The sequence below is a fragment of the Gymnoscopelus braueri genome (genome assembly GCF_963280865.1).
Source record: "Gymnoscopelus braueri genome assembly, chromosome: 9".
Taxonomy (NCBI): domain Eukaryota; kingdom Metazoa; phylum Chordata; class Actinopteri; order Myctophiformes; family Myctophidae; genus Gymnoscopelus; species Gymnoscopelus braueri.
In genome coordinates, this window is record NC_137610.1 from 35,955,054 (window position 1) to 36,078,247 (window position 123,194).

A 123,194-nucleotide genomic window follows, 5' to 3' on the forward strand; every position below is an offset into this window, starting at 1 on the left:
AGCCTAGATACAGTACTAGTAGAGGCTAGACAAGGGACATCGCCTCAATGCCCTGCCAGATGTATTATAATGCCAGAAGCACTAAGCCCTAGACAACTAGTAATAAGCCCAAAGGCCAGACAGATTTGATGACCTCAGATGAAATAAGACAAAAAAATAAATCTATTTTCTGCTGCAGCTCAACCCAGAAATGCAAGTCTAACTGGCAATTTCTTTATATTTTGTGTGTATGCATGTTTGTAGAATATATGTGTGTGTGCATATGCGTGCATGTCCATCATTTGGATATGCATGTGTTTAATTGTTTAATGTGTGTGCCTGTTCTTAGAATGTAGTGTGTAAATTGTGCATAAAATGCACTGTGTGTGTGTGCGTGCCTGCGTGCGTGGGTGCGTGCGTGCGTGCGTGTGTGTGTGTGTGTTATGATAGCCCTGCTCTCTTATCAACAAACTTGACCTGTGATGGCATTGACCAAAGGTTAGATGAGGCTAAACACAAAGTGAAATGTTGTGGGTGCCAGGGATCAGGCCTAAATGTAAAGTAATAAAATAAACACACAAAGAGCACTACAATGCCCTTGCTCCCTAGCCTGATTATCAGACTGAAGCTGCATGGAGCTTCAGTTTGCACACCCGCGCTTATCGCATACACGAATCAACTATACATAATACTCTATTTAATGTGTGACAGGGTTGAAAGGGCTGATTATGACACTAGACCACTGAGAAACCGCCATTGCAGTATATTGGTCCAGTGATGTGAGGATTTTCTTATGGTGATGGTCAGTTCAGCTAAGCTTTATTATCCCCAAACATTCAGCACAGTGGGGATTAGATTTATGAGTAGCAACACATTGGTGTACACAGGGTAACATCCCTGAGTGAGAGTTTTGAGCTGTGCACAGTATCTTGGTTTTGGTATCATAAACATTCTGACTTTATACTTCCATAGGCATCCTTATTTGACTGACTCTTAGTTTGTCCATAACCTTGACATGAATAAAATTGACAGTGAGTAGCCTACTATACAACATAAAGATAGGAGCTTGACATATGATTAGAAATAAAATAAATAGGCCTGAATTAAAGATCTTAGTACAAACCAAGGTACAAATACCAATTTTTCTGGGTCTTCGTGCATACAAACTAATTTAATGGATGATACAAGGTGTTGACAAATAGGCTGAGGGATGCTGCCACAGATGCTACAATGCATACTAACAGCAATAAACTTCCTCTATAGAATCTCTATAAAGTCAACCACCATCACCCCCAATCTGTCCTGCCTAGCTATTGGTCTCTCTGGTTAAAACATATGTTAAAGTTACTGGGTGTTTTGGGTTAGGGTTAGTAATTAGTTTGAGTAATTTTCAGTGGTGGAAAGTAACTAAGTACATTTACTTAAGTACTGTACTTAAGTACAATATTGAGGTATTTGTACTTTACTTGAGTATTTCCAATTTTCAATAATTTTGCTTCTACTCCACTCCATCTCAGAGGCAAATATTGAACTTTTTACTCGACTACAAATATTGGAAAACTTTAGTTACTTAGTTACTTTGTAGATTTTGATTATCATTACATGCATTAACCACTTCAGCCCTAATATACATTTCAGCAATTAGAAAATAGCTAACATTGCAGTGTTGGTACTTTTACTTAAGTAAAAAAATGTGAGTACTTTTCTCACTACTGACAGTGAGTCATTTTAAAGTTTGAGAGAAAGTGAGAGAGAGAGAGAGAGAGACCAAACATTTTGCTGAGAGAGAGAGAGAGAGAGAGAGAGAGAGAGAGAGAGAGAGAGAGAGAGAGAGAGAGAGAGAGAGAGAGAGAGAGAGACAGAGGGAGAGGGAGAGGGAGAGAGAGAGAGAGAGGCGTAGGGAGGCGTGTCCCGGCCGTCCCGTGTCTTAGGGAAGCACCTTGTAGTTAGTCATCCCACACAGAGTAGTGAGCGCCTACCGAGGGGGAAGGTCGCCCTCCTCTCTCCTCTCTACACGCACCGGGCAGACTGGGCAGACTGGGCAGGGGAAACTGGGAAAGGACATCTATTCTACCGGGGGAAAGAAGAGGCATGATTGAGGGAATACATGGTGTGTTTAGACACCTACCTACCGCTGGGAATAACACTGGATGGATACATGTTTTGTAGCGATATATTTGACATCCCCTCTGACGAGAACACGGACTAGACCGCGCTGCGTTACGCAGTCAGAATAAGTTTTTGGTTGGGCTTCTAAACTATGTGGAGACTAGTGATACGGTCCTGAAAGCTACTTCCATTTCAACTAAGATTTAAATACTTTTTCATACTTTCCCATTCCTTATTATGTGCCCTGGCTGCAATCTACAAAACGAGAGGATTATTTGATTAAAACAGCCTTCGAGGATGGAGTTGGAGGAGGGTAAGATCTCGGTGTGGGTCTGCCGGGAGGAGAAGCTGGTCTCCGGCCTGTCCAAGCGGACCGTCTGCGCCGACGTGATCAAAGTCCTGCTGGAGGACCAGAACCTGCAGCAGGGCGCCTCGGCGGCCATGCTGTCCGGCTGCCCCTCGTCCTACTGCGTGGTGGAGAAGTGGAGAGGCTTCGAGAGGACTCTGCCCAACAAGACCAAGATCCTGCGCCTGTGGAGCGCGTGGGGCGACGAGCAGGAGAACGTGCGCTTCGTGCTGGTGAAGACCGACGCGTCGCTGCCCAACAACGGGCCGCGGAGCGCCGAGGCCCGGGTGGTCCAGAGCAAGGACAGCGGCCTGAGCCCCGGGGGGGCCAAGGGGTCCGCCAGAGCCCCGGGATGGAGCGGCGCCCAGCAGGTCAACGTCTCCCAGGAGAAGCAGAAGCGCGTCGTCAGGAAGGCCTTCAGGAAGCTGGACAAGATGAACAGAAAGAGAGAGGAGGCCGTGGTCTCCAAAGACGGCAAGTTCTCCGTGGAGAAGATGGAGACCCTGGTGCACCTGGTGATCTCCCAGGATCACACCATCCGCCAGCAGATCCAGCGGATCAAGGAGCTCGACAGGGAGATCGAGAGGTGAGAGCACTTTCACTTCTCATGCTTTTGGCACTGACTAAATGAAATGGACACTTTTTTGATTGGCATTGCACTGATAATTATTATTATTTGTGTAATTTTTTTACGAGATACAGTGAGACGTTTATAAAGCAGTAAGCACTGACACTGGACACTTTATCTGTTTTGTTTTGTTTCACCTCCGTTTACCTTTGCTCTGTATTGTTGATTGATTGATTGATTGATTGAATACTTTATTAGCAGTTTGCAAAAAAGCACAGGAAAGTACAGTTCAATACAAGGTCTGTTAAGAGGATTTTAAACCCAAGAAAGCCTATGACTTGTTTCCATTGGTTTCCTTTGTACTAAATTTATCGAAACATTAATGACAGACAAATATACAATAGGCTACTACCAAAACATCATATAAACAGTCAAGAAATCAAAAATCAAAATATGTAGGCTACAGTAGTGGGGGGGGGGGGGGGTGCTTCTTGTTTTTTTTTCCTTCTGCCTTGTATTGCTGTACACAACAGAACTTTTTATTTTTCTTACTCCTGACCTGTAACTCTGTAACCTTAACTGCTGTGCCTCTGGGCGACTGATTTGGCCCGCAAGATAATAAATGTATCTATCTATCTATCTATCTATCTATCTATCTATCTATTTATATATCTAGGTGTGAGGCGAAGGTGCACTTTGACAGAATCAAGAGGCATGGCATCAACTACGTGCAGGACACGTACATGGTGGACTCTTCCTCCACCGCGGAGAGTCAAGCCTCCTCTTCATCATCAGACTGTAAGCGCAAGGCGGAGCGGCAGGACAGCCAGTGCACGTCGGGCGAGGAGGCTGTCGGCGAGTTCGAGGAGTACGCACGCAGGTGCGAGGAGGTGGTGCGCCTGCAGGAGGAGTTAACGGAGCGCGAGGCGCTGGTGGAGAGCATCACCGGGGAGATCCAGGAGGAGCTCAACCAGCGGTGGATGAAGCGGCGGCGCGAGGACCTCCAGTCGTCGGGGGGGAAAGACACGGACAGCCTGTCCGAGTCTGTGGACCTTACGTCCACAGACTCGGCCAGGTCTCACAGTCACAGCGCGTCGTGCTGTGCAGAGGCTCCAGACGTGGACGAGGGTCCGTCGGAAAACGGGCTGACCCCGGACGAGGAGAGGATCAGAACTCAGCTGGACACCAGTTTGTACATCGGTCTGCGGTTGAACACGGATCTGGAGGCGATCAGGGGGGACTTGGACCTGAGTCTGGCACTCTGGGAGGCGAAGGAAACAGAACTGTTGGATTTACTGGCGAAAGTCGAGATGATGGAGATAGAACAGGTGAACAGTAGTACACTACTACCTGCCGAAGTGAAGGGAGGAGCCCCCGGTTTGGTGGTGGCTGCTGAGGCTGAGTCGGGTTCTATGGAGAAGAGCAGCGGCTGCTGGGTGGAGCAGGCCAGAGGTCTGTCAAAGACCTGCAACACTAACGATGAGGACTCGGACACAGGCCTGAGCTCCATGCACAGCCAAGACTCTGACAACCCACCTGTTTGCGAGTCATTGGTATAATAATGCAGCTGACAATAACTGGGAATATAACAGACATTTATGCAAAGCAAATAGCCACAAACTCAGGGGCAGTGAAATCAAGGTTGGCAAAATAGGCTGAGCATGGACACTGTAATTCTATGCAATAACTCATAAAAGTAGCCTAATCAACGCACAGAAAGTATGAGGAATAGTCTTGGGGAAGTCACTCATGATTATACAACATACATGGAGACCTATGTAAACCTAACATTAAGGCATAGGCTACTTGATGAAAATGTTAAGAAATGATTTAGTTTGAAATGCAACTGTAAGAGCAATAAAGAGAAGGTAGTAAAGAGAAGCCTTTAATTCACTAGCTTTCTAAAATGTCACTGTCATCCTTCAGTAATCTGCTAACAATCCCTACATCGCAAGTCAGTTAGCACAGATATAGCCTATGATAGTCTACTAGTCTATGACTATTATATAGACCACAAAGCCGGAATTTATTAGCCGTTTGATTGGTTCACCCCAGTCTGGTGAGACTTGTGATTCTGTGATTGAAAGATCAAGGCATTCATTAGCCTAAGTTACCATCTAACATACAGTATTCCATATTTTGTGTGAGTCAGTCATTTTGGTTGTTTTCAGAATAATGAAAACTGAATACATAGAATAAACTGGAATAGAGCAACTGACTCCAATCTCGCATGATAAGCAGGATTGATAGAACACTTAATATTTCATCATTATAAATGCTGCATCTCTGTCTCAAACATAAAGGGACCCTATTTATTGCATCTAGAAATCGACAGACATCAAAGCACTGTATTTCACCCCACCCGACTTTGTCAAGTGTCAATCACAGGCTTGTCATTTGCAGGTACCAAAACCCGATTTTGAGCTAGAGAGGTACAGATCTGATCTTTACGATTGGATCAGGAGGAGAAAATAAATAAATTTCCATATAGCTTCCTGTGTGGAATGAAATAAACTCATGGGATCTGTGCCTGTGTCATGAAGGGTTAAAATTAGCTTGTTTTGCACTGTTTTAAATTCAGCCATGGAGTTGCTGCAGGTCTCTGTGAAGATATCCTGTGTTTCCCTCAATAGCATCTTCAGACTCAACTTTGCCCCCCCCCTTTTTTTTCTACCAATAGCGCATTGAAGGAATGGATTATATTTCAATCAGAGTCAAGGTTAATAAATTACATGTGAAAATAAAATAAAAAAAACAAAAAAAGTTTATGGATAGAAGTGTACCAATAAGTTAGATAACATAGTTCATATGGATACATCCCAATAATGTATTATTACAAAATGTTACATATTTCTAAATGAATAACTGAACATCTCAACCACACTTGCATAACATAACTAGATCCAAAGATCTGATTGTGCCTTCAAAGTGTTGTAACAATTTTCACATAGCCCTATAAACATTTAACTGACAGCGAGAGTCCTTTCCATGTTTTTGACCTCTGACCAGTTGAGGATTTGAACGTTTCATATGTCTAACGGTGTTGAAGAAAACAGTTAAAGTTTGTAGAAATACAATCCTGCGCTTAACTGAAGAGCACTTATTGTATATTTGCTCAATCAAGAAGTTGCAGGCAGATAACCTGTAGGTTTGAGGCTGTAAAAGATGCCAACTCATATGCTTGATTTACACTCCGTCCTTATGACAGAGTCATCCAGCAAAGTATAAATCAGGCAGCTTTAAAATGAGCAAACTAGTCTGTCAGCATGAACACCTGTAACAAGTTTTAAGATGCTCTTGGGAAACCCAGCCTAAAATAAATCCCCTCGTCTTCCAGCTGTAAAACGTGCAACATTGAGGGTAAACAATATTAAGCTAACAATTGTTCAGTTTGTACTTCCAGTTAACATGCAAGTTAAGTGGGAAGTGGGTTCCTGGATGGAATTACATAGAAAGGCATTTTCTAATTCATCCAAGAACAGGAAAAACCCGCTGGCGAGGTGACCACTTGTACTCCATTGGCAGATTACCATCAGAAGCAAATAATTAACATAATCTGTGAACTAAATCTGAACACCTATTTTGTAATTTAATCGTCTTGACGACCATATGAACTTTTACAATATCACCAGAGAGTTAGTTGGGCCCCTGCAAGTACCATGATATCCTGTGTAGCCTATATGTAGCCTGGTAAACCCTCCCTCCGGAAATCTCATTTCCATTTGATTCCAGGAGTGAGTCTGGCATGAAGGCTTGTATGGGCGTTTCTAGTGCATTACCAAATAACCGAGCCAATCAGCGTCCTCGCTCATTGTTTTGTGATTGACAGCGGGGGTAGGCCAATCAGGTGGAACCCGAGTGGTTCACACGTCATTAATCAATACACCTTTCATACAAGCTGCTCATTAACATCAAAGACAAACCAATTACTCCTGGTGATAATCACTGCAGCCTAAAGTGGCTTAATTGGACATCAGAGGGCCACTTGGACATCAAAGCTACATTACTCCCGCCCAGCTCCAGCCCACAGCCAAATTGCCCATATAGGTCTGCAGGCCAGACTCACTCCTGAAATAAAATACAAATGAGATTTCTGGAGGGAGGGTTTACCAGGCTAGCCTATATGTATACTGCCAAGCTTATTAAACATCCTGCAAAATAAAATCATAAGTGATAACTCAATTCTTAGAGTCCTAATACTCTCAGATTTAAGTTAACGCCGCAAAATTATGGTGTATGAAGAAGCACTAGGGACAGGTCTTTCTAGATAGATAGCTGTGAATGATCATAGCTCAGCTTTCCTAACTCAGTGAGGCCTGATATACTGTATGAGGGCTGACATCTTGTCCACAGCACAATGGCAGCATATGTACACCACTCAGCGTATTATTAAATATGACAGTTATTGTTGAAATAAACAGTAAAACTTATTTGGTTTGTAGTGTGGTTTCATTTGAATATTTATGTTTGAATGTATCTTTGTCTGCAACTGGCCTCCTCACCTAAAAAGTTTTTTTTTTCGAGGGCAAAAAAACTGGTTTGGGTCTTCAAGTTCGATTACTTAAGAAACATAATTGACATACCTATGGGTTGCAGCACTTCATAGTGGAAGGTGTGCAGTTCCTTGTCATGTAAAAGTGTGGGTTGTTTGTGAATTTGTTTGTAAGGTTTGTGTGTGTTTATTGCCTCTGACAACATACTTGTCATGTGTGGTTGAGCTTAATTGCAGTCTCCTGCTTGCCCCTGCAACGCTTGCATTAATTATGACAGGGTGAAATGCATACCCAAAAGCTCAAGCAATTGCTTTACATGTAACACCAATACCTGGCTGCACAAGTAGTAGACTCTCATTTACTAATGCACGCATTTGCACAGATGCACACCGTTACCTATACTTCACTGAAAGCATAGTTTTACTGGTCTAAAAACACATTTTACCTCAACGTTTTCAACACAAGTAGGTTTTGAATGAACATGTACTTGTCAGGTCATCCACAGCATAATATTTGCATTCATAGTCTTGTTAAGTAGCTATGGGCAGTTAAAAAGTTATAAGGACTTCTGTCAAGTAACATTCTTTTTTTTATTTGTAATCCTTTCTTTTAGCTACTCTCAGGTAATTCTCATAACAGACTGCATGGCTGATAAAGCAACACTGCAGTCAAAGTGGCATATTAACCATTGGGATTCCATACATATCTCCGCTGGAGGATTATAATTAGCAAAGCTTGACTAGTATCAAGCGTCAATATTCCATGTTGTCTTTGGTGATCCATTCAAACCCTGACCTTCTCTGCTCCGTTTAATGGAGTAGTAGTATAGCTGTATCTGCGGAGCCAGTGTCTACAGTACAGTGTAACCATCTATTGAGAAAATTACTGTTATGTGTAGTGAGTAAAAAAAAGTTCCAAAATGCAGCTATTGTTTACCCAGCAGACACAGTATACTGTATCTGAATAGACTTTCATTGTAACATGCCTGTATTCTTGCATACTGCTTAAGTATTCCTATACATTTGTAGCTACATTTAAACAAATTAATAATTGTATTATTATTATTATTAGTTGCATTTGTTTTAAAGTGTAGACATTAAAGTTTGTGATTACCTGCAGGAATTTTCCATATTGCCACAGAGTTTTTGTATATTTTGTATAAGTGCTTCATCAAAACAACAAAGATAAAAAACTGATAAGAGAATGCAAAACCTTTTGTTTTAGGTTGTCATAAGACATTTATCTTGTCCCAGAAAGAGGTTGACTATCGTCCAAGTGACTTCTATCTCATGTAAATGTGTCAGTCTAGATGCCTGCAGTAATTTGATACAAGCTATTTATCACTGTACCGAATGGTTGTTCAATTAATCAAGATACTCTTTAAGTGATTGTTTTCAGTTTACTTATCCATCAGTTTACTTATCCACTGGCTCACCGATTCATTGCTTGAGCTCAGACCTAGCTGCTGCTTGTTTATTACATGTTGCAGGTGATGCCTACTTTCTCCTTCATCTTTGAAGGTAAATCTGTCTCCGTTATTTGGCCAGCTGTCCCCTCAATCCCTGCAGCCTCCCTTTGATTAATGAATCAATTAATTCATCTTCTCTTCCAGATTCTCCTCCTAACCCCTCTGCTCTTTTCTTCTCATCACGGTTCTCATTTGACAGCTGTGATCTTACCCTAGAATGCATCGCAATGAACAAGTCTTGAAGTGATTTTGTTCAACATGATCTGAGAGTAATATAAAAGCTGTAGACAGAGAATGCTCTCTCCTGCCAACAGCCACAGTTTGAAGTTAAGTGTGGCGCTGTCCATGTGATTATGGTTTGCTTTGTATTTATTTGAACATTATAAAAATGGAAGAGAGAAAAACAACCCAAATCCGATATGAAAATCTGACCGCTAAGAATATTCGACCCAAAAGAGGAATAGTTTGGAACACCCTGGAATGACAATGCAGGATGGATGCAGATAACCTGTTCTATGAGCCCTCACTGTGGACATACCGACTTCTCAACAAAAAAAGATACAGAAGCTAACGTATCCTTAGTTGGTTACAGACCACACAGGTAGATAGAATGTGTGCGTGACCTTCTGGTGCCATATTTGGCAGTGTGAAGTGAAGCCATTCATTTTACAGTGTTTATGTAACCAGACATAGAATGCTACTTCTACACTGGCAATATATCCTTTGTGTGTGTATGAAAGAGAGTTATAGTCAGGTTATGCAACACAAGTTTATTGCATACATACGTATGTATTATTGTATACTGTGTGTGTGTGTGTGTGTGTGTGTGTGTGTGTGTGTGTGTGTGTGTGTGTGTGTGTGTGTGTGTGTGTGTGTGTGTGCGTGCGTGCGTGCGTGTGCGTGTGCGTGTGCGTGCGTAGGCTTGTGCACACAGTGTCACAGTTGGGATCTGTCGTGAGTTTACATGACCAGAAATGGAAATGCAGTTTGCATGGGATGTGTGTTTGCATGTGTATAAGCATTAACATTAACATGTCATCAATGTGCAGCTCATATGAATTTATGTGTGTGAGTGCGTTAATGTGTACTGAGCCAGTATGCAATTTAAGTCTGTGTGTGCTTGCAGAGGTGAGCATTGTGTTTTGCATGCATGCATCTTATATACAGTAGCATACTTTTGTCATGTAGGGTTTAGCTTGTGGCTAAATCAGTCCTGTAACCACACCATCTTGTCCTGTCACACAGGATATTATGTGTGACTATTGATGAATTAATCTGTTGAACTGTGTAGATAAAGGTGGGTTTATAAATCCACCATTATGTTTTTGTAAAAAATAGCCTATGTAAAGAAGTTTTTTCACAACTATATGAGTGCCTGGTGGTTATTTTGTGCTTACCATCCACATGTAGTATATGATCGAAAAGTTTATTATATTTCTTAATTATAAAACCACATTAGATACAATCAGGGACATGTGATGAATGAGAATATTATATTTGTATCAAAGAAGTTAATTAGGAAACCAGTTTAAGTGATAGACATTTGTCTGTGACAGGGCCTGACATTCAAGGGGTGAAATGTGTATAAATGTATTTTATTCAAATATAAAAAAAAACATGCTGAGATGACATGAGTCATGACATATGTTTCTGATAGTTCAACATGTCCTCCATATGACATAATTTTCAGATAATAGGATATATTTTTAATTTAATAGATTTTCTGGGGCTTTTCATGCCTTTATCTAGAGAGGGATAGTGAAAGTAGGCTGACAAGAAATGGGGAGAGGGATGGGGGTGACACGCAGCAAAGGTCGTCGGGATCGGGAGTCGAACCCGCGACACGCTGCCAGGCTGGCATTGCAGCCTAGAGTGCCTGGACCGTCACGCTACTTCCCAGGCCAATAATAGGATCATTCTTTCTGCAAGATCTTTAGAAGTGGAAATGTACGTTTCTGGTAGAATGTCCCCTTAGTCCGAAGTTTGAACTCCCAAACTCTGCTACGAGAGGCTATGAGTTTGCAACTCTACAGACAAATAAATAAATCAGTTCACCTTGGTAGAGAGGAGATAGCAAATAGGAACAGCTGTTATTGTGTATATCTGTCTGTCTACAAGTGTGTGCATGCACGCATGTGTGTGTGGTATTAATCCCTGTACAGAGCCAATAGACAGACTGTGTGTGTGTGTGTGTGTGTGTGTGTGTGTGTGTGTGTGTGTGTGTGTGTGTGAGAGATACTAAGAGAGACGGTCACCTGACGGTCACATGGGATCTGTGTGCCATCCAGACCACAGCTGGTGGTGGCTCTGAATCAAATTCTTACTGACAATATTTTAAATGCAATATCATTGGTACATAATCTGACTAAATGGCTCAAAGTAGTATGTGATATAGTCTGGTGGCTCCACCATTTTGAAGTGTTTTCATATGAAGAGATTCATTACAAAACAGATATTATTCAGTTAAGAAACGTGACCCAGGTCAAACTATTTTCGGTTCACAAAATAGTTTGACTACTCTCTAGATTTTAGTTATTGAATTAATAACGTAATGTAATGACCTGACAGAAAGTTATACACATAAAGGTCTTGACAATCATGCTATGTCTCTATTTTATTTGTTGCCTAAATTTAGGAAAATCTAACAAGAAGTAAAGACAGAGACGTGTGCGTGCCGTGCATGCGTGCGTGCGTGCGTCCGTGCATGCGTGCGTGTTGGCAACAGAGATGGACACCTGCCAGTCGCACAGCAGGGGACAGATGTATCATTTTAAATATCTAACGAGCACTCCAATCCTGTTTGAAAGAAAAAAATACCATTACTAATTGACACATGAAAAAATAAAATCATAATTTTAATAACAGCACTCTGTTAATTTGGGGTGGTACATTATGTGTTCCATGGGTGTGTGTGTGTGTGTGTGTGTGTGTGTGTGTGTGTGTGTGTGTGTGTGTGTGTGCGCACGCGCGCGCACGTGTGTAAAAGCGTTTTTCCATCAGGTCCTGAGATAAGGGTGAAACCCACACCTCACCTTGCTGCTTTGTCCTTAAGTGACCTTACTCAGCTGAAGATTGGACAGATAATTCTTACCCTGACAATACACCACCAGTGTAACCTGCAACCATATATACATAAATATACAGTATATACACCATGCATTTTTATTTATGTAACAACTGACTTTATGATTTATATATGGGTAAATTATACTCCTTTGCGTCCATATGGTTTAGTTAAATGTACAAGGGGCAAAGTTAGAGAATAAACAAACAAGTTACTTGCGTACTTCTGGTTTTATACAATATTGATTGTATGTTTGGAGGAATGATGGCAAAAATGTCAATTGGTGTAACCAAAAAACTTTAACCAAATAATTCATCTAATTAAATAAGTTGAAGGTGTCAGTATCATGTCAATATCATGGTCAGTATCATGGTCAGTATCATGTCAGTATCATGGTGCTTCCTATGGTGCCTCCCTGTCACCTATGGTGCTTGATGGTGCTTCTCTTCTATGGTGCATCCTATGGTGCTTCCCGGTCTTCTATGGTGCATCCTATGGTGCTTCCCTGTCTTCTATGGTGCTTCCTATGGTTCTTCCCTGTCTTCTATGGTGCTTCCCTGTGGTGCTGCCTCCCTGTCATCTATGGTGCTTCTTATGGTGCTTCCCTGTGTTCTATGGTCTGTCTGTGAACAGATCATCTCCGGCACGGCAGATTTTTGAAAAATAAATAAATAATTATTTTACTCCTACATATTTTGTCCAAACATGATCTCTAGTCATGTGATCAAGACAGATAGGCCTATGTCAGATTTTTCATATTCCCTCCTGATTGGCTAATATTGGCTTCCAAAGTTTGCAGTAGTAGCCCGTTTGGAACAAAATGGCACAAATCTTGAATGCAGCCTCCGATTGGCGTGAAACTTTGCAAGGACATTCCCACTAGGCCAAGGAAAAAATGTAGGCCACCCTACGTTTTTCAAATCGGCCTCATGGTAGTGCTATTACAGGCAGATTCACGTTGTGGCCTATAACTCTCTAACCATAGGTCATACAATCACAATTCCTTTCCCCATGGATTCCTTAAAAGCCATTTTCACAAGACAAGTTTTCCGCCATGTGACGTTTTCTTTTGCAAAACACATTTGTCTTGCTACTATTCCTACAGATTTTGTCCAAACAAGCCTCATGGTGGCACTACAACAGCCCACTTAACGTTTTGGCCAATAACCGTACAACCGTAGCTCGTACAATAAATTAGTTTTACCCTGGATTTCTTGGATTCTCACTCTCCATAGTCCATATAGGACCTGGCCACTTGTGCCAGATAAAAATTTCTGCCATTTTGCGTTTTCTTCAAAACACACTTTTTGCTACTACTCCAACAGATTTTGTCCAAAACTCAAACAAACCGGTACACATTATCTCTGGGGTCATGTGATCATTAAAAAGGCAACCCGGCCTGGCAGAGACCTGTGCTCCGAGAAGCACACTTTTCTAGTTTATTTTGTTGAGTGTTGGAGACTTTACATGACCCTCTCTATGCAGTAGGTCTGGATTTGTGTGACTATACAATATATATAATGCTAAGGAGCCCATATCAAAACCCTTCTGAAATTTGAGAATTAAGTTGTTTTGTAGCCTTTAATGCTAAGTTGTCTTTTCACAACCTAAATATGGAAACCCTGTCTATGAATGTCAGTAGACAAATCCAGCCCCTCCATATCGTATGGGTATACACACCCACTCAGCCAATTGTGAATTATTAATCAGAAACAGCTTGTAAGGCCTGGGCTGTGTTCCGTCATGTCAAACTGCATTAAGATATTTACTGATGAGTTTCCAAAGGGATGGGGATCTAGCAAATTGTTACTTAAGAAGAAACATCATGACAGCCATCAAGAGCAAACTGAAGTGCATTAGCATGCATATCGCTTGAGATATTTCGTTTGAAAGAGTGAGACAGACATGCAGAGAGTGCATCATGCAACAGCATACCACCATTAAATGAGATTCAAGCTTCAAGAGGTTTATCTTTCACTCACTCATATAAGTAGGTATGTATGAGTAGACTGTCCTAATAATAGCCTATATAAAGACAAAACAAGATATAATAAAGCTAGGTATTTACAAGTAAAAATAAATACAAATAAGTACAACTTTACAGAATAAAATGAATAAATTAGCAACTGGTACATAAAGAAAAGTAAATACAGTAGACATGTACATAGTACAAAGTAGAATATGTGACAAGTAAAGAATGAAAGCTGTTGTTCTTTTTATTTTATCTTAAGAGTTTGCTGACAACATTTGTTTTATTAGTTGGTATAAATTGATCAAAAGTTTAATAAAATATTAATAAAATAAGCTACTGTATGCCAGCTCACTTCATCATGCAACATTTTGCTATTGCAACATTATAGACACTTGGTTTAAAGGGGAAGACCACTCATTTTCAACATTGAACTATGTATTAAAGACATAGTTCAATGCTGAAAATTGAAGAATCTCTTCCCTGGCACTTTGGAGCCCATGACCTTGGGAGAACATGGAATTAGTTTTCAATGATGCTGAGCCACCCAGTTAAACTAAATTTAAGCCAATTCAAATAAATCAATTGTAATCTCACTATATCTAAAGCCAAATTACACATCACAATCAATCACTCTTTTGTGTTAGCAAATCCACAGACAATACAATAGATAATCTGTGTCTGTTGCCAGAATAACACAATTGTGTCATAAAAGTGTTGGCGCTGTTGTCATATCTGTGTACATTGGCACACGTTCACAAACAAGCACCGTCACTCTCTCTCACACACACACACACACACACACACACACACACACACACACACACACACACACACACACACAGGGATTGTATGGTTTAAATTGTTACCTTAAACATGAAATCAGACAGTACAGTATGTGTCTTTAATGGTCTAGGACACTTCTGTCGCATGTCTGAATTCCATTCAAATGTAGACACATGCTGACATTTCATTTGAATGGCATTCAAATGAAGACTCAGTGTCAAAGGCAAATCTGTGGAATGACAGGAGTGTAAGAGAGTACGTCAGCAGGATAAATGGGAGGTGTGAGACACGATTTATAGGGAGGGACAGAGATACTGTAGGCCTTGGCGTTTATAAACTTGATGAGCCTGTTTGGCTCTCTTCTCCTCCATTTAATTCTGTCACTACTCTTCTCTTTCAATCATTCCGCTCTGTTCATCAGCCAGCCAATTAAGGCGAATGCATCCGGAGTGGGAGGAGCACAATCAATATTTAATGACCCCAACAGACAATGGAAGAGACACACACACTAAACTAAAACAAAAGCAAAAGGAAACAAATACAGGTCATCTCAGAAACTCTCAGAGTTCAACAAAGTTGTCATAGATTTCTCCTTAATCTGAAATGAATTATTGTCCTTAGAAGCCTGTTTATTAATTAACACTGAATAGAACACAAGGGCACCGATGGTTACAGATGCAAGATCAATAACATATAGAAATTCTCCATTGGATTGACCACTGAGTATTGTCGTTCATGTATTGTCTACTGTAATTGTTGTGTGTGCGCACACACACACACACACACACACACACACACACACACACTTGCTTGCTTGCGTTTGTGAATCTGTGTGGAAATTTAGGGGTTTAAGGTCAGTGCATCATCTGTTTAAAAAAAAAAGAACAAGATGAAAGACAACACAAATCAAACATAATGAGAACTGGCATCCAACATCAGAACAGTTGGTGTGACGTTATGACCACTTGCTAGTAGATCACAGGGGAGGTGTCCTGATCTATTTCGGTGACTAGTTTTCCAGATAGGCTGGGCAGGGCCAGGTTGAGTGGAATCTTTGGAGGGCGGAAGTTTTCCCCCTCTCATGAGGCTACACATGCAGGGAATAAAAATGGAATTTTAAATGATAGATAAATAGAATTACCACAAACATAGTCAAAGTATATCATAGTTATATTGTATTATCAAATCAAAGTGCAAAAAAATAAAAAATAACACAAATATTGACATGTAATAAACTAAAGCACACAGTGCACAGTGAAATAACATATTTAGGCAATCAAACAATTATAGTTCATTATTTGTATTATGGCAAGGCCTTTCGATAAAAATAAGAAGAAACGATTAATAGAAAAGAAAACATTGCCTGAGCTTCTTAGTCAGTTCGTTCCAGAGTCAAGGAGCCCTTGACAGCAAATACGGTCACCCTTTGTCTTTAGCCTCGACTCAGGAACAAACAGCATGTTCCTGCCTGAGGACCTCAGACAGGGAGCAGAAGTAAAATCTTAAAATAGTAATTTTCTCCTCAACTATGGTTACACAGTCAAATTTACAGTGTATTGTCTCTGCCTTGAGAAGGGACCAGCATTCATTTTGTCAATTTCCAAATGAATGATTGTGTATGTGTAAAGAGTAGTGTTTGAGCAGTGATTGAGGCTGGGGGCTGTCAGGTATGTAGCTTTGGTGATAGAGTTGTGTTCCACCCAGTGCAGAAACATAACCTCTGGTTTAAACATCTACCAGGAGTCAAAACACACTGCCTGGCGCTGCCTCGACCTCACGTTCCTCACTCATGTCAAAGGCAAACAGACCTGTGTGCGTCAGTATTTAAACAGTCAAGGACACAACGTTTACCACGCTTGTGTGACTACAGTAAGTGTGTGCGAGAGAAGCAGAGGAGAAAACGTTGATTTACAAACACTAATGCAAGAGATTACCTGTAGCTGTACCTGTAGGGTATAGATGCTGTTTGAACAAACTTTGAAGCATTCCCAGCAGCAACAAGAGCACTGACAGGTAGTGGCTGTGTGTGTGTGTGTGTGTGTGTGTGTGTGTGTGTGTGTGTGTGTGTGTGTGTGTGTGTGTGTGTGTGGAACAACTCTTGGCACTTAAACAAGTTCTCACAGGTGGGAGTCACAGCTTTTAGACCACATACGGAACCAGAGCCTGGCAACAAACACTTATCAAGCACTAGGGCCTGGTAATGATACCTTAACTCAAATGCAAACACAGACGCACGATTCACTATTGTGTCACCTCACAAGAATCGTCACATACAATAGCCCAGTTAAGTTTTGAGATACATAAAAAAAACTAAAAACTAAACATTCATCAAAGATTTTACATAATTTAAATCTTTTGGCAAGAGTGAAGGGTTGCACTCTGTTTTTTATTTTTTCCATATGCCTTACAAGAGAACAACCGTTTCGGCTATCCAGCCTTCGTAGCAGAAATGTTTGTTGTCTTGTAAGGCATAATGGAGAAATTAAAAACGGACTCATCTTGTCACTCTGAGTGCGCCCTACACTCTTCCCAAATATTTATGTTTTAATAGAACAATGCTCCAGAGGAGTCAGAACGCGGTGGTAACAAAAATGTTTATGTAACATCATTTCAATCTGCCTTTCATGAAGAGGAACACTGCAGGTTAATGTGACAAAGTGTTGAGCCTTCATGTAAATTATAATACCTCTAATGATGTGATTTAGATGGGCTCACATATTCTTGTCCTTTTGATTGTCTGTTCTCTCTGTCCCACTTTCTCCCTCTTTGTCCACAGTGGACTATCGATAAAAGCCCAATTGGTTTCATGAAATAGCCTTCTCTTGAAATTGAACTCAAATATGGTATATGATCGGAAAGAGCACCGTAAAAGACACTGGAACCCATCACATGGTGATATATTAGGTTTCAGTGTTTGATGGATTGCCACACACTTAAAATACAGCTGTTGCACCATTGCAGGCAGCTCAAGTATTGTACTTGGAGCTTCCTTAACATTGTAGATAAAATAATATTTTTACAATAAGAAGTCAGTCAGAATTAAGTAAAAACAACAGTATGATAAAGTCATTGAATTATATGTAAGCCTACATGCAGTGGCTGCCGTTTGTATCCTCTTTTCAAAGAACACAATTAATTTATTATTGGAAAGTCATCTTACGGATATGAAAGGAACTAGCTTTTCCTGACCTTGCACATGGTTCCTATTTGCTACCAATTCCCATAAACTCCTTAAACATTTGAGATGTTATGCAGAGCTAAATGAATACTGTGCTGTCAACACTGACTGTCGAGACACTGCCTCTTTCAAGAAATTGATGAAAACTGGTTAATTTCAACTATTATATTATTGTGACTATTGGTCTACAATTCCCTCTTATTGTTTGTATTTGGCTTATTGCCAACATTCACTGCAACAAAGCTACATTTACAAAACAGGAGCATTTAACAATGCTATGTGTAGGAGTTTAGAATTGTTGCCAAAACACCTTCTCTTGCCAGCAAAAAAGGTGTGGAGTGAAGCCAAATGATTCCAATGGCTACAATAGTTTATTTTTGAGAAGAGTTACTATAGTAGTACTTTAGTCTATTTATTTGGAGAAAAACAGACTGCAGCCCCTTCAAGGTGTTTATTATAATTCATTTGACAGCAATACGCTTAGAATTACCTATTTTTTTGGTCATCTGGAAAAACAACACAACTCAGGCCATCAAAAAAGCCCACCCATTTACTATCTAACCTAGCAGGGTGAGGTACTCATAAGAGGAGTGTCAGGGTGGGGTTGTGTACCATTTTACAGTCTTACTGGGCAGTTACTTACTTACATAATGACACATAATAGTTCATCATGTAGACAGGGAACAAGTGAAAGACAGACTGTTGGGGAGGGCGGGAGGATTATCCCACTTGCAATAGCAGCATGGATTGGGACATGAAGGGAGATAACTTTGCTAGAATCGTATAGAAATAACTCGGATCGAATTCTAAGCCTGCTGTAAAAACAACAACAACATCATGTATGGAGCCACAGCACTTTGTACTCTCACACCATACATGTATAGAGTGAATCAAATCTTTGCATTGGACTTGTTGAGCCTGAGGAAATCAAAACCTTTGTCATGCATTGTAATTTTATGAGACTGTATTCGATGGAGAGTGATACAAAACGATAGTGTATAGATAGAGACGATGCGAGAGCCTGCAATAGAAGGTCATGGAGGTTCTATTTCCATTCCTTAACCTGTTGATACACAAGGACTGTTATTACAAAAAAAACAACGTATGACCCTCTGGTCCATATGTGATGTTTCCAGGCAAAATGCATGTGTTTGTTCCACCCCAAACCCTGAATGTGTGGCATTACATTGTGTTTTTATTCAAAGTAATAACACACACACACACACACACACACACAAGGTACTGAGATAGTGTATGAGAGGTGAGAGAGAAAGATGGCTCTTATGTTGGACAATAAGTTGACCAGGCCATTATCACCATCATAGACAACACATGAATGGAAGGAAACAGATGCCACATTTCTCCATCCTGTCAGCCACTTCCCATTACCTCTGCAGCATGTATTTGCGATCGTGGGTTGTCTACACAGTGAAATCCTGAGTGCTAACTTAAGTACACTAGAGGTTCGGACATCTAGTAGCCTTGCACGACATCTAGCCTACAATATAAGCTATATATACTATTATTAAAATGATTGTGGGCATGCACATGCATACATATTTAATGACAAAGATGTATGACACGAAGATTATGGAAATATTAATACGACTCGGGTCGCTAAGTAGTAGTACGGACATTACCGCAAGTGACTGCAAAGAGTAAGTGCAAAATGATTAACTTACTATTAGCCATTTAGGCTAACTCACGCATGCGCTGTGCGCGTTGGAGCGTTTCCGGTTAAAGATGTTTCGTAATGTTGTAGAAATGTTGCGCAATCATTTAGTGCGTCAAATATGGGCCAAAAAGCTAATACAAATGTATGCTGAACAATTTAAAGTAGACTATGCAATGGCTACAGGCTAGCCTCGCGTGGCCAGACAATATCACACGACACACTGCGTGGATATTAGTCTGGTCCCTATCAACGATAGATTTTTTTCCAAGGGGCGGTTACAAAAAGATCCAAACGGACTCTATTGGTTAGACCTAAACCAATCAGAGCAGTGCTTCCTTGTTCACGAACTAATCAGAGCAGTGCTTCCTTGTACGTCATTGCTCCAAATAAGGTGATAAGCCCGCCCACATTTGGATACTGGGCCCTGGTTGGCTCCACACCACTGCGGAGGGAGAGAAATGGAATCTCTATGGAGGGGGGCCAGACCTAATCTGCCGAGGGCTAAAGTGCGATGCGATTTTGCAAAGGCAGATTCGGCTGGAACCAGGCTAGCTACAGGCATGATGGATATTTTGGCAAAAGGTTTTTGGAAATTGGACACGTGGTCTGCTAGAACGAAGCTCAACAAAGAATGCGGATTAACAGAAAGTGCGGATAAACAGGAAGTGTCGAACCACTAGGGGATTGTAATAATAGATGATGAACCCTAGCATCCCTATTCTGGGACAAAATGGCAATCTACAAGCTTGTGACTGTGATGCACTGTGAGCTTGTAGATCAGCTGTTTTCGGCGAAGATATTTAGTGTAGAGGGGAAAAGGAGTAGAACTACAGCCCTGGGGGACTCCCAGGGCTGTAGTTCCTGCCTTTCCCTTCCCCCACCCCCCAGTTTGTCAGCACAGCTATGTGTTTGTACGCAATGTTTGTGTATGAAATAATGTATCTTCCCATTTCCATTTCTGCTCTATAATGCCTATTACTACAGCTAAGAGAGCGTTTGTTAGTTCATGTGTGAATATTTAGATTTGGTTCCCGAAATGCTCTCATCTTTTCTGAAACTAGGTCACCCATGTGCCATGCTTTCACACAACAACAGCAGTATTTCTACATGGCTACCTTTTTACAAAACCACAATATTTACGGTTGTTGACCTTAGGCTACTAAAAATGACTATAAAACCCAGACTGACTCATCTGTTACAGACATGCGGAATGATGCGGTTTAATGGGCAGGCAACCATTTATGCATAACCTGAATAGCACCTCTGCATTAGGCAGTAAATTCAAAAAGATATTTTAAAATACATATTTGTGAACACCGCGCCATGAATGGGTCGAATACCCTTCCGGATATAGAAGATGACAGCTTCCTGTTCGTGACTTTTACAAGGTGTAGTTTTACTGTAGTTACAGATCAGCATTCAAAGATTGTGGAAGAGTTGTCTGGCTTTAGAGACTACATGCAAACCACACACCCCATCACAGTCAGTACTGGGAGGTCAGGTTCAGAGACGCAGCCCCGCCTGTTTCTTGTGGAATGAGGGAATGTGATTATAGATTAGCTAAACAGGGAGTATGTTGGGAAAGAAGAGACAATCATTAACCTAGAGTTGCACTTCTGTTCCTTTCTCTATCCATCCCTCTCTAATATTTTTTTTCTCTACACCATCTGTCCATTTTTTTTTTTTTTTTTACACAATCTGTCTCCTTTCTCTCAAATTTCTTACTATGACAACTATGTCTTGTTTTGCCTGGCCTTGCTGTCTTTCTCGCTCTCTCTCTGTGCATCTTCTATAGCATATGGTAGCTTACAGTATCGTACAGATTAGTTTTTAACAAGAGTTGTCAAGTTCAGCTTTGCAATAACCAGAGGCAGTATGTAATACTGGAATTCAATGAACTTGTGTATGTGTACCAGAACTAATTTATTCTACAATGCCATGTATTATTAGTCATTATTACTTAATTTGATACACTGCGATATACAATGTGTGGTCCTGTAAAAGAGACTCAACAGGTGAATCCAAGTGAAAGCTGTTTTTCGCTTCATGCATGGCAGACACAGATGAAGGGGTGGAAGAAGGCAAAGATGAGTATTTTTTTTAAGCCTTGGGATATTTGATGCATTCATTGTGTGAAAATATTAGTATGGTGGTGGTCTACATGTTTTGTACACTCAGGGTACAGTGGAAATGATATGTTGTGCGGCTTCACTTACTGAGCAACATCCCAAACAACAATTTTCTTCATCCCATATGTGAAAAAAAGAAAAGTATAAGGAAGAAAGAGGGACAAAAGCAGTGTATTTGTTTCAGTAGGGTATGTCCTCTTTAATATAATATATATATATATAATAATAATTAGTAAACATATATAATATATAATATTATAGGTACACAGTAGGATTACACATTTCTAAGAGAATATGAGAATTTAAGGGAAGCGAACATATAATTTAAACATTGGACCTTGTCACTTGTTTCTTTGTTTTGAATTGCATGTTCTGTATAGTGACATATGAATCTCCCCTTTGAGGATAAATTAATTATCTTATCTTAATGTTTGGTTTAAAAAAAAAGCTACTTTCTAGTAAGTTTACAATAAACCTTGTGGGAAACAAATTCCTTTTAACGTCATGTTATTTAATTTTTCATAATATAAAGTGACAAAATGGGCATTGCAACATTATGTAAGAGTTTTAAGTTACTTAAGAATGCAAGGTCACGTTTCTCAAATGCTTAACATTGTGAGGGGATTTCAAAAGCTAATTTGTCAAGTAACATTAACACACACACTCACACTAACATCCCACTTGCATGGGTGCATGTACACACTCCACAGGTATGTGACCCTTATCTTATGTCCATGTCCACTTTCCTGGCCAGGTTTTGCGTTTTTTCTTTGATGCTGAACTACTGGGTCAAACCATTACAAGGTCAGAGGGGCCTGTCTGCACATTCCATTGCTTTTAATAGGTCACTACCTTAATAGATCACCGAGAAAGAAAGGGAGAAATAGAGAGAAAGAGGGAGAGAGAAAAGAAGTATAAAAGGGAAGATGGACGTGTATTAGGACAAAAAGTCAAATGTAACTTGGACAGAAAAAAAGAGGGATTCAAGAAAACAGATGGAGGGAGAAGGGATGTGCTAGAGGAAGGCTGTCCCTGGCGAGAAACTGGCTGAAATCAGTTGGTGCCAGTAGTAATAAATCTTAGTACAAACGGAGTCATCTATAATTGACTAATTAATGCTGTAGCTTTGGAGGGATAAGGGATGTTGGTAACGAGTAAGAGCAGGAAGAGAGACAAGTATATACTGTATTATGACTACATCCTGAAGTCAGTTATGTTTCACTCTCACTCTCTTGTCTTCTGGCCAGCTGATTGTGCAACTCTCCCTCTTCCGTTTTCCTATGTTTTATATCACTCCTAAGGGATTTGTGTGTGCCATCATCACTAAGCCAAGTATCTGTGTCGAATCAAAACAGTTGCTTCAGCCCACCCCTCTTAACCACTTAAGTCTGACGCCATCATACGACAAAAATAGACAATCTATAAGCTCACAGCTTGTGAGCCTGTAGATCTGCTTTTGTTTTGCTGTGCAACACCGGTGGCTTTTTGGAGAATTGTTACCTATAACAGCATGCCCACAATGGGGAAACCAGGGTTAGTGTAGTTAAACATGGACTTATCCATCTCAATTCCTGTCAAACTGAGTTTTACTTTAAAAGACAAGAGCCAGCGGGAAACTCATCTAAAAGTATATTGTATGTCACTTTATCGGTGTGATGCTTTTCATCATGCCATGTTTCTTTATGACAAATGGTTGTTGTGTTTTAACAAAGTGATGTGCTGAGAAGGATATGCAATGGGAAAGAGAAGTTAGACTACTAGTATTACACAAAGGTGCTGAAATAAAGTGTTAAGCTGGGGGAAAAAAAGACATTTAGTAGCACTGTCACTAAATATTTCTATACTTAATTTGAAATGTAAAAGTGAAAACAGTGGTGCCAAACTCAATATGCTCAGGTATGCATAAAAAGCATACCTGAGCTGACACAAGCATAACATTAAAAATGTAACAGCTGCAAGATAAATATTATTTTAAAAAGTCTTGTGAGAACTGAACAAAATAATGGGGCCAGAAAATGTGTCAACAAATGTTAACATTAAAGCTGTATTGTGTAACTTTCTTTAGTGAATAAAATATTATTTTATCCAATCTGTATGGTAGAGTATGTTAATACAATATTAAATATGCAATTGGGGTGGTACATATGTACATATGTATTTGGTCTCCCTGCTCTTTTATTGGGACATTTAGATCCTGTGTCTGGTTCGACATGGCCGTTGACACAATCCTGTTTTCGACAGACATTTTTACCAGAAGGACTAAATTCAGCAGGCAGGCTATATTATCTCAGTGGTAAAGATGTCAGCACTTGCGCAGGATACCCAAGTTAAACAAATCCGCAGTAGAACAGGGAAGTTACATAGTGCAGCTTTGACAGTATTTGCAGTAATTCTTTACATGCAAGTATTGGTGCTATAAAGATACAGCTCAGGAGGATAATTACAAGATGAACATTTTGGGTTTGGGAGGAGGAGACATGATGACAGATGTACTAATATGTAAGCACACATACAGATATAGTCCCAGTTTAAGCACAGCAGTGTTCCCAACATGTACACGCATACATACACACGCACGCACGGACGCACGCACACACACAGATCTAGTCCCACTTCAAGCATAGTAGTGTCCCCAGTGTTGCGCAGACATGACTCATAAATAAATAAGGCACCATTAGAGAGCATTGTCAATATTTTATTAGTTCAAAATATATTTTAAAAAAAACAATAAAAACACAGACATCGTACAGTAGTTGTCCTCAAGGACTGCTTGGTCAACTGAGGAAAAAAACTGCAATATTGGAACAACGTCAGCACAAAACAGAGGAAAGTAGTGTTAAAATTGATGTGTGTATGAACACTCGTGCACACACACCCCACCCACCCTTGGCCCACTAGGCACACAAACACATGCTCACATGAATTATTAAAGACATGGTATAAAAAAATACTGTATGCTTTGTCATACAATGAAAATCTCAAATGAAGCTGTTTTCACAGCTCTGCATTGAGCCACACCCTCTGCGGTGAAGCATATCAAAGTCCCATCAAACTGTTTACTGCTTGGTGTCATAAAGTATGTGTTGGGACCCTAAATGGATCATGGTGCAATTGCACAGGAAACTCCTCCTGTTCATTTTACTCGGAAAGTGTACAAATGTTGTATTTGTATACTCTCAGAGTTACAAATGGGAAAAATCAACACTAAGGATTTTCCTGTGTATGGTATGGTCCCCACTTTAGCTGTCAGACTAAAGAGTATGTTGGCGGGACATAAAACGATTCACTTGAGTCCCAGAGTGACATTTACAGTGATTTACAGTATCGGTATAAAAACTTGGTTTTTCAACCTCAGATGAGCTTAGACTCTCTGGGATTCCTGAAGGTCACGCCACTCTGATGTCTGGTTGACAACTCCCTGAAAAGAAGGGAGGGGGAGAGAGACAGAGAGAGATTGACATTAACAGAAGAACGAACTTAACATTTGTCAGCAGTAAAGAATAGAACATTTCAGAAGTAATAGTGACAGTAACAACAACACTGATTCTTTTGATAGCATGGCTCTGCACGAGCCCAGCCCTCTATGAGAGGGTCTGTCTGTGTGTCCATAGTCTCATCAGCACCACTGCCTTAAACATGTAATGCTAGTAGGAATAAACACAGACCCACCCGGGAGGAAGTGGTGTAGTGGATTTGTTTTTACACGATAAAGGGGGGGAGGCACAACCCAGTATGTACACGCATACACATACACAACAAAATCTTTTTTAACCGAATGGGTTCCCAGATTGGCGTTTCCGGACTCGGAGCTAATCTCACAAACCATTGGACCGATAAGCATCACATTTTGTACACACACTACCAGTAGGCCACAGAAGTACCTCCACTATTGTTTTTCACATGTTTTATACTTGTTTAAATATCGAACTTACATTTTAAGTCAATGGGGACTCTGATCAGACTGAAACCGTGGCCATCTTTTTTTGAAAGACACATGCCGTACAGTATATGACCCTTAAGGGCTCTGCATGCATCGACACTAGCCAATGTTCCAAACAGCATTGTGTTGAAGTGGGTGGGGATGGTATTCTGTATCCAACCATTATCGCAGTTCTCCATAACTGTCATTCTGAAATGTGTGCACACTTTCTGCAGCTTAGGTACTGAATGCCAAGAAGCTCCGACGTGTTGTACAGACTCATTTGTTTGAAGCATGTAGAGCCCTTGCCTTTACTGAAGTATAGACGGTCAGTTGGAGAAAATGTGCACTTTGTGTTAAATGATGTTATTATTTACTACTTATTTGCTGCTTAGTTGTAGAAAGCAATACAATGAGATGGTGTGCTTGTTAAGATGCCAGTTGTTTCTAAAGGCCTTACAAACCTCCCCGTGGAGAGCGAGAATGGAGGAGAGGCATCGCCCAAAAATCGAGAGAAAAGACCTCAGAAGACTGCATTCTTTCTCTCCATGTTCCCTCTCATTCAATCTCCTCCTCCAAGGGCTCTTTACATTTGTGACGCGAAAAACACTTCATAGCTGAATAGTGTTGATGCCTGGATACTGGCCCTCCAAGCTGTCTCCAAACAATTCACATTCTGACAGATGGGGAAGACAAACACCACGTCTTCGAGACCAAACGCAAATATCACACTTTACGTCTAAAACCTGTATTGATAAGGAATGTGTGCAAATCCTCATGTGCACATACACGTATGTGCAAGGCGCCCCTTGTCCTGGCCTGCTTGCCTTGGAAATCTGGTCAGTTTGTATACTATAGTGGAAAAAGAACCGTAAAAATTACACATATATGGCAGCTCTACTGACTACATCTTCAAGATTACCTCTTTAGTGCCAAATCCGTTTCACTATGCTCTGTCAAGCACCCATAGTGCAGACTGCATTGTGTCCACGCCCCTTTTAGTTCCCTGGATTAAAATGTCTGGACTTGTACAAATGTGTGTAAGAGTGCATAAGTGGAAGGGCAAATGTATACGAGTGTACGTACGTATGTGTGTGTATGTGTGTGAGTGAGCTGTTAGTCAAGTCCCTTTCACAATTTCCATTGCGGCACCATCCATGTATGTGTGCGTGTCTGTGTGTGTTTGTGTGTGGCGGGCTGTGTGTGAGTAGCGATTACCCTGAGCAGGTTAGCTATGGTGGATTTAGCTGTGTGTGGTTGGAGACAGACCCAACCTGATGCTAAACAGCCATTCAATCTGTCTGGCTCTCAGTCTGGTCTTTACACAATGCAAGTCTATAGAGGTAATTCAATGGAAGAATTAACAATATGGTAATGGTGCTCTGGTCCTCATACAATACAATACAAGCCTATGGCTGTCACTCAGTCCAACCATTTTAGCGTTATCTGGGTCCTATATAATGCCAGCATATAGAGGAAAATTAATGAGCTGGGCCCCACTTTATTTACATTAACACTGGTATCCCTATTTTGGGCACATCAAAGAATTTCAAAAAACATTTTTACTTCAAATGTTAAATATCTTTATATTTATTTTCAGAAATAGCTGATCTACAAATTCAAACCTCACTCTCTCATACACAATATGACAATCTGTCCTATTCCAACACGCTTCTCTTTTTGATGTCAAATGCATTTAACCAGCAGATAGCAAGAGGTTTACCTTTAGTAACCTGGTTTGGTAATGTATTTTGAATGTGGATCTGTGAAAAATCCTCAGATAAAAATGGACTACCCCACAAACACACTGTCAATGTGACCCCCTGCATCCTGTTCAGAGAAAGCAGGAATACAGACAAAATACCGCTTGATAAGAGATGACTAACTGCAGATTCTGGGCCACTATGAAACCACATGATAACAATCATACACTAGAGATATGGTTCAGCTTTACAATACACCTACCGAGCTCAGATTCACATTTCATATCTAGTCCACATCTATGTAAAAACATCCTCCATATCTGATACCTTATACTGAGGACAATGCTGTATATTGTTCATAGATATACAATATACCAGTTATCTAGATTTTTAACCCAATATGATCCAGAGCACAGCCTGGGGGCCTCTGCCACGGCCCCTCTTGGCTGTTAAGGTGTCTCCAGACCAAACAGACTACTTCAGACTACTTCAGACTACTTCAGACTGCAACAGACTGGTATTCGGTTGGCAAAAGTTGGCATTTAAGTCTGTCAGCCGACTGGCCATTCATGTGCTAATTTAACTTTTAGCCTGCCAGCGTTGCCAGGTCTGCTTATTATAAGCGACTTTGGGCTTGTTTCCCTGCAAAGCCACTTGTACATAGGGATGTTCCCAGCGTTTTTTCTTCACTGACGTGCAGTGGTTTAAAGTAACTAGTACATTTACTTAAGTACTGTACTTAAGTACAATTTTGAGGTACTTTTACTTTACTGTATTTCCAATTGTCTATACTTGTACTCCACAACAATTATTTGAAATGTTTAGTTACTAGTTACTTTGCAGATATAAATCCTTATGAAACATACATTAACCACTTTAGCCCTATTTTATACCTATAAGCTATTTGAAAATAGCAGATCTACAAGCTCACAACGTGTTGCGATGCACGCGTTCTGAGCTTGTAGATCTGATATTTTCAAACATTTTAGTACTTTTACTTTTGGTACTTTAAGTACATTTTTATACCAATACTTTAGTACTTTTACTCAAGTAAATGTTGAATTCCGGACTTTTACTTGTAACAGACTCAGAGTACATCTATTGCATTCAAGCCTGGAATTTCATCATTTTAGGGGCAAGGCCACTTGGCCTTTGGTGTTGTAATTTTTTGGAGGGCACAAAGGCCAAATGCCAGGGCAGGAAGGCCATCCAAAAAAATAATAAAGATTTTTAAGTCCAAAAATGATTTTTAAGTCCACGGAAATAATGCATTTAACTTGAAGGTTAAGGATGATTGTATTTTAATATATTATAAGAATAGTATAACTATCTGTGAAATATAACCCATTTATTTCACAAAATAATGTGTTGGCAAATGACCAATATTTAGTTATATAGGTCTCAATATGTCACATTCAGCCCTGGACTTCACTGACTGAAGTAGGGGTCACATTAATCACATTAGATTCACAGAATGTATTTTACCCACAAGTTATTTTCATTCAAATGAAATGTGAATGAACTTGCACTAATATTGACTTTAGTTGATTTTTCAGTCTTTAAAAAACTTGTTTTTAAATAATAATGAAAAAGGAACATACAAGATTTCCACCCGACAGCCATAATATATAGCCAATATATGGTTCTGTATCAGTATATGAGTCCGTTTTTGCAGATTTCATTCTAATTGGCTACCATATGAATTTCATGAGCCTGGGTAGGTCACCCTGGCTTGGCGGAGATATGCCCTGTAGCGCACACTCAGCACAGCAGCAGCAGGTGAAAGCAATTCACTTAAACGAGGGTTGTGTTGCGCACCAAAAAACGGACTAAAACTGTCACATTCTAGCTGCTGAAATAAACTTCCCATTTAGATCATTGTTGACAAACGAACAGGGGACTGGTGTCTAAAAAAACGTATTGACAGGAAAATCGCGCATTGATACTTTTACTCAAGTAAAACATTTGAGTACTTTTTCCACCACTGCTGACGTGTACACAACATTTTTGAAAACGGTTATTCGAATAATCAAAATTCAATACATTAATTAATTTATTGAAATTAGCACCCAGAAAATAGCCAAAACTGAGCACATTTCGATCTATAAGGCCAAATCTAATTTGAAAAAAATATATTAAGAGTATATGAAAGCCAATTAAAATGTTTATACAATTGGAATCTTACACACCTGCTCCCAATAAATTACATCACCACAGCGCAAAAGTAGGTCAAATCAATCAATCTCTCTCTCTGGGAGCAACAACGAGAAACAGTGAATGTAGGTTTTCATAGACATGGTCGCTTGTTTCTCTCACATAATCTGGCAACACGACAGCCCTCTGTTGTCACTGCCACTGCTCTACCAGTCGGCTAAAAAGCTGAACATGTTCGGTCGGCTCTGGGTCGGCCGAAAAGGTCCCGACGGACCCCCCGACGGACCCCTAACCGACTGGACGACTATATACGACGCTTCCCGACGCCAAGTCGGCCCAAAATCGGTCTGGTCTGGAGCCAGCTTTACAGGACCACACTCAACAGAATGGGACCAGGCTTTTGCTAGGGCTCCTATGCTCTGCAAGATCCTGCAAGTGGAGCTAAGGATAGCCACACAGTAGCAGCTTTCAAAGATTTAAAATACTCTAGTCTAAGACCAGCTTTTATTTATTGGAAGATATTTTACTTTTCCAATGATTGAATCCTTGCTCCTTTTATTTGCTCTTGTGATACTTTTCTGTTGCATATGATATTTTTCAAATCATGTGGATCTCAGGATCCACATGGGAATGGCGTGGCTCCAATGTGGACTTCATGTGGTCAGTGTGTGACGTCAGTCATCTATAACATACAGTATCTATGACGACTGACGTATCCTTCCTATATTAAAATTGGTGGCCGGCTGGCGGGCGGGCGGACCAAGTCGTGACGCTCATGTCACCGTGACTCAGCCATAACCATATAAGGAGTTCCCAATGCAGCTAAGCCCAAATATGAAGTGTGTTGTCTAACCTCGATGTATCGTCATCATGGCATCATGTGCAAACAAATCAGTCAGCTCCATATATGGCCACAAAAGGGGGAATGCCCATATATGGGCATATACTGATGACATCAGGGATCTCCATATATAGGCATAAAAGGGACAAGGACTGACAGATACAGAATTCTTCTTATATGGGCATATCAGTCGGATCGGCGGCGCGATGTAGGTGTGAGGCCCCAACCTCTAGCGACTCCAAATTTACCTCCACAGTACCTCCACAGTCCATACTTATGTATGGATATTAGGTATGAGGTAGTCTGTGTCCTACTGGCAGTGTCCTACTGGCAGTGTTCACAAGATTTGCGAGATTAACGCTGGACACGCACGGCTAGACTCCTGCAGAGCAGAGATACACCGTAATATGAACCCATCCCATAACTCATTTTGGGCCCGGCTGTAAACCTCTAATTTGTTTATTTCACTGTAGTGCAGCTTAGTTCAGGCAGCGGATATAGTTTCCATTCAAACAGAGTCGCAAAGGAATTGCTGAAACATTTACACACTGGTGTTATGTGTAGGGAACATGCTACAAAGAACTGCTGTAATGGTCTGAGAATAATACAGGGAAGGTGACTGACTGGGTAACAACAACATCAATCAGTTGAACAGAGCTCAGACTCACAAACACACATACTGTAAAAATACATACATGCACACATACATGTACACTCATACTGTCTGGTTAGTACAGTAATGGGAATATCGTCACTGTCTACCGTTACTTTTCAGGGTATGGAAAAAAGAACCTTTGTTCCAATCAAAACAAATGTAGTTAGTATTTAGTGACAAGCTCTTGCTAATACTTTTCATTCTTTAAATATTTATGAAAGCACACAGACTTAACCTCTTTCACTTCCACTTTCAAAACTGTTCAAAAATAGCAAAACTAAGCCAATGCGCAAGCTCACAATGCATCGTGACTGGACATGTTGTGAGCTTGTAGATCAGCTATTTTTGCGCGACGCTATTGTATGATGAGGTAGGGCATTAGTAGGGTGAAATATGGAGATACAAGGTTTCTGCCCGACAGCGTCAAAATTGCTAGCCAGGTAACATCAGTCAGGTGAGCTGATCTCAGGTTGCTACTGTTTCCCAAGGCTATGTGAGAACGAACACCCACCCACGCATACACACAAGGCTACAAAGAATGTACACAAGCAAAACCAAGCACACATTTGCACAATGCACGCTAAACCCACACACAAACACACTGCTGGACAAAGGGAGAGATTATTACCTCTCTGCCCCAGCAGACATATAGCATGCATAATTTAAATTCAATTACACAGTAGGGACAAGAAGGAAACTGGAGAGAAAGACAAGTTGAGAAGAGTAGCCGGGGGTGTACGAGACCCGTAACACCATTTCCTTGCCAGAGACCCAGCAAGTCTCACTAACTGGATTCAATTCCCAAGAACCATATTAAAAGCCAAGATGCATATTTATTACTCCATTAACTTAGATCATAGTGCTAAGATGCTTAGAGAAATCTGTAACGAAGCTGTGAGTGACTAACATGGTCTCAGGCCAATTGATACAGCTAAGAGACACATTTATGTAATTGCTTTATTTATAGAGATAGTTTACAGTATATATTGGAGGCATTTTTGTCTCCGCCAGGCAGAGACTATGTATTCGCCCCTGTCCGTCCGTGTGTGTGTGTCTGTACATCTGTGTACAACTAATCTCCTGCACCGTTGGCCCAATCGACGTAAAACTGTGCACACACACTCCCTGGATGCCAGAGCTGTTATAGCGCCACCAGGGGGCCGATTTTAGCAAAAAAAGTGTTTGCAGATTTTGGCCAAACATCATGCAAGTCGGTACACATTATCTCTATAGTCATGTGATCAAGACGGATCTGCCGGATTCTTCATATCCCTCCTGATTGGCTAACAGTTTTTCTCCTTGCTCCTACCGATTTTGTCCAAACCTCACCCGAATTGGTACACATTAGGCCTATCTATAGTCATGTGATCAAGATGTATCTGTCAGATTTTTCGGATTATATTCAGATTGACTACAACTGGCTTTCAAAGTTTTGCACAACATGCTACAAGCACCGCTGGACTGATCGGCGGGAAACTTTGCACGCACAATCCCAGTATAGGCCAAGGAAGAATCTCCAACCAATTTATTTTCAAATCGGCCATATATAGCCATATCATTTTTTATGTTACTACTCCTACAGATTGTCCAAAACGCACGCAAATCGGTATTCATTATCTCTGTAGTCATGTGATCAATATGTATCCGTCACATTTCTCATATTCCATTCGGCTATGATTGGCTTCCAAAGTTTGTGGGGGTGGCCGCTTTGCCCAAAATGCCACAGATCATAAAGGCAACGCCGACTGCTGGGAAACTTTGCGCACATTCCCACTAAGCCAAGGAAGAACCTCCGTCCCACATTTTTTTAAATCTCCTCATGGTGGCGCTACAACAGCCCACTTCACATTTTGGCCTGCAACTCTTGAACCGTAGGTTGCACAATCAACATCTTTCCCCCCCTGGATTCCTTGGATCATGATGCAATTTATAGGGCCCCGTCAGATTAGATTTTCTGCCATAGTGTTTTCTTCAAAACACACTTTTTTGCTACTATCCTACAGATTTTGTCCAAAACTCACACAAATCGGTACACATTATCTCTGGGGTCATGTGATTAAGACGTACAAGTTAGATTTTTCAGATCCCATTCAAAGTTTGTGGCCCTGGCTAGGCAACCCGGCCTGGCGGAGACCTGTGCTCCGAGGAGCACACTTTTCTAGTTTAATAGGAAATGCACTGAATTGATTCATAATAAGACAGTGGAATGTGGTTTTGCTAAATTGATCAAATGTAAATGCTGTAATGAAAATGGTAGTGTTTGGCAGCTAAGCATGAATTTTAAAGACTGGTTAAGATTTGCTAAATGTCCTAAAAAGCACATTTTCCAACTAAGAGTCAAGAGCACTACTCTACAAGCATATATGAATATATCTAAAATATACCATCTGTGCACAGTGAAATCCTGAGTGTAAAAATGGACTTGTTGGGTTATAGGCCAATTTCTACACTCTGAGACTTTGCTTTGTGCCTAAATAAATTCTGTCTCTTGAATGCAATTCAGTAACACTTTCTATAAGTCCATGTCTATAACAATACAATGCATTATAATCTACGTATCACACTGTATAATTATATTATATAATGCTTTTAACATTAACCATAATATATAAAGCATTTTATGACTTCTACTATAAGGAGATCATAATGCATTATCATTCATCTGCTTATAACACATTATAAAGTATTATGAATATTTATGTGTGCATACATATATATATACATATACACATTTTCCCAAAGTTTCACATGGGCTTAATAGAAAGTGTTATCTGTAATTACAACTGCCGTGAGTCAAACAAATAATTCTCAAGGTACGAGTTGAACCCAAACTTCACCTGTAAGAAGGTGAAAGAGGACAGGCAGCTACAGAATGCTGAGGCAAAGTATTCGTTGATTTTATATAAACCACAATGCCTATAGTGGTTGTCCAGATTTAAAAATGTATGGACGTCATGTTCATTAATCATTTCTCATGTAAAAAAAAGTACCCAGAAACTACTTAGATTTATTTTTCCTACCTATGATTATGACTCAAGTATATACATGTTCATAAAAACAATTAGGCCTAAATGTTTTGGGGCAATAAACACACCTTCTTGCAATGTATTGTTAAAGTACTGTACTAAACCAGAAACTGCTACAGTACTGCTACAATACAAAGTATTAATAGGCACTATAGACTTTGTTTTTTCGTTATAGCTATTCTATTTATAGTGGCTCATAGGAATAGACTATGTGACAACCAGGAATAGTTTGGTGACCACTGGAGAGACGGTCGACAGCCGGAATGTAGACGGCATCCGGGAGCAGTATGGGTTTGCGCCCCAGCCTGTGTCTTCCGTGAGGAAGACCACCAACAAATCCACGGTGAGGCCTTTAAGGAGGGCCACTCAAGCAAGCTGCAAGTGGAGCCTGCAGTACCACCACGGCCCAAGAAACCATCATGCCAGAATGAAATGTTTGGAGTGGGGGGAGACTGGTGCAACGCTCAGGTCCTGGACCTGGTGAGACGGAGGAGGAGCCCGGCCAGGAGGCCATCCACAGAGCCTAGTCCCTCCACGTGCCACAGCCTCTCCTCTCCCCCAGTCCCGGCAGAGTAGTTCCGGAGAAGCGTATTGAGTGGCCCTGTCTTACCCTAAGAGGACTGACCGTGGGTAGCTACTGGGACGTAAGTCGGGGCTTGATCAACCCCGGCTGGATCACCTGGGCGAGGGTGTATGTTGCAAGACCCGAAACACCCGTTGACCCCAGGCTACAACACTGATGATACGTCCCAGGTGCATCCATGTGATGTTTTTTCGTTATTGTTACAACTACAGAATTGGACAAGTCGGGGAGGGGTGGACCTTTGGCATTTAAATGTCCCTATTACTTCTCCTTGTATGAGTCAGTATGTATGTCTTTTTGTGTTTTGTTACAAAGCTTTCCTGACATTATTATCTTATTCATATGACAATAGAGTGACAGATTCAGCCTTTTACAATATAAGTCTACTAGTGAATGTCTGATTTACCGAATTGTGACTTGACACTTGACAGCCCTCCTCCCTCATCAACATTCAGCAGGTGAGGGGCCAGGTGTTCTGCACTGAAGCCAGAACAGCGATATTAGACAGGATCTTAAGATAAGATCTTTGTTGAGTGCTTGGAAGTTAGTTAGCCCTGTACGCTTCACTTGCTACAAAAGTAAACCACTGTAAAAATCCCCTTTTTAACCATTGCTGATGTGCTCTAAAACCTTTGTGTGCCTTTTCCCCACTCCACTGCAAAGACTGTTTACTTCTACAATGCTCTCAGGACACATAAAGCCCTTTTATCAAGTTTTAATTGCAAGGTGTGGAAATCAGAAGTCAATTTAATGTTTTCCTTTACCACTGCTGCTCATCTCACAACCATAGGAAAAAGCCTTTCATCAAATTCTCAGAAAGAAAATAAAAATAAATAAAGGTGATGTCACCAGGGGCCGATTCCATTGTACAACTAACCATTTCCCTCCAACTCTAACGGTCATAGGGGAGACCTGTGATTTTGTTCTGGATAATCAATGGGGAGATTTTAACCACCCTGTTGTTGGTTGACTAGGGTACATGCCACTTACTCTGACCTTGTACTTGTCAGTCGTTAACATTTCAGCTTTAAAACAAAAAGGAAATTCTGGTGACTTTTATGTCCAATCAGAATTTGAGAGCATCAACAACTGTCTCATTCCAAATTAAAATGGTGGTTGTATGACAATTGTATGTTGGTTGTAGGCAATTATTTGTGTGAGAGGATTGCATGAAGTTTCACAAACAATGTCTACATTTATGGTCTATATTTAGTATTTTAGCACTGTAATTAACTCCCTTCATAACACATCAACTGTTAAATGTGCAATTCCATCACTGTCAAACACAAGGGGGTGAAAGAAGAAGGTAGAATCCAGTTTCAGCTTCACCCAGTTTATGGCTGCTCAGAAAGCACTCGTGGTCGTGGGCTAACAGTGTCTTGCTCAGTGTCACTTCGACTCATATTCTTGACAGGCCAGGAGGCGAACCGGTGACCTTCTGATTACCAGACAGCCTCTCCAACCACTTTCTACCCAATTAGCTACACTAAATTGTGTGAGCTACGTTAGCTAACACAACAAATAATTGACTGCAACTTGCAGAGGTTCCTTTTGACAGCTTACCTTGACCATTATTTGTTTTACTACTCTGTCTGATTTTCAGTTGTACTTTTGACCTGGCTATAAACAAGGGACATAGTTAACCTTGACCTTACCATGATGCAAACGGTCAAGGGACCAAATACTTTGATCAAGTTCTTAGATAAACAACACTTATTTAGGCCATTTCCGATTCAAACTCTCACTATGTTTATCTTTGAATCAGAACTATTTAAGACATTATGAGTTATGATGGGCCTCTTAACAATAATTCACCTAAAAAGAGCCATTCACATAATACATTTTCCATTCACTACCACAGCTTTATCAGTCATGGCTAATCCCCGAGGCCAGGTTCTTAGAAAAACAAAGTATGTCATGGAACTGTTCATTTGTATTTATAGTTTCCTGTGCTGCTGCTCTCTCCAGCGTGGGTGATTCCCACTTCATTTGGTCCTTAGAAAAACAACGAGGTGTGGTCCATTCATGGTTCAGTACTTTTAAATGTGTAACCCCATGTTCACCTTCTTAGATAAACAGTAAGGTGTGGACCTGAGCGTCCAATCAAACTTGCATAGCAAAATGGGTACATTTTACTCTTGAGTTAAATTAACGCTCTTAATCTCACTATGCGGTGAAAGGCTTAAGGCTGTCCCTTGTCACATGTGTAAGTAACAAAACCCTCTGAGCTGTCAATACATACAGTACATGTGTAGGTATGATGAAGTATTGGCCAGGATTTGCTCACACAACAAGTAAACTCTGAATGACATTAAGAGGTTCTTAGGGTGTAAGTCATGGTATCAAGAGGCTTAAGAGGCACAACACATTTCTAAATTATGACGTAATGCTATTATTGCCCTTACAAGACTGCTGGTTTAGTCTTATTTATGAATTTGTCAGTAAATATAGACGTGTTACAGCTCAAACAAATACAGTTTTTAAGACACAAAGCTACTACATGAGGCGAAGCGTAGGGTGAATTAAGTTCAGGCAGAGTATGAATGGTTAATACCCAGCTACGATTTCGCTCACAAATCTCTTGGCATAGGGGTGACACTTTCTTACAGAGAATACTGTATGCGTATGTGCCTCAGAAACCATTCACTTTCCCCATGTTCCCCTTTCTGAGAAGCTTGAGGCTGAGAGCCTTTGATCCAGCAGAGCACCAGGGTGTGGGATACTGTATCAGTCCGTGCATGGCTTGTTTTCTCCACTCACGTGTGACCTGAACAATGCTATTCTTCACATGGGCAGAGTGTGCTACTTTTGCCATCGACTTTAACACACCCACCCACACACACACATACACAACAGCCGGACATTGTTGGGAAATTTGCAGTGATGTCATTAATGATTGATGTTAGCGTGGGGTATTATATCAGGGAGCACGAGAATGCTATGCACACCAAAGTATTATATCAGGGAACAACGCTACACCAATAGCTCGCAAAAGCATACTTAGCATGGACACACACACACACACACACACACACACACATCAACATAAGGAACAAACAATAGAAGTGTGGCCAAAATTCTTCTGCTCTAGTGCTCTTGCCTCTGGCTGTCACTGCCAGTGAACTCTCAAATAGTTCAAAGCTTTTTGATCCTTGGAATCTGTCCTGAACCCTTGGGCATGGTGTGATTTTCTCCCCCTTTGATATTTAGTCTCCTGCTGAGTTCTGTGGCCTGTTGGGCCAGTATGATAGTTTGAGTGTGGGTCGTCTATGTGACAGTGTGTTTATGTATGTAAGGTCCATTATTTTATTTTTTAAATTTAGCTAATAATGACATGCCCAAAACCATATTTGTAGTTCGTCGACTGGGGTCACCCAGGGTCTATATTTGGCCTCCCTCGCTATACACCAAAAAAATCTTTTTGCCGAAACATGTTGTGAAGCATGTAGATCAATATTTTCAATGAATGTTGTTCGCCCATTTTCGACAATTGTTGCCTATTAAGTGAAAAACCAGTTGCAGCAAAAGAGAAGTGCATGTCTAAGTATAAAGACAATTAGTGCAAGTGTACTATATAGCTTTAATTGAACGGCAATGATAAGCAGTTCAGTAAAGACAGGCCAAAATAAGGCGAGCCGATACACCTTATAGAAAAGAGACATTATTTACCACATCGTCACATTGAGTGAAGAGTTTTCCTTCGTGATTAACAGTGTCTGAATTCATGATCATCCACACAATACTGTACATGTGTGATCTGAGGAACAGGCTGCTCTGTTTGTGATTTACTTTTTTACTATCCTTCATGTTAAACCGTGTCTAAATTGCTTTGATAACAAAAAGGAGCAACTCAAGGAAGTTGTCACATTCACTTTGGATGCCATTTTCCCCTTTCCTCTTGTTAAGTTTCAATAAACACCAATTCAAACAGAGCTTCACTGTTCCTTTGTTGCTCTAAATAGGATGAGCTACAGCTACAGTGTGTGATCACTGACCTGTGTCCTTACTACCCTGTTACACAACATCACTACACCTGCATCTTCATTCCTTTAACAACTACACATTATACAGTACGTGTGTGTGTGTGTGTGTGTGTGTGTGTGTGTGTGTGTGTGTGTGTGTGTGTTTGATTGACTTCACAATTTTCCTACATGTGCATATGGATTTGTTCGTTTTTTTGCATTACACCTGGCATGAACAACTCTAACATGAAACAACATACACATGCACGCAAGCACACACAATCAGGTTACACCATGCTCAAAATGTCATCACATACCTACCTACTGTTGCTAAACCTAATCTGGTCCCAGTGGACATGCGCACACACACACGAGATGATAGGTGAGTACAAGACAGGAGAGTGGCTCCCACACTGCTGATCATACAGCTTGCAACGCCAGAGTATCAGGTGACAAGCTTCAGCCCTGTCCCCCACCCCATTACCAATATCAAACATGGCCACACACACACACACACACACACACACACACACACACACACACACACACACACACACACACACACACACACACACACACACACACACACACACACACACACACACACACACACACACACACACACACACACACACACACACACACACACAAAGAAAGAGCTGTCCTCTTTGTTTCACACAACAGTGTTCTCTTATGCCTAAAAATGACTTAACTATCTCATCTCTGGAGTTGGGATCTCCTTATAGCCAACTGGAAGAACTACATGTCAGATTATCTTTGTAGCTTTGTATTGTAAAAAGCCAAGAGGTTGAGCTCATGCATAACCACAAACACTACTAAGAAATACAAACGATACACCGCTGGCAGAGTTGCACAGTCACACACAGCGGAATGCACGCGTGCGCACGCACGCATATACACACACACACAAGAATTCAAGACAAAGGCAAAACAACTATATAAACTAGAAAAAGTGCTCCTCGGAGCACAGGTCTCCGCCAGGTCAGGTACGTTATTGTGGCCTCCTGGTGGCGCTATAATAGGCCAATGTGAAAAGGGTGCCATTTGTTCAAGGGCTTTTCACTGCAATCGGACACTGCATTCATGATTTGAGGCATTTTGTTCCAAAAATATGTTTGCAGAATTAGACCTGCTGGTGGCGCTATAACAGGCCAATTTGAAAAGGGTGGCATTTCTTTGTCGGCCTAATAGAAATGTGCGTGTGAAATTTCACGGAAATCGCAAGCTGCGTTCATGATTTGAGGCATTTTGTTCAAAACGGAACAATCCTGCAAACTTTGGAAGCCAATCTTAGGCAATCAGGATGGAATATGGGAAATCGGATAAATCCGTGTTGATCACATGACTATAGAGATACTGTGTACAGATTTGTGTGATGTTTGGACAGAATCTGTAGAAGTAGTATCAATAAATGTGTTTTGCACATATCGGCCTCCTGGTGGCGCTATAAACGGCCAATCTGAAAAATTTGGGCCAGAGGTTCTGAGTTGGCATCCAGGGAGTGTGCGTGCACAGTTTCGCAGCGGCCGGGCCAACGGTGCCAGAGATTAGCTGCTAACGGACGGACAGGACGGACACACGGACGGACGGACGTACGGACGGACAGGGGGTAAAACATACTCTCTCGCCATGCCTTTCGGCCTGGCGGAGACAATAACTGACTCAGTCGTAGTGAAAAACTAAACAACCTCTTTTGCCATGTAAAACAGGCCAAAAAGAAGGTGGGTTTGGAACCAATGCCAAACTTTCTTTGAAGCGGTATTGAAACCTGTCCAACAATACACAAGCCCTAGATTTTTTGCCAGGTGCTTTTCAGCCACAGAATTCCCAAAGCCAACAACTCAAACTATGAAGTCTCTCGGGTATACCTGCCGTATTATTGTGTAATAACAAGGAGACTGAATCTTGCAACACACTTTGCAGTACACAGTAAAGCCCTTATGGGTCCTTTTCTTTCACTTTTAGAGTGAACTTAGCGCTCAGGATTTTTACTGTGTAACTGCACTGGCTCATAGTAGGTTTAAATCAAGGAAACACCTGCACCCCATGGTGACCTGAACTCTATATACAGGTATCAGTGACAGAGTGACCCAGTGTCTGTGTGTGTGTTTATGGGCAAGTGTTATTATGTAAGACAGAGCAACTCAGGTGTGAAAGTGGAAGAGTGTGTTGTTTGTTGGAAAGAGATGGAGTTAAAGTACAAGGTGTGTGAGTGACTATGCAGACACTGGCTGGGTGAATACAGGTTGAGCTGGTTAGCAGCTCTGCCATGTAGACAGCGTGTCCCTGGCACACCGTGTCATGTGTAATTATTACTGCCATTATCATATGGAAAACATGTTTACCAGTCTATCAGAAACAGACCGGCCGGGTTACGCATGCAGGCAGGCCATTAAGAGCTTTTCACAGAGATATGGCAGAACATTGCCACAATACATGTCATCATAATAGCGTCACGACGGTCACGTGCCATAACAGTGTTATAAATTGTCCTCACTACACTTTCAACCTAAATCTCATTATTCTGATGTGAGGAGATCATTAACATAGTGTGGCAAAACAAATCCCCTACACCTGATGATGTCAAACGACACGTGTGACGTCATCGTTTCACAACGTCAAGATTTTGTGGAGAAATACAAAGAAGACATAGGGATTTGCCACCCAATGTTACTGATCTCACATCAGAACAATGGGTGTTAAAGGCAAGCTGAGGATTTTACTGTGTAGAATTTTTGAATGAGTGCTAATGGAAAGGTTGCAGGAAAACAGCCAGACCACTGTCATAAATCCATATACAATAGATCTCTCTCTCTCTCTCGCTCTCTCTCTCTGAATAAAAGACGTTTCCTTCCCCTCGTAGATGGAGGTCACAGAAGAGGAAAGCTGCAGGGTTGGCAGGACTTGGTGTTCTGTCGGGGACAACACAGGGACTGTCCATCACTGAGAGACAGTCAGGACAGCACAGCTTAGCTCATCTTCCTGTACACGTCAACTGCACTTCCTTTCCAACGTAGTTCACACACGTGGGTGGGCGCGTACGTAAAAGGAAAGGATTCTCTAGGTGAGGTGTCCCGCCTCCCAGGGGATTCATGGGAAGGACAGAGAGAAGGTGCACAACATGCAGAACAGGAAGCTACAGCTCTATTTTAGGTCTAATGAGGGTCCCCACCCAGCCCTGCTGTACAATGGCATGGAAACAAGAGGAGGAGCTCACACACGCTCTCACACACACACACACACACACACACACACAGTAAACCCATTAGTTGGACCATAAACACGTCAGTGTGATATTCACCACCCATTCATACACACAGATGTTTACACCCGGGCATCAATCACACAGAGGACAGTAATCATGTCGTTCTAAAGGAGCCATGCTGTGGGAAGGGCAGAGCATCCACTGGTTTACACACTAGCCCCAGCTGGAGCAGCACATTTAACTTTGACAGTGTATTTGTAACTATGAGTTTGGAACTACGAGAGTTTACAAATGGACCCTTAGGGGTCCATTTGGTTCCATTTCTAAATACATTAACACTGAGGATTCTACTGCACAGGGAGAAGGCAAGACACAGGTACAAGAATACAGTTGTACAGTCCGTCCTAACGGTTAAAACGAAACATTGTTACAGTCAGAATAAATCTGGTAGGATTATCCAACTGATAGTGGCCATTGTCTTGTCCCACTATTTCATGACAACCTCTGATGGCCGGAAAAAAAAAAATGTCTTCCTTTACTTTGAGCAGTTAGGGCACTATTAAGCCTAATTCATACTGTGTGAGCCAAGCCGTGGCTCAAAGCTCTGTACTAGATACTAAAAGGTACATGACTTTAAACACAGATACACACAGAATATAGGGTTTCATAAACTAATAATTTGGAGATAACGGTTTACATCCAGCACCAGTGGTTTACTCTAGTTGCCGAAACTTCCCTGCAATAGGAATCATGTCAATCATCGGTCTATTCACTCCAGACAACGATATAATAATTATAGCAATATAAGCTGTCATGTTACCAACACACTATAAACTGCAGCCAGCAACAGATACAAGCCAAAACGGAGGCCAAGACAAACACAGACAGGGTCAGATTACAGACACTGAGATATGAGGTGCGATACAAATGTTTGATGTGGTCTCATACTTAGGAATAATATTCCATCCTGAGCTTTGCTTCACAAATTGATGAACATGTATCTCACCGAGTTTTGATACTCCACACCGATTGACGATAACTGGAGTTTGTGGGAGGGGTCTATATTATATAAAATGGCAATAATCACGATCGACCCCACATTTTAATCCCATATTGAGGGCTCTCTATACAATGTAGAGAAAAAGTGTGATTTAATTATGAAGCATTTAGCGGTGTTAATGCGTTGGTCAGAGAGCTTCAACAACCAAGGCAGCAGAGCTTAGAGGCTGAGGAACTATTATTTGTGCACTATAGATGCATACCGTAAGGAGACATACAACTTCAAACATTTGACAGTGTCACATTACATTTTTGTTGTAACGAACAGACCTTGTGAAGACAATTTTCCCCTTGGGGACAATAAACATTATTATTATTATTACATTAATCCCATTCATTGGAGACTTTAAAAAACAGATTAGATTCCGCTTCAAAATATGTTAATCCTACAGTATATCCCTGGACAGTTTGCTCTGCATTAGTGAAAATTCACCACTATTCTGTGGCCAGAAGCAACATCACTTAGAGATCACTTAATCCGCAATGTGACATCAGTGCACAGCGAAGTGTTTGATAATAATAAAGTAGTTTCAAATGGAGTGCTTTTATGGGCTTACTTGATGAGAGCTGCCCTGGCTGGGTCCTGCTGCTTTGGCTGGGTCACGCTTAGGGCAGCAAAGAACTCAGAGTTCTGGGATAGTGGAAGCGTGGAGGAATCGATAGAGGAGGAGGGAGGAAGGGTGGTAGGACGAAGGGATGAGGGTAGTAGGATGGTAGACGAGGGATTCTGGGATGATGGCTTCCTGCTTTTCCATAGCACGCGAAGGGACTTGACTCCGAGTGGCTGGATGTGGCTGGTGTTGCTACGACGGCGGGCCACCTTGCCAACAGGTCCTGTGCCCGTCCTCCTGAAGGCTGGATTTGGTCTGGGAAGACAACAATCAAAACACGTAAAAATATAAATCTCACAAATATTGCATGGTAGGGATTTCTCCCTTATGTTATTTTCTTCAGTGTGCATTTCATTCCTAAATAGGAACAAAGTGTTTTGCCAAAGAGGTGATAAATGATTAACCACTTTAAACCTGGCATCCCTATTTTGAGAATGTTATAAGTGAAAGTTTTGCTAAAATAGCTACAATATTTTTTTTCCCCCTAAGATTTTCCCTATAGAGAAAGGGCATAGGTACGTCACAGGTTACGTCACTCCGTTAACTCCGCCCACTTTGGCCGCCATTGTACTAAAGCTTGTTTGGTCGCGCTGGTACCCTTGAGTTAACTCTATGGCTGGTACACCACTCTGTAGTCAGCAAGCAGCAAGTGTAGACGGTGTACAATGTACATGATCTTCCATCTCTCTACTATCTATCTGGTCACGCTGGTACATCACTCTGTAGTCCTGTGCTCATAGTTCAGCAAGCAGCAAGTGTAGACAGTGTACATTATCTTCCATCTCTCTTCTATCTATCTGGTCGCGTTGTAGTCCTGTGCTCGTTCAGCAAGCAGCAAGTGTAGACGGTGTACATTATCTTCCATCTCTCTTCTATCTATATCTAACTTGTATAATCTCTAACACATATGCTTCTGTGCTCAAACAAGCATGACAGCACACAATAAAAATATATACATCTGTTGTGCTGAGTCGCAGAGAGCAGAACACCGGCTAAGTGGCTAGTGGCTAAGCTAGCAGTTTGAATGGGACGTTTACGGCCGTATTAGCTAAATCTGGCATTTAAAAAAAAAGAATTTATATCGAATATCTTAAATACAATGAAACAAACACATTTAGGCTCTTTACCTGTGCTCAAACAAGCATGACAGCACACAATAAAAATATAAACATGTTGTGTTGATGAGACCGAGTGTGGATGAGAATCAGCGTTGCCATGTCGGCTAATTATAAGCGACTTTGGGCAGAACTTTTTCTGGCTTTTTCTGTAAATTTGCTTGTAAAATTGGTAGTTGCGGGTTGCGTTTTTTTGTGTGGCTTATTTATAAAGTGTTCTTGCTTATTTAGGCTTGCTTCCAATTTTTTTTATTTTATTTAAACCAGTGGTTTTCAAATATTTTCATGTGCCAGGGAGCATTTGTGTTGTTAGAATGTTTAAAAAAAAAAAAAAGTATTCTTTATTTTATTGCAAGAGTTTATTTTAAATAGCCTATGTACAAGCTCACGTGAGCTTGTAGATCGGCTATTTTCAAGTAGCTGATGTCACTAAGCCACTTCTTTTGGGCTTGTTTTCATAGACCTGGTTGCTTATTTCTCTCGCAAAATCTGGCAACACAGGTTCCGTTCAGTTCACTTACTAGCTCAATGATTAATGAATGAACAGTATAATAATAATAATAATAATACTTTGCTAATAATATCAATAATAATATATAAATAATCAGTACTCAAGATGACTATATTTTATTTTCGGTTCAGGTGAACCAGTCTATGAAATGAATGATTGTGACTCTGACTGGGCACACTGTCATTACATGATCTGGGGCACAGATGTAATGACATTTTTTCCAGGTAGCGTGCCTTTGCATCCGCATTCAGCTTCTCTCTGTATGGTATGTCTCTGTCACGCATTGTGTGTGTATGTGTTGTAGACTTTACACAGACTGTGTGTTCAGGAGACGTTGTGAGTAGCTGTCAATGCTGTTGTTGATACGGCCAGCTGTTGATACGACCCTATATAAAATGGCCGCCGAAATACGTCACTGGTAGCTAGGCTCCTCCTCGACTCCTCCCTATGCCCGGAGTCTATAAGATATTTTTAAGGGCTTTTATGCCTTTATTTGACAGGACAGTAGGCTGACAGGAAATGGGGAGAGAGATGGGGGGTTGTCACACAGCAAAGGTCGCCGGGATCGGTAGTCGAACCCACGACGCGTTGTCAAGCTGGATTATGTGGTACACGCCTGGACAGTTAGGCCAGCGGGCGCCCCTAAAATAGCTACAATCTTACAATGTGTCACACTGTGAGCTTTTATAAAGTATAAAATAGGCCTTAAGTGGTTAAAAAAAAAAAAATCACCACCACTGTAAGAATATTACAAGTAAACAACACGTGGTATAATGATAGACGTACTTCAAAATAAATCTTTGCTTGTAATAAAGTTTCTGAAACTGGTGCACAATCAGAAGGTTTTCAAAAAGGTACTTCTCTGCTTATAATGTTCCTTTGACATTATTACCCTGAGCCTGCATCACTGTAACCAAGAGGTCAAAATGTCAATAGTCACTATGACGTCACCTCATTGAAGGGTTATAGAGGGGACAGCTTGGTCAGTACATGTCTGCTCCAAAACACCCTCTCCTCGCTCCGTTTCCCAAAAGCAGACACCAACCAACAGAAATATAACACTTAGAAGGTTTTCCTCTATTATTTCTTCTCTTTTTCGCTCTCTTTCAGCTCTGATAACAACTTCATTTACACTGTATTTTGACATGCCCTTCACCCACAGATGGAGGCCTATCAATCAGTCCACAGGAAACACCTGCGTTGTGAGGTGTGGGAGGGTGAGGGATGATGCAGGGGAGGGGTGGTGGCATGTTGGGCACACTGGGAGGTTTTGCGGCAGGAAATACGGGATGATGTTTTCTTTTGTGTACCAGTCTGTTTACCAAGCACACCACACTGCCTTAGGGGCTGGCACACATCCAGAAATATATACCACACCATTTCATACAGTCATTAACACACCCATGCACACATGAAACTCCAACACGTGCATGCTGACACGCTACTCATTACCCAGGGATCAACTTCAAAACCAAAGTGCTTTAGAGTTAAATGAGTCACAAAGTTGTGCTGTATATTAGCTGCCAAACGGTAATAAAACTATGGAAGCGATCACAAATTAAAATGCAGGAAGGAAAGCACAGGATCTGTTTACAAACACAGCAACCGAGAGGAATCCTTTAATTATAGAGCAAACTTTATAAGCACTACAAATTAGTAGGCTAGTAGAAGTCAAAATGAGGAAGCTTGGAATTACATTTCAATCTTCTTTCCTTTCCTTCAATTTTCAGATTTCTCTTATTCAAATTCAAATTCTTGTTACCATAAAGCCATGGTCTGATTTCTGTTATCTGATAATCTGTCCGGATTATACCACTTGAGCCTTCTATACTTAATAAACTCAATACTTAGTTGACTGGGGTCGGCCCTGTACTTGGTCCGCTCTTTTTGCCAGACCCAAGGGGTCGGGCTTACATGAGGCTTTGTACCTGTTTCGTCCATACATGGGCATGGTCACTTTGTCCTCCGGCCCCAGCCAAAAAAAAGTCTGTCACTTTGTCCTCCGGCCCCAGCCAAAAAAAATTCTGTCCCCCAAAAAGGTCTGTCCATACATGGGCATAGAAGGGACACGTCGTGCTTTGCACGACGTGTGTCCCAGCCATAAAAGTCTGTCCCCCTTTCGTCCATACATGGGCATAGACACAGGCTGACACGTCATGTGAAGTCTGGGTCTGGCAGAACCAGGTCTCCTGGTCTTGTTCCCCCACTACACCAAATCTCTTTGACGAAAATAGCTGCTCTTGACTACAAGCACACAACGCGTCGTGAGCTTGTAGATCGGATATTTTCAGCAAATGTTCCCCCTAGAATACTGTATATCTGAAAATGTACCCCTTGAACATCCCTGTTCAAGGGGTACATTTTCAGATATACAGTATACACGCCAGACATTTGTTGAGAAAGTAATTTAGTTCCTTGGACCAAAATGGAGATGAGCCTGAGGTATATGAACACTCCTTGCGGTGCCTGACCCCACGGTTCAACAAATACAGATTGAATGTATCAACTCGAGTCTAAACAGTGTTGACAAACCTGCTGGGGCTGGCATTGCATTGCAGCTTGACATAACTTAACATAAGGCTGAGTATTTGTGCAAGGAAGGGGGAGTCCTGAGAGAGACAAATGCCACAATTGAACAGAGCATTCCTGCTATTGTTTCAACTAACCCTTCTTTAGTTCTCTACTCTTGGAATCCTCCCAAATTCAACGTGTCTGGCAATATTCCTGTGAGGATTCCTCAGAGGAAGAGATAAAGATGGGCCATGTACAGTAAAAGACATGTCACATGGTCTTGGCATAATGTGAAGTGTCTGTGGTATTCTAATAGGATGACCCTTTGGGCTCCAGAATGGCATCCAACTCTGAACTTTGACCCCTCTACAATAGAAGTCAGGCCTTACATGACCTTTGGACTAGCAGTCCTGACCAGAACTGTACGGTAGATTGACAGTCGTTGGCCACCACAGTTTTCAGTGGCAGCCAATTAACGCCACAAATCTGCAAAAAAAGAAAATAGATGTGCATAACAAAAGGGCAATATGGAACTCATTCAACAGCTGATCAAATCATTTGTCTCGTCTGTCTCATGTACACCTAGTTGTTCAGAGCCAAGCGTCATCTTCTTATGAGGAAGAATTATCAAAGTGGGATTTCAACTTGTTCGAATCCTCTTGGATGAGAAAAGCTTGCAGACAAACCTAACTGTAGTTTTTGTTAACCATGTGAAGCCTAGCATCCCTATTCTGGGTGCGAACATCTGCCAAAAAAATGCCGATCTACAAGCTCACAATGCTGTGTTGTGAGCTTGTAGAGTAGATTGGCTATTTTCGGCGAAGAGATTTGATGTTGAGGGGACCCTGACAGAGCCTTGGAGGACCCTGGTCAACCAAGTCTATGGGGTTTAAGAGGTTAAGGTTGAAGAAAGATAACTTCCTTCATTGACGATCCCCTCTCTCATCTCACTAGATCCTCCCTACTTCTGTTTCTCAGTGTTTTGATAACACCCATCTTCCAACTTCAGTGCTGAGCCAAAATGCAAAGGCATAGACAAAAAAAGGTGAACACCTCGGTCGTGTTTTAGTCATGTCAGCCTGACGTGAGTTTTCAACACCTAGTAGAGAGCATCGGCCAACTCCTTTACTGCTAATCTGCTGTCCAATTACAATAATCCTTTCATTGACCCTGGACGACACCTAGCGACCTGCACCTCTACCGTGCAACTTCAACCACTTGACACAAAGACAAGAGCTGTGTGGAATGACAAGTATGCTTGAAGCGTACGTGCATGCATGCGCACGCACGCACGCTCACACACAAGCATATAACACAAGCGTGACAGCCCTTTGTTACCAGCATGGTGACGGTCTGTAGAACAAACAATTTGAGGATTAGAATACTATTGTGTAATTTTAAATGCTGCTGGAAGTAAGACCAACTCGTTTAGAAAGGGATGAATTGAAACAGATTGAAGTAAAATAGTACCTGAGGGCATAGGGTTATGGTATTTTTTACTATGGATTAAAACATTATTCAAATACAACTGCCAATATATAAAGCACAGCAAATAAAGTGGTCCAGGGATTACGTATTTTGTAGATGGAAAGAGTTAGCATCTTTCTGATTCCCTTGAAAAAAGTCTACGAGATTTTTTAATAGGATTTTGATTACTGATAAAATAAGCTCTGTGGCAAATTAAGTTCATGATATTTTATTTAGCAATAAAATCTTTACAAATCAACACCCCTTTCATAATTTCTGAAGTGTAAATGCAATCGCCAAAAGTAAAAAGCCAACATCAGGCTTTAAAAAGATCTACACCACGGTCGCATGACCTCAACATCACCATCACGAAAGCTTGTGTGGTCAGCCTGATGACATGTATTGTCCCCAACAACCTCTGTAGTCTCATTGAGATGCTTACTTTTTAAGACACATAAAAGCTTAAAAATGTGCGGTAATTGCTGGTGAATTTTATGTCAAAACAAAACATGAAGATCTCCTAAGCTTGTGTTAACCACAGAACTCGTTTCAGGCATCTAAACTAAAACCCATTCAAAAAACCCAGACGTCAAGACGAGGTCACCAGTAAAAATGCTAACTTGTTTCCAGGTTCTATGACTACAAACTTTGGCACTATATAAAGCATAGTAATTAAGTATTCATAGCACACACAAAGATAAAATGACAGTCCTACCGTATATTACAATAGCCAACATCGATGTGGACGGTGGACGTCACAAGCGTAATGCGCTGATGTCAGACACAATAGAAACTGTTGCCAAACAACGCAGATTTGCACATGTGCCCGGGGCCGTTGACGAGGCGTACTGTGCCAATATATGGGCATATCGGACAGATCGGTGGTGTGATGTAGATTTGAGGGCCCCAAAACTCAAGTTATAAAAACAAACAAAAAACACTCACACAACAACAAAAGTTATGTGTGTTAAAGGGCAGGTTTTTATGAGCTGGTCTTTCCAGAAGTGTCTCTTCAAAAACACATGTGCACACATGTGAATTTGTGTGTATTTGAGTATGTGAGTGCAAACCCAGATACAGGTATGGGAAAACCCAGCAGTTGCCAAAAAAAGGGAAAAAAAGAAAAAAAATGAACACTAAAAACTGTGTTTATGATCTTATCGGCACGTTGAGTGCATCCAACCAGAAAATCCTCTCAAGCTGTGAGCAGAGGTGACGTTCAGCAGAGTGTTAAGTGACAAAAGGCCCAAGGACACAACAATAACCTCAGCTTGCAATTTGTTATCAAATAACAGTAACTGACTCTCCGAACTGCTTTTGGGCAAATGTTGAGGAATCGGATGACTCTGGGAATTCGAGTTCTCATAAAATAATTGAGCACTTTTTAAGCCAGTAAAAATGTGAGAAGAGATGTAGACAAAATGGAGAGAAAAAGAGGGCAACAGAAAGAGGGGGGTAAACCACAAGCACACCCCCAACACACACACATTGAATTCCATACTTCAGCTTTATGGAAGATTTTCCCCTATAGGCTCTATCAAGAATACATGTGTGGGTGTGTAGGGATGTTTTAGTTAAGTGATTAACCTTTTAATCACTCCCTGGCACAGCCAGAGAGCGAATTCATTCAGCCAAAGAGATGATTCCCATGCTCCGTTATTGCTTCCCATGCTCTGGAGGGCGGAACAGCTCCAGTCACCAAATTCGATAGGTCACCACATTCAGCACCACACTCGGATACCTTTTGCTTTTTATATAACTATGGTGTTTCCTTGGTGAGAGAGAAATGGCAGAGAACTGAGAAGCCAGTGCGCTCTCTTATTTATTTAAAATCATTCTCGTTTATTTCAAGGACCCCCAGTTTGATATGCATTAGGGCACAGACCCTAGATAGATAGATAGATAGATAGATAGATAGATAGATAGATAGATAGATAGATAGATAGATAGATAGATAGATAGATAGATAGATAGATAGATAGATAGATAGATAGATAGATAGATAGATAGATAGATAGATAGATAGATAGATAGATAGATAGATAGATAGATAGATAGATAGATAGATAGATAGATAGATAGATAGATAGATAGATAGATAGATAGATAGATAGATATTTTGTCATCTCTGGGATCCCAATCTAAAAAGTAAAATCCTCAGTGTTCATTTAAAATGGACCCTCATGGCCCCATTTGATTCCATTTGTAAACTCTGGGGAGTTACACACCTTTCAGGGTTCATTTGGTTCCCATCCCTCATTTAGCTGGGGACTCCCCTGGAACCCCCACAAGGACCCCAGGGGGTCCCCGGATCCAATGTTCAGAACCGGTGTTTTAGTTAGTCAGGTGATGCAGTATTTAACCTTCGACCTCACCTCTTGTCTTTGCCCCCGCCGGATGTGTCCGCCACGGCACAGACATCCCCACTGGCTCCTCCCACAACGGGTTGGCAGGGAAGGCCTCTCTGCTGGCTCCGCCTCCTGGATCTGATCTGGAGGAGGAACGGTGGGGTTGATGGATGGAGGAGGACAGAGGAGTTGAGTGGCAGCAGGGTGTTGGGATGGGTTAGAATGTTGGGTGAGATGGGGAGGAAAGTCACAATGAACACGGGTCTAAAGAAGGGAATTGCATAGTGAAATCAGTGTTAATTTACCAATATACAGTATGGATATTATATCGATATCGTGTTATGAGATTCGATATTGTCTGTGATGTTGGATATGGTAATATCGTTATATGGCACAAGTGTTGTCTTTTACAGTTTTTTGACATTTTTCAAAAATAGCAATTCTTTCTTAATCTTTCGAAACTACAAAAGTAAATTTTAAATATGATATCGTCACTAAGATATTATTGTCACAATTTCGATATCGGAGGTATTTGGTCAAAATATAAAAATAGATTTTGTCCATATCAGCCATGTGAGTGTCCAAACTGTATTTTGTACCCTCTCATAGATTGGATAAATTAACAAAGAATGGCTGGAGGTTAGAGGATTAATAATAGAGAGAATCAGAAGGTTCGAGGTTCACATAATCTAAATCTAATTTATGTTGAGATGGTATCCAGCAAAGATGAATGGACATATAGAGGTGAAAAGGGCAGAGGAGTTAAGTGCACAGGAAGAAGTTAAAACAAAAAACAGAGGCAGCTTGTTTTTTGATTATTTTAAAATAATTACACCAGAACCAATCATTGAGGCCTATCAAATATTGAATACTTTAGTCATTCAGATCAGATGGAAAGCTATGCAACTCTAACCCAAGGGGAAAATATACACTCTTTCTAATTGATACCTCTGGGAGCTGTACATTCATCTAAACCAAATTAAGGAGGTGAGATAAACACTGAGATTAGAACTTTTCTCTCGCATTTCTGACAATAAGGAATGTTTTCCAATACAACCTTAACTATTCTAGGCCACAGGATGACAGAGCAAAGAGTTACATTTAGATATTGAAGCTCTGCAGCATGATACTCCAAATGAACTCTTGGAAAAGAAAGGGAAACTCTTGTAATACTTCCGAGTCTATTAATAGGCTACACGGAAATGGGTGTAGAAGTACTGTAGGTTTATGATGTCTGTATTTTTATAAAAGCCCCCGTCTTTCTTTCTGCTCTACACTTACTAGCTGTACTTAATTTTCCCTTATGGGTCCATGTGGGAAATCATAGTGAGAAAAACAAAGGTCACATTAAAGCTTTAATCCCCTAGATTAATATTATGGTGCCTCTGTGTACAGGGTTACAGTCTTACAATGTGGTTTTACAGCTGAACCAGAAAAAAAATGCTCCGATCTTAACTGTATTGTGCTGGCCACACAGGATTAGAATGAACAGAAACTAATTTACATTAACGTCAACATTCTTGAATGGTAATTATTCTGGTGCACCTCTACCTGTCCTTCTGTACTGTAGATACTGTACAGTACCAATGGATACATTAACATGATCTTGATGATGATCTTTACCGTGTACAATGTACATGGTGGTGAGATAAAGTAATAGTATGACCTCTGCTGCTCTGCATGAATGGAATGATTCATAATACTGCAGCCAACTGAACTAAAGGGGACACTGCAGAACTGCACTGCATAAGCAGGTGACCGTTTGCAAACCTAGAATAGATCTTAAAGGAGGCTGTTACTGACCATTCAGCAGTGTATTATTTTGTGAGTATTCTACTTATATACCATTCTCTGCATGTGACAGTTTGGACCCACATTATGCTTAAGACCTCTAGTTATGCCATACTTACTTATCCTCAATTAAATGGAAAACAAATAGAATTGGATAAACAATCCACTTCCTTCCTACAATTCAAATAAACCTTGTGACAAAATAATATTAACAATCAACAAACTACAAATAAGCTTAGTCAAGGTGCTTTACGTCAGATGCCAGCTTAGAGTCTTGTTAGCCACGTTGGTCCAAAAAGAAGGATTTAGAATCTAGCTTGTTGTCAAGCTGTTGATACTGGGCTTGTTGGACACTTGACCCTTTGTTAGAGGCTTTCCAACTCTTGGCTCTCTGTGAATTCTACTTACGGTACTCTAATTGCTAAAGAAAACTCTGAATTGTTGAAGAGTGAGAGAGAGAGTTGGGCAGAGTTGCCAGATGGAGTATCAGATTGACAAATCACTTTACTGCATTGCATAAGGTACGATCTCCTAGAGTGAGAGTCAGCCAGGAGGACCCAAAATTGATTGTGTGGCTCGCTCTGTTAGTCCATGAGCCAGAGCCCCAAAATTGAGCAATGATTATCGAAAGAGTGGGCAAAACCAAACCTATATTAAATTGTTCATAGGGTCAATACGAGTAAATAAATATATGATAACCTCTCCACAGGAGCAGCTTTTTCATGGTTATCACACATTTTGTTATTTTCCCCATACGTACATGACAGGTGAAAAAATGACAATTTAAAAAAAGAGTTATCATAATGAAACTTCCTGAGTTGATTACTTGCATGAAGACAATGATTTATCGTATTACAAGTTTTCTGAAATTGTATATTTAAATATGCAAATTAGGCATTTAGTCCATGAGCCAGAGCCCCAAAATTGAGCCAGATATTGAATATTCCCTCGTTAAAAACCTTCGACTCCAACATCTTAACTCATTGAGTGCCAATGACGTCGCAGACGTCACGTTTTTCATAAGCCCAGAGTGCCAATGACGTTGGACGTTTTGGAAAAAAAAGGTTCAGAACCCAAGATATGATGATTTGAAGATTTGCTGCTCCATTCACTTCTTGTTTAACTTTTTACTGAAAAAGGCTGTATCTCGGCTCCTAAGCACTTTTTTTTTACAATGTATTTTTGGCCTTGGCACAGGGGTGATATAGCCAGAAATATTTTTGGCACTGAATGAGTTAACATAATGAAATAAGAATGTTCACTCTGGCTTTGTCCAATGTTCCAATGTTGATTCTGGAAAGTTATACAAATTCGGGCATATTTTCGTAATGCCTAATTTGCATATTTAAATATACAATTTCAGAAAACTTGTAATACGATAAATCATTGTCTTCATGTAAGTAATCAACTCAGGAAGTTTCATTATGATAACTCTTTTTTAAATGTTGTAATTTTTTCACCTGTCATGTACGTATGGGGAAAATAACAAAATGTGTGATAACCATGAAAAAGCTGCTCCTGTGGAGAGGTTATCATATATTTATTTACTCGTATTGACCCTATGAACAATTTAATATAGGTATGGTTTTGCCCACTCTTTCGATAATGAAATCTTGTCTGGCTCATGGACTATGTTGGGCTAACAAGAATATAAGCATGTTTCTATTACAGACTAGCATAAAAGCCTAAATGGCATGATTTATTTACCTGTTTACCTGAACCATGACCCCATTGTTGCTGTTGTTTACTGCAACTGTACACATCTTACAAAAAAAACACCACCACAGCAGTGTAATCATAGTCAGTGGGCCAGATGGAATTGCTGTGATTCCCTTTCATATTGTATCGTAGTTGTGAAATCTAGTGGTTTCATAGGCCATTGATATAAACCTTTTGTAGCCTTCATAACACAGCCAACAAAAAAACAAGGACTCATGGACATGAGTTGTGTGTTAACACTTCATAAGGAATTACGTGCCTTGCTAAAGGTTGTAGGCTGACGTATATAGATGCCCAGTGTGGGATCATACATTGTTATCACTACAACAATGAAGTACAGTACCTGAGCTTGGCTGAGTGAAGCAGAGGCATGGCTCTTAGAGAATCTTCCAGGTGCAGAGCTGTTCTGTTTGGGACTGGCCTGTCTCTGCGAACCTTTCTCGTCCCCTCTCTGAACCACTGGGTTCAAAATATATCGTTGTACCAAGCCAAACACACGGACCAGCACACTTTTAGCACCCGAATCTGAGGGGGAAAGAAACGCTGTGTTCAATCTCCAATTGTATGTAACATTTGTTATTAAGGACCACCCTTCTTCATATAAATGGTTTTCACTAATGTTCATTATAAGATGTCCCCATTCTGTCTACTCACTCCTCTCAGAGGAGGGCTATCGACAGTTCGAACCTACCTACCGGTGACATAACAACATTTCTACTTCATTATTATTTTGTTTCATTAACACAAGAGCAATGTCTTCTATGCTCTTGCATTAAGAAAAAAAAAAAAAGGTTGAAATCTTGTTCGAAATTACTACGGCAAGGCAATTATAGCACATTTCAACAACGAGGCAATTCAATGTGCTTTACACAAAACATCAAGCAAAGGAAACACAACGATACAATTATAAAATGACATTAGGAAGCATAAAACTAAATAAGTAAAAATGAAAAGATACAGTTAGAGTGCAAAAGAAAAACAACTCAATCAATGGCAGCGGCAAACAGAAAGGTCTTTAGTTGTGTTTTAAAAGAAATGAGAGGCCTGCAGTTTTCTGGGAGTAAGTACTGAACCTGCCTACCGATGTTGTTACTGGTAGGCAGGTTTCTGAACTGTTCATAGCCCTCCTCTGAGACACAGACCAAGTAGACAGAAATGGTGCCATCTTATAAAGAGCATTAGTGAGGACCAATTATATGAAGATGGGTTGAAAAAGTGGTCCTTTAGGACCAGCAGAATATTCAAATAACTATTTTGGGCAGTCATGTACATCTCTAGTAAGTACATCCCATGACACCTAAAAGCATTGATCAGTCCACAAGGTGTATAGTAGGGGTAGATGTGTTATAATTAAATGGTAGTAGTTAACAATAAAACATAAGTAGTTAACGTGTTTAAAAAATAAACACCATCTGTATTTTCACAGCTGGACCACAGATGGCAAAATTGCCAATAAACATCCCTGAAAATGTTTTGAAATAGTGGTACAGAAACAGTGTAGCTTTATAAAGAGAAACTAAATAAGTATAAACATACAATTATTTATTTTACTTTCACTATTACACCGTTTTTTATGTTCCCTTTGATATGTTTTTTTTAATATTAGATTTTTTTCTCCCTGCTCTCCCTTCTCCCTCCTTTTTCTTCTTCTCCCTTTCGGGAAAACAACAAAAATTATGGACGCAACAACAATTTTTCCATCACTATGACAGTACTGAATTATCTAAGCAACAAAATGTTTCACCTGAAATGCAGGACCTTGTGCGGTGCCATACAGGTACTGCACCAGCCTGGTTCGTTTATCATATCATGATTCATGGTGCGTTAGTGTAACAAAAATAAGCAGTCATTCCACTATCCCTAGTGAATTGTGTGACTCTGTGTGAGAGAGAGAGAGAGAGAGAGTGTCCTTGTCCCACACATGTGAATGTTATCAGTAGCTCGCCATATTTACTCAGGGGGCAGAATATGTCTGCTTAGGCAGGCTGAGAACACAAAGAACTGCTAATACACTGTACTGTCCACATGTTTGAGAGCAAGCATACACATGCACAGACACACACACACGTACGTGCACAAACATGTACGCCGAGCACAAACATAGAAGACAGCAAGTTTATTTACTCATGATGTGTATCGAGAGAGATAAGCTGATTATCTCGCTTCGTCATCTCGACAACAGAACAAAATATCTAAATTAAAGGGTGATTTAGCAAAGGAATGTTATCTGGTATCACCTGATGTTTATATTTATTTTACTTTTCTAGAGAGAACTGGTTTGTTATTGTCTCCGCCAGGCCGAAAGGCATGGCGAGAGAGTATGTTTTCGCCCCTGTCCGTCCGTCCGTCCGTGTGTCCGTGTGTCCGTCCGTCCGTGTGTCCTGTCTGTGTGTTACCAGCTAATCTCTGGCACCGTTGGCCCGGTCGCTCCGAAACTGTGCACACACACACTCCCTGGATGCCAATTCAGAACCTCTGCCCCAATTTTTTCACATGGGCCTGTTATAGCGCCACCAAGAGGCCGATTTGTGCAAAACCCATTTTTTCCTATTACTCCTATAGCTTTTAACTAAACGTCATGCAAATCGGTACACAGTATCTCTATAGTCATGTGATCAACCAGGATCTGTTCAATTTCTCATATTCCATCCTCATTGGCTAAGGTTGGCTTCCAAAGTTTGCAGGATTGGTGAGTTTTGAACAAACTGCCTCAAATCATGAACGCACCTTCCATTTCCATAAAATTGCACACGCACATTCCCACTAGGCAGAGGAAGAAATGCCACTTAAAACTTTTCAAATCAGCCTCATGGTGGCGCTATAACAGGCCGATTTGCATTTTTAAATATAACTGCACTGATCTGCGTGAAACTTTGCACGTACACTCCCTAGAAGCCAAGGAAAAACATCTGCACTGCATTTTTCACATCTGCTTTTTACAGCGCCACCAGGAGGCCGACTTATGTCAAATACATTTTTGGATATTAATCCTTCAGATTTTATCCAAACATCACGCAAATCGGTACACAGTATCTCTATAGTCATGTGATCAAGACGCATCTGTCCGATATTTCATATTCCATCCTGATTGGCAAAGGTTGGCTTCCAAAGTTTGCAGGATTGGTCCGTTTTGAACAAAATGCGGCGTGCGATTTCCCTGAAAGTTTGCACGCACATTCCCACTAGGCCGCGGAAGAAATGCCACCCTTTTCACATTGCCCTGTTATAGCGCCACCAGCAGGTCTACTTTGGCAAAACACATGTTTGGAACAAAATGCCTCAAATCATGAATGCATGCACATTCCCACTAGGCCGAGGAAGAAATGCCACCCTTTTCACATTGGCCTATTATAGCGCCACCAGGAGGCCACAATAACCTACCTGACCTGGCGGAGACCTGTGCTCCGAGGAGCACTTTTTCTAGTTTAATCTAGATTCGATTCAGTTCCATAATTTGCAAATGGGGGTTGCTCATAAAACCTACATTATGGACAGGAAAGGTGTGATGCTCAGAGTCTTCTCCTTGTTTTAGTCAGATGGGACATTTCTACTATTTCTGAACTACACAAGCACACACTTTCATTGCAAAATGTGTTCATGAATAAGCCATATCTTATGCTGAAGCAGCTTGGAAAGCCTAACCTATATCTGCCATTTAAAACATGGATTCTATTGGTAAAATGTTTTAATTAAAACATATTCTGGCAAAGTGTGCCTTGGTTTTGAATTGGCTGCAATGTTGTTGAAGGTACAGGTCTACTGGGGAGGTATAGTAGCAAGTGGTTGTTATACAATCAGGTGGGCTTTATTACCATACTGTAAAAGGATTTCCTTTCCATCTTCAAGGTCAGCAGTGACAAGCAAATGAATTAAACAACGGTCAGGTGTTCCACTTGTCACAAAATAATTTAGTTGCGATTTAATAACACTATTAGGCAGGCTTTGTCTTGTCACAGAGTCAGCTTCAGCATTCATTAATAACAACCTGCTCCAGTGTTCTACTCGTTCCTTTTGAATTCAGGAGTGATTTAGTACTATTGACATTCTCCTCTTCTCTATATAGCAGAGTTCAGCAGTCACTCAGTGACAGCACAGATATATGGAAGGAAGAAATGTCTAGACCTGTTCATTATAAAGGCCGTTACAGACCTGTCTTGTGCTGACATCTCCTGACAATGTCTGTAGATCATATTGGGAGAGAGGTTTAATGTTTCTCCAAACACACAGCACAGACTACAGCTGACAATCAGCTGATGGCACAGATCTGCGCCTGCGTGAGAGGAAATAAATCTACCATACTGGGCAAATAAATGAATTAATAATGTAATAACGTATGTTATGCTTTACCCCGCACAAAAAGGCAACCGAAGCCGTAAGAAATGCAGCTCTTTGAGATGTTGAACCATGGAGGTATAAGTCATTGAATACACACAGGGTTTTACAAGTGGGTTTGGCATGTCTTCAACATTGACAGTAAACCTGGCTGTAGGCCCTCTTTTGTATCATCAACATCACTTTTGGGCATTTTAAAATAAATATCACAAAGCTAGGAGATTGGTGAGAAATTGGCCAAATATTTAGAATATTAAATTATAGATACAGACTACTAAAACATTATGTTTTCAGACCGCTTTAATTTGCAACGGGCAAAGGGAGTGAAACGCTCTTCCTTCTCAATAAATTGGGTGATTGGGCCTCGTTAATGCCTTGCAACCGCCGATGGCGCAATACAAACCGCACTTTACACGATTGCCTGATAACTGCTTGGTGTGAAGAAGGCTTAATACAACTCCCACAGCATAGAGAGAGAGAGTCATGTATGTATTAAGAGAAAGGATGAGAAATCGAAACAAATGCATGTACACATGTGTGCAAGCAGCTGTGCATATACCTACTGTACATGGACATACATCCACTCACCCTTTTCAGGCTTATTGTCCTCTAAAGGTGTTGAAACATCTCTTTCTGTTTCCTTCTCCTCTCTGGCTTGGCTGGACTGCAAAACCTTCTGCCCTTCAAGTTGTTCTGCAAAAAATGTGCAATTTAAAGTGGTTTGTTTATAAACAGGAGGAGAACCCTGCATGTAGCCTGCCATGCAGATTAATCACATTGCACAAATCCATCTTTTCACCTGCTTTCTGCCACAATGCTTCAAGATTATATATTTTTTTAAATACAGTATACAAGCAATACTAACACTGATAATTAGATTTGTAACTTTCTTAACGTTCTTACAAGGTTTATTCACCAGGCCAGGGATTGGATAGGGAAATAGTGTGTGTGTGGTAGGTAGGAGAGTAAGTGTGTGTGGGTGTGGTATGAGAGTAAGTGTGATATAGACTCTTTAATTTGTATTGATGTATCAGTGCTTTAGCTAGGATAAGGATAAGACTTCCGCCAAACAGGAAGAAACGATGATATAGTGTAGTATTCCCCTGGACAAATGTGAGGTCTTGGCAGCATGCAGTGTACAGTCATCTTTGAAGTTAGAACAACTCCATTTCCCAGACACACCCTCTTCCCCTCCTATAGCCCATGGCTCTCTCCCTCTCCCTCATGTCGTTTCTCTCTCCCTACCCAACCATCTATCTCAATCACTGCCAGACATATGGGTTAGGAGAGGTTCCCATTCTCCACCAACAGCCAACATGAAAACATCAGCGTGTAGTGGCATGCCTCCCGTTGGCCACCCCAAGCCAAAGTGGATGAGAACTTACCATTAGCATGTCAGGTTTTTACTTTTTAATATACTCTGCAAATACAGGGCTGAAAATGGGGGAATCCTTCGGTTTACTTTGTACAGGTCATAAGTCAAAACTCATTGAGCTAAATGACATGAACCCTGACGTGTCTCTAGGTGAAGAGATTTAGTGTGGAGGGAAAAAGGGAGGGGGCCAATGGGGGACTCCAGTCAATGAAGTACAGTATATAAAGTGGAGAGACTAAACGACGATCATAGATCATTATCGTCTTCGCCAGTTGACAGGCCGAGAAGCGAAGACCATGTTTTGGCCCCTGGACGTGTGTGTGTACAGTATGTATTTCCCATAGATTGAAAGAGTCACTTTAGTCACCGTTCCTCCTAGGTTTGTGACAAAATTCCATAAAAAGAACCTTGTTTCATAGACACAGATCATAGATCGTTTTCTCTTGCTAGGCATCTTGATTGATGCTCAGCATTTTTATACACACCACAGAGCATAATAGGCTAGCATGTCTATGTTAATTGCTTAATTGTATCAAGCAGTACACCTGTATGGAAGCATCTGCATTCGTTATGTTTCACCACTAATATATATTCACAGTTTTCCTTACATTTGTCAGCAGTCTGTAGAAAGTAGCAATGAAAATGTTATTAATGTACAGATGCGCGCACACACACACACACACACACACACACACGTGACCTCAACTGCAGGGTTGATGTGTGACTCAGGTTTGTAATGAGTAGGTCTGGATGACAGCATGTGTGTTTTATTGCTGCTACACACACACACAGCAACAGCACTTTACACATTGGACCACCCCACTTAACCTGGTCAATACACACTCGACCACTCCACCTAGAGCAGCGATTCTCAACCTGTGGGCCGGGGCCCACTTGTGGGCCGTGAGGATATTGCAAGTGGGCCCTCAAATAACTGGAAAAACATTACGATTGTAAGGATAATACAACATAGAATAATGTTAAGTGGCTAGATGGGTGGGCCGGAAACAGATCGACCCTGATCTATGCAACATAAAGTATAGGCAGCGTAGTGCGTGCAGCAGCAGATCACATCTTACATACATACAGTGTGTGTGTATACTGTATGTGTGTATCTCACACTCACACACGTACGTACGTACGTATATATATATATATACATATATACACATATATACATATATACATATATATATATATATATATATATATATATATATATATATATATATATATCATTTTTATTTCATGAAAAAACAGCTGTGAATCAGGCCCAACCTACGATTAAGTAAATAAGTCTCAGTATCACACAATTTTCCTCCTAAGCTTACTGTATCCCCTTTTGCGTAAGATAGCCTTCTGTATCTAAATGTGATACAGGGATTTAAGCAACAATAGGCAATAGATTGATAACCTATTCAAATGATCATACAGGGCTTTTAATTAACAATAAGCACCATATTATTTTCTGGTTGAAGTGGGCCACACCTGTGAGAAGCACACAGCGCTGTTGCTGTCTCTGGGATCAGCTTCTAGTTACAGTAAGTTAGCAGGATGCCCAAGATATTACTTAAGGTTATATATAAGCTTATGATTGTTTAAAAAAAGAATCTTAAGCTGTGTATTGTAACAGTTACTGTAACTGGTAGTAGAACTTGAGCCATAGCACTTTGTTTGTTTATTATTAAAATCATCAACAGGATTAACTCTCAGTTCTCAGCCAATCAACTAAGTCAATTTTGTTTAAAAAAAAGAAAAACGCCAAAAAAAGAAACAACGCCAAAACAGGTTTCTCAGCCTAATGCTATGATGGCAGAAGATTAAACAAACACACATATAAAACACTTGAAGACCAGCACACATATACATAATATTTCTGTGTGTGTAAACATACATTGTGTGCCCATGCAAGCACACTCACACAAACACGCACGCACACACCAAATACATATGCAAACACGAGCACAGTTTCATACCCACATACGCATGTACTTACATGTGTATTCATTCTCACATGACGTGTACAAAGATTCGCTAACATGCACACACCCACACACACCCACACACTGCAAGGTTGATTGATAGGCAGTGTGAGGGTCAGGGTCTGGTTGGTGTCAGGCAGTTAAACTTCACTCTGTCATTATAGGGAGAGGAGACCTCCTGTTGCCCCCCCTATGTCTATTCTCATTACAAAAACACACACACACACACACACACACACACACACACACACACATAATACAGGAATTACGTAGGAATAAGGAATTACGGAATTACGTAGACACAAAAGTAAATGACACTATCCATTTGGCATTACAGCACTCGCACTGTAAATGCCAAATTATTAAACAGAAAGAAACCACTTACAGAAACAATTGTTGGATGTGTCATTATCAGTGAGCTCAGCTCTGGGGCTTCTCTATGACTAATGGATATAATGAGAAGGTCTGAATGACAAACGTGTGTGTTTTACTGCCAGGGTGGGTGCGTGTGTGCACACACACACACACACACACACACACACACAAACGCACACTCACAGTTTCTCTCTCAGATGACACAGTGCTCTGCTGATTCCTCAATGTCCAGGAATTAGGGCTGATGACACAGACACTTTTGAAGGTTGTGTTTTGGTGCGTCTGAAACGCCTGCCCCGTCCTTTGGGGGCGGGGAGGGCCAGCACACCTGTAGCCCGTGTTGAATAAGCTCTAGAGACATCTGGACTCAGCACATCTCACAGCACTGGGATCTCACTGACACCACTTAATGGCAATGTTTAAACGCTGATCGATTGTTTAAAAAAAGAGAAAAGGAATGAAAATGCAGACAGCATTGCTGACTGAAGGACAATTTTATGGGTGGGGGGGTAAAGGAGAGAGTCAGTGAGTGAGTGAGAGAGAGAGAGAAAGATGGCAGGTAAACACAGATACACTTCATAACACAGGAACCCGTTGCTATTAGAAAGGAAAACACCTTTTTATGATTATATGATTATATGATCAGGACTGACATTTATCTGCTTGACCAGTAAATATATTTGTCTATTCACTCTCATCTGCGTAAGCACTATACTGACACACTTGATGCCATGGCCATCAACTACTTGCGAGATGCATTGCTGTTTTCCTACTCATTCTGTTCTTTTCCATTTCTCATATCTTCTGGTCAGTACAGTACAGTGTCCACTGTGAGTACAGTATATAGTCTCAATGTGTTTAATAAACTTTAGAACTTGTCGTATGATACTGCCTGCTGTCATCTTGTTCTCTGAGCTCGTCACTCAACTGAACCATCACTCTCCACCCTTAGAGGACCACATGGAGGGTCAACGAAATTCACAACACACCTCGTTTAATGATTCCTAATATAACCAAAGTATTATTATAGTCATTTTGTGAGAAATGTTTTCTGATAATGCATTTGTCTTGAAACAGAAAACATAAGAATCTCCTGGCTGATTCACGTCACAGAACAACGGCTGATAGTGAGAGGCCGGCTCTGTTCTTGTTATTCTAGCTTATACTGGATATGGTCTTGGTGTTTTGTCCGTGTTATTTTAGCCTGCTGGACATGGACCAGATGACCCTTGAGCCTCAGGCCTTATCCTCTGTCTCCTTATTGGCTATAGCCATGAAACAACAAAGCCTTTCACTACTGGTTACAGTCAGACACACAAAGGGCACAGAGAGGAAAAGAGACACAAGTGCAGAGAGCTACTGTAGGAAGGAAGGAGAACGGTAAAGGAAAGGAAATGAGAGGGAGAAGAAACAGAAGAAACAAGTGTGTGTGTGTGTGTGTGTGTGTGTGTGTGTGTGTGTGTGTGTGTGTGTGTGTGTGTGTGTGTGTGTGTGTGTGTGTGTGTGTGTGTGTGTGTGTGTGTGTGTGTGTGTGTGTGTGTGTGTGTGTGCATCAGGCAAACGTGTGGTGTTTTGAGCGATTGGCTGATATAAAAAAAGAAAGAACAGAAGATTAGCGGGACTGGGATAAGATAGGATAAACGCACATACAGAGATGAACACAAATGAATAGAAGCTACTCTCCATCAATTGTGAAATAAAAATGTCAATTAAGGATATAAAACAGCAAATCAACAAATCACCAGCAATATCAGTTTTAAAAAAAAAGTTAATGATCAAATATTTATAACTTAATTTGTCCCCAAAAGAAATTGACTGTGATTGAAAAAACAAAGACTGGCGACATGTGAAATGTCAAGTACAAAGTTCTGAAAGCCTTACTTTCCATGTTGTGCACGTGAATGGAAAATTCATGTGGTCAAAGAAATTCTGGTGGACTGTAAACACAGCTGAAAGTCTTTAAAGGCTGAGCATTGTACTTCAATTACAAGGGGAGAGAATAACGTGTATTTGTTCCTTGTCAGTGGGACTTAGTTTACACACACACGCACACACACACACACACACACACACAGGATGTGGACATGCAGTGGTCTTATCAGCTGAGCTCATCACAACATCAAAGATGCTTCTAGTTCAAAGCCTGGTGAAACCCTCCTCTGATTCCTCCGATGTCATAGAGGACAAGTTAATGAAGGGGTATTATGCATGTGAATGAACCTGCAGTAGAGAGCAGCTTACAAGTTTTTTTCATAATTTATTTTCAACATTACATTTCCTATGCAAGATGGAATAGTGGAGACTGGGGATCAGGCAGTTTACTACATCAACCATAAGCAAGTTCATGAATTAGTTGTAATCAGTGAATTGCAGGTTACTTATGAGTAACCACTAACCACCCATTTCAAAACACCCCTATGAGTTCAACAGAAATTACAGATTTTTGCAGGTCAACTCAGAACTCCCACTGTAGATTTCCAAAGGATTTATTTTTATTTTTGTATTGGCTATTGGAAAAATTAAGAAAATATGCGTTGTTGTAAACAAAGGCTTAAGATATTAAGGTGAGCCTAATGAAAAGGAACAACCCACCACAACAACACTGGCTTTTATTGCATTTTATGTAATGTGCAGCCTATTGGAAGCAGGACATAATACAGTACGTTTGCTTCTTGGATATGTCTGTCATTAATCAAACTTCTCAATTTAAATGTTGCCGAGATATTATTAATGCCTACATGAAAGTCAGATAAAATACTGCACTGGATAGTTATATGCCGAGTACACAGAGTTTACTGGCCACAAACTAGAGGCCATAGTGTTGAAATTGTTCTACGTAAAGGATGGGAACTGTAGAGATCAGGCATCGTTAAGGTAGTTCCAAATAATCCGCTTGTAAAGACAGGAAGGATGTATTTCATGTTAGATCAACAATGGAAAGTCTTGTAGTGCGTGCGTGTGTGTGTGTGTGTGTGTGTGTGTGTGTGTGTGTGTGTGTGTGTGTGTGTGTGTGTGTGTGTGTGTGTGTGTGTGTGTGTGTGTGTGTGTGTGTGTGTGTGTGTGTGTGTGTGTGTGTGTGTGTGTGTGTGTGTGTGTGTGTGTGTGTGTGTGTTTGGGCGTGTGAGAAGGAGACAATGAGAGACAGACAGTGAGAGTTTTATTTCTCATTCTGTGGCTCACTAAGAGAGGTGTGTGTGTGTGCGCATGCGTGTGTGTATACTCAATAGTCGAAGGTTAGTGTTCAAAAAGGGTGAAAGGTCAGCAGAGGGAGGAAAGCAGATAAAGAGGTTAAAGAAACCAAAAGGTACCAGAGCACAGCACTGCCAGGGACCAGCCAAGGAGACTGTGGCTGAATGCACACGCACACGCACACACAGAGCCAAAAAGAAGGGGGAAAAAAATAAATAATCACACAGGAACCTGCTGGGTCAACTGTAGATAGAGAGAGAACAATGCTCAGCAGTTACCTGGCAACTGTTGCTAGCCAGCAGTACACTTGTTTTCTTTAGCTTCCGCTACGTATTTCGAAGCAATAGTTCATATTTTTGTTCGGTATGGTGAAAAGATTTTATAAATACAATACCGCTGCAAAACAAGTGTTCCTCTTCCCCAACACTCCTCTGAACGTGGAGTGGTGTTGTTGTGAATGGGTATAGTGCACCAGCTTAATTTGTCAGTGTGGAAACACTGCATTTCAGTTCCGCATCCCCCCCAAAAAATTTGGGCACTTGGCCGTTCGGTTCGGCGACAAAGTTATGAAAAGGGTTTATAACGAACACATTAGCCTTGTTAAAAAAATATGATCAGCCACTGCCAACATTTAGGTTGGAATGATGACAATACCACCACTCACCACTGTGCAGGTAGGTTGTAGTCCAACATACATACACACTTCTGGAAGAAAAGTTTGTAAAAAGATTGAAAAATAAAAATGTTGTATGGTAATGTCTTCAGGATTGACTGGTTAGTAGCCTAAGCCCTATACATATACTATTGTCCTAGTTACTGTAAGTATGGATAAAGGGATAAAAGATGATGGTGGCAACATTATTTTCTATTCTTTTCACAACCTGAGTAGGCGTCCGACCACATCACTAAATATCAGAGTACTCCTAACTTAATGTTTTACTCTTATGTCTTACTTCTTCTAATTCTATGTCAGTTGAACATACAATTGGCGCAGTTGTCAAAAATCATCTCCCACAACATTGCTCTATTTCAAGTATTGCTTAAGTTGGAATCCCTCCTTGAGCCTGATGAACTCCAGTCACCGGCTGATTAAGAGTGGGATATTAGGGCATCCTAAGCACTCCAACCATCCGTTCAGGTATCACTGTTTGGCAGTCTTTGGGGATAAATCTCACTTAAACCCACTGCTAACAAAGAGTTATAAACTCCGGGAAAAGCACTTCTGTGGCTTACATAGCAAGATGTTTCTTGTGTGGCTATCAATACACAATGCTGACAGAGCATAAAGATCAAATCATGTGTATCTTGAGATCCACATGGGAATGGCGTGGCTCCAATGTGGATCTCTGACTTCGTGTAGCCAGCCTGATGAGAGCTCCCTTGACTTCATCTTATCTTATCTTACTATCTTACTACTATATAATTGACAAAAGCTCAGAAAGTTCGTGCGGGATTCGCAAGCACAGGATCACTCCACATGCCTCCAAGACCCGCCACAGACTGTTGATCAGAGCTATGGCTATGTTTTAGGCATCTTACCCCACCTCGATCAGTGATCAGACTCTCGGCTTAATTCATTCTCTGATTTGCCTATCAGACCCTCAGCCTGATCTGGCAGGTTGCCATAGCAATCAGAGACAGGAAGCCTGACCTCTCTATCACATGACCGAGGTTGGGAGGTTCGACTAGAGGTTAGGGCCGCAAAGCAAAGCGGGGAGGGAGGAGAGGAGAGGAGTGGAGCCGAGAGGAGAGGAGAGGCCAGAGGGGCCGGACTTCGCATGACGTGTGTGCAGAGTGACTAGGCCAGTGCTGTCTGGACGGATCGGGCCTAGATGTGAGGCCCTGACATCTAGTTTATACAATGAATGATCGATCGACTTCCAACTCAGCACAACACACCCTCGGGTCTTCTGTGATACACACGCCACGTTTGTGTGATACAGTTGGAAGTCGATCGGTTACATATGTGGTGGACGTTAAGACATACCCAGAGACAGACAGATATTCCATGCCGTTATAGATACATTGATATATACTTCTGTGTGTGTGTCTGTCTCCAATGTATAACTTGGGGACTGTCCGACCGACAGACCTCAAACCTGGTGTGCTGCCGATGACCCGGCATGGCCGGTGTGTGGACGTCTACCCCGACATACAAAGCTCAGCATCTTCTCTGCGACTGTAGAGTCTGTTTGCCTATATGAATGCTGGACCCTGAAGCCTGCCCAACAGAAGTCCCTGGATGGGTACTACAGTACACATCCACACTACACCAGAACGCTACATGCAGTACTAAACATTAACCAGGATGAACACATTACCAACAAGTATCTGTATGGGGGCACCAAGGGTGAGTGAGAAGATAGCAGCCAGGAAAATGAGGCTGGCCAGTCACTGCCATAGACACCAGGAGCTCCCAGTCAGCGAACTTGTGCTGTGGGAGCCAACAAACACGCATCAATCACAAGGGCATCCCACACCTACGAGGAAGTGCTAAAGAAAGATGCGAGGGTGGAAAGTACTGCGTGGCGAGCTAGCTACATCAATGTAAAGATGCCACAAGCGACACATAGTTTGTGCATTTCCTGAGTTATATGGTACTAGACTGGACTAGAGATACATGGAATAATTTGCCTCTTGTAAGCACACGTGCATGCTGGTTTTACCATACAGTACAATCACAAAGTAATGCGATTATTGCAATAGCCTCTGGTCTGACTGCACCTTTAGGTGGGATGAGGTGGAATTCTGAAGGGGAAACAAATAAGGTTGCATGAATATACTGTCAGACACTGAGAACTTTGAATAAATGAACGATAAGACGCGTGTGTGTGTGTGTGTGTGTGTGTGTGTGTGTGTGTGTGTGTGTGTGTGTGTGTGTGTGTGTGTGTGTGTGTGTGTGTGTGTGTGTGTGTGTGTGTGTGTGTGTGTGTGTGTGTGTGTGTATGTATGCCCATGGGCTATGCAACAGGTGTGAACTAAAGTGTAGATCTGAATTCACACTCCAATCAATAATTACCCCCTCCTTCTGCAAGTCTCCACCCAGGTATTAGAAACTACTTTACCTGTAATTGTAGACCTGGCCTTCAGCTGAACTGCAGCTGGGGGTGACTGGTAAAGCCATGCGCACACACTCTTTCATGCAATCAAAAACGTTGCCAACCAATTCCAGCTTGAGAACTTGAGAGAACCCTATTGCCCGATACATCAGAAGTACTTGGTGAATGATGAAAGACATCTTTCGTTTAGTACTCAAAACACAAATCCCTAAAATAGTGCCTGCCATGTGTTATCTATCTAGCAAAAGTAAATCTTTCAATCTGGGTCACACAGAATCCTAAATCTAGCCTGAGCCTAAAGCGGTTCAAAATGTAGCCTCAAAATGTTTGTGCTTTCAATATCCTTACAATAACTAATCTGTGCCTAAGGATATCTGAAAGCAGCCTGTCACCCTTCATTCTCACGTTACACTATTCAAAACACGTCCTGTTCAATCCTCAAGTAAATATCTAAAGATATGTCCTTAGGTAGCTGTCCTTCATAGAAGATACACAAACAGGCACACTCACAAGACAAAAAAAAATAGTAAATGCGTTCACCGCACGCGCGCACACACACACACACACACACACACACACACACACACACACACACACACACACACAAGATTGGTTCTTATACTTCAATACCCAGGGGGATCAACATCTTATCTCATGGATCAACTGTCTCCTCATTAATCAGATGGCTGGCAACAACTACAGTGGGATTTTTCTCTGCATGTGTGTGTCAGTCACAATCTGTGACAGGCAGGAAATACTCCCACAAGAGCATGCTGGGAAAACATGCACCAGTCAACAAGTGTCTGAAGACAATTAACAGAAAAAGAAACACCATACGGAGGCATTTAGTAAGCATGTACACATGCACATACACACACACGACAGAGAAAAGCGAAAAGTCCCTTTAGTGTTGCCATGTTTTAGAGGTCACTACAGGGCATTGCAGGGACAATGGAGGGAGTCAGGGAGGGATGAGCAAGGAGGGGTGGATAAAGTTTAGGGGGGGGGGGGTTGAAGGGAGGGACTCGAGGGAGGGAGAAGCAATGAGAAGGAGAATATGGATAAAAAGAAAGAGTGACAGAAGCAGAAAAGGAAGGACAGCAACAGCAGAGGAAGGGCAGCGGAGGAGCCGACTGAACACATAAGAATGACATAAGGAGGAAGAGAGGAAGAGAGAGAGAGAGAGAGAGACTGTTGAGAGGGGGATAGATAGACCTTTATTGAACCCTTTATTGAACCCTGAGGGGAAATTCAGGTGTCATAGCAGCACCAAGCATTAAACATAGGAAATACAAATAAAATGTAATGAAGATAAAATATAAAAGTGACTAGATTTAAAGTCATACTGTGTAACATTCATTGATCTTCTTGGCGATGCCTCTGGCGACGTTCCGGTCATTACAGGATTTTAATCTATACGGAACCTACCTCACAAAAGGAATGCTGCAGGGTCCTAGGGCTCACCGATATTTTGGAATGCAATAATAAGTCGTCAGAAACTGTATTTATTAAAGTTAAAATACATCAATAAATACATTTCCGGTACTTTTCCGATGCATGCATTATTTTGGCGTCCCAAATTAAAAATAGCACTTAATAATGTTTAGAGAAGTTGTCAAAAAACACATTTATGTGGAATGGTTATTGTGAAAAATATACCAGTGAAAGATTATATCAATTTGTGTTTTGTTAGGAACAATTTTGTATAATATGGGTATAACAAAAGAAAACATTTCTAATAACACCTTGTTAAGTTTCATTCGATTTCCAATTAGAACATAATGTAGGGACAATCGTGTATAATTAGGGTATAACTGTGTTTGTTTCTGTCTAATGAAATGCACATTTCTAATTATGAACACATAATTTCTAATTACACCTTATTACGTCTAATTATGTGTACCGTAAATTAGGCTGCGACCGCTTTTTAAAGTCTGACCTAGCCACCAGTACTTGGACTGACTGAGTTAGCATAATGGATAAACCATTACATAATTAAAGGATTAAAGGCTTTTATCAACTCTGATTCTAATTCTGCTTATCAATTTCGGTTCTTATGAATTCCCCGTTTTGGTTCCATAATCTAAAAAAAAAAATAAGAAAAAAAGTTTCAGTGTAATTTTTTTGTCTACTTTAGGAGCCTAATTTCGATGCCCATCCCTACATACATGGATTTACGGTATATGTACGCACAATCGTCAAAGATACAAGCATAGGAGTAAGAGAAGGCAAGAGTAAAGAGACTACAAGAGATGAGGAGGGGATAGTGGGAGGGAGTAGAACTGATCACCCCTGATCCCCAGTGACCTTTGGGTTTTGACCCTCACCACACCCTGTCATTCAGACCCGTACTCTTAATGGGCCTTAAGGCCTACTGCAAGGCTAAAGTTCAACCTCGGCGGGCAAAGGTCAAACAAGAGGACTCAGGGTCCAGGAAGGGTATTAAGGAGTACGTAGACACTTGAGGAGGAAACCCACACAGATACAGGGACTGCAGAGATGGGGTGGGGGAGATAGCGTAGGAGGAGATAGAGAGAGGGAGAGAGAGGGAATGGGAAGAGAGGAGAGCAGCTAAAGGAGCCATTCCTCTGCTCTCCATACTGTAATTATAGCTGTCAAAACTAGAATGATGAGCAATCTAAACAGGGAGTCAGGGGCCTCTAATTTAAACTCTTTACCATTTTAATATTTATTTCTGTGTCATTATATGGTGATGGCAAAACATGGGAGAATGAAACGGGCTCTTTGCTTCTCTGATCTCCCCATCTCCCCAGAAAGCCCTCCAATTACTCATGTGCGTGCACGAGTGTGTGCACGTGTGTGTGTGTGTGTGTGTGTGTGTGTGTGTGTTTGGGTGTTTTGTGAAAGGGTGTCTATACAAACATGTGGGTGATTTGTTTTGTCGTCTAACTGCTGTTTGTGTGTCCATGTGTGTGTACATATACTGTGCATCTGTTGTGTGAGTGAGCACTAAGCATGTGTGTCAGCTGTCTGCCAGTGTGTTTATGTATTTACATTGTGTTGCCAGTGCTTGCTACAGTTACAGGCCTTACCATATAATAAAGAGCAGCCTACAATGGTTCATGTCATCCTCCCAAAGTCAGATAAGGAGGATCAACACAGCCATCTCTTATTCTTTCCGACATCTCATACATGAGCCCTCTCAAACAGCTTCCAACCATCCACCGACCACCTCTGGATTTAATTTGACTTCCCTTTCTCTCCATGTACCATCTTTCACCCTTCTTTGTCTAACTTTCTAAGCTCACGCTACTAAATATACAACTTATGTCTTGCCTCAGATTCCTAATATTCCCCTTGGACTAACATTCGATCAGCTGTAGTGACATCTAAATTTAAAATCCATCTCAACATCTTGTCAGCATTTACATGTCACTTATTTACTTGTCAACAAAATAATAATCACAATTATGAAAGTTTTTGGATAAACGTTTAGATAAATAACTGGTTTTCATTTTTCGTTTGCCAGGGCAACTGTTACATACTGTTCAGAATATGTATAATAAGTGGATCATGTATGACTGTCATTGTAGATTTATAGTCTAGTTTTTCTACAATATGTCACATCTAAGTGATAAATGGCACAGAATAAAAAGTATGGAAATCCATTTTCAATTCAAAAGATAACAGGCAAATACTTCTTCAATTCATACTATTGTATTAAGTGTTATTAAAGCTTCAAGCTCTAAATCTGCTCACAAATAGAGCAGATGTAGATATATTTTGCAGGAAGAAAGGTTCCGTATGTCTTTTCCTGCAGGAAGCAGAAGACCAAAAACTTAAATGTATGCACATCAACTTAACCTCTTTCACAAATGATGTCCCAGATTTCAGCAGAATACATAGTTATTAAGAGAATGTATTAATTATTAAGATCTCCACTCTCTTGTTTGAGATAATTTCTAGTTCAGAACACACACAAAGTTGCAGACACTCCTGGATAACCCAGAGACGTCTATGGGGGTAGATAGATAGATAAATACAACTATCACACACACAAACCTGGAGGGTTTCAGCATTAAGCAGGAAGTACTTGGGGGGATCTGAACTACTTCTCTCATTTCCTTTAAAAAGATTAGTTTTTTATAGGGTTCTTATTATTACACTCCAATCTCCACCTGCAGCATTTCATCCCATCTTCCACGGATCTTTCATAATCCATAACTAATTAATTGTTTTTGAGAATTTCATTGAACTATTTAAGGGCCACGTGAAAACTAGCACACTATCTCTAGTGGCTGCCATGTTCCAATTTAAGGTGTTGGAAGGTGTTGGGGACAACTGTTCTCATATTTTGGCCTAAAATCTATAACGTGTAGGTAGGGCCTGACCGATACTGGATGTTTTGAGCTATGGCTTTCAATTATGTTTTTATAACATGCACCTTAAGTATGTATATCTGATGTTGTTGTCCTGTTATCTGACTTCTGTCTTTGTTTCTTTCTTATGACTATATTTAACAGAAAAGTGGATGAAAATAATTTCACCCACCCTTTTACTCCTGTAAACGTACTCTACAGAATGCTTTGTTAAGATGAGTAGCACAAGTTGATAATGGGAGATAGAGACCCAAACCCTAATTTATACTTCATCACACAACATTGTCGCTTACTGAAAATATTTAATTTCTAGCTTTTTGGCAAGCAGCACCGGCACTTAAAGATGGATCGATAGATTGATGTGTGTGTGTATAAAATACAAAATAATGTATGTATTTATTATTATTTTTTGATTTTTATGAAATGTTGTGCGAGTCTAATTTAGGCTCAAGGCTGAGGAAAAGTTCTACAGATGGTAGAGAACAACAAAGTGAGGTCAACATCAAGCATCCTCAAAAGGAGTGTCTCATAAGGGGAGTAAGTGAGCCTATAGGGCAGATTTAGCACACTTATCCCGGTTAGACAGGTGAGGTGTCTCTAGTCGACCAGCACTGAGTCCCTCTAGAGACCAGGATCCACTGGAAAGTGGGCCCTCCTTATAAGGGGTCATTCTTGGGCTAAGTGCCCTGGGCTATAAAGGCTTATCCAGGTTAGAAAGGTGGCATTCTTGTGGTACTAATTGGTGGAATCCAACACTCTTTGCCCTCCACTGTGGCCACAAGTCTACAATAACGGTGGACCAGATATCTCTCTACTGCATACCACTTCACCTAATTCATGGAAGTCAAAAAGCATCAATTTTGTTAACTGTCAGAGAGGTCAAGAAAGATATGTGATATTTATAAATGTTATGAAGACAGCATAATCCCAAAGAGCGAGATGCTGCCTTGCCCATTGAGAAGACATCAAAAGAACAGCACATAATGCAAACACAGGCTCAACTTACGAGCGCCGAGCGGATATGAAATATATCTGCTGTCAACATAATATCGTCCAAGGTGACTCCCGCTGTCAGATCAATACTGCATGCATATGGTCACTATTCAAGGTTGACTGATCCTTCCAATCTAGATACATAGATTTATGAATGTGTCTTTAACGTACAGGTATGTTCAGTTAATATAGAGCCCTGGCCTGAACTTACATAACATTTGCTTTTGCAGGTACTTTAGAAAGGTAATATGATGAGAAGCTGTGAAATCCAACCGAGGTCATACAGGCACCTGTGACCTGTGTTTGTGTTCAAGACCCCTAAGACCCGCCCAGAGGGTGTTGACATCATGTCTGGACAATAACAAGTCAGACAAAAGTTAAACACCTCTACACAGTAACATTCTTAGAGTTCATTTAACTCCAAAGAGTATAGAAATCACAGATGTTAATTTTGAATTTGTACGGTGTGACTCTGTAGGAGGCAAGCCTTTCTTTCCAGATATGCTTTATATTTTTTGTAATGTTTCAATTTTATAATGGAGGTCAAAGGGGTTTGGATCAGGCCATACCTAAATGTGGATGCATCGATCATGAAGATTATACAGTAAATTATAGACATTATGGCATGGCTCTTGCCTAGAACACAATGCCTCAATACAAATCAAGAGATTAAGTGCGCCAAGTTCCTTATTTCCCTGCGTTACATGTTCACCTAGTTTCGGTGGAGATTTGGTATAGAAGGAAAAAAGGAGTGGGCCAAGGATAAAGCCCTGGGGGACTCCGTTCAACAAAGAATATAGGGTTAAGTGGTTAATAAAGAACTGCAGTGGAACTGCTGAAGCGGGGAGCAGACGAACAGAGGTCAGGTATGGCCAGAATAAGGCATTAAGAAAGTAACTGAGGGAGAGACGGAGTCAGGGAGGTCAGTAATGGAGTGGAGCTAAGAAAACAAGTCAAGTCTACTCCAGACAATGTCTGGCAAGCCTGAAAGCCAAGTTTGAAAAAGAAGCACTTTAAAAAAAGAGGCATATAAAAAGGGAGACAATTTTCTTTGCATAAATTATATGATTACAGTCCTAACTAACAAACGAAGATTAACTAGGAAAGTATGTGGATCTCCGGTGTGGCTCCAATGTGGATCTTGGACTTCATGTGGCCAGTCTGTAACATCATCTATGATGTATGTCTTTAAATTTGTGCATGGTTTCAGCATGATCCCAGCCCCCTGGTGATTTCCATTATAAAATGTATGTTCAATATTTTAAAAAGTATAAAACATACGTGAATACAAAAGAGTAATACATACACAAAATGTGGCCCTGATCGGTCCAGTGGTTTGCGAGATTAGCCACACACACACACACAGCTGGCCTCTTGCAAAGCCACACCGTAAAGAATTAACTGGGTTTGACAGTGATTTAAATGTCGTCTCTGGAGATTCATTGAATATTCATCACACATATGGTTTTGGGACATCCCCAAATGTGCTGGAGATAAATCATAGAAAGAAAATAACTCGAGAACAAATTTGAATTCAACACAGGGGACTGGCAGCTGAAATTATGTTGAAAACAAAAACAGACTGAATGCACAGACCCAAAAAAAATGCACAGTGCAAAAACTTTTTCCAAGCACTACGCAAAATGGCTACTTTCCCTCAGTTTAATTATTCTGCAATGCAGAAATTAAAATAAATAGCAGTATGTAAGCAGAACTGTGAGCTGGAGGTTGTTTAGGGGCGGAGAGCAAAGTGATTGCTGAGTCACTGCATCAGGCTCTAACAGCAAGCAGACGGCAAGACAACAGCGGCTTGTGCCATGGGACCCTGCTGAGGAGGACAGGACAGGACACTGGCATCTCCTACGCTACCGGAGGCAAGCGGGGGGAGGCACGGTAGACAGGGGGGGGGGGACAAAGATAAATAAAACCGGAGTTATACTTAGTTGCTCGCGGGTGTCGTGCACTGAAAATAGACGATATACAAGCTCACACGTGATCTTGTAGGTCTGCCATTTCTTGTGCATGACATCGACCGCACAACTAAGTATAAATCAGGCTTAAGGAGAGGGGCGGAAAGGAGAGGGGAGGAGAATAGAGGAGAGGAAATGCAAACAAGAGGCAAAAAAATTACACGGAAAAGGTAGAGGCGAAGACAGGAAAGGTTGGCGTGGAATGTGAGAGCGACAAGGCAAGAGAAGGCGAGAGAAATGTAATATGGCTGAGGAGAGTGGTGGGGGATGCGAGGGGAGGGTAAAGGAGAAGATATAGAGTAGCAGTAGCTGCAGAGTTTGAATAAGTGGAACCTGCTGAGAGGAGAGAAGAGGAGAGGGATTGTTAAGTGACATGAGAACAGAGGAGTGAAGACTGAGCCAGTGCAAACTACCACAGACTCTCAGCCTGACTCTGCATAAACCTGAAGCACAGCTACCGATGACTATGTACCGCTGACTCAGCACAACTGGGCCACGCGCTCCTGGTCAGACCCGAGGGACCATGATGTCACAGCTGCAACCTATTAATATGACAGCATCATCAACAACGTTCCTACTACGGTAGAGAACAAAATACAGTGCAATTAGTAGCTATGGTAGACCAAGGTGAGCAAAAAGGAAGGAAGAGGATCAATTCTGATTCAAGGACCTGTGCTGCATGTCATCCCTATACTCAAACCTTGGTTTCCTGCCTCACTTCACTGCATGTCTGCTGAAAATAAAGCCGCCTATGCTTTCAAAAACGCGACATAATATAGAGCCTAATAACGACATGGCCCTCCCTGTCCAATCTTTAGCCATCGATAGTAAATTACTATGTGTGCAGCTTGTGAAGCTGCACAAATCACAATGCAGTGTTCAGTGGTGCAGCTGCACTATACAGGAAAAAAAGAATATTAAAATATATTTTAGAACTTCCATTCCTGCATGCTTCGACTAATTTGATTTACAGTAGGATGAATTTACGTGGGGGGGAGGCGGGACGTCCGCTTTACTCCTGGATCATTTTCAGCGCTGTATGACGAAGCATTTGAAAATTGTGTGCGTCAACTGTCTGTCTCGAGACTATATACTGACAGACCCTGACTTGGCCTTAGGCCACGCCGTAAAAGTGATAATTACCAATATCATTCCCAGTCATCTCGATCCTCCACTATAATGCGTTCAGTATATAATTTTAAAGTGAGTTATTTCATTTAAATCAAAAACACAAGTCCTGTGCCTCTATAACCACATGTGCAAGTGCATTTTGATAGGCTGAAAGCAAAACAGTTTACTTGAAATAAAAGTCCATAAATCTTCATTAAAAAATTAAGCTTTTTTTTTTAAGAGAAAAGGGCCTACAGTATATGCACACAGTGCACACCACTGAAGTAATTATTTTTAAAATTATTTAGCAGATTTGGTGTAAAAGTCAATTATATTCATATTATGTTATCCTTAACCCATTTTGGGCAGGAACCCCTATTTGTCACTATACCTTTCAGGACGGGAACCCCTTTTGGGGTTCTTGTTGCTATGTACAGTATATAGCAACATACATTTGTTGTAATGTTTTGGATAAATATTTGAAGTTTTTCAGATAACTTAAGCTTTAGAAGGCGTTTTTAGAATCGGCCTCAGGTCTAAATGGGTTAAAGGGAAAGACCACTTTGGTTTATTTTATTATAAAAATGTCAACTTCCTGATTTTACTATTTGAAGATCCAGATCCGGTTTTCTTCCTAATAAAAATTGCAAAATCAACAGGAAGTTGAAATTTATATTTAAAAAAACGAATAGTACTGGGTTAGGTGATGTTCTATACTGTCAGAATCAGCTTTGTTTGTGTCTGTTTACGGGCTGAAAGAGTGACTTTGAGAGCTGTTTAACCGTACAATGTACTGTAAGGCAATGAGGAGCATATTTTGAATGATGAATTTCTAATCAATGGAGCAATTATTTATTTGTTTCTTGTCCACCTTTGGAGTTACATCATGGCAAGGTAACTACACAACCCAAACCTCTACCAAAGTGGTCTTGCCCTTTAAGATTTAGTTTAGTTTAGTTTAGTTGATCATTGTTGTTGTATGCATACCACGAAAGTACATCTAAAAGCTCTCTAAAAGTGCCCCTAACAACAAATGACCAGGTTTTAGGTTTCGGGGAAACGAGGCCACAAACAAGCTGCTTTGAAGTTGTTCTTTATAACTTTCTATTGGATTAGATTAGATTATTCTTCAACTAAACAGAATATATGGTTTAAATGTTATACATAACATAAATGTTGTAGAGTGAAGGTCTTAAACTACGTCCCATCACTCTAGTCTACAATATTTATGTTGATGTGTGTGATATGTACAGTATAAGAGTCCAGGCCTGCTGGATGGTAGGGAGAGGAAGTGGAGTGAATCAGCTCCTTTCTCCCTGGTGCCCCCAGGGCTAGACTGTCAGACAGACCTGCTAATATTAGAGTGACTCATCCTGACTCTCTATTACTCTTGACACAAACAAGGTGAGCGCTGCACGCATACACAAAAACCCGGCTGTTAGCTTAAAGTCCCACTGCAACGTAGGCATCTGTGGTTTCCAATTAACTCCAGTTACCCCAGGAGGAAGACCTTGTGGGCCTCACATTCTTCTCCCCTTTAACACACACACACACACACACAGTTTTCCCCTTACAGATACAAGTGTCTATCCGGCTCCCCGCCTCCCCCTCTCTCGACACAAACAGCCCTGAGGCCACCGACCTGTGATTCATCCCAACTCACACACACTCACGCAATCCTCAGTGTCAACTCTGAGAGTGTAGAATGGACACATCTGGGTGAATTTTCTACACTGTCCGAGTTAAATGAATACTGAGGATTTTACGGTGTATGCATTCCTATCTGACTGTCTTGTGATGATGAGACCCCGGTGGTGCGGTAAGGGGGTTTCACACACCTCATAGGGCTGACTCTGACTGAAGAACTTTCACAAGATAAATTCTCCTTTGATCTGTCACGTCATAGTGCAGGTATAAACCCAGCCACCCACACACCCAGATGCACGCATGCACGTGTGTGCGCACACACACACACACACACACACACACACACACACACACACACACACACACACACACACACACACACACACACACACACACACACACACACACACACACACACACACACACACACACACACACACACACACACACACACACACACAGTTACATAAGGTTTTGTCATGAGAGCAGGGTGGGATAGACTGTCATGTAATGGGTCCTTTCATCTCCCTCTGGGAGATTGTCAACTGATGCCATCCATCCACAGTAAGAGGTTACTTCTTAAAAGCTCGGCCATTGTGGTGTGAGCCAGAATGAAACCAACTCAGCTGCATGCAGTATAAACCACCACTCCCGTTGGCCAGTGTGTTACCTGCACTCAAATATTGACTGCAATATTATGAAATTTGCAAAGTATGAATGTCCGCTAGTACAGTAAGGTAGTGATTTATCCTTTTCGTAAGCTGATCTGTAATTAAGGGAAGTAAATCATAATGAAGCGCTCTGTAAACTATCGGAAGAGAACGGACTGAAACGGTAGAAGCAAGATTTTTAACAGGCACTTTAGGTCTTGTGGAGAATCAAGCAGAGAATGAATGTGGGAAAGGAGAGCGTCCGTTTCTCCATTTTATGACAGGGTGTGTGTGTGTGTGTGTGTGTGTGTGTGTGTGTGTGTGTGTGTGTGTGTGTGTGTGTGTGAGAGTGAGTGAGAGAGAGAGAGAAAAGGTTAAGTGGAGTAGGTCTGACTAACAGTTACCCGAGATACAGCCTACTGTCTGCTGAGTGGTCCTGCAGTGTCGTTTTACCCACCCCTCTGTAACATCTATTTTACTCTGTGTGTGTGTGTGTGTGTCTGTGTTCTTTACCGTTGTGCGCTCCATAATTTGTCTCATCCAGTACCAGGCTGTTCATACACTTAATCTCCCAGTCTTGAACCTCAGTATCCCACAGAGCTGGCATCAACACAGAATACTGGGCCCTGCAGGAGAGAGGGAGGGAAAAGGAAGGGATGGAGGGATAGAGAAAAAGAGTATATAATAAGATGTAAATAATGATGCGCGTCCTGAACCTACAGACTGCAGAGCTGAGTGAGTAACTAAGTGTCGCTCGAGAGATGGGGAAAAGGAGGAGAGTGCTGGAGGGAGACCAGAACATAGATGGAAGACGTGTGAGAGAGGTATAAAGGCATGTTTAAGGAGAGTCTGTGGGGGAAAAAAAGATGAGCGATTGGGTTCGACTTCAAGGTTGATTGATTTATAAAACGATGGCTGTCCAGAGAAAGACAGGGGAATGATAGAGAAAGACAGGGGAATGATGGAGAAAATGAAAGAAGGTAATAGAGATGAGGCAGAATGGATGATGGCTACATCATGGTTTCCTTTGAGCTGGGTCAAAAATACATGAAACTAAAATGCACATAGATTTCAACCCACTGATCACTGCATTGTCCTGTGACTCAAATTGATACAATTATCTCAACTTTGTGCATGACTTTCACTTGAGCAAGCCCAAAAATACTGCTACTGGCCATTAAAAACAACCTTGCTGTCATTGTATTACATTCAGCTACATTGTGTGAGGGAAGAAGAAAATAAAAGTCCCTATGGGATTATGGGAGTTAGGTGTACAGAAATCTACAAAAGATTGGAGGGTAAAACAAATTTATGCAGTATAAACCTCATTTAGATGAAAAGACATTTTTGTATTCAACCAAGTCTCAACCAACCTACTTAAATTACATAATTTGTTGCTGGATAAATATGGATTTATTCTCAAACGATTTCAGTTAGATTTTGGTTTCTCAAAACACAGTCACGAAGATGTAAAAGAACAATTCATGAATTTATCCTAAATTGGCAGACAGGCAAACAGACACTGTGTAAATACAAGCCTTTTCTTACCAATTGTAAAAGAAAAAAAAAGAAGAAGTAACGTCCCTCTAAATAAGACATTGGGTGGTTATAAAAGTGCAATGGCCCGATGGTAATTTGGGAAAAAAATGTGAGACTTTATTGAAGCCAGACTTGTCAGTGACAAGTAAACAAATGATGTGTCGAGCCCTCTAGCAGAATGAGTGTGTCAGTGGGGATAAATGAATGAATAGATGGCCAACAGAGGAGGGGGCAGAAAAGAAACAGAGGGAGAGAGAGAGAGAAGGAGGAAGAGAGAGAGGCATGGGACAGTCTAGGGAGTTGTATGAGAACTGAGTATTGAGGAGGAGTGGGCATTGAAGAGTAAGAGAGAAAGATTGACAGAGGAGTGATAGAGGGTTACTAAGGGCATACATTGATGTATACAATGAGGAGGAGGAAGGACTGAGACGCAATAGAAGGGCAGGGGGTATAGGGACGCTAAAGCAAAGACGATAGAAAATACACAGAAAAGACTCCTTAAAAAGAACACGCATACAATGGGAATATTGTTCAGTCTAAAGTGAATACAATTCTATTCATATTATGTTTTTAAGTTATTCTTTACACTATTGGCTAGATTGTTAAACATGTATAAAAGTTAAAACATGTATAAATACAACAGTATTTCTTGACTGTTGTCTCTGGCACACAGAGTCCGATGTGATTTTTTATTGGGCAATCAGTCAGTCAGCATCCAGAAAAACGCAGAATCAAACTTGGTTCAATTGAAAACATGACCCAGTCGCAGCCAATTGTTGGATGGAAATTTTGGAGTAGATGTGCAATAAATAATAGAGAAGCATGCTAGTTTTAAATGTTCATACTAGTCCCATTTTCTTCATGCGTATGAAACAAAGGGCTTGTAGGCAGATGGTACAGCAAGCTGATAAACGGTGACCTTTTAGTCTGGTGTAGATGCTATAGCAAGCCTATAATGACAAATAACTGCAGAATATATAAATGTATATTAACTGGGCTTGTCATGCTCTTTTCAACTGGGAATGGTTCCAAGCGTATCTTCACAATAAGAACTGTGTGAATTTGTGGGGCTGCTCATCAAACTCACTATGGGCTCTTGTAACTTGTAAAGATAAGATTCATAGGGAGATTCAAGGAAAGTAAACCCAAGTTTCTATACCAGAGTATGGCGACAGATTACCACCTGACCAGTAATGTAGGTAGAGGAGACCTAAGGTCACTGCTAACAACCATTTTTAGTAATCATGCATTTGGCCTAGGGTCTAGCTTGGCTCAACTCAACTCAACTCAAATTTTATTTATAAAGCACATTACAATGACCAAGGCCAACCAAAGTGCTATACAACACATCAAAACAACAATGTTACAATACATACGGTGCAAATATAAAATACAAAATACAAAATGCAAGCGCTGATTAAGAAAAGGATAACAAGATAGTGAGGTAGAAACGATAATTATGGTGTAGTTGTTTAACTAATTTCAAAAGCCATGGAAAAGAAATAGGTCTTTAGTAGAGATTTAAAAATGTCTATGGACTGAGAGGCTCGTATATTAAACGGAAGGCTGTTCCAGAGCCTCGGGGCGGCCGCAGCGAAGGCTCGGTCGCCTCTAGACCTTTTGTTGGTTGAGAGCTCGATCAGTAGCAACTGATCGGCCGACCTTAGGGGTCTGGGTGGAATATATCCATTAATGAGGTCGTTGAGGAAAGGGGGGGCTAGCCCATTGAATGCTTTAAAAGCAAGCGTTAAAATCTTAAAATCAATTCTAAAACGGACCGGGAGCCAATGGAGAGAGGCCAGGACGGGGGTAATATGGTCCCGCCTCTTTGTACCGGTAAGGAGGCGGGCAGCGGCATTTTGGATGAGCTGCAATCGTTTTAAGAGTGATTTGTCGATGCCGATATAGAGGGAATTGCAGTAATCCAGCCGGGTGGAAATGAAGGCATGGATCACTCTTTCAAGGTCACTGGGAGAGAGGTAAGGCTTGACCTTTGTCAATAGGCGCAGCTGGAAGAAGCTGGCACTTACCACAGAGCTGACCTGTTTATCAAATTTAAAATCAGTGTCGAAGGTGACACCAAGGTTTTTGACGTGGGGGTGAATGTTGGCGCTTAGGGGGCCTAGGGAGCCGGGTGGAGGGACGGAAGAGCCGGAGCCGAAGAATATGACTTCCGTCTTATTTTCATTCAGTTCGAGAAAGTTTTGGTCCATCCAATCTTTAATGTCTGCTAGACAGTCGAGCAGGGGTTGGTGTGAGTTTGAGGAGGTGGTTTCTAGGGGCAGGTATAGCTGGATGTCGTCAGCGAAGCAGTGGAAGGATATGTTGTGTTTCTCTATGATGGATCCTAGGGGTAATAGATAGAGCAGGAAGAGGATAGGGCCCAGGATCGACCCTTGGGGGACACCACAGGTAAGAGGGGCCTTAGTAGAGGTGTAATTACCAAGCCGAATGGAGAAACTCCTGTCAGCTAGATATGATTCAAACCATTTGAGGGCGGTGCCTGTGATGCCTACATAATGTTCTAATCGATATAGGAGGATTCTGTGGTCGATTGTATCGAAGGCAGCGGTCAAGTCTAGCAGCACCAGGACAGCAGATTTACCAATGTCAGCAGATAGGAGTAGATCATTAAAAACTTTTAAAAGGGCGGTTTCGGTGCTGTGGCCAGGCTTGAATCCAGACTGAAATTTTTCATGGATGTTGTTTGTAGATAAAAACAACTGGAGCTGGGCGTAGACAACCTTTTCTAGGACCTTCGAGAGGAATGGGAGTTGTGAGATGGGCCTAAAATTTGACAGAACAGTGGGATCCAGGTTTTTCTTTTTTAAAAGGGGCTGGACCACTGCTTGTTTGAAAACAGCTGGGACGCATCCTGAGGAGAGACTTGAGTTTATTAAAACCAGCACAGTGGGCCCAATAGAGTCGAACACGTCCTTAAGGAGGCGAGAGGGGATAGTGTCAAGGGGACAGGTTGTGGGTCGCAGGTGTTTAACAGTATCAGAGAGTGATGACAGAGATATAGGTGAAAAGGTATCAAGGACGGCGTGACGTAATGGTGGGAGGGGTGCAGGTGTGACAAACATATGAGTTGACCTGAGGTTATCAATTTTGTCAATAAAAAACTTTAAAAACTTCTCACAGAGAGCTGATGATGGCACGACAGGTGATGTAGAACGAGGATTAATCAGAGAATTAAAAACATTAAAAAGAACCTGTGGCTTGTGGCAGTTCATGGAGACCAGATTTGAAATATAATTAGTTTTGGCAATTTTGACAGATTTTTGGTAATCAGAGAAACAGGTGCGGAGGATCTGGAGGGAAACATGTAGACTGTCCTTTTTCCATTTTCTTTCCGCTCGCCTACATGAGCGCCGGAGGATACGAGTAGAGTCGTTTAGCCATGGTTCAGTGAGTGGTCGTGTGCGCTTAACCCTCAGAGGGGCGACCAAGTTTAAAATGTCAGTGCATGTGGAGTCAAATATTGAAATAAGATCATCCACATTTAGACCATGGCTGTGGTCTAGTACATTTGTAGGGGAGGCAAAAAACATATCGGAAAACTGAGATGCAGTTTGGTGATTTATCATGCGTGACTGGGTTTGTGGGGCGAGGTTATTGGCTATTGATGAGGGAATTGCGGCAGTGAAGAGGATAGGTATATGGTCTGAAATACTGCTGGATAATGGGGAGAGCTCAATTTGGGGAATAGCCAAATCTTTAAGACCTGGCATTCTAAAAGGCTTAGATTGCTGGGTGATTTATTTAGAGATGGTGTTTTGATGTCGTTTCAGCAGCTGCAGACGCACATTTTCTTGGTTTTCGGCAAATACTTCCCTTTATTAATTCACTACGTTTGCCACTGGGCTCCCTTTACAGTAAAGTGGAGGATTTTATATGTAAATGTAGTGATGGATCATACTTTAGCTTGTCTTTTTATTCTCCGTTATTTTCTCTCGACTCCCTGGAGGTACCCTCCTTCCACAAGTGGGAGAAGTATTTTAATAATGAATACATCAAGGACGACTGGCAAGAGGCCATAGACTGGGTTTAAAATATTTTCAACTGTAACAGACCAAGAGAAACACAATATAACATTCTTCACAGACTGCATAATACACCTGTGATATTAAACAAAATGGACCGCTCAATACGTCCTTTGTGTTCTAAATGTCAAACAGATCTTGGAACTTACTATCACTATTTTTGGGAATGCAAGTGGCTATCCAGAGTTTGGGTGGCACGTGAGTAAAGCGATATCTTTAAGGGTTAAAATAAAGAAGGATCTGGGAGCTTTAATCTTGGGTCTCCCTTCAAAAGACATTAATTTGACATCTTTAAATTACTTGATAAACTCCTACTATTAGCCCTAAAATGTATTAAGATAAATTGGATTAAGGATAAGCCCCCTACCGTAAAACTCTGGTATAGAGAGATTTTTGGTGTGCTCCCCCACGAGAGATGCAGTGTACAGAGGCAACAAAACTTCCTTTCTGAAGTTGTGGGCCCCACTGCTAGATTATTTCCCCACTGAAATCTCTCAGATCCTTCTAAAAGGTCAATGCCCTGTGGGCTAGAACCCTCCCCTTCGATAGACTTTGAAAAAGCTGGGAAATGTGAATATGACTTCTCATGTTGTTGTGTTTGGGTGCCAAGTCTACAGGTGATTTGTCTTTATTATGTGCTATATGGAGTGTTGTGGCATGTGTTTGTTATTGTTATTTTTATACTGAACTACTGATGGTGTTGATGGACTGTGGAACAGGAGGACCCCCCCTTATTGTTGTTAGGGGTATGTCTATGTCTTGTGTTGTCTGTGGACAATAAAGAAAAATATATTTAAAACATATATATATATTAACTACCCACAAAATGTTTGGACTTAACTTGACGATTATTTCATTTTTATCGATGATTAGTCACCTTTACAACAAGGTATAACTTGCAAGGATCGTGGCAATCGTGGAATGAGCAACACAGCTAAACGTTTAGGTAGCGCACACCTGCTGGCAGGTGTGCGCAACTTGACTTCACCAGTCTCACAGAACTTGTTCCTTAGTTTGGAAATGTTACCAGGGCTGACGCCAAATAATGCTGCCCTCTGCGTAACGGAACACCAGCGTCCACTTGCCCTATTGCACAGGCCTTATCCTGAGGGGACAAACGTGGCATCTTTCCATGCATGGGGCAGTGTTGCTGCTTGGAGCATACACAAACTCAACAAAGTTGCAGGACCCATGCTCAGGTGCCAGCAGTCACACACCTGTGAGGTGTGTGCTGGCAGGTCGCTCAAAACGAGAGCGATTACCAACAGAAGCATATTGGGAGATTTTGGCTTTTTTTGGGGCGGGGGCATTACCTACAAGTTTAGCTGTGTTGCTCATTCCACGATTACAATGTATCCCTCGTTGTAAAGGGGACTAATTAACGATAAATAAATTATATAAAATACAAAAACAATTGGCATTATTGCAGGGGGAAAATAATCGTCTGAAGTGAAGTTTCCCAACTTTTTGTGGCCATTTTTTTTTTTTTTTTTTTTTCCCCAGGATATGTTTGAATGCAACTTCAGTTAATCTCTAATGGGAGACTATACAGTTTTACTTAATGTATTCTGATTACTTCCCTGAAAATGTAATAAATAATCTATACCTGTGTAATGTGTATAACTTAAGAGTTAGATGGGATGAGAAAAGACGGTAATGACACGAGGGTGCAGGGAAGTGGTTAACAGAGAGTATGAAACACAGCATAATACAGTAGGGGTACAGTAATGAAGGTGGGAAATGAGAAATGATATGAGCATACTGAAGAGGATGCAAAAACGAAATGGAGACAGAGAGGGATACAGCACATCTGTCCCAAATGTTCTGTTCTATTCTCGTCAGTGCTATAGCTGCTTGGACGAGTAGGAGAGAGAGGAGGGGGGGGGGACTGAGGGAGAGACAGAGGAGATTGATTCTTAGAGCTCAAGGTTGTGATGTTGGGGTGGTGTGTGTGTGTATGTGTGTGTTGTGTGGGGTCATTGTTGTGGGCCTGGGCTGAGCCTGGTGGCCACTGATTGACAACTTTGTGTAGACTGACAGAGTCAGGCTAGATGGATGTGCCTCTCAACCAATCATTAATCAGAATGGCCTATACAGGGCCATGACGAGTCCCATTTACGTCAGTCACAGAGAGTACAAGAACAGAGAGGCAACAAGGAAAGTAAGAGAGACTGAAAATTCTCCTCAACTCAATTTCCTCACCTCTCTTCCTTCTTTCATATACTGTACACAGGACACTATATTCCTCACTGCATTTAACCACATTAACCCTGGCATCCCCATTTTGGGCAAGTCTTTATAGTGGGAAATCTTGCCGCGTCACACCGTCGTAAGTCTAAGTATTAAATAGGTCTTAAATGGTTAATAATAATAATAATCCAATTTGCCTATTTAAATGTTTGTATTAATAATACATTTCTTTAGTAATAATACATTACACCCACTGTTGATTCAATACACCACCAAGTAGTTTCACTGCTGGACCCTCAAGTGGTCTGGTGCGACCAGTCTTCTAAAGGCCCGTTCATAGTCCCTAGATGGGTCTAAAACGTGCGTCAGGGGGTGAGGGATTCCGTCCGTTCTTTACGGACGCATGCATAGTCGCTCACGTTATTTAGGGGTTATTTTAAAGTGTACAGGCGTAATACACCTATTCATCCACCAGATGGCCACTAGTATGTACCGCCGTACCCATGATGTTGCCATGTCTACTTATTATAAGCGACTTTGGGCTTATCTTTCTGTAAAGTTGCTTGTAAACAAACAAGCAATTTTGTATTGGTGGTTGCGGTTTTATTTGGGCTTGTTTCTAAAGTGTAGTTGCTTATTTGGGCCAATTATTATTTAAACCAGTGATTCTCAAACATATATTGTAGATCTGCTATATCCTAGTCGATTCTTTTGGGCTTGTTTTCATAGACCTGGTTGCTTATTTCTCTCACAAAACCTGGCAACAGCATCAGCGCAGCTAACAACATGAAGCTACCATTGTAGCATCTAGCCAAAACAACGCAATAAAAGACACAAACTAGTCCACAAACTAGACAAAAACAATGGTTGTCTACAAAACGTGAGTTTCGACCCCTACTGCACTGTGCTATATATGCTATATATTGTCACAGACCGTGGATCGACGGGTCTAAGTACATTTACTCAAGTACTTCCACCAACCAACGTGGGTCTTTTTTTGGACAAAGAGGGCCCGAGGAAAACTTTTTTTCCTTATACTGCCAACGGGTTCCACTGGTACTACAGCCAACGTACAAACGAATGTACGTCGGCCTGACGGTGAATGTCGACTGCACGGACGGAAATCCTGGAGCCGTAAGTGACGGAGGGGGAGACAAAAACGACGACGCAAGGAGCGCTGGCGCTAGTTACGTATCCTTACGTCCGACTATGAATGATACTTAAGTTAACTCATTGACTGCCAATGACGTGTTTTGACGTGTACTGGTGTTTTCAGTGTTTACACTAGATGGTGCTCTTTGCTAACCTATGAGTCACCATTTGACTCCCAGTGAAGCAGCAAATCACGTGATCGCACACATTCACTACCACTCTAATGGATTTGGAAAAATGCCATTTTCTCTGCTTTCTGTTGCTTTTTGGCGAAAACAACCCACATTAAACTGGCAATAACTACAGTATGGAACGGATTATCGCGACGGCACGCTTTTCCCCCTCCAATTCTACGAGACTCGGATACGTCTTTTAAAACGATCGGTGGATGGATCGTTCTATGAATATTCTATGATTTGTCAAAAGTTAGTGATTTTAGTCTTACAATTTAGACATTCAGAAGACGCTCTTATCCAGAGTGATTTACAGCAAGCAAGGTAAACACATACAAGTTATTCTTTTTACACTGTTGGCTGTCTCAGGCACTCGGGTGTTCGCAGTGGCTAAAGTCCCCGTCCACCGTGGCGCATCCGGCTTTGTCGAGGGTCTACACAAACACAATTGGCCCGTGTTCTGGGGAGGGAAGCTACTCTAAATAAAAAACTTCAAGGAAATTCATCAGGAAATAGTTTGAAAGCTGATAGAAAAGCAGAGCAAGTGGTCTACTGTGTGCAGGCAACAGGAGCCACTATTGTGGCAAGTGTGACATCCACAAATGTATGATCACATTTGTTAATAATGCAAGTTTTTTTGTATGTTTAAGAGCCTTATTGTGTCTTGGATTGAGCACGGAACTTATTTTTGGGAAAAGACCTATCCGCAATTCCGCCTGTGAGACAGGCAGTTTAGGTCAGGTGACGTCTTTCTTCAGATGCACAAGGAAGAGAGAAAGACCAACAGCAAAACTGACTCTGTCTCCTGTTGCTTCCCTGTTTGTTCAGGTAAATTAAGTATTCAGACATAAAACATGTTCAAAATGAGCACTTTGTAATATAAAACAAAGCTTGTCTTGTGGTTACAAACCAGAAATGACATTTGTGTATTAGTTTGTTGTGTGTAGGGAAATCTGTGTCTATGCAGTCACATTCATGGCAGCCATTACTGCTGCTTACACATGCTGCTGTGTAGCCTACTTACAGTATTTGTGTTGCTCCCTTTAGTGTTTAAAGCTCCTGGTGTGTGTTTAATATGTGATTATACTTTTTGTTTTGAAATAGTTCGTTTTAGACCGGGAACCCCTATACGTAACTATACCTTTCTATCTGGGAACCCCTTTTGGGGTTGTTGTTACTATGTACAGTATGTAGCAAAATACATTTTTGTAATTGTTCAATAAATATTTGAAGTTTTCTGAAAACTTAGGTCAGGATTTAGAGGGCGTTTTTAGGCCTCAGGTCATGGTAATTCTCTCCAGTAGTGCCTTGTATTATGTCCATTGTGGTATGCCAATGCAGTGTGAAGTTGGGTCAATATTTAGAAGTGACTTCTGATTGATTTCATGAGGATATAATAAATAATAATATAAATAATTGATGTTTATGGAAATCATGGTTTTAAAAAAAATCCCTCAAAAAAGTATGATTGGTGAAAGCCAAACAGTATAATCCAGTTTATTGGATTTTACTGTTTGGCTTTCTGTTTCACCAATCATATTTTTAGAATGACATTTCTTTTAAGCTGTGAAAAGTAAACATATGGGAATGTGAAATTGTGAATAAGATGTGTATTGTGAAAATGTGGGTTTATTGTTATTTTGAGAACATGTAATTATATGGTTGTTACAGTAACTGAAACTCTTTAAAACAAAGGAAAAGCAATACCCTGCATTATTGTTAATAAAACAGATGCACAAGGAAGAGAGAAAGACCAACAGCGAAACTGACTCGTTCTATGTTTTTTCCCTGTTTGTTCAGGTGAACCTGCAGATCAGTATTTAAAAATATAATCTGTTTACTAAGCCACGTGTAACACAAGCTTGAAGATCTGTATAGTATCACTTTAACAAATGGGAGCAATTACGTCTCAAGTCATTTAAATAACATTTACAGAAACTAATGGTTACTGGATATAATTTCCTGGCTGCTGATGCACAAAATGAAATGGCACATCATTCACCCAACCTCACTCACTTATCCCCCTTCTCTCTGACCCCCTCAATTATCTTTCCTTCTCTCTCTTACCACACTCCCTCTTTCTTTCTTTCTTTCTTCATCAGTATCTTCCCAGTGTAAGAGGATCTATCCCTGAGAGAGAGAGAGACCACTTAGTGTTGACTCCTGACCAGACTGTCACAGTGATGCCAAGTGGGCAACAAGGACCTCTTAATGTGGCACGATGGCATGTCGCCCACTGGAAACCACAGATGGAACAGAATGTGATTGTCAATGCTGAATTGTCAGCCCCTTGATGTTTGAGTATGTAAATAGAAACAAATTTAGTTAAATGTTCTTTACCAACAAACCAAAGAGTGGATTTCCATTTTTCTAATCAAAAGAGGGGTTGCTAGGGGTATAAATTACATATTGTGCAGTTATTTTGTTCCATTTCTACAACCTCTATAAATCTGCATTCTGATAGGTCAGCAAAGTATCCACATCGATTTCCGTTGTCCTTACTATACGTCCTTCTTAATCCAGTTTTAAATCATTGTTACAACTAAAGCTCAGCTCTTTCTACCCTTTGGCTCATGATAAAGTGCTTTATCACTGACAAGACCCAGCCATGTCAATAGAAACTAGTAAAACCTCCCTTTATCCAGAGTCTACTTTACAGATCTCCGTCCAAAGTCAACAAGCTGAGGTCCAACAGTGGGACCTTTTCTACAAAGGTGCATAGGCATGAGTGTGAAATTAAAGTACTCGGACGGAGTTTAGCTATTAAAACAAATATGATAAACTGGATTTTAATAAGCGCCGTGCACCAGCCTGTCACGGACACACTGGGTGTATAAACAAACGCAGTGACCCTGCTGAGTTGCTATAACGACAGCTCCGTGTCAACCAAACATCTCCGGCGGCATGTGATGTTCATATTCAACAGAGTGAGAGACCAAGGGATCTGACTGAATGCTGCATGGGCTGCCATTGAAGCAGCTCATTTACCATAAACCATGTTTAATCCAAACATGTCTCAGAACAACTATAAACAAAACAATGAAACTTAAGGCTAACTGTCAAAACACATCCAGTTTGCACAGCCTGATGAGCTGATTGATATTCATGAGTGGCCTGGGGTTCTATTGAAGCTCCTAGTCTGAAATGCCGAGCTCCGCTCTTGAAGGAGTCTGTTGCACTTCCCTCAAAAGGATCAGTCGCTTTCAACACATCCACGAGTGTGGTCCATGACAACTTGTCTTCTGTTACTTTTCAATGTGGATTATGTAGTGTATAAGCTACACTACAAACAAGATGCTTGTTGGGCAAAATTAAAAACTTCTATTGTTTTTTGTTTTGTTTTTATAACAGTACTTAAAGTAATACTAGGTAACGTTTTCAACAAAACTAAAGTTAAATTGTATATCTTTTGCGAGTGGCAAAAGTTTCACAACACCCACTCCGTGAATTTCACCCCCGGAAGCCTTTTATTTATATATTTTCTATTGAACGTGTACGGGGGGGACTTTCCCGGGAAAATGACGTTCCTGGCCAACGTCATGACGTCGTGGCCGACGTCCTCAGGAACTACCGCAACGGTTTCCTGTTTGGCCAGGAACTACCGCGCTATTAACAAAAAGGAACCTCACGCTGATTTTAAGATAATGTAGGATTGGAAGATCGAAAAAGAACAGAAAAAGAAAGCACAGCTCATGGTAACTAATGCTCCACTGGCTAAGAGAAACGATCCGTAGATAGTATAAAACAATTAAAAGATCGCTTTTTGAAACGCTTCCGGCTTCCGGTGAAAACAAATGGAATTCTGGGTAATCGAGGACTAGGGAAATTGTATGCAGTGACGGTAGTGACCAGCAGAGGTTGCTAAAAATCGTTATTTGTGATTCTGCATTGTACAACTTTAAATGAATCAAAGACAGTTTATTTGAAATTAATGAAACCCCTTTTTTGTGTCATTTTATGTTGGAGACTTGTTTGTGTTTCCATGGTGTGTGGAGACCATTAACAGTATTTTTATACCAGACTACTTACACATCAACAGGTACCCTCAGGAGCAGCGGTAACACTGATCCCTCGTCAGTCAGGTTCATCAGACGAGATTCCAAGAGTTGAACAATGGTCAGACCAGCACGAAACACTGCTGACAGGCCTACAGAGAGACAGATGATCTGAATTACTCACATCTTAATGATTTTGTCATGTCCATAGAGTCCACTGTCAGAGTGATGTGTAGCTCTGATAAGGGAGGTAAGTGCATGCATGTTGTTGTGCTAACATTCAACATGCATCATATTTTGATCATATAATATGGATCTTCTTCAGGAACACGTTTTTTTTTTTTTTTCCTGAAGAAAATCCAGGTGATTGAATCTGCAATAATGTGTGTGTGTGTGTGTGTGTGTGTGTGTGTGTGTGTGTGTGTGTGTGTGTGTGTGTGTGTGTGTGTGTGTGTGTGTGTGTGTGTGTGTACCATGCAGTATGATCAAATCCCAGACAGCTAGAACAGAGTCCCAGCAGGGCAGAGAGGTGAAGAGGGTAAGGAACCATGGCATCACAAAGTGAACTGATGACACTCCCACCGACTCCTAGAGAGAGGCAGAACACATAAACAAATGCATTCGGAAAGATGTTGTCCACTAAAACTGGACAACATACCAAATACCTTGCACACAGCACCACCACCTAGTGTTAGGACCAACAGACAAACTGTTCTTTTCCTTAACTCATTCACTGCCAAGAACGTAATTAAAGAAAAAATTATAATCTAATTACCAATTCTGCCACGGTCGTAATAAACATTTTTTTTTGTTTTGATTTTATAACAGATCTCACTGTCCCTTCTCACTCGCAGTGACTACAGTACCTTCACTGTTACTCACCCGGATACGGAAATAACGTCAATCCAAGATTCCGTTTCCGTCTGCTCCCTGTTTAACTCCGTCATTGAAACGGTTCTTTCCCGACGTGCCTTTTTTTTCCGCTGTGTTGCGCCAGACGCTCCGTTTTGAAATTACTGCCACGGGAGAAGGGAATGTCGCCAGAATTTCTTCTCTGGGCGACACACAGACCTACCCTGTGTGTTTACAAACAGTTGGACACGCGATCATAAGGGATGTACATTTTCTGTGGCAAGCTGAAAAAGTAAGCGAACCGTGTATTTTTGACGAGAAATGGCGTGTTCACATGGAGCTGCAAGAGAAGGGGTGGACCCCATTGGAATGTGTGTTGTCAGGGCGTCACAGACACGTACCCTGTGTGTTTACAAATGACTGGACATGCGATCATAATGAATATAATTTTTTTGTGACCTGTTGAAAGTTTAAAAAAAAAAACACGAAAATTGCTGGCAGTGGGCAAACACAGCCAGAAATAAATCTGACAGTGAATGAGTTAATAATTCTGCTACTCTTTTTTTCCTTGTTTTATATACTTTTATTAAAAATAATCATATAAATAATTAATATTATTGATGCTGCTGCAATGTCTGTGGAAACAGAACGAGATTGTTTCTTTTATGTACCCGTACACAAGATGAAACAAAGAACCTTGCTTTGAAAATAGACTGGGCAATTTTTCGCACATATCCGGCAGGTTTGGTTACAGCTAAATAAATAAATGTTTCCAGCATGCCTAGAGAAGCAGTTACACCGTGCCGCTGAACAGCTCTATTATACAAATAGCTTATCATTAGGGAAAATGCTAACCTCTGATCTTCACAAATAGGCTTTTTCGGCATGGGTGGAAAATTAAGCAGCATGCACCCCAGTGCCTGCAATAAGCTCCTGTGTGTGTGTATTTTGGATCTAAAAGGCCAGCTTTTCTCACAGAACTGCTGAGTCGACGTGAAGTACCACAATCCCTTCAAAGACACTCAAGCAGCACAATTGCAAGAGATGAGTTTGTGTTTGTGTGTGTGTGTGTGTGTGTGTGTGTGTGTACACACGCGCATGTGCGTGTGTGTGTGTGTGAGTAGGGTTTAGTGTGCAGAGAGCTGAGGCTGGCTGAGGAGAAAGGATGATATTGTTTGTGTGTGTGTGTTATTGTTTGTGTGTGTGTGTGTGTGTGTGTGTGTGTGTGTGTGTGTGTGTGTGTGTGTGTGTGTGTGTGTGTGTGTGTGTGTGTGTGTGTGTGTGTGTGTGTGTGTGTGTGTGTGTGTGTGTGTGTGTGTGTGTGTGTGTGTGTGTGTGTGTGTGTGTGTGTGTGTGTGTGTGTGTGTGTGCGTGCGTGCGTGCGTGCGTGCGTGCGTGCGTGCGTGCGTGCGTGCGTGCGTGCGTGCGTGCGTGCGTGCGTGCGTGCGTGCGTGCGTGCGTGCGTGCGTGCGTATGACTGAATGACAGCAGAATGGGGCCTAGCTGGTGATGGATGCTCTACTGTGGCCTCTCATGAGCAGATCAACTTCTCATCACTTGGCCATAACTGGCCTGACACACACACATCATCATCCTGGACTCTACGGGTCACTTTTAAATCGGACACAATCCAAACAATTCCACACAAAAACAATCTACCAAATAGTTTTTTTGCATGAATATGAAAGAATTCAGGCTTTTTGTTTTCTTTCTAAATCCAGCCTGTGAGCATAATTTCTGAACCAGTGTGAATGTCAAAGAATTCCAGTTTCATAGAGACAAAACTGATAGGACACATTTTGAAGAGTTGAACAAACCATTTGAACAAAGTTTGCAAGAAATTTTGAGCACCTACTCCCAGTTCTATCCAAACCTTCTCTTAACTACACAATGGCACATTTAGACCTGGAACACCTATACATTGTTGTACCTTTCAAGGCGGGAACACCTCGTTCCCGGCACCACCTTTTTCAGAAAACTTAGGTCAGGATTTAGAAGCCATTTTTAGAATCGGCCTCAGGTCTAAACGGGATAGGTAAACAGTCTAAAAATAGTAGATCTACAGGCTCCCGAAGCGTTCTGACGCGTTGTGAGTTAGATTGACTATTTTGGGCAAAGACATTTTGTGTAGAGGGAAAATGTATGGGGCCAAGGATTTACCCCTGGGGGACCCTGGTCAACAAAGAAAATAGGTTAAGTGTTGTGAGTAATGACACCTTGGTACTACTTACCATGTGCTGAGAGAGCTCTGGCTTCCGGTGTCTCAAGAACTGATCAAACACCTGATGCTGGACCCTGAATGGATAAGAAAGAATACAGAAAAGCCCTCTTGGAGTTAGGGATGGGCAATATACCAATATTATGTTGATGGTATGATATGAGACTAGATATTATCTGGGATTTTGCATATCATAATATTGTGATATTGCATACTGTGCTGTCTTTTCCTGGTTTTAATCACTAAAGCCTTATTTTATACTTTGAAAAAAAAGTCAAACAATTTCAAAATTTGCTATAATAGCCGATCTACAAGTCACGTATTGTGAACTTGTAGATTTTGGCTATTTTTGAAAATGTTTGAAAAAAGAAAAAACTACATTATCTTTACAGTACAATACTATGGTCACAATAACGATACTTCAGGTATTTGGTCATATCACCCAGCTTTACTTGTTGTAATGTTGTTGTGTCATATCACCACCTACCCACTAAGTCACTGTTTAAAGTCATTTTGAGCTTTGGTTTTGCATAATTTATAGCTACAACCCACTGCTTTTGTACTCAAGGAACCAAAAGTAGCAATTCTATTCACTGTCATTGTATATAGAAAAACAATAACACACTTTTAGTACATAACCAAATGCAAACAAAGTACATTCTGCCAATATAGATAAAAGATTTGTCATGATAGACAGCACTTAATTTGAGTGAAATGAAACTGATGTATTAATGTTATATTAGCTTTGATGGAAGTTCACTTTCAAAACAATCAACAATATCACTATAATACAAGCAATGCTGATGATGCCAGAGTAGAAAAGGGCTGGAAAATTATGTGTCAGGAGTAGGACTTATGTTCATTATCTGCTTTGCTTGCATACACTGTACTAAAGGTGCAAATTTTAGACCCGTCTCATCATACAGTGAGAATGAAAGGAGCACAGTAGCAACAGATAAAGTTAACAAACAATATTTGGTCTCCCATATATCATGGCCACATAACTATAACCCAACGCTCTACCAAAGTTCAACATCACTTTAACTTTCGTTTTAAAAAAGTGTGTCTGGTAATATTAATATCATTGTATATTGGGCTGAGTTCTAGTCCAAAGTGCATTCTTACTTTATGAGTTTCAGGTCAAATAGTTGCGCCAGATATTTGGGTTTGTCCAACAAGGCCACCAGAGCCCAGAAGGCCTCCTCTTCTCCCAACTGCATCAGTAGCACTGCAGCTATGTATGACATCCCTGCAACACACACATGATAAAAAAAGATAATTAAACATTTGCTACCTGCACAGGAAAACACTCTGTAATGACAAGGAAGGTATTCTTTGACACAACCATCCAGTTGTTTTCAGGTGCAGCTAAGTGTAATCCACATTTCCAGCTAGGCAAGTTGACAAGGAATACTTGTGAAAATGCCAATGTAAAATATCTGGGTTTGGGATGATACTTGGTCAGGGTGAGTGCTGTTGTGATTACATATATTAAAGGCCCTATGCTGCCCCCAAGTGGTCAACCTTTGTTCAGTACCTTTAATGTCACCTAAAAATAATATTGGTTGTGTTATACAGTATGTATCTATAAGGGTTATAACTGAAATCAAAAGCATCTGAGGAGAATTGAATGCCAACACATGAAAATGATGCTGCCTTGCCATAAATGTGGCATGCATCAGTCAGCTTAAAATGTATGATAGATGTGTGATAAGATAAAATCAGTTAATACAAACCACTCTGCTACCTTGGCCATATCCAACGTCAGGGCTGTATTTGGCATAGGCGATCAAGACCCTGAATAATTTGGCTTGACCCTCAATGGCCTCTGGGGTGTCCCCCATCAGTGAGCGGTGCGTTGGGAAGGATCGTCCTGTGGCACAGCAAAATTAGTGATATGCTATTTTATTTTTCTTGGGCCAAATTTGATTTTACACACAAACAACCCATACACAGTAAAATCTTCGTTTTAATTCGTTTAAAAAAAAAATGTAATCAAATTCCAGTCCATTTGGTTACATTTGTACACTCTCAGAGGTACAAACGGATTAATTAACACAACTGCTCTCTGTAAAACTCACGTAGGTCCAGGGCAATCTGACGGAAGAGTGTGACATCATCTCTGGAGTAGGCAGGGTCAGAGCAGCTGGATGACTGCTGATTAGTCAAACCTAGGTCATTCTGCGTGTCACTCAGGGTCGTTATGGCAGAGAGGATTCCATACTCACTGACTCCCAAATCCACCAGAGGCCCCCGCACCTCCGAGAGACACTTCTGCCAGAGAACACAACATACACTCCTTTGTAGTAAGAGATTTAACTGTAGTAGTGTCACTGCCTTGGACAGTCAGTCACATAATACTAAAGAAAAACTCCTGTGGAGGTGTCCAGGTTGCTAATTATGCCACATTCATAGTCACAGAGAAAAGCTAAGAAGAAAAAAAAAACGTAATTCTTGAGAAAGAAAGAAATAATTATCAATCTAAAACGTATCTCCAATGTATGACTGGCAACAAACACCCAGATGTGATCTGTAAATGGATACTTTTTGTGCACCTTGCTTACCGTTTAGACTGATTACAGTCTAAACACGTAGGATGTATGTTAAATGTCAAGTGTAAAAAGCATGATCAGAACAAATATTGCTTTTATTATACGGTGCATTCATTTCAGTACAGTTCTGTCTGTTTACCTGGTAGTTGAAGTCGCTTTTGTCTCTCAAGTTGTCAACGTTGAGTAGACACTTCCATACTCTGCCTCGCAAGGTTGGAGGAATGCCCATTCTTATAAATCGCTCAATCTGGAAACAAGACACATCAAGAAGAATATGAGTAAAAATGGACAAAATAAATCACACTACCACTGAGCCACGTAACCACAAAAACTAAATTATTTAGAAAAGTCTACAAGCTCTCAATACATCGTAGCGTGATGGGATGTTGGATTGCAGATCTGCAAGTTATTCTTTTTTTCTATTTTCACCTATACTGACATGCCCAAAATGGGATGTCATGGTTACAGTGGTTAGTATAAAGATGTCAGCCTATATAGAATTCAACCATTATGTTGCATAATTTATGGAACATAAACACAATAGAATGAAAACAGAGTAACAAAGAGTTTAAAACCACAACCTGACTTCTGCAGATGAAGCTGGCTCCATTCCAGTAGCTGAGCAGCTCACAAAGCTCCTTCACTCTTTCTGAACTCATCTGGGGGTAACTGACAGAGAAAAGAAGAGACAACACATCAGGGACTTGCTACATCACAGAGAAACATGGACATTACTCAGCTATGCAGTGACTGGCCATAGTGATTGGTGGTCAGTAGGGTTTCCAACCATCCCTTGAAAGGAATCGTCTCTTATTTGGAAACTAAAAGACATGTCCCTTATTGAACTGATAAGGGACACATATTATTCCTTATCTTTGGGAATCAATCAAACAATGACATATCTAACAACAAGTTAAAATAGCTCATAAAGGTTGTTTATATAATATACAAAAACTGTACACTTTTCTGGGCATCCCTTATTTTTCTGTGAAATAATTAATTTCAGGTATTTGGCAACCCTACTGCCTGGTCAGTGATATACTTTATTGTTCCCCATGAATTATTTCTGAATGAACTTGAACTACCGGTAATACAACAGTCTGAGGAAAAACGTGCCTATCTAGTACTCACCAACCAGGCAATATAATTACCAGTGCTGATGACTAGGCATATAATATCAATTGAGCTTACAATTTTGGTTTAAATGTAGGTCTATAAGGCATTCAAATGGAAGCCTAGCCCTAGGCCTGTGGTTCTCAACCTTTTCGAGCCTTGACCACCCCCAAAATGATCATATTTGAACTGGGGACCCTCAGCCTGATAAGCACTTGGACTTGTAGGAGTTGAGGCATTACATTTAGTTTGACTCGGTTCCACAGATAAATAGTGAAAATAGCAGATCTACAAGCTCACAACGCCTGGCAAGGCGTCACTTCACTGTCATCTGGGGACCCCCCCCCCCCCAATCATGTGGGGGGTCCCTACTTACAGGTTGAGAACCACTGCCCTAGGCTATATGATGAGCTAGACTGGCAGGCTATACGTTAGAGAGGAGAGGATGACGAACAACTGACTAATCCATACGTTATGAAGATGACTAAAAGGATGATGATGATGATGATGATGATGATGATGATGGTGGTACACTGGTACCCCTGACGGCTGACTCTCAGTCTCATGCTAAAAACAATGCATCTTTTAACTATATTGGCCTATAAGTTAGAACGCAAAAAGGGGCTTTAAATGCACACTGTGTTTGTAACAGTGGTTAGTAGTTAGCCCTGAAACATCATGTGAACCAATGATGCCTTAATTATACTTTTATTTATTTTTTAAATCCATGCTGTTTGTTTTAATTATAAAACACAGTTGACACATGACGCCCAAGCAAAAATGTCAAATGTCGCACCTGTAATCATGACACCGGTGATGAAGTTTTGTCTCCTTTCTTCCAGTCAGAGCAAATCCGAATTCGTCAAAGCGAAGATTCTCACTTCGTCTTTTTGAACTTCTCCTACTGGAACCGCCACTGAGTGCACTGCTCCGTCTCCTCATTGTCAACAGATATATTAATACAAGAACAAGTTAACAACGGTGTGTGGCTAGTGGCTACTTGTCAGTTACTTTGTTTGTTCGTCGTTAACCAGCAGCGTGTGCAGTGATGCTACTTTGTTGCGATATTCAAACATACCGCGCCCCTTTCTGTAGCGTCATTGTCAACTGAAAGTAGGTGGAGTTTGACTGGTCGTTGGTCATCGGCCATTAGTGGTCAGAGTCCGGAGTGATTCTCGCGCTGTGATTGGCTAGTTGGCTGTCAGGCTTGTAATGAGTAATCGAGATGATGGGATGAATGAGAGAACAGCAGTCAGCACCCTGTAGTATGTGGGACAAGAAGACCGTTATACTGTAAAGTATAGTCAGTGGTGGAAAGTAATTAAGTACATTTACTCAAGTACTGTATCATTTTGAGGTACTTTTACTTTACAGGAGTATTTCCTATTTCCAATTTCTTATACTTTGTAATTCTACTCCACTATCTCAGAGGCAATTATTGTACCTTTAGCCTCGATCTCCAGGCTTTTATTGCTTAGTTTTGCTAAAAAATAAAAGCCTGGCCCAACCAAACTCCACTACAATGATAAGAACTACTTGGATTTGGGATTTTGGATTATTATTACAAAACATACAACAAACCAATAACCACTTCATCCCTATATATATTTCAGCCATTTGAAAATAGCCGATCTACATGCTTTTATACATTTTATTCATTTTAAAACTTGTGAAATTGGACACTGAGTACTTTTTACTTTGGTAATTTAAGTATAATTATATTGATGCCAATACTTTTGTACTTTTACTCAAATACATTTTGAATTCAAGACGTTTACTTGTAACAGACTATTTCTACATTGCAGTATTGACACTTTTACTTACTTACTTTTTCCACCACTGTGTATAGTAGTAGTAGTGGTGGTGGTACTGTAATTATAAGTAGGCCTACTTACTTGACTATGACAGGGTGATGAGATCACTTCACTTTCCCCATGGGATAGCCAGAAAGCATGAATCTTTCAGGAGAATAACAGTAGGCTATATGACATTTTCTTGAGAAAAGCACAGGAAATGCCCAAATCTGGTCATGATAGTAGTAGTAGCCTAGTGGTAGTGGATTGGGTAGCCTAAATCACAAAGTCAAACCCTTGGGTTTTTCAGTGACAGTCTGTTCAAGTTCACAACATTTCAACGGTTTCATCCTCGTTTGTTTTTATTTAACAGTAACAACATTAACCTGAAAAACGTTACATAGAAACAAATAAAATATAATAATTGGAAAGCAATGGGTTTGTTATTCTTTGGAAATAACATAATAAACACCATTTCTGAAAATGTCTCCAGTATGCTGGTGACATCTAGTGGACATTTGGAGCATAACATTTCAATACACACATCTAAGACATTTCAATGCACTTTATTGTGGCGTTACATTGCATTTTGGATATGTCACATGTGTGCCATAAAGGCAGTAACTATAATACCACCAATGGACCATACTTTGACAATAGATTATTTAACAGTATTGTTTTAGTAATTTACAGAATATTGCATTATAATTTCCAATTTACGAAAAACACAGAGTTGTATTTAACCAGATGCAGCAGTGACTGGGTCCTTGGTACGTGTTTCCAGTTTGTATATGGTCTGGTATCCATCATCCCAGGCATAGAGCTGCTTGTCTTTGGGATGGAAGTGAAGGCTGCTGTGGCTGGTGTAGCGCTTAGGGAAGAACAGCACAGTGCTCTCTTCACTGGAGGCAGATAGATTTATTATATTAAAAGAAAAAAGAAAAGAAAAAGAAAGAAAGAAGGAAAAAGGAAAGAAAGAGAATTGTGAGATGGTTTTGTCACAGAGATATTATATAAAAAAGAAATGATTTGTGAGAGAGTGTGAATTTAAAATCATTGTATGATTGTGTTGCTCTACAAAAACAATGATTCAGTGATTCTCAACCTTTTTTATGTCAACTAGTTAGATATGCATGCCCAAGACCCCCGTTTAATACAATTTATTTACATACTTACTTATTTACTTACTTATTGATCTCTAGAACTCCAGTCTACTACACCTCATTGTTAGTTTGAATCAAATGGACATAAGGGTCCATTTCATTCCATTTGTACGCTCTCGTAGTATACAAAGTTATTTTCATTGGGCAACACGGTCATGTAATGTGACAAAGCCTGAATCAAGCCTATAAGCCCACCTGTGTATGGAGTCATGGATGTCATATAGACACTGCACAGTGGAGCGTCCTCCATAGTGAGAGTTGTAGACCACGTAGAGGGTCCCACACATCAGGAAGGCTCCTTCAGCGTCACGGCTCCTGCACAGCGTGTCCCAGGTATACTCCACTGCCAAGCTGTCTGAGGACAGTAGGACAGACAAAGGACCGTGGTTGCTATAGTTTTGATTGCATTTTTTTGTGTATGTTTTCAATTTCAGTTTAGGTTTAATTCGTTTTTTAACCTGGGGTTTCTCATTTAGTTTAGTTTTGATTAGTTGCCAGTGTTATAGTTTATTGTAATATGGGGTAGTTAGAAGGGAGATTCAAGTTCCTCATAAAAATTGTGAAAGTAGCAGAAGCTACAATTCAATCTACAACACCGTAGATCGGATGTTTTCAATACATTTTAAGAAAAACATATCTTTTCTGTGAAGCCTCTTTTTGTTTTTAACTCAAATGTTCAGTAAATTTTAGTTTTCATTATTTTGTTAGTTTTAGTTAACTATAAAACTGACAAGGACTGATTATGTGGCAGGCTCCCGTTTATCTTTCAGTCAATATGTATATACAGTAAAATCCTCTGTGTTAATTTAGGGACTCAAACACATGTCTCCCACGCGGGGGACAAAAGCTCTTACTGCGCTTTATGCTTCAGGCAAAACATTTTATTCACTAAAAAGTTTGGGATTGCAGCTTTAACTTTGAGAGTGTACAAATGTAATCAAATAAGTAATAAATGGATACATATGGATACATTAAGGATTAGACTCCCCCCCACCCCCCTTCTCTCTCTCTCTCTCTTTGGGATTACACCTGCCTCTTCACACTTTCTCTACCTTTATCCAGTTTAGTGATGACCAGGTTCCCTCCATATTCAGCATCAGCATGGATGACCCAGAGGCCCAGTTCATCTACAGCCAGGTCCAGGTAGGTGTTGGGGTTGAGGCTGTAGGATGGTAGACGCCCAGCCCCTGGAATCAGCATGGAGTCCGTCACTGTACCATTTGAGAGATGCACCTGTATGTGATGGGAAAGAATGGTATATTATGCAGCATTGCTCATGATCACAGATAATGTATACACATATATTGTTAATATGTTTTAATGTGCCCTCTGCCCATATGACATTGATAGGATAGACATATGTGTATGTATGTTCTGCAAGTTCAAATGCATAACCCCACCAACCTTAAGTATCTGGTTAGGAGTGTCTGCCTTGTGATAGTAGAGGAACCCATTGTAGACAATGTGACCAGTTCCCTGCCAATAGAAGGGCAGCTGAAACACCTTGGCTGGCTGAGACCCCTGTGTGAAGCTTTTCACAGAGACATACTCCAGCAGGGTGTTGTTTCTAAACCCACTGAGAAAGTAGACCTGCAAGAAAATAGATGATTCAATCTGGAATTATTTCCATGCCAAAAATAATTTAATGAATTGTCATATATATACATATCAACAGCAAGTTATAGCATGCATTACTTGCATAGTGTATAATCAACCGTATTAATCAAGCACTGAATAACAGAAGAAGAGTTGATCCAGGATTCATTTTGCCATTTGGTTTATAATGAATAGGCTCAACGTGTGAAGCTAGTCAGACATCCTATATCACCAATCCCAAACTGAGACAAGTTCAGGCCACTGTTTGCTCGTCATAATCATTTGAGAGTGGTACCTATATGGTTGCCCTGGGGGTCAACAGTATAAGGCCTTTTAGCACACTAGAGGTTTGGGCCGCTATGCGGCCCTCACATCTACGTTGCACCGCCATTCCGACTGATATGGGCATATGGAGATCTCTGAGGCAACGGCTGTCGACGTATTCGTGTCCACGCATGCGCTGTGTAAGTGGGAAAATGTGACGCATATCGCGTAGGAGCACTAATAAGTAGTGCGCAATAAGTATTGCGCAATAAAGTAGTTATATAGGGCTATTATTGCGCAATAATGTACAAATACACAGTGTACGGTAAATATGAAAGTTGCCAGCATGAAATGTAGTGTAGTGGATTTCCCATGGCATGCATTATTATTTGTGCATAGTGTGGAAGCAATTGCACTGCTGGTGTGGTAGAAGAAGGCGAATGGATAAACAGCGAACAGATAAACAGGAAGTCCACCCACTAAAAGTGATTTTAATATAGGATGCCCAGCCTCTAATTGCCTTTGAGAGAGGATAATATAAATAGACAGACAAGGTTTTAAGTCGTATCAGCTCTATAGGGTTGATAACTGTAGAACCCTGTTCCACCACACGCTGAACTATCACCGTGAGCAACACAACATGTCAAACATGAATAGAAATCAGCCCTCCCTGCACGGCTTCCCACTCACGGACACAGCCAATTGTGTTTGTCAAGCCGGATGCACCGCAGTTGATTGGAACCGCTAGTCTCCATGGTGGCGGGCAGGAACTTTACCCCTGCACCAGATGCCATTCTATTTGTATTGTAGAAAAGAGTTGTAAGGTGGTATCTGAAAAGAGAACCTTAGCTGATCCTTTCGAGGGGTCCCTGAACCAGGAACCACTGGAGTCTCCTGCCTTCTTTACAATCTTCAGTGACTTGACTGCACTCAGCGCTGTGCTACAGTCTGTAGGTTGCAGAGTGGAGAAGTGAATGGGTTATTATGGAGGTATTGCATGATGTAAAAGAGATTGAATATCACTCTGTCCCTTGTCTCCCTTGTCTCTTTCATTCATCTCTAGATCTTTTTCTTTGGCCCGACAGTTCTTTATCTGTCTTTCTTCCTTTTTCTCATATTCTGTCACTCCAACTGGCACCATGCATCACCAACTCTAGCGTCATCATTACTAGTATCACACACACACACACGCACGCACGCACGCACGCACGCACACACGCACACACGCACGCGCAATGCGCACATTGTATACTATAGCCGCGCACAGGGCTCTAGCGAGGGCTTGCTTATTTTGGGGTTCCAAAATCGTGGGATAAAAATTTCCCCCCAAAAAGTTGGGAAAAAAATACATGGGGGACCCCCTGGGGGTCCGCAGACCCCCTGGGAGTCTTGGGACCCCCGCGAAACATCGCAGAACCCCGTGAAACATCGCGGACCCCTTCGGCCGTTTTTTTTTTTCATGAAGGTGGTTGCTTGTTTCTGGCGCACATCTAGCAACACTGACCTGTCTGCTTGTCTGCCCCCCCAACATGGCAACCCAGACTGCCGAGTCGGTGTTGTTGTTAGCGGCTGCGTTGAGACACTGGCATGTTGTAATGTTTTGTGTGGGATGTGCATGACATATTAGCGTGAGTGTGGTGTGATAGAGAGACATGAGCAAAGTGAAAGCAACGGCGGGGGTTGAAGCGAAGTGGTCGCGTCGCGTGTGTTGTTGTTGTGGGGAGATTTCAATAGCGACTGCGTGGTGTTGGTTTCGGCTTCGCTCGGCGGTGGTCGGTGCTCACACTCGCAAAGTGCAGAGGCACGTCCACGCATGCGCAGTGTGCAGTTTTTTGCAACAAACTGCACACGTCCGCGCATGGGCAGATATGCCAATTGTATTATAGGATGCATGCATGCATTGCATAGTGTACACGCACCGTTCTCCAGTTTGATCTTGGCTTTCTTCTTCAGCTGGTCTACTTGTGCATCGTTCACCTGTTGTTCCATTAGGGCTTCCTCTATCTCAATGTTAGACTGAGTAGGGATCTTATTTTCTAGGTACTCCAACTCTCTCTCCACCCGGTCTACACGCGTGGACACACTGTCCATCTGCATCTTCACCTCTGATCTATACCAATAGGGAGACACACAGACAGCAAAATGTATTATATTTAATATCTGTCATTATCCAGTGCAACTGCTTATAACTGGTGCAATGTGATACATTTCATTCATGAATTAATTATTTCTTTCAGTCCTCCATTTATTTTATTTATTTATTCAACCTAAAGGTACCTCAGAACATTGACAGTGGACAGTTGACCCCTGACCTCAGACGAGATGTCATACATCCTCTGAGTGACTGACGCTGTCTTCTGCTCACACTGAATCAGGCGTTCCTGGTGATAACATAACAATACATTAAAAAAAGCTAACCCTCTTGCTGTTACACTAATGCTGAAGAACAGTTCTGTACACAAAGACACCAAATAAAGGCTGGGATCTTCCAGGTGATAGCATTGCAATGAAATAAACAGGTTCAGTAACAATACACATGATGTCAACTGTTGTATATAAAGTATCAAGGAATCAATGTTTTTGTTTGTTGGTTTTCCATTTATTCTCAATCCGCAACATTGTATGGATGTTCTAACACTCATACAACAAATAAGACATAATAAAGAACACAATAGCAAGCCATCTTTGTTGATTTCATTCACCTGGTTCACTGTGAGTGTTAACAATGTCACAAACAGTGTACTGTATTTTCAGAAAAAGATTACTTGACATACTCGACAGTAATACACTGTAGTGTATAGAGTGTATAGGAATGGCCACGTACCTCCATCTGTGCTAGTCTTCTCTCGAAGTATTGGATCATGAAGGCATCCTGTGTGGATCCCTGACTCCATACTGAAACCAGGACCAGGGCCAAAGTTAAGAGAGCGGGGATCACCCTGCCGAACATCATCAGTACGAAAGTAGATGACACAGTACTGCCACAGTACCACTGGCCCTGCTGCAGCTGCTGCTTACAACTACTTCTGTGTCTAAGACGTCAACCTGGCACTACTAAAAGCTAATCAGACCTTTTCCTGTCTATAAAAAAACAAAACAAAAAACTTTCCGATGATGCTGTTTAAGACTGTTTCCACAGAGATGGAATCCACACTAAAATCTAGCCAACAAAACTACAGCACTGTGTGACTTGCATGGATCAGACTTTGTAGGCTCAGCTGTCTGGGAAAGTATGTCTTTCTCCTCTTGAATTCTGCAAATGTGAGGTCGCAGCGACACAGACACTGCCCCACCTCTAGTACCAGAACTTTCTACAGCTTTGTTGTTCTAAACATGTTCTGTTCCAATAGGTCTGGATTCAGCTGAACCCCCTCAAGTACCTCCCAGTCTCTCAGCTAGTCTGTCTCTCTCCCTCTCTCTGTCTTTCTTTTTCCCCCACTGTCTGTGTATGTGTTAATATGCATGAGAAATGAGAGATGAAAAGAGATAAGAGCGAAGGAATAGAGAGAGAGAGAGAGAGAGAGAGAGAGAGAGAGAGAGAGAGAGAGAGAGAGAGAGAGGAGAGAGAGAGAGAGAGAGAGAGAGAGAGAGAGAGAGAGAGAGAGAGAGAGAGAGAGAGAGTGGGAGAGAGAGAGAAGTTTATAAACAACAAAGAAACTTCAGAGACCCTGTGGCTGCAAACCTAGTGCATTTCATTCTAATACTCTCCAGATGGTACACTGACACGTCTTCAGTTCTTCAGAGACAGGCCAGCAGCTGTACAATAAATGGTATTGAGTTACTGTATCTGTTAGGCAGTAGAACACTTACATCAGAGACACCTTCACTATCAAACTAATAGCATTTTAGGTATACAACTCTCTCCCCTCTTCTACAGCATGCAAAAGCACAAAGGCATATAGTAGGCCAAGGAGGACCCCTATCTGAGAGAGAAAGATGAAGCAAGGACCTGCACTGCAGATTAAACAAACAAACAAACAAACAAACAAACAAACTAGCAGCAGCAACAACAACAACACAAGCTAGTGGAATTGTAGTTAAGCTTGTAGCTGAGTTTATAGCTACTGTGAGTTCTGCTCAACACAACATGACAGAGTCAGACATGAAGGCAAGGTCGCATTTCCATGTGCTGTTTGAGTCTTAATCTTTCTGCAGCAGTAACAGTTTTCTGCCAGCAGATGGGGCCAGATTATAACAGAAATTTACTATTAAGAATCAACAAGGTTTTCTCGTTTTATTTGACACTAACTTATAAGTACAAGTTGTGAAATGTTGTTGGGACTTGTTCCGCAAAAGATTGACACATTTACCATTACCATGACATTTCCTACAATTATGTGTATGAAATTGAATAAGAATACTTTTTTCCAACTGAAATAAATCAGTTTCCATTTTTAAAGGGCAGTTAATACGAATATCAATTAATGAAATTACTGTAATACATCTACTGTATCTGTCTACATGTAATCATGTAATACAGTAATCTGTACTCTCCCCTATGGGCTTACACACGCACGCACGCACACACACGCGCGCGCGCGCACACACACACACACACACACACACACACACACACACACACACACACACACACACACACACACACACACACACACACACACACACACACACACACACACACACACACACACACACACACACACACACAAGAAAGAAAGAGAGAGTAGTCTCCTGGGGGCCCGGTCAGATGTCTTGCTGAGACTCTATGGATATTTAATAGGTCTCCTCCACAAATCTTAGTGAATCTTTCATGAGGTTACATTGCTGTGTGAGTGTGTGTGTGTGTGTGTGTGTGTGTGTGTGTGTGTGTGTGTGTGTGTGTGTGTGTGTGTGTGTGTGTGTGTGTGTGTGTGTGTGTGTGTGTGTGTGTGTGTGTGTGTGTGTGTGTGTGTGTGTGCGTGTGAGTGATAGTATCCTGCCACCATATGGTCTCTTGACCTTTGCTGTCTATCTTTTTGTTTGGCAGGTGATGATGCTTTAATACCAGGGTGCACAGATAGACAGGTACCACATACAATCCTGAGTGTTAATTTAACTCTCAGAGTTCATTTTCTCTCAGAGTTAACATTCAGGACTTTACTTATACTGTACATTATATTATCCAGTCAATCATACAGCTTGTAGCCATAACATTGTTTTTAATTGATTGATAATCTGACTGTTGTTGGTGTTTTGTTTTTCTTTTCACATTGGGATTTTTTGTTAATGAATTATAAAACATGTTTTGGAAAATCAATTGCATTGCATTGCATCATCAATAAAACATGCCGACTTTAATTTTATTATGGAGATAGACAGGACCCCTTGTGTTTGAAAGCTGACATTTGAATTAAATTCCAGTGCAGACAGAGTAGACAAACCTGGGCAGACCCTCAGATTGATGGCTGGTAGGCGTAAAATAGACAACAATGAACAATGGTGACTGCATGGTATTTTTTATTTTTTTATTGGGAAAATAAAATGATTAATAACTGGTGCCTTGGACATTTTTACTGTAAGAAATACACTGCAGATGTCCCCTGAAAGCAAACATATTCTTTTTAATAACCAATGCCTTTGTTTGTTTTTTCTTATTTTAATATTCACAGCACTGTTGTTTCACCAGGTAGTGGGAAATGAAGGCATCTAATTCATTTGTGCCTTGTTAATGGCATGATGCTGACAGGATCATTTGTCAAAGCGGGCTATTAATTTCACAAAATCATCTGTTATGTCTGACATAGGGCTATAGCACATAAAGGAGCAAGTTACAGCACAACGACTTTCATGGCCACAGCTATGTCATGTAATGTAGACACATGCAGAAATGGGCATACTGTTATTCACAAACACACTCACACATGCACTAGTACACAAACTAAATAGCACTTCCATTTGAAACACATATTTATATACATAAACTATACATAACTAAGTTACCAAGTAATGGGCATCATCAGCTGACCTGATGATGCATTTCAACTTGGTGGCTGCACTTAGGACCACAATGGAAGCAGACTTTTTTTGTGTTATCCTTTTAGCCTTAATATCTGACTGTACCACGTGCTGTTTACATTTCTGACTAATAAAGTATTCAATCAATCAGACCAGACCGTAATGGAGGAGATGAGGACAGACTCAATAATGTCATTGTAAAACTGGAACATCATAGCCTGTGGCAGGTTGAATTTCTTCAGCTGATGCAGTATACAGTAGTACGTACACAGTATACATTACACATACAGTATACTATACTGTTCTGATGGTCATTGGCAGATAGATAATCAATACATTTCTTTACATGAAACTCTGGGCTTTACCTGGAACCATGGCAGAGGTATCCAGGTTGGATCTCATACTGTACATGATTGGTTCATTCTAACAATGGGCTCTTTTCACCTCTCCCAGGCTCCTCTTTTTCTTTCTTTCTTTCTTTCTCTCCCTCTCTCTAGGGCATTGGATGCTGAGCTCTCTATACAAATGCTCTCAGTACATTTCTCTGTCATCTGTAAGACGGCCTGAAGCAGCACCGCGGTCCAGGGATCTACAGAGAGTCTTCAGAAGTACAGGAGACATCAGACACACATTAAGAGTGACTACACGATTATCTCTCGTATGCATTAATAAGAAAATCTTCAGCACACAGCAGAGAGCTGAAGAAAAGTCTCTAGATGCCATGTGCAAGTCCTTCAAGTATCGTATTTGTATCTTAATGTGGTATATAAGACTTAATTATGCTAAAAGCAGGGAACCGAAATATGTGGCTATATTCACAGGACATTTGTTTTTGACATTTCAGCTGCATCACCTGGCCTGAGGGAATATAGGTTGTGTGTGTGTGTGTGTGTGTGTGTGTGTGTGTGTGTGTGTGTGTGTGTGTGTGTGTGTGTGTGTGTGTGTGTGTGTGTGTGTGTGTGTGTGTGTGTGTGTGTGTGTGTGTGTGTGTGTGTGTGTGTGTGTGTGTGCGTGTGTCTCAGTGCGTGTCTCTGTCCCCATAATGTAAAAAGGACATTAGTTGCTATAGAAACAAACAGTGAGTCTGCAGTGAACATGTGTATAGGTGGAGGAGTGCAATGGGCAGCATCACGCACGCACGCACGCACGCGCGCGCGCGCACGCACGCACGCACGCACGCGCACGCACACACACGCACACACACACACACACACACACACACACACACACACACACACACACACACACACACACACACACACACACACACACACACACACACACACACACACACACACACAGTGACCTTTTAATTAAGTGGTATAAGCTGCAAATATCTCACATGGGTCATTATACCCTGCTTCCATAGACAGGACAGCATGAGCTGACCTCTAACAAGGAACAGGAAAAGTTGCTCGCTGCCACCTGCCGCTGAGCACTGGCATACATTCGCTATGCAATTTAAAAGATTAACTTCTTTTATCCTTACAAATTATTGGTCTGAGGACAGTCAGTCAACGGTTTAAACCAAACAGACAGAATCTACACAGCGACACAATGATAATTTAACACAGTGGTTCTCAAACTTTTTCAAGGACCCCCAAATTAATATGTATTTGGCAGCAGGCCCCCATCTGAAAATATTTTGTGCCAGGGACCCCCATACAAGATTTGCGTTGTAAAAATGTTTAAAACATTTTTTTTAAATAAAGTGGTTATTTGTGGCTATATTAACTCATTTAGCTGGGGACCCTCTGGAACCCCATTATAACTCTATGCTGGAACCCCTTCAAGGATCCTGGATATCACATTGAGAACCACTGATTGTTTTTATCGCAAAATCTGGCAACACTGTGGGCGGACCGCTGATGTCAGACACAACAGGAACCATTCAACGTGAACAGACGCCAGACCTTATTTTCAACTCTATGCGCCCATAGAGTTATGTATGCACCAAGCCCCGCCCTGCCTGCCTTGCGAATGGCTGAATGCAAAAAACTAGAAAACAAGGACAGAGTTTTCAACATTCACTGATGACAGACACAACAGAAGGGGCCCCAAAGGCATCAAAGGCAAATATATGGAGATGCACATAATTATATAGAGTCAAATGCGATCTATTTCTTTTAAATCTAAGTTTTGAATTCGCTTTGAAAAATTTGGAATATCTTTGAAACATTTTAACTCATGTTGCTGCCACAAAATATTTTTAGATGGGGTTCCGCCACCAAATATATACATGAATTTGGTGGCCCTTGACATGAAAAAGTTTGAGAACCACTGTATACAGTCCATAGAGTGTTTGTTTAGTGACTGGGCTCTCCCCGTCTCTCCAGCTCAAACGGATTCATCACCATTGTCATCCCATTGTCAACCTATTTCTCAGCTTAATTTTTTATAGTGGAAGGATGTGCACTTTACTTAATGCCAGCAGCAATCGTCCAGGCTGTCCGGTCAGAGCCAAAAATGAACTTTTCTTCAATGGAGCCATTTGAGACTATTTCCAATTCAGAATAGAAATGATTACTTCAGTAAGTATTCCCATAACCCTGAAATTATCTTCCCACTCTGGTATCACTGTGTCGACTCCTCGAGATTACTTTTAGCTTCATTGAAATAACCCCTGGTCTAGATGATCTCTTGGGACGCCACCATTGGCTATTACCGGTGAAATAATTTGTGTGCTTCTTTTAAGAAATTCCCTACAAGGAAATTCTTTGTAACAGTGTTCCAGTTCCAATTTTGTATGTGCACTTCTTTGTGTCATCACTTCCAATTTCACTTGTTTATCCTGTATCCTGTATGACTTCTCTCTCCTGATTGAATGACATCGGTATCCTGACCTAAAAATGAATTTTCTCTTTACTAACGAGTTGGAGAGAGACTGCTGTTACTGAACAAACACGCAACAGCAATGATTGCTATCAGAATATAGAGTAATTCAACACTTATCTTAACAAAACATATATATCTTTCTGTACCTGCATGATACCTTGTGTCTCATATCTTAGATCTCCAGCCTCTGTCCTGGTATCCTGTGAACCAAGTTGCCTGAGCCCTGTCTCAGCCTCTGTTTTCATGTTATTTTGGATTGTTGCCTGCTCCATGTGGAGTTTGATTGATTGATTGATTGATGTACTTTTATTTAGTAAGACATGAGAATCACAGTACATGGAAGTACACAATTCACAATACAAGGTCTACTAAACTGGAAGACTCAGTTAAGCATGCAGCTTGTTTAAGATGAGAACCCCATGCACACAAATCATGATGACATATATGAGACAGACAGATATACACACTACTATACAGAATGTCATACAATCAGCTTTCAGGTTACTGGTATGAAGAGAGAAAAAATATATATACAAAAGAAGAAAATGAAAGAGGGTAGGGGGGGTAGGTTAAGACTTAGATAGGGGCCATTTTCGAATTGCAGCCTCCTGAAGGTGTATCTTTAGGGCAGTTTTGAAAGTGAGTAGGGTTTTACACTCCTTTACTCCTTTTGGTAGGGCATTCCACATTTTTGATGAATAGCATGAGAACGAGTTCATTCCCTTAGTTGAGCCAAATCTGGGTTGAACATAATTTGTGGAGCTGCCTCTGGTGTTATGATCATGGACTTCATTAACATTTTGGAAGTATTTTGACAAATACAGGGGGATCCTAATGTTGTGGTGTATCTTGAAGACCAGGCCCATAGCAAGTTGCTGTACTCTGTCCTCAACCCTAAGCCATCCAATCCTAGCAAAATGAGCAGGGGTTAGATGGGTTTTGTGATTGAGGCCAAGAAGTAGCCTTACAAGTTTGTTTTTGTTGGACTGCTTCTCTTCCCTCACCCATCCAAAAGCCTTGGATGTTATTCATTAAATGTATTGAATTGCACCTGCTCTGCCTCCGGTTTGGTCCTTCCCCTGTGGTTCTGCTACCCTGATAGCATTCCCCCTTGACACACCGTGACAACAACATCATATAACTTCACCAACTCCACTCTCATCTTAGGCATCACAGAGTAAAACTGATGGAGAGAAATTATGCAGTCTGCTGGCTTAATTGGCTGAGTATAAATAACAACAAATGCACGTAGGCTACACACACACACGCACGCACGCACGCACACACACACACGCACACGCACATGCACACGCACACGCACACGCAGACACACAGACACACACACGTCACACACACACACACACACACACACACACACACACACACACACACACACACACACACACACACACACACACACACACACACACACACACACACACACACACACACACACACACACACACACACACACACACACACACACACACACACGCACACACACATACACACACACACACACACACACACACACACACATGCTCAAGCATATACTGTATATTCACTGACATGATCTCAGAGTACAGAGCAATATTATAAAGTATACAGTGTGCTATCTCTGCCATCATAGCACTCCCAGTTAAGTGCTAGTGTAAAGGGTTCTTTTCCACAGTGGATTAGAAGCATATGCAGGAAACCCCACCCTGCTAATGAGCAAATGCTCTCTTCCATTTAAAGATGAACAAAACACACAAACAGAAGACAATGCAGCCTACACAGCAGTGGAAGTGGGTGTCATCATGTCTATATTAAGCTGACATTTTGATCATTTAGGTGATGTTCTCACACAAAGCATCTTACAGTAAAGTGAAGGCAACGATAGAACAGAAGCTTAAATTCAAAGACATTCAACATTAGGTTATATAACCAGCGGAGCACACCGATCTGACTGCCTTATCAGTAGTTGTTAATACAAAGTGAAATCTCGAGGGAGAATGTACAATTGTGCCCACAACGGTCCATTTTTACACACTCAGAGTTAAATTAAAACATTTTATTTGTTATTCCTGTGACCCCATGTGACCTCATGTTCCTGTGACCCCACTCTTATTTTAGTTTACTCCACAACCTAAAACATATCAGTGTAAGGAAGAGCACATAGAGGTGGTCCCTTTTGGACAGGTTGAAACATAATGGTATGACAATCTGGCCTTTAGTTTCATTTCATATAACGGGTTCATTCCAGGCATATATAATATAGGCATATATAATTTAGCAAAGCTAGCTTAGGGAATTTCCTACACAGTTAAATGTGTGCAGCCGTAGCTTAGTGGGTAAAAGGCAAACCGGTGGCCTTCTGGTAATCAGAAGGTCACCGGTTTGCCTCCCACGCTGGCCCCGATCTATGTGTCGAAGTGTCCCTGAGCAAGAATCGATCGATCAATCACACTTTTACTGTCAAATCACAAAATACAAGTAAAAGTGAGGTGAAATTCTTATTAATGCAGGCTTTCACTGTTGCTGTTCAAGAAACAAAAACCTAATCCCACCTTACCTCTCCATCCCCATGCCAAAAATCTGCTCGAATCTGCCAGTTTTCGAAGAAACTGAACTGCACCTGTGACAACAACAGTACATACAGTACTGTAGAACAAGTTGTACTGCGACAACAAATGTCTGAAATCTTTGCAAAGTAGGCTACAGTTAATTTACAAAAGTTTCTCACAGGTTTTTAGCTAAGAAACTGAAAACGGAGAGAACTTACTGTACCTGAGAAACAAAGTTACCTAAGAAACTGAACTTACAGAATACAGACAAGTTGCTTGTCTGTATTCTTGCCAAATCAGGGTAAGCTGGGCTACTTGTTACTTATGTTGTCCCCCAGGCAAAATGAGATACGTAGAAATAAAATCTAAACATATACCCTTAATTGAAATCATGAGTATGCATCTATTTCAAAAGGCCATAAAAATATGATTTCTCAAAAATGTAAATAAATAAACATTAAAACGGTCATGTGGCTCATAGTATCATAGTTCATAGCTCATAATACTTATAATTACTAGTCACTCACAGACTTTTGTCCAGGATCACAGTGTATTATACCTCTCTTATTTGTAATACGTTATAATAATTGTATAATCAATGTTAAAATGCATTATAGTGTGATTATAAATCACTATAAAGAGCCGTTCCCACATTATAACTACAATTATACAGTGTTATGAGTAGATTATAATGCATAAAAAATAAGTTTATAATGCATAATAGACTTTTAAATGAGGGTCAAAAAATATAAATAAATAAATTCTGATTAATATTGGGGTAGGTTGAACTACTGGCTCAATAAAATGTTGCCCCATAGCCATCATTTTAGACAAAATCCAGCTTAATACTTAAGGCTAATCTTTAGCTAAATGATTCACATGGTTTTCTACATTGGCAAATCACCAACATGTATGATATATTCAGATTATGGAAAGCAGTTTGATATCAAGTTTAATTCCAAAAAGAGTAGTCATCATGATTATGAAGGAGGAATCACCCAAAGTTATTGGACTTTTGGACCAGAGTATAAAGATACGAGTGGGAGTGGGACGATACAGGAAGAAACAGAATGAACAGAACAACATAATTCTATTATTGTAAGATGTGATTCTGAGGAGCAGATGTCTTGGCATGGTCAGAGAAGGGATAGTAGTCAAATTGAATTCAAATTCCCCCTAATTACATTATCAATTTACTCAAGCCATACAACTGGCCCCTTCAATATGATGGATGTGCTCAGACAATAGAAATGGCATTATGGCTGGCCTGAGCTTTCTATCAAAGCCCATGATGAAGCAAGCATTCATATTTGTGTGTGTGGAATTAATTTCACCCATATACTGTAAACTGCATATGCAAATATTCTCTTTTTTATGGCTTTTAACTTTTATATGTAATGCGCTATGTACAGCACATGTAATGTAATATTGACTTGACTTTACAAAGGGATCATAGCAGGCGGCTGACAAAATCACAGATAGAATATTTGTCAACGTACTCAGACTCTGGCTGGTAGTACATCTTTCAGCAGTTCTTTTCAGGTAACATGCTGTCTCATGTGGCTGTGGCAACAGTCTCACTGAGAGACATAAATAGCTGCCCTTAAATACGCACTTGAAGGAGCTAGGCTGTCAACGAGCCACATCAATTACAACAAAACTGTGGCTTTCTGACACGTTGATCACACCTCACTGACATGGTGTGGCACATTTCAGAGTTTAAGGTCCATTCCAGTTAGTTGCAGGATTCTGACACATTTTATTTCAGGTAAAGGCTACAGTACCTTTCCTACTTTTTTTTTTCCCTTGAAGAGTTTTTATTTTAAAGAAACTGTAGGCAGTATGCCATCATTCAAACAGATCTGTTCCACAAAAAAAACGAAGGTGGAATGAGAGAGGCAGAGTGCATGAGACAAAGAGAGAAAGAGAAAGGTAAAGATGACTACAGTTCTTTTCCTTTATTTCTGTACGCTTACGTGTATCAGTAGAGCTCTGCGGGTTATGAACTACTGTAGAACCTTTGGCCCCACAGTTGCTATAGGCAACCAGTGACGACTTTCAAACACAGCAGGGAGCGAAGGGCTAACATGCAAGTCTTTCTTTATCACTCTCCACTGTGTCACTTTGCGTGAAGCTGCCTTCGCTTCACACAAAATATCTATACGTCTGCATACATAGTCTGTCTGTTTGCAGACACGGTCTGTCTGTTTACAGACACGGTCTATCCATATGCAGAGACAATTTATCCATCTGCAGTCTGTCCTTCTGCAGACACAGTATCCATCTGCACATTCTGCAGTCTGTCCTCTGTCCTTCTGTTGGCATACACAATCTGCCCGTCTGCAGACAGTCTGTCCATCTGCAAACACAGGCAATCTCTGAAAGCAGTGGAACAAAATGCCAGTGACGCTTTTGCGAGGACCCTATGGGTCAATTTTTATACAGCACTTAAACCACAACCATTATATTAAAGATGTCCTGTATGCTTTTGTTTTCTGTTCCGATGACCAGGCAAAACATTTACTATCAATGTGAAAATAGTGATGTGAAAAACTAAGATGTGACGAAGATGACACACACACACACACACACACACACACACACACACACACACACACACACACACACACACACACACACACACACACACACACACACACACACACACACACACACACACACACACACACACACACACACACACACACACACGCGCACACACACACACACACACACACACACACACACACACACACACACACACACACACACACACACACGACACACCCCTCAGAGAATCTTTAACAACCCACGACTGACAAATGATTTCGAAAAGGGCAAGAGTCCATGGTCACGGACATCTCAGTCCACTCCATCTCTATTGTAAATATTGATGAATTCTGTACTTTTCTCCCGATGGCAAGGCTGTCAAAGACATACCTTGTTTTGTTCACCACTCCCAACTCATGTCCGTACATTACTGATCAAATGCTTGCCTGTACTCCATTCCAGAGAGTCATATAGCCCAAGTTCACATACAGTATGTGTTTGAAAATCTGGAGAGTAAATTTAACTTGAAAAGTAGTATACAAAATGTACCCTTAAGGGCTCGAATCTCAGGATGTCAGTTCCCAACTGAAGTGAAGCGGTCATAAAGTGTTAATTAATTTAGTGTAAACAAATTGATCTTTACGACACAAAAGAGTTAAATCAACACTGCAGATTTTGCTGTGCGTTTATGACTGCTTCACTTTGGTTGGGAACTGACATGCAGGATCAGTAGAGGCCTTTATAAAACACACCTGGGTCTCTGTGGAAGGAGAACAGATCAGTGTGTGTTTTCCTACCAGGCAGCTGTGCTGGCAAAGCCACAATGGAATCCTCATGGATAAATGCTAATCCAAATTCACCCACGCTGGAAAGACTCCACAGACCTCCTGATGAGACAAACAAACAAGCAAACACACACACACACACACGCACGCACGCACGCACGCACGCACGCACGCACGCACGCACGCACGCACGCACGCACGCACGCACGCACGCACGCACGCACGCACGCACGCACGCACGCACGCACGCACGCACGCACGCACGCGCACACACACACACACACACACACACACACACACACACACACACACACACACACACACACACACACACATGCCTGTGCACCTGTGTGAATAAACACAAACACGCACGTGATGGACAGGACAGCAGCACACACACATATTCATGTACACACAAACAAAATGTATTTTGTTTTACAGTATACCATCTGTTACCCTTTTTGTAAATGAAGTAATGTCACATGGGGTCCTTTTCCAAAGCACATGAGGTCACCTCTCTACTTTTGCTTGTAATTTCACAGATCTCTGAGGCTTGCTACTGTATGCTTGTCTGCAGGCCTTTAAAGAACAGCCAGCTCATTATTCTCTAAGTATCATAACGTTTTCTAAACAGCCTCTGACAAACTTATGCTTAATCTCATTACTGTAGGCCTCTCTTTGGATAATTTTCTTTCAAAATTACATAGATGTTGCTCTTGTGACGATAGACATGTGATATTTAAAACAGCATTGGAAAGCAGTGGTGGGACCTGAAAGCTCACTTCAGCTAATTCTGAAGGACATATTTGCTTGCAATAGTGATGGCACTTTCGGATCTGGACAGTTGGCTCCATTATCCGTTAGCCAAATTTAATGTATAGTTTTTAGCACAGTTAATGACCTCAACTTCATTGGGGGGGGGGGGGGTAGCCTTTATTGGATAGGTGCAGTGGAGAAAGAGACAGGAAATACAGAGAAAGAGCAGTGACATGCAGAAAATGGTCTGGCCGGCCGGGAATCGAACCAGAGACTTGCTGTCCCATGTTGTTCACGCCATAACCACTTGGCTATCAGGACGCCCACACACTTCTTTTTTAAGATAGTTGTCATGGTTACCAGGCGTAAAAGGGTTCATCTCTCTGACCATTGACAGTCCTATGATCTCTTGTCTAGTATTCTGTCATTGAAAGGATACAGACACAATAGCAATTATTCTTTGATCTAATGCTGTTACTTCTTGACAACTGTTATTACAGTACATCAGCAGCTTAAGGCAGAAACTGAACCTGAACACTGCAAAGTGCTAAATCAGATCTATTCAATACAGACTTCCGGAGAAATGTGTTTTTCAACAACATTCTCACAGTTACAGAGGTTCAAAGGAAGGTTAAAAGTGTTAGATTCAGGAATCAACTTTATTGTCACATCACACGATTACAGCTGTTAGAGTGGGAGAAACCTTTTTGAGCGAGCTCTCAAAATTGCAGTTACAGGAAGAGTAGAGCAAAGGAACAATAGGAACAATGAAATATATCACAATGCTGAGACATCGTTGGAGGTTGATTTTTAAGGAAAATATAATTAGAAATGTATGCGTGTCAACAGCTGGAAATGTTTTGTTTGTCCTCCATTTCGTTAACTTCAGATCAGTAAAGTCCCTGAGGTGCAATTAAAATTTGTGCAGAGGCTTTTTAAGACTCAAAAGAAAACATTATGAGATTCTCTCTTGGTTTTCTGTTATTGGGGCAAACACAGCATGGTCTTGGTAAATGCACCACAAAAGGGTCTCTCAAAAGGCCAGGGATGTGTGCTCTCTTTGTCTCGTCCCCCGCCTCTCACACACACACACACGCACACACGCACACACACACACACACACACACACACACACACACACACACACACACACACACACACACACACACACACACACACACACACACACACACACACACACACACACACACACACACACACACACACACACACACACACACACACACACACACACACACTATTTACAGCACTAAATCTGCTTTTGAAGTTTTATTTTTACTAGTCTGATATCTCAATAATTTTCAGACATTATTCTCTCAATAGAAATCAAAGAAGTCTTCCAAGAGACTGAATCTATCCACAGAGATAATGTTAACTACATCGTGCTTTGAAAACATTGCCAGTTTTCATGTTAGACATTGACATTGATTATTCAATATTTACCTTTGGAAAATAAACAAAATAGAAGGATGGCAGTGAGACAGACATACAGATTGAACGACTGACTGTATTTGCTCATTTGCCAGGGCTTACCTTCCCGCCGAGGGCTGGCATTTATCTGTTGTTTTTCATTACTTCCATCATTAAAGGTCAAAGGCACCCACATGGGCCCTTTCAGGAAATATCTACCCACTGGTGTTGAACTGGGTCAGGGTGCTATTTAAATAAACTGTTTAACAAACAAATCGAACATATTAATTAGGTAGGGGAGGAAATCAGGCAGGGACTGACATTTCAGCACAATAACACCTGATAACACCTGTAGCTACTCAATTTCTAAGAGGTCCAAATCTGGGAGTTTGAGGTCACACAATCTCTTTGGCCAACCACCGGCTACTTGCCCTCCCAGATGCTTGCCCTGACCTAGAGAGATGGAAAGAGAGAGTGGTGACAATTCCTTTCACTCAAAACTCAAATTAGCAGCAAACTCGAGTTTCTAAGTGCAGTAGAATTACAGCAGAATAGTCTGTTTGTGTCTCTCCATCACTCTGCCCTGACCTAGTCTCGCGTAGCCAGACTAGTCCACAATCGAAGTTCTTTTCCAGGATTTATCTCCCTGTGAGATGGAGGTAAAACTGGGATGTGGGAACGAGGTTAAGTTTGACAACACCAACCAAACCTTGCCTACACATAACCACCTCTAACCTAGTCGTGCGTAGCCAGACAAACAGTTGCCAGAAGAATAGCTGGAGCTATGCTCCAGTTTTGTATATAGCTGGAGCTACGCTGTTGTTTTGTATTTTATTCTCTAATCGTTTCCACCCAGTTTTAATACCGAAAGACTGGCCAGTCTCTACTTGAGTGAGTTGAGATACTGACCTGAGTATATATAACCTAAACACAACCATTTTAATGTTCACTTATGGTTGTTCGCACAATTAATGCATAGTGGGTATGATACTGCCAGTGTGGGGCCATGCAGTTTTAATTATGACGTGTGTAAATGTGAGATATCAATGGTGTGAGTGAAGCCATGTATAGCCTAGAGGAGTGAAGAGTGAGGTGTTGGAGTGTTGAGAGGGGCAATACACAACAGAGTAACAAAACAAATAGAAAACATGCCTGCTTACTGCTGGAGAGCAAAACAGAGAGTGGGAAGGGAGCTTCTTTCTGACACACAAACACACAAACACACAAACAGGTAAAATTGCTCTGGAGTGCTGTCTTGCAATTACCTGCAAAAAAGACACAGAACAAGCAGGCCAAGATAACAGGTCTGCTCTACTTATGTCTTACTAGAGGTTCTCACTGTGCTGCCCTCACACTTACGTCGTACCGCTGATCGGAACAAAATGTCTGAGTCATATAGTGTCAGGGCCTTTGTCAGAGTACCCGTTGTACACATCCGTCTCTGTCCCTTTTATGCCCATATGGAGATCGCTGATGTCATTATTATATGCCCATACCCTGTATATTGGCATGCCAATATATGGCCATATTGGTTGGATCGGTGGTTCTGCAATCCCTCGAGTCCTTGCTGATGCACTCGCCGAGTTCAAGTCGGTCGGTCCCATTTATGCACATGACCATATATGGGCATAGCGGTCAGATCTGTGGCTCTGGACAACGGGATCTCCATATATGCCTATAGTATATATGGGCATATCAGGTTT

General features: G+C 41.1%; 3 protein-coding genes across 3 annotated transcripts; 1 reads left to right on the forward strand and 2 right to left on the reverse strand.

Annotated features, from left to right (window-relative positions):
- The first annotated feature begins 1,964 nt into the window (after nucleotides 1-1,964).
- LOC308092465 (ras association domain-containing protein 10-like) lies at nucleotides 1,965-6,682 on the forward strand. Its single transcript, XM_080438380.1, has 2 exons — nucleotides 1,965-3,020; nucleotides 3,679-6,682. The coding sequence occupies exons 1-2, from the start codon at nucleotides 2,386-2,388 to the stop codon at nucleotides 4,559-4,561; spliced, it is 1,518 nt and encodes a 505-aa protein (XP_080294506.1). The 5' UTR covers nucleotides 1,965-2,385; the 3' UTR covers nucleotides 4,562-6,682.
- An 18,027-nt stretch (nucleotides 6,683-24,709) lies between these two features.
- On the reverse strand, nucleotides 24,710-100,759 carry LOC308092303 (uncharacterized protein; the record flags this gene model as incomplete). Its single annotated transcript, XM_080438153.1, has 15 exons — nucleotides 24,710-25,182; nucleotides 43,450-43,758; nucleotides 51,483-51,598; nucleotides 55,309-55,490; nucleotides 59,886-59,990; nucleotides 80,501-80,613; nucleotides 93,117-93,234; nucleotides 93,556-93,670; nucleotides 96,166-96,229; nucleotides 97,278-97,401; nucleotides 97,900-98,025; nucleotides 98,234-98,426; nucleotides 98,844-98,951; nucleotides 99,286-99,373; nucleotides 100,614-100,759. 15 exons carry the CDS (start codon nucleotides 100,757-100,759, stop codon nucleotides 25,116-25,118), a joined length of 1,974 nt encoding a protein of 657 aa, XP_080294279.1. The 3' UTR covers nucleotides 24,710-25,115.
- A 1,525-nt stretch (nucleotides 100,760-102,284) lies between these two features.
- Nucleotides 102,285-108,064, reverse strand: olfml1 (olfactomedin-like 1). The gene is made up of 8 exons (XM_080437587.1): nucleotides 107,458-108,064; nucleotides 106,911-107,014; nucleotides 106,553-106,743; nucleotides 105,478-105,581; nucleotides 104,178-104,363; nucleotides 103,826-104,006; nucleotides 102,969-103,128; nucleotides 102,285-102,512 (listed from the first exon to the last, which is right to left on the reverse strand). Exons 1-8 carry the CDS (start codon nucleotides 107,584-107,586, stop codon nucleotides 102,350-102,352), a joined length of 1,218 nt encoding a protein of 405 aa, XP_080293713.1. The 5' UTR covers nucleotides 107,587-108,064; the 3' UTR covers nucleotides 102,285-102,349.
- Between the last annotated feature and the right edge of the window lie 15,130 nt (nucleotides 108,065-123,194).

Coding starts and splice junctions, on each gene's coding strand:
- LOC308092465 (XM_080438380.1), top strand. CDS start 2,386: ATGGAGTTGGAGGAGGGTAAGATCTCGGTGTGGGTCTGCCGGGAGGAG. Junction 3,021..3,678: donor CTCGACAGGGAGATCGAGAG/GTGAGAGCACTT, acceptor TTATATATCTAG/GTGTGAGGCGAAGGTGCACT.
- olfml1 (XM_080437587.1), bottom strand. CDS start 107,586: ATGATGTTCGGCAGGGTGATCCCCGCTCTCTTAACTTTGGCCCTGGTC. Junction 106,744..106,910: donor TCCACTGTCAATGTTCTGAG/GTACCTTTAGGT, acceptor CTATTGGTATAG/ATCAGAGGTGAAGATGCAGA. Junction 104,364..105,477: donor CCTCGAAAGGATCAGCTAAG/GTTCTCTTTTCA, acceptor ATTTTCTTGCAG/GTCTACTTTCTCAGTGGGTT.